We start from the raw sequence: 144,179 nt of genomic DNA on the forward strand, positions 1-144,179 counted from the left end.
ATGACATTGTCATCACAACCGGCTGCCAACACCGCCTCCTCGTATGCCCGGAGAAAGTATGTCGGATCCGCCACTCTGTCGTATCGGGGCAGCAGGTCCGGCATGAACTTGGGCGGCCACTGCACCCGCCATGGGGGTGAAGGCTCAGAGGCCCTTGGCTCCCCCGAAGGCGCGCGTCGATCCAATCGATGGAGTTGCGTCTGCCATGAGCGTTGAGTAGTGGACCGCAACAGATAGAGAGGCGAACCTTCGATGCACCCCTACCTGGCGCGCCAAATGTCAGATTTCGGGTTCCGCAGACCCTTGAGAGGTTTGAACTCTTGGGTGCGTGCGAAGAACTCAACCTCCCTAGTCTGCCTACTCGCCAAACTCACGGCCTAGCTTGATGAACTAGAAGGAATATGAGACATAGCAGTTTACCCAGGTTCGGGCCACCTTGCGGTGTAAAACCCTACTCCTGCTTTGTGGTGGATTGGCCTCGAGGGGCTGAGGACGAACTAGTACAGAGGGAGAACAACCTCAGGAGGAGGCGCGTTCTTGAGCTGGTGGGGAGAGGATGATCTCTAGGATTCGGATCCTGATCCCCCTCTATGGTGGTGGCTAGGCCCTATTTATACTGGACTTCACTACAAAACAAATACACTTCCGTGATGATACGTGTTTGTCACATTAGGTCACGTTTTCTGTCATGCATGTACATCCATGACAATTTTGTGACAGAATCAAGATAGTCATACCTGTGCTGTCGTAGAAGTGTTCCATGACATTACCAAAATTATCATCACGGAAGTGTCCACTTCCATGACGATAAATCGCGTGTCATAGAAGTGCTTTCGTCAAGGGTGACCGACACGTGGCATCCACCGTAACGGAACACCGTTAAGCTATCGGGTCCGGTTTTGGATCCGATAACCCGTTAACAGCCCCGACCAATAGGGATTTTCCATGTGTAAAATCATCATTGGCTGGAGGAAACACGTGTCGGCTCACTATTGGGACAGATGTCATCCACTCATTGGACCCAAAACGCCTATGATACGTTGACACGTGGCACGGCCCAACAGAGGCCCATTCCTGTGAAAAGGCCGGCCCATTTGACTTGGTCAAAAGGTGGCGGGCCGGCCCACGGCAAGCCTGTTAACGGCATGTTCGCATATAGCCCATTTACAGCCCGCTAACCCAGGGCCCGTTTATGGCCTATCTGAATTAGGCCCAGTAGCGTCATCTAGGCCGTCCAATATAATTCCAGCCCGTTTTAACATTTGGCCCATGTATGGCCCATGACGTATTTTGGCCCATATGAGGCCCTTAGTAACCCTCGGCCCATTAATGGCCCATGGTAAAACTGGCCCGTAATGAACAGTGCATCACTTTATACCCATTAACGACCCATTATTCCGTTGGGCTATTTCCAGCCCATGTTATCTTTCGGCCTTCTCAGGGTTTATTCTTGGGCTCATTTCCAGCATTCGGTTACTTACGGCCCGTTACTGTCATTTTCTGCTTGTGGGCCAAATTCAGCCTGTGCTTACAGTCAGCCCGTTTGTGGCCCGTTAATACGTTGGGCCGTTTTCATAGCGTCATCAAATACAACCAATTAACAATGGTCCATTATGGTCGGCCCATGAACGGACGATTCCAACTCTAGCCCATTTACGGCCATAAAGAGGTATGTTATTGGCCCATGTTTGGCCAATCGATCATACGACCCGTATAAGGCCCATTGATGATACGGCCCGTAGAAGGCCCATTGATGATATGGCCCATAGAAGGCCCATTGTTTCTACGGCTCGTAGAAGGCCCATTAATGATACGACCCGTAGAAGGCCCATTGTTTCTACGCCCCGTAGAAGGCCCAGTGGCACTACAGTAAATATGTAGCCCATGGTTATTGTGGCCTAGTTTTAAAAAATAGGTTATTGCGGCCACTAGCAAACCGCGGAAAAAGAATAACACTGACTACAAGCAAACAAATAAACAAGACAACAAGGAAATAAATAAGCAAGCAACTTACGCTAGGCCATCACGGCTATTACACATATTACATCCACTGGGCATCAAAGTTCACCACCAGTGCAAATATAGGGAACAAAGCAGCATATCATATACACTTGTTGTCAAAGTTGGCGACCAGTGCAAATAAACGCCGCAGCAAAACAAGTCTAGAACTGAAACCGCTTCAGAAGATCTCAAGAAACAATATCCTGGGTACCCATAATGCTAGCAAGATGCTTAACAAGCTTATTAACTTTCTCTTGTTTGGCGCTTAAATCCGCTAGCGCTTGCTGTTGCACCAAAAAGTATGCATCTGAATTATGCAGGGACTTCCTCAGTCCTTCAGCTTCCTATCGCAACACATCTGATCGATGTCTTTCAAGTTGAAGCTGAGACTCAAGAAGACGAACTAATTCAGGCAGCGAGTTCGAAGAGCTTGTGCCAGTAGTAGTGGCCAGTAACTCGAACACTACATCAAGACAAGACTTCTGGGTTCTCTCACTGTCGTCAAGGTAGTCTTTATCAGCTTTCTTGGAGACCAACAGGGATGTCTCACTATCTTGAACCTTATCAGCATTACATCCTTCACCATTGCATAACGGGGTATTGTTCTCCAATATTTTGTCCGCATTCTAAAAGAGAAACAAGAAGACACGTCACAGGTTTACCATGTTGTATATGAAACTCATTTTGGTAAATCAGTTCAGTAGTAAAGTGCACAGGATAACATCATGAAACAAACATATATCTATGTACCATGGTCACTTTATGGTCTATATCATTCTAGTTTTTGTTGCCAAATCAAGATAGAGACATAGTTCAAATAATATTTGTTCAAGACAAAGCAGAATAGATAGAATATAAGTGTGGGAAATTATAGAGACACTTGTAATGTGCATGACATGAGAACATAACTGTTTATTCAATTGAAACTGAAATCAATATAGAGCAAGTTACAACAGCAAACCAGTTAGAGAAACAAGTTTAAAACATACCTGTTGCGCCATTGGAGTTTCAATTCCATCCTTCAAATTTGAAAATAGTTGGTCAGAGTAAATACAGTGATGCAAGAGCAAAGGAGTATGAACCATAGCTACAGAACCTGACCTGAGAACAATTCTTCTTCTCCTTTAAGCGTTGAGTTGGGATTCGGAGTGGCGGTCCTCGTGCTTTGGGCACTGCAGTTTCCTTACTAACTGCTCGTGTTTGGGTGCTCTGTGGTGGAGACGGTGCTGTGTCAACTGGAACTAGGTTACTATCTGCTGGGGTTGGGGTTAGAAGGGGTGTAGCTGGTTCTCTGTCCAACTGGGTAGGGGTACAATCTGCGAGAGTCTGGGTTATGTGTGGTGGGGCTGGTTCTTGGGCAAGTACAACCGTGGTTCTATCTGCATCAACCGGTAGCACTATCTTTTCTGAAGACCGTGTTGTTACTCCCTTAGATACTGCCATCACCCTCTCCAATTCAAATGGCTGATAAACAAGATAAGTAATTGAATGTACAGACATTGTATGATAGACGGGTGCAAAGGATAGTGGGGAATAAAAGAGGGCATGAAATAATTCACATTTATGTTTTCTAACCAAACAGGATAGCATGACACAATTTTACATATATGATGGCTAACTAAATAGGATAGCGTGATACAATTTCATATTATGATGGCTAACTAAAAAATATGGAAAGACATAGTTCAAAATATGATGACTATGTAAACAGGATGACATGATATAACTATATAATGTGTTTATTAAATAGGTTGGCATGCCATAATTCACATACATGCCGCCTATGGAAACATGATAGCATGATATAATTCCCGGATAGAATGACATAATTCAAAATATGATGACTGTAAACACTAAACATGATGAGATGATATAACTATATGATGTCTTTATTAAATGGGTTGCCATGCCATAATTCAGATAGATGTTGTGTATGTAAACACGATGGCATGATATAATTCAAGCATATGATTTATATAGTAAGCAAGTAAGCAGATGGCAATCCATATATGATGTAAAAACTAAGCAATGCAAGACAACATGCATGACATGGGTAATATAACCCTGCCAAGTTTGGTCATACACCTCAGGGGGGAAATAAGACTGGTCATGAGTCTCTGAATCCTCCTCTGAGGAGCTCTCTGTATCCAGCAAGATGTCTGCTTTAGTAGGTAGCATCGTCTACTCTGAATACCTTGTTTTCACTCCAGATACTTCCATCACCGCTTCAAATGGCTGATGCACAGGAAGAGTAGTTGAATATACAAACGTTGTCCACGAATGGAACATGTAATACAAAAAAATGATAGCATGATATAATTCACATACATGATGATTGGCTCAACAGCATGGCATTGCATAATTCACATATATAATGCCTTTGCAACAAGATAGCATTGCATAATTCACATATATAATGTCTTGCAACAAGATGGCAATGCATAATTCCCATATATGGTAATTAGACACTAAACTGGTGGCATTCACACAAAGCATGTCTAAACTAATCAAATGAAATCGCAATGCAAGACACCATACGCACGATATGAGCAACAAAACCGTGCCAAGTTAATTAGAGCATATACCTCGGGGGGCGGGGGAATAGGACTGGTCATGTGTCTCTGAATCCTCCTCTGAGGAGCTATCCGTAACCAGTGAGATATGCGCTTCGTCAGATAGCATAGTCTGCTCTGAAGACCTTGTTTTCACTCCAGAATTTTCCATCACCGTGTCAAATGGCTGATGCACATGAAGAGTAGTTGAATGTACTAACATTGTTGACAAATGTAATACGTAACGAAAAAAAGGATGGCCTGATATAATTCACATATAAGATGACTGGCTAAGCAGGATGGCATTGCAAAATTCACATATATGATGCCTGGCTAAACAAGATGGCATTGCATAATTCACATAAATGATGAATAAACTAAACAAATGGCATTCACACAAAGCATGTCTAAACTAAGCAGTTGACATATTTGATGTATAAAGTAAGAAATGCAAGGCACCATATGCATGATATAACCAACATCAGCATGCCAAGTTAGAGCGAAGACCTCATGGGGTAAATAGAAGTGGTCTTCTGCTTCTGAATCCCCCTCAGAACAGTTATCTTCCTCTTGATTATGATCCGAAAATGGGTGGAGGGGGGTTGCCTTTGCGCCCACCATGGAGCGACATCTGCATGAAATTTTATTGCCACACAAGGCTCGTCTATTTTTCTCTACATGTTCAGTTCCATTGTGTACAATAAATGACATGCATAGGAATAAAACATAGTGAGATTATGTAAGGAGTGCATGCACAAATCTAGAGTGATGGTAGCAAACTGTGGATAGACCCAAAACCAATGATAGCAGTCAGATAATAGCTTTAGTTAAAAAATACAGATAATGGCTCCTTTAATGTTTGTTTGCACCCAACATGAAACTCATAGTACACACCCGAGATTAACCAGATAGTAGACCGGTAGTACTCATTGCTGCCCCAATATGTACCCCACAAACATTTAAAAACTCAAGTTTCAACATAAGTTTGGACCTGACTCGGAGTCTAATAGGTGAACACGACGATAAAGTAGCATGTCATCATATTAAGTGATGCATAACATAAGTAGACACGGAAGAGTGCGACCTCTCTCGCGGACCCGTGTAGTCCTCAAGGTCATCTGCTCAGTTGATGATGGTAATGCATTTGTCATGGCTGCTAGCGGTGGGGAAGAAGATCTGAGGCGGCGAAAGACAGTCTGGAGAGCGGATCCCTGCTGTGGTGAACCCTTCCGTCATTGGAGCAGCTGACCTGGGGTGGAACACAGCACCGCAGGAGCAGGACAAACCACACAAGGTTTTCTTTGACACATATCTGTAATAGAAGTAATTATGTAAGGGCTTGTTTGAATTTTAGGATTCTAACAATGCAGGGATAGGAAATAGACAGGAATAGGATAGGAATGCACGTGCAAAACAGAGAAATTAAAAACAGAGGATTTCTGCCAATCTGGGTGTTTGGTTCAAAAGAATTGGAAGATCACAGTATGCAAAGAAGCATGGTGAGATTAAGTCAAACCACAAGAAAATGTACCGTTATAATGCTATTATGCTACTATCCCTTAGTCTTGTGCTTCATGAATAGGAATTTGAAAAGGAGGACAAGTGGAAATTAAAATTCCTACGGTTTTTCTTTCAAGGAGACACTAAAGGAACAAATCCTACAGTTTTCCTTTGCTCCATTACTTTGCACCAAATTCATGAAAAGTAGTACCATACAAAACTTTCCAATTCCTATGTTTTTCATTCACTTTTCCTTTCAAGCACTGGCGATTCCAGTAGGCAGGCTTGAGCAAGGAAAAGCCTACACTAAAAAAATGTTTTTGTGCTACTTCTATTACTTTGGACCCAGGCCACTGCCCTATCAGCTCAACTCCTAGGGCCATCGACAAATGCATAGCTCAAGCGCGCAGAGATAAATAATGATGGAGTTCAAGAGAGTCCATCACAGACAGATAAGTTTCCTGGTACCTCACTGCTTGTCATATAGTAGGATAAAATGATCGTATTTCCCGTTACTCCGTGTGCTCAGTGGACAATATATATAACATGTAGAGTAAAAAAGATATGCAACAAGTGTACAACCTCTTTGGCGAAGCCATGTCGATCTCAGCGTGATTGGGTTGGCCGGTGAGGATGCTCCGGCTGACTTGGCTGTCAAAGGAGGGAAGAAGATCTTAGGCGTCTGGAGATGGACCCCGAGGTACTGCTCCGCTGTGATGGAGGGTTTCGTCGTTGGAGCAGCTCTGGTGAGTTGTACGACGCCGAGGCTGAAGCAGGACAAGAGAGACAACGTTAACCTGAGTGGAATTCTAATAGAATCTCCAATAGATGACATAAATTACATAACCACAAAGTGCTAGATGTATACATCAGCCGCTCATCTCTGAACTTAACTGTCGAAACTGGATTTAACTGTCGAAACTGAACTTAACTGTCGAAACTAAATTTTGCTGTCGAAACTGAATTTTACTGTCGAAACTGAACGCACTAGAGGTGAGGCTACACATTAGTCGACTAACTTTTTCATCTCTGGTCAGTCAATTTTGCAGCCGTTGGATACGAAATCAAGGGACTACAGTTCATCTTCAACCTCCACCCCCTGAGCCGCCAGCCACCACCGGCCAAACAGCCACCCCCGCCCCCCGTGGCTGGCGGTGCGCCGCCCCGCCCGCCCCGAAAACACTCCCCACCGCCGGTCCGCCGCCGCCCCGGCCATCCCTGTAGGCCCCCTTGTGCCGAGCTTTTTCTCCAGCGATCCCCACGCCACCGCCCCACCACCGTCGGTGACCACCGCCCCCACCCTAAACCCTAATATAGATAGTGGGTACCTCTCCGGCGAGCCCCCCTCCCCGTTGCGGCTGATTCTTCCTTAACTCCGGCGAGCCTCCCCCCTGAAAATCGACTGACCCAAAAGTTGATTCAGTCGACTGAAGTGTAGCTAAATCGGAGCAGCATCGCAAGCAAGAGAAAGAACGAGAGCAGCAGCGCGAGCAAGAGCAAGAGCAAGAGCAGACCAGGCAGGGGACCGAGAGCAAGAGCAGAGCAGCAGCACGAGCGAGAGCTAAAGAAGCAGTAGCTCCTACTGATGTGGACGCCGCCGCTGAGGGAGCAACGCCGTGGAGGAAGTGGCCGTTGATGCCCCCGTGGATGGAGCATCGCCGTGTCGGCTCGGGACCGAGTGCCGGCAGCACCGTGAGATCGAATCAAGAAGAAAATGCGGCGATTAGTGCACAACCTCTTTGGTGGCGCCGATTAGGCCGCAGCTTCATCCGAGGAAACGGTGATGATGATGCTCTTCTGGTGGTGTAGGTGAAGACGGCGGTGTGGGAATGGAGGTGGCGCAAAAGACGAGGGGAACATCGGGGCAGCTTCTTGGAGCTGGAGGACGGGGTGGCTGAACCGGCGGGACAACCAGATCGACAACGGATCCTGATCCGGTACGGTGGATGAGGGACATCGAGGTGTTGCTGTGGATGACGTCATCGGGGAAGAGGCTCCGGCTGGGTGGTGGACGGAGGAGGGTGTGGGGCTTCGCGGGTTTTCCCAGCCTCGGTGTACGAATGGGTGGGCGGATGGGACGCGCTTGTCCGAAATGTGGGGTAAGTTACGAAAGTACCCCCACCGATTTGAGGCGGTTCTTTCAGTTCAGGGGTATCACGGGCATTTCGCGTGTCGGGATATCACAGGAGGTGGGAGTTTTCACGCGCGTTGTAATTTTGGAATAGCAAGGCGCGGGTTGAGATGGAGGTAGTTGTCAGAGCACAACGAGACAAAGATATATCTTAAATATTTCGGGCTAACAAGGCACAGGTTGAATTTTTTGGACAAGCCTAATGTGTACTGTACCAAATCAATTCACACTACAAATGTCATTCAAAACTTTGAATTCATCCTATGTTCAATTAAAATATTTCGCTACGTGTATAATCCATGCAACCTAGTACTCAAATGAACGTTTTAGTGCATTCCAAACGTATATACTACCGCTTCAATATGAACTAAATTTGAATTCGTTTCTCTATTTAAATAAGATCTACAATAATGATTGTTGTGAATTCAAAGCATTTGAATTGATTTCTCTGTTTTAATAAGATCTACAATCGTCATTATTATCAAGTTAAACCATCGTTTGTGTATTATCTTCACAGCACACCACATGATTAGTCTCGAGTTACATATGAACTATGTGTACTATATGAACTCGAACTCGATTTTTTGAATCCACTTTATGTTGATTTCAAATCATAGTACATTTCAAGCTCTAGCTAGATCTTCACAAACTAAACCATGTCTCATATGTATAATGTGTTTATCACATTATGTATGGCGCCCCGCCCCCTATGCCTACAAGTATTTAGATGTGAGTTGCAAACACCACACATTACCACAAATTCAAATAAAATGTGAGAATGTTCGATATATAGTATTGTTTAGATTGTTCGATATTTAGTTGTAAGCTGCAAACGCCACACATTACCACAAATTCAAATAAAATGTGAGATTGTTCGATGTATAGTATGGTTTAGATTGTTCGACATTTAGCTGTGAGTTGCAAACGCCATGCATTATCACATTATGGTATAACATGTGCAAAACCACAACACGCATATCACCGCTATATTCATGCATGCATATGTTTAAAACACTATGATCTCTTGTTCAAATGTATTAATCCACTTTCATATCAAATTATGATCTTTGTTAGTCTCTTACAACCACACAATCAACTAACCTTTGTAGCTACCACTAACTTTCTCTCGTTCATGCACACACCCTCGTCGCCCTCCCCCTCCCTCAGCATTCTATCCATCGCGCACATTCATTTTTTTCTTTAGGTCGTTCTCCCACAGTCTCCACAACTCCTTTCCGACACACACCAATCGATAAGCCTCTCCAGCGATGTCTGCCTACAACATACACACGCACCTTCAATCTTGTGGCGACCCGACCCGAATGGATCAAGTCTACTATGCTCCGGTGTCATCCCTGGATCAGTAATGCTGACACCACACAGTACAGCGAAGGATTTATAGTAGAGTGGCAATCACACACTTATTACATCGTTGTCTCAAAGAGAACTTATTACAATAAATATGGCTTAAGGCCATCTAGTGTCGATAACAGCGGAAGACTCGGAAGATAAATGGGTCCATCAACTCCAGCGACATCACTGAGTATAGAACCACGACCTAAAAACACCTCAATCGTCGTCTGAAAAGTCTGCAACATGAAAGTTGCAGCCCGAAAACGGGTCAGCACATGGAATATGCTGGCAAAGTAACACATAGAGAGTAATGGAATGAAACAGCTATACTATATGCATATATGGCTGGTGGAAAGCTCTATGGTTATAGTTTTGCGTAAAGCCAGTTTTTCCCTACTGCAAAGGAATAAGTTTAATTAACTATCATGGTGGTTGTGAAACATTGAGAATGGTTGACAGCATTCTCAATCCCAATTAAAAATAATTAAAACCCAACAACATTAATTAGAAGTAACATGTTGAGATTCACATGATATTCAAGTACTAGATACTCAAGATGTCCATAACCGGGGACACGGCTAATCATGATTAGTTTGTACACTCTGCAGAGGTTTGCGCACTTTTCCCCACAAGACTCAATCGCCTCCGTTTGGTTTCTCGCACTACAGGGTGTTTGAGAAGACGGATGACCGAGACATAGTCTTTCAGAAGCGCTAGCACCTTACGATTGGGTAGACCGGTACACCTACATCCCCTACATCTGCTAGTCCACCACTGTAAGAGTTCGCACAACTTAGTCAACTATGCCAGAGCCCATAATGGCTTGTGGCTGCACACGGAAGTTTCTAGCATGAAAGATCTTATGATCCCTTTGAGCCTGGGTGGCGGTCCAATAAAAACAGGCAAGTCCTGGGAACTCCAGGTGCCTCAATCCACCCAGATGTGGGTTAGGTTGCCACCTTAGACAAACCATTAAAATTAACATCTCACATCTGTCATGGATATCACTCACCCAATCCACGTCTACTAGCATAGCATGGCATAAGAAGCAAACGTAGAAGTAACTCCCAAAGGTTTCATAGTAATACATGTGATAGGTACTACCTCATCTACTTCCCATCCCACAATTTAATTAGATCCTAATCATGCAATGTGAGAGGATTGATCTAATGCAATAAAACATGGGTTGTAGAAAAGGTATGATCAAAGTGTTACTTGCCTTGCTGATGATCCGCGAGACCTAGGGAATCGAAGTAACAAGCGGCGCAATCCGGGTGATCTATCGCAGACAAACAACAAGCATACAATAAGTACTCATCTAATGCACAGGTAAAACTCGAACAAAGGAACGAACCAGATAGTTCAACTTAAGAACTCCGGTTGCTAAGAAAGAACGAACCGAACAAAGAAACGGAAAAACAAACGGCGGAAGAAAACAACTCGGTTCTAGCAAGTTGAAACTAGGTCAAATTTTACCGGGGCAAAAACTTGTTTAAGTTGATTAGACAGAACGGCGGTTTCGAAACGAAACTCCAGGCACTTGAATCACCTGATTCCGATAAACGAGCGAGAAGAAAAACTAGAACGAAGATCGGATCTGAGATCGCGATCGCGGAATAAATCCGACGAGAAGAAAAAGAAGAACGGTTAAACGAATGGATGTCGTTAACCTAGAAGAATCCGGTGATCACGTTCGTTAGGACGAACGGTCCGGCGAACGGTCCAAAGGCAACTAAATCGGAAAAGAAAACGAATCCGATCTAGGGTTTCGGAGAAGAAAAACCGAAACGAAAAACCGATCAGAAAACGAATCAGAAGAGAAGAAAAGAATCGGAACGATTAGAAGAAAACGATCCGAGGAAAAGAGACGCGGGGCAACCTCCGGCGAGGGGCTCCGGCGGCGGCGCTGTGGGGTGGCGGCGGCGTGGGCAAGGTGCGGCGGCGGCGTGGGCAAGGTGCGGCGGCGGCGTGGGCAAGGTGCGGCGGCGCGGGTGTGGGGTGGCGTGGCGGCGGTGTAGGGCGCGGGGTGGGGTGCGGTGGAGGGCTTGGGGTTTGATTTGATGGGTTTAGAGGGGGGGGTGTTGGGGTATTTATATTGGGGAGGGGTGAGGAGACTTGGGGTAGGGGACAAGAAAAAGAGTAGGAAAAAGATTCCTAGAAGAAAAAAAGAAAACGGAACAAAGGAAAAGGGCTAGCCTAGCCGGACTCGGCCTGGCAAGAGGCGGCGGCGGCTGGCGCCTGCCTGCGCCTGGCGCCCGCGCAGGGGCTGGGGGCTGGGGAGGTGGCCGGCTGGCTGGGCCTTTGGCCTGGCTGGCCTGGCGGGAGTTTTTTTTCTCCTTTTTTAAACGGTTTCGCGCGCGGAAAAACACAGAAAAGAAAATCTAAACGAGCTCCAAAAATTCTAAAGTAAATTTTCCCCGACTCCTAAAAATGAGTCGAACAAAATGAACTTTTCTCCGGGCCTAAAATGCAATTTTTGAAAACGCGCATTTTTCCCTATCCAAATAAAATGCAAATAAAACACCGGCAAAACCAAAAATTGATCTATTTATTAAATCTTCATTTTTCCTAAATTTGGGAAAGTCATATTATTCCCTCTCTCATATTTTTGATATTGGAAAAATAATTGAAGATAAAATAAATAAATCAAATGATCCTCTTTTCCAAAATTTGAGAGAACTCAAATATGAAAATAACGAAATCTCCAACTCTCTCCGTGGGTCCTTGAGTTGCGTGAAATTTCTAGGATCAACCAAAATGCAAGAAAATATGCTATGCATGATGATCTAGTGTATAACATTCCAAATTGAAAATTTGGGATGTTACAAACCTACCCCCCTTAAGATGAATCTCGCCCTCGAGATTCGGGTTGGCTAGAAAATAGGTTAGGGTGGTCCTTGAGCAAATCTTCTTCTCTTTCCCAGGTGGCTTCATCCTCTGAGTGGTGGTTCCACTAGACTTTGCAAAACTTGATAACCTTGCTGCGAGTAACTCTACTGGCAAACTCGAGAATCTTGACTGGCTTCTCCTCATACGTTAAGTCGTCCTTCAACTGAATCGCTTCGAGTGGCACGGTATCTCTTAGCGGTACCTCTGCCATCTCGGCATGACATTTCTTCAGCTGAGAAACATAGAATACATCGTGAACTCCTGACAGTCCCTCTGGTAGTTCCAACTTATAAGCGACTTCTCCCATACGTTTCAAGATCTTAAACGGTCCAACGAAACGCGGTGCTAATTTTCCCTTAACTCCAAAGCGCTTAACTCCTCGAAGTGGGGATACTCGAAGATAAACTCTGTCTCCAGTTTCGTAAACTATCTCCTTGCGTTTTGAATCTGCATAGGTCTTCTGCCTGGACTGGGCTACCTTGAGCCTATCGCGAATCAACTTAACTTTCCATTCAGACTCCTTAATCAAATCTGCTCCAAAGAATTGATGGTCTCCAACTTCGTAACTGTTGTCATGGGACGAAACTGTTATCTGATACGATACTCCTCGGAACTCCATGCAAACAAATGATCCTAGTCATGTATATCTTCGCCAACTTAGCACTGGTGTAAGTGGTCTTAACTGGAATGAAATGTGCTACCTTTGTCAAACGATCAACTACTACCCATATCGAGTCATAGCCTGCTTTCGTCCTGGGTAGTCCTGTGATCAAATCCATGCCTATCTTTTCCCACTTCCATTCGGGTATCGGCAATGGTTGTAACAGTCCTGCTGGCTTCTGATGCTCTGCCTTTACTCTCTGACATACGTCACAAACTGCTACATATGCTGCAATATCCTTCTTCATTCTGGTCCACTAGAATGTTTCCTTCAAATCCAAATACATCTTGGTATTCCCTGGGTGAATCAAATACGGTGAATCATGTGCCTCCTGCAAAATCAACTTCCTGATCTCCGGGTCATTTGGCACATAAACACGGTCTTCAAACCATAGGGTGTCGTGCTCGTCCTCACGAAATCCCTTTGCTTTTCCTTCGCTCAATTTCTCCTTTATAGCAGCAATCTCCTTGTCAGATTTCTGAGCTTCCCTGATTTTATCCATCAATGTTGACTGAATCTCCAATGCGCCTACATAGCCTCTCGGAACTATTTCCAAACATAGCTCATGAAGGTTTTCTGCTAACTCCTTGGGTATTTTCCCCGTCACTAGGGTGTTGACATGGCTCTTACGGCTCAATGCGTCAGCTACTACATTAGCTTTTCCGGGATGGTAATGCAATCTCATGTCATAATCCTTGATGAGATCCAACCATCTCCTTTGTCTGAGGTTCAACTCCTTCTGCGTGAAAATGTACTTCAAACTCTTGTGATCCGTGTACACCTCACAATGATTTCCAATGAGGAAATGTCTCCACGTCTTCAATGCATGCACTACGGCTGCTAACTCCAAATCATGCGTGGCATAATTCAACTCATGAGGCTTCAGTTGCCGTGAAGCATACGAAACAACTCTTCCTTCCTTCATAAGCACTGCTCCTAGTCCTTGACGTGAAGCGTCGCAATACACCTCATAATCCTTGGTCTGATCTGGCAAAATCAATACTGGTGAGGTAACCAAGCGTTTCTTCAATTCCTGGAAACTAGCCTCACACTCCTCAGTCCATTTGAACTTAGTATCCTTCTTCAACAATTCAGTCATAGGTTTTGCAATCTTTGAAAAGTTCTCAATGAATCTCTGGTAGTATCCTGCGAGTCCAAGAAAACTCCGGATCTCTCCAACTGTTGTTGGTGCTTCCCATTCGGTTACGGTCTCGACCTTTGTGGGGTCAACTGCTATACCTTCTCCGGATATAACGTGTCCGAGGAATCCAACTTCCTTCAACCAAAACTCACATTTGCGGAATTTGGCGTATAACTGATGTTCCCTTAGTTTCTCCAAAACCAAACGCAAATGTTCCTTATGCTCTTCTTCATTCTTAGAATAAACCAGGATGTCATCAATGAACACTACGACGAACTTATCCAAAAACTCCATAAACACTTTGTTCATCAGGTTCATAAAATAGGCAGGTGCGTTAGTCAATCCAAATGACATAACGGTATACTCATACAGTCCATATCTCGTGGTGAATGCTGTCTTAGGTATGTCCTGCTCTCGAATCTTCAACTGATGGTACCCTAATTGCAAATCGATCTTGGAAAACACTTTAGCTCCTTGCAACCGATCAAACAGATCGTTGACCATTGGCAGTGGGTACTTGTTCTTGATGGTTACTTCATTCAATCCCCGATAATCTACAGCCATCCTTAATGATCCATCCTTCTTTTCCACTAGAAGTACGGGTGATCCCCAAGGCGAAGAACTTGGGCGAATGTAACCTTTATCCAATAACTCCTTAATCTGATTCTTAATTTCCACCAAATCCTTTGCTGGCATCCGGTACGGTCGCTTCGATATTGGCCCTGTACCTGGTAATAACTCAATCAAAAACTCAATGTCTCTATCCGATGGCATGCCTGGCAATTCCTGAGGAAATACATCAGGAAAATCCTTTACCACTGGTACTTCCTCCTGCACAACTCCTGTTAGGCAATTCACTTGTGTCCTTTTTGGTACATGCCGGGATACATACTTGATCCTTCTTCCTTCTGGTGTGGTAAGCAAAATTGACTTACTAGCACACTCAATATTCCCTTTATACTTTGATAACCAATCCATGCCTAATATCACATCCAATCCTTAAGATTCCAATACTATTAGGTCTGAGGGAAAAACATAGTTACCAATCCTTAATGGTAACCGATCACACCATAAACTTGCCACATACTCTGCTCCTGGCGAGGTTACTAACATGGGTGACCTAAGGGATTGGGTTGGTAGGTTATACTTATCCACAAATCCCCTTGAGATGTATGAATGCGATGCACCAGTACCAAAAAGAACGAGTGCAGTAAATGACTTAACCAAAAACTTACCTATTACTGCATCGGGCTGATCTTCAACCTCCTCCACATTAACGTGGTTCACCTGTCCTCTATTGAAAGGGTTCGGCTTCTTCCCAGAGCTTCCATTGCCATTTCCATTCTGGCCTTCAGGACATTCATTTGCATAATGCCCTGGCTTCGAACACTTATAGCAAGTGACGTGGCTCAGGTCCTTCTTGGCTGGGGTGGATGGGGTGGTCCGATTCTGGCCGTTGCTTCCTCCATTCCCATTACCATTCTTGTGGCCATTATGGTTGTGCGAGCTACCTCCTCCATGGGTGTGCTGAAACTGAAATCCCGGTTTAGGGGCAAAACGGGGCTTCTGCTGGGCTCCAGAGTTATACTTCCCCTGTCCATACTTCCTCTCGCGGTTTTCAATCTGCTGTTGCTTCCCTTCAATCATGATGGCACGATCTACCAACTCCTGGTAGTTGTTGAAACTTGCTACCATCAACTGCATGCTTAGCTCATCATTCAATCCTTCCAGAAACTTCTCCTGCTTAGCTGCATCCGTAGCAACGTCATCTGGGGCATAACGTGCTAACTTGCTGAAATCATCAACGTACTGGCCAACAGTCCTTCCTCCTTGGCGTAAGTTGCGAAACTCACGCTTCTTTATGGCCATAGCTCCTGCTGAAACATGGGCGGTGCGGAAAGCTTGCTGAAACTGATCCCATGTGACAGTGTCAACTGGGTTAGTGGCTGTGTAATTCTCCCACCATGCTGCCGCGGGTCCGTCAAGCTGGTGTGCGGCAAACTTCACTTTCTCACCATCCGTGCATCCTGCAGTGGTCAACTCCCTTCCTATCTTGCGGAGCCAATCGTCTGCTACTATTGGCTCGGTGCTACTGGAAAACACCGGCGGATTTGGCCTAAGGAAACGGGCTAAGTGGTCAACAGGTGGTGGTGGTGGTGGGTTGTTGTTGTTATTCTGCTGGTTCTGAACTAACATCTGCATCAACTGGTTCTGTTGCTGGATCAACTGGGTGAGCTCCGGTGGGAATCCATTGTCACGTCTCGGAGGCATCTGAGGGTTTAGAAAAGAAGAGAATTAAGAATAGAATGAGGTCTAAAGGGAAAACACTACCCCAATGCACATGAGCAAATGCATAAAAAATCACTTCAATCAATCAAACAAGGGCTTACAAACGATCTAACTATCGCAAAAGTGCTCGACTATAATGTTTACATGGGGGAATACTACTACTATTTGGTGGTCAACTAGAAATTTGAACCGGTGGAAGACTCCATGATATCTGCTCCAGCTTCGTCTTCAAAGTCGGGTTCACTTGGATCCGAATCGGTGTCGTCGATGATGATGTAGTTGTCCGGACATGCGACGTAGTCATCTTGCTTCCTGGATGCTAACTTCTCCTTGAGTTCTTCAATCTCCTGCTTAAGATCGTTATTGTGCCTTGCTAGAGCTACGATCTCGTCCATGTAGTCCTTGCGTGTAGACTTCAGTTCTCCTTCTAGCTCGATGATCCTTGCCTTTGCATTCTTCAACCCTATCATATCATTGCACATCTGGTTCTCGTGGCGTCGAATGTGCTGGTTTAACTCTTGGATGAAAGATGCAATGGATCTATCCTTCTTGGTGCTAACTAACTCCCATTGTTCATCTCGGCCTCCGCAGATCTGGTAGATAGTGTCCTTGAGGTCTTCTTGGTAAACTTCTCCAATACGTCCTATGGTGATATGAGCTGCCATGCTCCTTCCCAGACTCCAGGTTGGTGCATTGAAAACACTATCTATAGGCTTCGTTATTGGCGCGAATGTCCTTCCCGGAACATGAGCTTGAATCTTCCAGCGCTCCTCTTCAGGCAGAGTGGCGTTGAAGGTTCCCGTGAAGCTTGGTAATCCAATGTTCAGGTACTTGGTGACTTCCTTCAGGTGAAATCCAAATGGTGTGCCTTCATCCGGTTGAGCGTACTTAATCTTCGCGTGCGTCATCCTAAAAGAGTAGAAAAGATGAGGAGTTATAAAATGAGAAGAGAATGGTGATCTATGGCTTTAACTTAGTGGTCGTGTCCTACAGTCAGCGTGTGCTCTGATACCATCTCTGTGGCGACCCGACCCGAATGGATCAAGTCTACTGTGCTCCGGTGTCATCCCTGGATCAGTAATGCTAACACCACATAGTACAGCGAAGGATTTATAGCAGAGTGGCAATCACACACTTATTACATCGTTGTCTCAAAGAGAAGTTATTACAATAAATATGGCTTAAGGCCATCTAGTGTCGATAACAGCGGAAGACTCGGAAGATAAATGGGTCCATCAACTCCAGCGACATCACTGAGTATAGAACCACGACCTAAAAACACCTCAATCGTTGTCTGAAAAGTCTGCAACATGAAAGTTGCAGCCCGAAAACGGGTCAGCACATGGAATATGCTGGCAAAGTAACACATAGAGAGTAATGGAATGAAACAGCTATACTATATGCACATATGGCTGGTGGAAAGCTCTATGGTTATAGTTTTGCGTAAAGCCAGTTTTTCCCTACTGCAAAGGAATAAGTTTAATTAACTATCATGGTGGTTGTGAAACATTGAGAATGGTTGACAGCATTCTCAATCCCAATTAAAAATAATTAAAACCCAACAACATTAATTAGAAGTAACATGTTGAGATTCACATGATATTCAAGTACTAGATACTCAAGATGTCCATAACCGGGGACACGGCTAATCATGATTAGTTTGTACACTCTGCAGAGGTTTGCGCACTTTTCCCCACAAGACTCGATCGCCTCCGTTTGGTTTCTCGCACTACAGGGTGTTTGAGAAGACGGATGACCGAGACATAGTCTTTCAGAAGCGCTAGCACCTTACGATTGGGTAGACCGGTACACCTACATCCCCTACATCTGCTAGTCCACCACTGTAAGAGTTCGCACAACTTAGTCAACTATGCCAGAGCCCATAATGGCTTGTGGTTGCACACGGAAGTTTCTAGCATGAAAGATCTTATGATCCCTTTGAGCCTGGGTGGCGGTCCAATAAAAATAGGCAAGTCCTGGGAACTCCAGGTGCCTCAATCCACCCAGATGTGTGTTAGGTTGCCACCTTAGATAAACCATTAAAATTAACATCTCACATCTGTCATGTATATCACTCACCCAATCCACGTCTACTAGCATAGCATGGCATAAGAAGCAAACGTAGAAGTAACTCCCAAAGGTTTCATAGTAATACAGGTGATAGGTACTACCTCATCTACTTCCCATCCCACAATTTAATTAGATCCTAATCATGCAATGTGAGAGGATTGATCTAATGCAATAAAACATGGGTTGTAGAAAAGGTATGATCAAAGTGTTACTTGCCTTGCTGATGATCCGCGAGACCTAGGGAATCGAAGTAACAAGCGGCGCAATCCGGGTGATCTATCGCAGACAAAAAACAAGCATACAATAAGTACTCATCTAATGCACAGGTAAAACTCAAACAAAAGAACGAACCAGATAGTTCAACTTAAGAACTCCGGTTGCTAAGAAAGAACGAACCGAACAAAGAAACGGAAAAACAAACGGTGGAAGAAAACAACTCGGTTCTAGCAAGTTGAAACTAGGTCAAATTTTACCGAGGCAAAAACTTGTTTAAGTTGATTAGACGGAACGGCGGTTTCGAAACGAAACTCCAGGCGCTTGAATCACCTAATTCCGATAAACGAGCGAGAAGAAAAACTAGAACGAAGATCGGATCTGAGATCGCGATCGCGGAATAAATCCGACGAGAAGAAAAAGAAGAACGGTTAAACGAACGGACGTTGTTAACCTAGAAGAATCCGGTGATCACATTCGTTAGGACGAATGGTCCGGCGAACGGTCCAAAGGCAACTAAATCGGAAAAGAAAACGAATCCGATCTAGGGTTTCGGAGAAGAAAAACCGAAACGAAAAACCGATCAGAAAACGAATCAGAAGAGAAGAAAAGAATCAGAACGATTAGAAGAAAACGATCCGAGGAAAAGAGACGCGGGGCAACCTCCGGCGAGGGGCTCCGGCGGCGGCGCTGTGGGGTGGCGGCGGCGTGGGCAAGGTGTGGCGGCGCGGGTGTGGGGTGGCGTGGCGGCGGTGTAGGGCGCGGGGTGGGGTGCGGTGGAGGGCTTGGGGTTTGATTTGATGGGTTTAGAGGGGGGGGGGTGTTGGAGTATTTATATTGGGGAGGGGTGAGGAGACTTGGGGTAGGGGACAAGAAAAAGAGTAGGAAAAAGAGTCCTACAAGAAAAAAAGAAAACAGAACAAAGGAAAAGGGCTAGCCTAGCCGGACTCAGCCTGGCAAGAGGCGGCGGCGGCTGGCGCCTGCCTGCGCCTGGCGCGCGCGTGCACGGGCTGGGGGCTGGGGCGGTGGCCAGCTGGCCGGGCCTTTGGCCCGGCTGGCTTGGCGGGAGTTTTTTTCTCCTTTTTAAACGGTTTCGCGCGCGGAAAAACACAGAAAGGAAAATCTAAACGAGCTCCAAAAATTCTAAAGTAAATTTTCCCCGACTCCTAAACATGAGTCGAACAAAATGAACTTTTCTCCGGGCCTAAAATGCAATTGTTGAAAACGCGCATTTTTCCCTATCCAAATAAAATGCAAATAAAACACCGGCAAAACCAAAAATTGATCTATTTATTAAATCTTCATTTTTCCTAAATTTGGGAAAGTCATATTATTCCCTCTCTCATATTTTTGATATTGGAAAAATAATTGAAGATAAAATAAATAAATCAAATGATTCTCTTTTCCAAAATTTGAGAGAACTCAAATATGAAAATAACGAAATCTCCAACTCTCTCCGTGGGTCCTTGAGTTGCGTGAAATTTCTAGGATCAACCAAAATGCAAGAAAATATGCTATGCATGATGATCTAGTGTATAACATTCCAAATTGAAAATTTGGGATGTTACAAATCTCCTCCTTTATGTGTCCTTGCCTCGTGTCTCTCATACGGTCCCACACATGTGTAAACTCTCGCCCCTCTTTTCATCGATTTAACAACCGCACACTCCTCCCCCTATCTAGATAGTAGCTGGGCCTCTCGCACCACCTCCTAGCTCCATTCTCTCTATCTATCCGTCTCGCCGGGCCTTATTTGCCTATAACAAATGGACGTACACTAACCGATCTCCCGCTATACATATAGCTAGCCAGGTCCTTATAACTCGTTTTACCCACGCGTCAATCGACCTCATTAGTTGTGTCTCCCCCTTCCTCCGACAAACAACAATTGATCTACCGATCTAGTTAGGTTTGCTTACCAAACACATGGTTCCCCTTCATCATCCGTGGACGTGTCCCAACAGATCTATCACGCACAGGCACACACTGAAACACATCCCCACTCTTATTGATAATATTGCAGTTCCACCCTTAGTTTGTCTAGTAGGCCTCTCCCACCATCTTCGAGAAGCAACTCCATCACCCATCCAACACTCTACCCCTCTCCCTCCCTCTCTCTCTCTCCTCTCTCTCTCTGTCCCATCCTATTTCCCGTCCTTCAGTTATGTATGGACGTCGACCGATCTCCCTCAAGAAATAGCTGGGTCTCTCCTTCTCAACACATATACGAGTCGTTCTACCTCTATAGTTAGGCCTCTGCCTACCCCTCCCCCACCCCCTCGCGCGCGCACACACACACACCGATACATCGAGCGCTCTAGTCATGTCTCCCTGCCACACACAAACTTGACCTGGGCCCTCTGACGTTCTGGTAGCTAGGTCAGTCGCCCTATATCTTTGACTTGCACACACACACAATTTCGATGGCTCTCTTCATCGATCTCGCACCCACCCGCTTGATCCTCTCTTCGACTCTATCGATATCTATGACCCCTCCCTCTCTTCTCATGGATCGCCTGACCCTCTATATATGATATGGATAGGCCTCCATTTCACACACATTGCATGCAAAATTTTGTTTGAGATGTCATCGACACATACTCCCACAAATACATTCACGAACGCACAAGCCATTTGTCTAGGTTTGTATCTCTCACACACACCCACGTAGGTGGGGGGACGTGCACGAAGAGAAGAGGTGCACGCACGGCGCATGTACTACCGTTTCTTTCCCAACCACACCCGCGCGGGTACACGGTGGAGCTAATTTCTGTACGAAAAGGCAGCCCACGTGGTAACTTGACACGTGTACTGGTTGTCCACTAGATGGAGGGAGGATCGTCTACCACGGGTGAACAAACAAATTGCGACTTGACGTGTTATGTTACAAAAGAGGCAAACCATGTGGGGCCTACCTTAGAGGCAAGGCTCTATACACTAGAGTAGTTTTGATGTGTCCCGTCAACTCACAGAACGAGGAGAAGCTTGCTTAGTACGCCGTCTCCCCCGCGCACAGGCACGGTGGCTCGCAGGATGAGGTGAAGCTTGCTTACTACGCCTTACGGCCGCTCCTTCGCCCACGCGCATGGTGGCTCGCAGGACAAGGAGAAAATTTTACTACTCCCTCCGTCTAGGTGTGTAAGTCACCTTACGAAAATTTTACTACTCCCAACGTCTAGGTGTGCTCCCTCCATCATGTTTGTATGAAAATCCGGTATCTTATATGATTTCCGTCGTTGTTTATATGAAATATCGCCGTGTTTGCATGAATTTCGTCTGGTTGGTTGACTTGCTGTCATAATGTGTGCGGCTACGGTTGGATGGCGTAATTTGCGGGTCGCCGGTCGGTCTGCGGGCGGCTCGAGCGGCATGGTGGGACAAAAAGCTCGTGCGAGCTCGTCTCCAACGTGCGCGCTGGAGGATGCATGAGAACCCGAGCCATTCCTCGTTCATCGGTGGCAAAGGCACAGGTGGACAAAAGGGTCGCCAATATTTTGGCTAACCCGGGCAAGTTCCAAACAGCCCCTCCCAACAGATTCAAATCCCTCGTTCGCCGTGGATTTTTGCCATGTGTTGTTTTCATGGACTAGCAAGATGCTCGTGCATTGCACGGAACATCAAGATGCATTTTTTTACAAAACACCTATTGTGATTGACCCATGCAGGAGTAATCCCATTTTGCAAAAACTAATGATTGCTCGAGAATTTTGTCGGATAAATGGTATCTCGAGAATTTTATCAGACTCCATTTTTGTATATAAGGCCACAAACCCATATTACAGGTACCAAGGCAAAAATTAATGTCTTGTAACTCAATGTTGCAAGCCACCTTGTTTCCTTGTTTGCCGTGTAAATTAATGTGTATTCTTCTCTTTCATGCACATCATGCCAGTGCTCACACTCCCGCATGCATGCAAGGGATAATTAATGTCCTCCTTTGATAGTAGTACTACGAGGCAAACACCATTAATATTGCATTAATTAGTGTTAGTGGCCTTGTATATCTGCAAATTGTAATTTTGATAGTGGCCTTGTATATAAAAATGGAGGGAGAAAGATGAGAGATAAGGTGAGGAGGAGTGGGGCGTGGTGGTGACTGGTGGTCGGACTGGGCGGAGGCATGGGGATGGACGGCGCATTATGTCTAGGTTTGTATCTCTATAGTCCTTCTCACACACACCCACGTAGGTGGGGGCGTGCCCGAAGAGAAGAGGTGCACGCACATCGCACGTACTCCCATCTCTTTCCCAACCACACCCACGTGGGTACACGGTGGAGCTCATTTCTGTACGAAAAGGTAGCCCACGTGGTAACTTGACACGTGTACTGGTTGTCCACTAGATGGAGGGAGGATCGTCTACCACGGGAGAACAAACAAATTGCGACCTGACGTGTTATGTTACAAAAGAGGCAAACCATGTGGGGCCTACCTTAGAGGCAAGGCTCTATACACTGGAGTACTTTTGATGTGTCCCGTCAACTCGCAGAACGAGGAGAAGCTTGCTTAGTACACCTGCTCCCTCGCCCACGCGCGTGGTGGCTCGCAGGACGAGGAGAAAATTTTACTAGTACTCCCTCCGTTTACTCCTCGTCCCTACCTTTGTTAGAGAGATTATAATATTGTTTGGAATATATGTCCTTTAGTAGATTTAAATATGAACTACTAGTACATACTCCGAACACTGATGTATATAGACGTATTTTAGAGTGTAGATTCACTCATTTTGCTCCATATGTAGTCCATATTGAAACGAACGTAATAGTACGCACTCGCCCTCGCCCCTCGCCTCTCGCCACATGGTGGACGTGCAACAATTCATTCGGTCTCATATAGCCAGAACGATATATACTACAATACCATTATTGCTCGACTTCCCGAAGAGGCGAAGAGCCAATCGCAAGGTTAATAGTTTGGAGAAGCCAAGCGCAAGGTTTATAGGAGAACGAGTAGTAGTGATGAGGACATCAATACCATTGTTACACCCACAGCCCCTACTGTTACATATACTGGACCAATTACTAGAGCTCGCGCACGCCAATTAAATTACCAGGTACTTTTGTTTCTTGGTAATGATTCTAATGTTCATGAGATTATGATGCTGCCTAAATTGGATACATTTGTTTTGCTTACAAATGAAGGGCCTAGCTTGGAGAAGGATGAACATTGGAGCAAGAACACGCATGGAGTTGATGGCATGTGCAAGGGGATCAAGAACGGAGTTACAAGTGATGATTTCAGGACTTTGAAGCTGCCATAAGGAGTGCATGAAGCCTTGGACGAAATATACAAGATGCCACTTCATAATATTCGTCCATCGGCTATTCTAGGTGCTGCGTCACCTTATTAATGGGCCAGGCCCATGTAATTTCGAAATACTTAAGTATAGGCTATTTTTAGAGTCCGTATGTGTGGGGAAACAAGAGTTAGGGTTGGTTTCGGACCCCACCCTCAAGGGCCACGAAATTCCCCCCTCTTCCTCCATATATACAGCCCTTAGGGCGTCGTTTAGACTTCGGGTTTTGTTTAGATTAAAAGTTCGCCATAGCTGCAACTTCGCGTACTTCGTTTGTGTCCAACGACCAGACCAAGACGTCACAGAACCCCACCTTGATCAATAAAGCTTTCATATTATATTCGCAATATCCCGATTGCAATCTCAGTTTCTTGCTTGTTCTTCGTTTGCTCGCAGGAAACAGACCCTCGTGGTCAGGTTGATCGTGCTCCGGCATGGTCAATAACCCTCGGAAGTTGGTTTAGCGATTGCTAAGGCGCGACGTCTCGCACGTTCGTAGTCGGATCGTCAAGGTTGACTCCCACAGAAAACGATAGCCACCATCTCATCGAAACATCGGGACACCTTAGCCTCTATCAAGTGGTATCAGATTTCCAGGTTGCTCGATGAGATTTTACAGTTTTTCGTATATTAGATCGAGTCTGTTCTTCATACCTACAGTCCACGAAAAAGCCACAAAAAAAAATTAGGGTTAGTTCATCATATCCGAACCAATCTGAGCCTTTGCATAATCTTTTTAGGGTTTTTGCTTTGTTGAATTTGCGGTTGCATCGTCGTGTCAAGTTGCTGGTCTTAGAGTCTAGTCTTTTAGAGTTTCGAGTCTGGTGATAAGTTGTCACGCCGCCGCCGCACCATCATCATCGCCCATCTACCACCATTGCTTATCCGCCACCGCTCTGAATCCGTATCCATATACCACCACCAATCCATATCCATATACCACCACCAATCTATATCCATATACCACCACCGCTACCATATACCACCACCGCTGCCATATACCACAACCATATATCCACCACCAATCCGAGTTCTTCTCATATTAGGTTTGTTCTTGAGATCAATCTAAATTCCGATTCGTGTTTCCTTGCCTGCGTAGGTCTCGAAAAAAAAGAGTCTGGAGACCCCCGGGCAGTTTTTAGGCCAAAATTTTCACGGGCAATTTTTTTCCCTATCCTATTTTAGGCTTTTCTGAGTCTTTTGAGGCACGTGCCATCATAGTGATTTTTTGTCGCACTTTTTCGTCGTCGCTGCCCTGATTTCCGAAAAAAAAGTGAAAAAAAAATTTCGTGCCCATCCTATCAGTTTGACGAGGGAAGAGTTTTGAGACACTCGCCATTATAGTGATTTTTCGCAAAAAAAAAGAGGAGCGCAAAAAAAAGGAGCGCAAAAAAAAAGAGCAAAAAAAAGAGTTCCAGAGTGTGCTTTTCCCTTATTTACGTGCAGCGCCGTGATTTTGTTAGTGTTCTAGGCTCGCGTCTCTAGCACGGTCTAGCCTAGGACCAGCACAGTACCGTCGTTGAGTGTTTATTCAACTTTGCATCTCTGAATTGATTATTGCTGACCCTTTTTGCTACCATACTATAAGCCTTCCCAGCTCCACATACATCTACGTCGTGCGTTTGACTCTCCCTGGCAATCGCTCTATCCAAGCTTTTGAGAGTTTTGACTACAACGGTTGCCGATCACCGCCTGCTGCTGGGTAAGAACTGGTAAGAATTTGAGATTTGCTTGACGGATTTGTGACACCCGCCACCACCACCACTTGTTAGTAGTCTGTAGGATCATATTCTTGTGTGTTTCTATTGCTGCTAACCATTCCAGGATCACAAGTCGACAAGACTGACTGGGAGAACTTGACGAACAAGGAGCTTCATGATACGTTTCAGCAAATGATGAGTGGACAGGTGCAAGATGTGATAAACAGATTTGAAGAGGCCATGGAGAAGATAGATGGCATGGAGAAGACGTTTGAAACAAAGCTCGATAACAAGTTTGCTGAATTGCTTTCGCGTTTTCCACCACCACCACCGGCTGCTCCTGCCGCACCTCTGCAACAACAGCAACAACATCGACTACCTCCACGTCGGGAAACAGCCCTTCGCCGAGCGAGCCGTGTCCCTCTTCAGTCGAGCCAAACTGCTGGTGTTGCTGTTGATACTTCTGTGGCTCCTACTGCTGATGTGGACGATGATGATTATGTGGGAGATTATGAGGATGAGGTTGATCAAAATCAGAACTATGTGCCACCACCAGCACAGCAACCACCAGGTCGTCCACATGCAAATAATGGCAATGGTAGGGCTCACCCTCAGGTACGAGATCATGACCATCTCCCTAAACTAAAATTGAATATTCCACCATTTGATGGTAGATATGTTCCTGATATATATCTTACTTGGGAGTTAGAAACTGAACAACGATTTACATGTTTACAATATCCCGAGGAGAGACGTGTTCCTGCTGCTGTTTGTGCATTCACTAGTTTTGCATGTGTTTGGTGGTCTGAGCATTGTAGATTATATCCTATTCCGGCTACTTGGGCTGCTTTGAAAACTGCTATGCGTATTCGTTGGGTTCCACCATATTATCAACGTGAATTACTTCAAAAATTGCAGCGCTTAAGACAGGGAAAAAAATTCTGTAGAAGAATATTATCAGGAATTACAAACTGATATGATTAGATGTGGTATTGTTGAGGAGAATGAAGCTATGCTTGCACGTTTTATGGGTGGATTAAATAGAGAGATTCAGACGATTCTAGAGTATAAGGAGTATACTAATATCACTCATTTATTCCATCTTGCTTGTAAAGCTGAACGTGAAGTGCAGGATCGACAGGCATTGGCGCGGACTAACTTTTCTGCAGGTCGACCTTCATCATGGACACCACGTGCATCATCTACTTCCACACATTCTGCTACACCGGCGCCTTCGTCGGCTGCCACCTCCAACCGTGATACAATAAAGCAGGCACAATCACCACTATTTGCCAAGAGCACACCTTCTGGGCCTGCAAAGAGCTCTTCTTCATCCATGGCATCAACAGGGTAAACACATGATATTATTTGTCGATGTTGCAAGGGTGGAGGTCATTATGCGAGAGAATGCCCATCTAAGCGTGTGATGATTGTTACTGAGGATGGTGGGTATGAGTCCGCTAGTGACTATGATGAGGAGACTTTGGCTCTTATTACACGTGAAGAACACGGTGGAGACGATTCTGATCATGAGACGCAATACATGGCTCCTGAAGATGCTAACAGGTATGAATGTTTAGTTGCTCAACGTGTTTTGAGTGTGCAGGTTACACAAGCTGAGAAAAATCAGAGGCATAATTTGTTCCATACAAAGGGAGTTGTGAAGGAACGTTCTGTTCGCGTGATCATAGATGGAGGGAGCTGCAATAACTTGGCTAGCATGGAGATGGTGGAGAAGCTATCTCTCACCACAAGACCACATCCACATCCTTACTACATCCAATGGTTCAACAACAGCGGCAAGGTTAAGGTAACACGTACTGTTCGTGTGCATTTTAGTATCTCTACATATGCTGATTATGTTGATTGTGATGTGGTACCTATGCAAGCATGTTCCTTATTACTTGGTAGACCATGGCAATTTGATAAAAATTCTGTACACCATGGTAGAAACAATCAGTATACTCTTGTTCATAACGATAAAAATATTACTTTGCTTCCTATGACTCCTGATTCCATTTTGAAAGATGATATTAATAGAGCTAATAAAGCAAAACAGGAGACAAATAAGAGTGAAAATCAGATTGTGGCAAAAGAATTTGAGCACCAAATGAAGCCTAATAATAAACCATCTACTGTTGTTTCTGAAATTAAATTGAAAAGTGCATGTTTACTTGCCACCAAATCTGATATTGATGAGCTAGATTTTAGCAAATCTGTCTGCTATGCTTTTGTGTGCAAAGAGGCATTATTTTCATTCGAGGACGTGCCTTCCTCTTTGCCCCCTGCTGTCACTAACATTTTGCAGGAGTTCGCTGACGTCTTTCCACAAGACGTGCCACCGGGATTACCACCTATTCGAGGGATTGAGCATCAAATTGAATTAATTCCCGGTGCTTCGCTACCCAACCGTGCACCATACCGTACCAATCCAGAGGAGACGAAGGAGATTATGCGTCAAGTACAAGAACTGCTCGACAAAGGTTATATACGTGAATCCCTTAGTCCTTGTGCTGTTCCTATCATTTTAGTGCCGAAAAAGGATGGTACGTCGCGTATGTGCGTTGATTGTAGAGGCATTAATAATATTACTATTCGTTATCGTCATCCTATTGCTAGGCTAGATGATATGCTTGATGAATTGAGTGGCTCTACAATATTCTCCAAAGTTGATTTGCGTAGTGGATACCATCAAATTCGTATGAAATTGGGTGATGAATGGAAAACAGCATTTAAAACTAAGTTTGGATTATATGAGTGGTTAGTCATGCCTTTTGGGTTAACTAATGCACCTAGTACTTTCATGAGGTTAATGAACGAAGTTTTACGTGCTTTCATTGGACGATTTGTGGTAGTTTACTTTGATGACATATTGATTTATAGCAAATCTTTGGAGGAACATTTGGAACATTTACGTGCTGTTTTTATTGCTCTACGTGATGCACGTTTGTTTGGAAACCTTGGAAAGTGCACCTTTTGCACCGACCGAGTATCTTTTCTTGGCTATGTTGTTACTCCACAGGGAATTGAAGTTGATAAAGACAAGATTGAAGCTATTGAGAGTTGGCCGAAGCCCAAAACGGTCACACAAGTGAGGAGTTTCCTTGGCCTCGCTGGTTTCTATAGGCGTTTTGTGAGAGATTTCAGCACCATTGCTGCACCTCTCAACGAGCTTACAAAGAAGGATGTGCCTTTTGTTTGGGGTACCACACAGGAAGAAGCTTTCACGGTATTGAAAGATAAGTTGACACATGCTCCTTTACTCCAACTTCCTAATTTTAATAAGACTTTTGAGCTTGAATGTGATGCTAGTGGAATTGGATTAGGAGGTGTGTTATTACAAGATGGAAAACCTGTTGCATACTTTTCTGAAAAATTGAGTGGGCCTAGTCTGAACTATTCTACTTATGATAAAGAATTATACGCTCTTGTTCGGACCTTAGAAACATGGCAACATTATTTATGGCCCAAGGAATTTGTTATACATTCTGATCATGAATCTTTGAAACACATTAAAAGTCAAGCAAAACTGAACCGTAGACATGCTAAATGGGTTGAATTCATTGAGACTTTCCCTTATGTCATTAAACACAAGAAGGGTAAAGAAAATGTTATTGCTGATGCCTTGTCTCGTCATTATACTATGCTTTCACAACTTGACTTTAAAATATTTGGTTTGGAGACCATCAAAGATCAATATGTTCATGATGCTGAATTTAAAGATGTATTGCAGAATTGTAAGGAAGGGAGAACTTGGAACAAGTTCGTTCTTAACGATGGATTTGTGTTTCGTGCTAACAAGCTATGCATTCCAGCTAGCTCCGTTCGTCTTTTGTTGTTGCAGGAGGCTCATGGAGGAGGATTAATGGGACACTTTGGCGTCAAGAAGATGGATGATATACTTGCTACACATTTCTTTTGGCCAAAGATGAGACGGGATGTTAAGCGTTTTGTTGCTCGCTGCACTACATGTCAAAGAGCTAAGTCACGACTCAATCCTCATGATTTATATATGCCTTTGCCTGTACCTAGTGTTCCTTGGGAGGATATATCTATGGACTTTGTTTTAGGTTTACCTCGAACAAAGAAGGGGAGGGATAGCATATTTGTTGTCGTGGATAGGTTCTCGAAAATGGCACACTTTATACCATGTCATAAAAGCGATGATGCTGTTAATGTTGCTGATTTGTTCTTTCGTGAAATTATTCGCTTACATGGTGTGCCAAATACTATTGTTTCAGATCGTGATACTAAATTTCTTAGCCACTTTTGGACATGTTTATGGGCTAAGTTGGGGACTAAGCTGCTTTTTAGTACTACTTGTCACCCCCAAACTGATGGACAAACTGAAGTAGTCAATAGAACATTGTCTACTATGCTTAGGGCTGTTTTGAAGAATAACAAGAAAATGTGGGAAGAATGCTTGCCTCATATTGAATTTGCTTATAATCGTTCATTGCATTCTACTACTAAGATGTGCCCTTTTGAAATTGTGTATGGTTTTCTACCTCGTGCACCTATTGATTTGTTGCCTCTTCCATCTTCAGAGAAGGTTAATTTTGATGCTAAAGAACGTTCTGAATTGATTTTAAAAATGCATGAGTTAACTAAGGAAAACATTGAGCGTATGAATGCTAAATATAAACTTGCTGGAGATAAGGGTAGAAAACATGTTGTGTTTGCGCCTGGAGATCTTGTTTGGTTACATTTGCGTAAAGATAGATTTCCTAATCTGCGCAAATCAAAGCTAATGCCACGTGCTAATGGTCCTTTTAAGGTGTTAGAGAAAATAAATGATAATGCATATAAACTTGAGCTACCTGTAGATTTTGGGGTTAGTCCCACTTTTAACATTGCAGATTTGAAGCCTTATTTGGGTGAGGAAGATGCGCTTCCGTCGAGGACGACTTCATTTCAAGAAGGGGAGGATGATGAGGACATCAATACCATTGTTACACCCACAGCCCCTACTGTTACATATACTGGACCAATTACTAGAGCTGGCGCACGCCAATTAAATTACCAGGTACTTTCGTTTATTGGTAATGATTCTAATGTTCATGAGATTATGATGCTGCCTAAATTGGATACATTTGTTTTGCTTACAAATGAAGGGCCTAGCTTGGAGAAGGATGAACATTGGAGCAAGAACACGCATGGAGTTGATGGCATGCGCAAGGGGATCAAGAACGGAGTTACAAGTGATGATTTCAGGACTTTGAAGCCGCCATAAGGAGTGCATGAAGCCTTGGACGAAATATACAAGATGCCACTTCATAATATTCGTCCATAGGCTATTCTAGGTGCTGCGTCACCTTATTAATGGGCCAGGCCCATGTAATTTCGAAATACTTAAGTATAGGCTATTTTTAGAGTCCGTATGTGTGGGGAAACAAGAGTTAGGGTTGGTTTCGGACCCCACCCTCAAGGGCCACGAAATTCCCCCCTCTTCCTCCATATATACAGCCCTTAGGGCGTCGTTTAGACTTTGGGTTTTGTTTAGATTAAAAGTTCGCCATAGCTGCAACTTCGCGTACTTCGTTTGTGTCCAACGACCAGACCAAGACGTCACAGAACCCCACCTTGATCAATAAAGCTTTCATCTTATATTCGCAATATCCCGATTGCAATCTCAGTTTCTTGCTTGTTCTTCATTTGCTCGCAGGAAACAGACCCTCGTGGTCAGGTTGATCGTGCTCCAGCGTGGTCAATAACCCTCGGAAGTTAGTTTAGCGATTGCTAAGGCGCGACGTCTCGCACGTTCGTAGTCGGATCGTCAAGGTCGACTCCCACAGAAAACGATAGCCACCATCTCATCGAAACATCGGGACACCTTAGCCTCTATCAAGTAGGTGCCGCGTCATTTATAAATAAAGTTTTTTTCTTCAGTGGCACGTACGCAATATAAATAGGTTCATATGGAGAGAAAAGGAAACCGCTCCAGTATATATATAGGCAGGACGAGCCTACACGGTTGCTTCCTGGGGTTGCTCTCTTCAGTTTTCACACTCTCTCGCACAAAACCAATGGGCTCACATCTCTAACATCCCGGAGGATCACGTCCGCTGGGGGAAGGGGTGGATGCTTAGTGTAGATGCGGTCGCCATCGCCGACGGCGAAAACCCACTGTCGGCATGTCCCGATCAGGGGTCCCCGCCATTCTCTCTCACAAAGCCGGTGAGGTTGCCTTCGTCCATTGCTCACTGCCACAACGTGGGTAGTTGCCTCCTCCCGCCGCCCTCCTCTAGGTTGAGCTATGTCCCGACATCCCTCAGGTACAACGCCCTTTACAGCCGGCTTGCACCACTGCTCCAGCTGCCCAAATCACTCCATGTGGATATTTCTCTACTTCATTTCCCCGCACATACCTCTACTGGCTTCTACGTACTGTATTTGTGATGAGTTTATGTCTCATCAACTAGTCCCAGTAATCTTGAATTGCACATACCGCATTGTACTATCTCGCTGATAAATTACAGTACGTACTATACAAGTAGTTCCTCCATTCCTAAATATAAGTCTTTGTAGAGATTTCACCATGAACCACATACGAATGTATATAGATGCATTTTAAGTGTAGATTCATTCATTTTGTTCCGTATGTAGTCCACCTAGTGGAATCTCTACAAAGACTTATATTTAGGAACGGAGGTAGTACTATGTAAAGAGTTAGGTGCCGCACGGTGTCTAGAAAATATGGTGATATTGTGAGGTGGGCCATGTAATCACTGAGCCAGCGTGTTTTCACTGCTCTTGCACTCCTCCACCGTAAGAATGGAGAAAATTGTAATCTAGTAGTACCTCCTTTCGCCGAAAGAGTGGGACATCCAGCAGTCCTACCACCTCAGTAATAATGACGAATGAGCCGTCAAATCACATAGACCCAGCAGTAAGTTGGACGGACGAAGCAATCATCACTCTTGAATCCGCTTCTCCCTTCAACACAGGCGCCAGTGAGAGGTCGCGTCCGCTCTGCCCGGGCATGAATGCGGCACTGACCGTTTCAGGCGGGAAGCACGCGCGGGCGATGGAGGGGCTTTGGGTCGGCCAGGCTAGTCAGGAGCGGGCGTGGCAGCTGTCTGCCTGTCCCTACCGGACGCCCGGAAACGAGAGGATGCATCGACTCTGGCGGCTAAATCGTACACTACACACCATATCTCTGTAGGAGTAGGTCGATCTATCACTCTCTGTAACACACACATGCTGTTAAACACACACATGCACACACACATGCACACGCACACACAGGTTCATAGAATATGAAAATCGTGCGAGTACGAAGCCACAGGAAGTGAGATACAAATGGAGTACGTACAAGAAGAGAAGAGGTGACAAATATTCCATCAAACCTGGACTGAGGAGTAGTACTCCCTCTGTCTAGGTGTTAAGTCATCCTACGGAAATCAGATATTCCCAAAATGTTTAGGCGTCGTCCATTAACTTCGCATCTCAATCTCCTCCTAGCCTCGTTGCTAGCGAGTGTTGTTACTTAGGGAGCGTTTGGATCCTTAGCAAGAACAGCTTATAGCATAGCCGGGCAAGGTTAGGCATTTGTAACTGTTAAAATATGTTAGCTTTTGTGGGCCAGCTAGCTTGGGTGGGCTAGAAAAACCTTGCTAGCTCAGGAGAGCCAAATCGGCTCGCTTACGATGGCAAACTTCGCGTAGTAGTAACATAGACTAGTAGGCTTCCAAAAAAACATAGACTAGTAACATATGCATGTTGTACTAGTCCAAGTTACTCACCACTATGACCAGCCTAAGCAATGTAACAAAACGCTCCTTACTCTGCCTTGTTATCTCCCCCGGAAACCCAATGCATGGAGCACAACTACGCGTTGATCAGTCAAGAAATCAAAGTCGGTTTGCATGCGCGTTAATACGTGGCCCTGCATGGTAGCTAAAACGGCATCTCTTAGTTGTTTGGATTAATTGTTGCGTTTAGAGACATAAATCAGGGCTTTGATTGGAGGAATGACCGGTCAAGTTTCTCCTTCTCCTCCAATCTGCTTGCACCTCGGTCCTGCTGCACCTTCTAACGTGACTTATTACAACTAGACGGAGGGAGTCGTACGAGATACGGTGGCACACTGACTTAGGTCGAATACAAGTGCCCAAAATTGTGTGCATGTTATAATAAGGATTCACTGCTGGCGCTTTTAATTTTTCTTATTAATTTGAGCGAACAAAGGCATCAATTGGACAGTGTTCCCGAGCAGTAGTGAGATGTGTGAGGGAAGATACACTGCTAGCGCTTTTAATTTTTCTTATTAATTTGTTTGTTTCACCCTCTGACTGGTGGGAGCCAATGTACTACGTGGAGAGAGGTAACGTACTACTGGTCAAATGGATGGATACGGAGCTATACGATCTCATAGTGACCGTATAATGACCTCATCACGTATAAGCTGCAGCCTCAGTGCTTGTTTTCTAGGGTTTGCACTCTTCACACTCTCTCCAGTATATATATACACACTGGAGCCTCAGCGCTTGTAGTTGCTCTCTTCACACTCTCTCACCCTCTCCAGATCTAAACAAGACTTCGTTGGCCTCTCTCTCTCCCCCTCACTGCTGGTCTGCTTGTAGTTGCTCTCTTCACACTCTCTCACCCTCTCTAGATCTAAACAAGACTTCGTTGGCCTCTCTCTCTCCCCTCACTGTTGGTCAAAGAGCCGGTCGGATCCATCCACCGGGAAGGGAAGGAGGCTTAACGCTTTCGCCGTCGGCGAGGGAGGAGGGAATCCACTACCGATGCAGCTGTTCACTTTCACCCAGCGGCGACGCGGGAGGGCCTCCGACCCCTTCTTCTTCGCCGCCGTACATGGTGTGGGTCGGACGGCCTTCGGTCGCCCACCGAACCACACCCCAATAACCTTAAGGTATAATTTAATTATTCCACATGCATTGCTCTAGCTGCATGTGGGCTTTTTCCGCTTCTGCACTCGAATCTAGGTGTTGGATCAAACAGGAAAGTAGTGGGGAAAGTTGTATACCATGAATCTAGGACGTGGTTCAAAGAGGAAAGGGATGTTGGAAAGTAGTGGGAAAAGTTGTATAGCATGAATCTAGGACGTGGTTCAAAAAGGAAAGGGAGGGGGAAAGTAGTGGGGAAAGTTGTATCGCATGAATCTAAGATGTGGTTCAAAGAGGACAGGAATGGGGGAAAGTTGTGGGGAAAGTTGTATAGCATAAATCTTGGACATGGTTCACAGAGGAAAGGAAGTGGGGAAAGTACTAGTACAGACTGGCTATCCAGCACCTACGTTGGTCTAAAAGGGGAAACAATGACAAACGCAATACACACATCTATAACAAACTGATCTTTTGTTTTGGGGGACAAGGCTGTAGAGTTTGAGCAAGACTAGATTTGCTGTGCTCACATCGGGAAAGGTGTCTAAAGATAAAAAAAATTGGGACCAACACAAATATGCTCCTTGGTTGTTTGTTCTTTGTTGCAACAGACTATGCATCACCCCAGTACATCAGTAGATGCACATGGTGCTGGTGCATCCACTGTCCCGTGCAACTCTTTAGTTGTTGTTAATCTAAGGCCCTGTATGGTTAAAAACTCCCTAGTCCCTACCTACTTGGTTCCAGGGACTAAACATGGACTAGAGGTTATTAAATGACATGCTAAAAGACCATGTTACCCCTAGTAATGAACTAATAGAGACAAGGTGTGATGCGTGGCAGGGGCAACTATTGGAAAAAGTCCCAAAAAGACTCACCCTCGGGGTCTTCTTTCTTTAGTCCCAAATGCCCACTTTTAGTCCCTAAAAGTCCCTCCTGTTTGGTTTAGATGGGACTGACACAGAGTTTTTAGTCCCTCCACCAAAATGTCCCTGTAAACAAGCACCCTCTAGTAATGCCGCTAGAAAATTGATGCAATGCCATAGTTAAAATAAAATTACATGTTTAACGAATTTTATTGTTAATATAATCTCTCTGTTAATATTAATCAATGCCACCATTTGAGAAATGCTACTGTCTTGCTTTCTTTCCCATTTAGGTAAGATAGATGCTTCTTTTTGTTGGTTTCTGTGTCGTTCACCATTATTGACCACTAGTTGTTTCCTTTGCACCTCTATGTAAACAGGGTTATCTACTTCACCTCGTTGCCATTGTGACCTTTTGTTGCACTGCACAAAACACTATTGTTTTAAGAGTTTTTTGTGCAGTTCAACCAAAATATCACACCGACAACGTTGGTTTATTGCTTGTTCTTAGTGGAACTGCACAAGAGGAGATCTTACTTCCTATCCGTGTTGGCAAATTTGGTTCATATCTTCTTCTTGTGAGTTGTTTAAATTCCGCGTCATCAGAGGTCAGTACTAGCCTTCTTTCACATGATTCCGCAGTGTGCTTTCATATGTTGTGCTACTTGTACGGTAATGTTGCTTGATTTTAGTGAACTGCACAAATGGAGACAAGACTTCCAATCTGTATGTGCACTGCAATATCCCATTGAGGTAAGATATGGATATTTCACAACTGTTGCCCTGTATTTTGCCACTTTCATCAAAAAATTAATGTCATTGTTTAGTGCTATACTTGTGCAACATAATTGACATGCCAAATCTTACATTGAAGGCAAAGCTTGTCTGTTATTGAAGCAAGTGATGAAGGGGAAGAACAAGCGGAAGAAAAACAAAAATCAACTCCTAGTGCTGTAATGAAGCACTGGAACTGTGATGACACAAGTAATGATATAGTTTTGCATCTTAATTTATTGCTATGGCCAGAACGATCAATTGTTTTGCCACTGATTTGACGCCACTCTTAATGTAATACGTAATTATATCTACTTGTGCAAACAGGGATCTTCTTTGAAGATACCATATATCTTAGTGGAACTGCACAAGAAGATGTTGGAAACATTAATCTAATCGAGGAGTATATAGTAAGCATGGCCACCATAGTAGATAGCAACAGATGGTTCCGGGGAAGTGCTTCATCTGTATGCTCTACACAATAAGTCTCCTGACAAAGGTTGGTACTCGCCCACTGATTTCATCCATATGATTGAGCTTTGTCATCTCTATTGGTGTTGTGCTACTGTTTAGATACTGTCATCAAAAAGTGGTATTGTCCTTGAGAAGTGCTTTGTCGGTGTCAAAACCGGCGGATCTCGGGTAGTGGGTCCCGAACTATGCGTCTAGGCCGGATGGTAACAGGAGGCAGGGAACACGATGTTTTACCCAGGTTCGGGCCCTCTTGATGGAGGTAAAACCCTACGTCCTACTCGATTAATATTGATGATATGGGTAGTACAAGAGTAGATCTACCACGAGATCAAGGAGGCTAAACCCTAGAAGCTAGCCTATGGTATGATTGTTGTATATGGAGTTGATTGCCTACGGACTACAACCCTCCAGTTTATATAGACACCGGATAGGGTTAGGGTTACATAGAGTCAGTTACAATGGTAGGAGATCTTGAATATCCGCATCGCCAAGCTTGCCTTCCACGCCAAGGAAAGTCCCATCCGGACACGGGACGAAGTCTTCAATCTTGTATCTTCATAGTCCTGGAGTCTGGCTGAAGGTATAGTCCGGCTACCCAAACACCCCCTAATCCAGGACTCCCTCATGCTTCATCTGTGTTGTTTTAAATATTTCCTTTCCTTTTTTTCGAGCAAACAGGGATGCTAGCATTTAGTTATCCTCTTGTCTTTGCACAACAGGATCATCCTCCTCTGAAGAAGAATATGGAGTACATGAAGTAACTAGTTACGATTATGCCAGGATGAAGAAGCCCTGTCTATCTTCCCATCAGAAGGAGCAGTTGAAGGATGGTTACATTACCCCCCCACAAGACCAAACTAACTTCAGCTCAGAAGGACTGAAAAATCTCCATTTTCTTGCTGTGATGCGCGAGTAAAATGTTGTTCTAGGATTCTTTCCGGTGAGTTCCATTTTTCGAAAAGTGTGCTCTACATGGACCATGTTGGTGCCTGTTTAAACTGTCAATTAATAGTACATTTTGCTTTACACTAATCACTTTTTTTGTATTTGTGCAAACAGGGTGCTCAGCTTGATTTCAATGGGAACTGCACAAAATGTTCATGAATACATCGAATCATTCATTTCCACCACAAGAAAGGAGGTGCCGATAAGTTCAAGGTGTTGCAACATATAAGGGCGAAATCATACAAGCTACGCGCGAATTTGGTTGATTTTGGTGGAACTGCAAAAAAAGAACAACTGGTTTATTTAGCACGAGGTGTCATGCCAATATCCGAACTGATGGAAAACCCTGCCCATTCCACAATCGTAGGCATTTGATATTTTGTAATGGGAAAACCTTGTCAAATTTTTCTCATTGATTTTAGCAAGAAGACATGCGTTTGATATTTTCGAATGGGACGCCCTTTGCTGTCAGCAGCGTCAATCCATTTTTTCTTTATTCTTTAGTTGTGAAGTAAATATTGGCTCTGACATGTGAATTGCTGAGATGCATAATCATTGATTGTTTTGAATGTTCTCTATGAATTGCCAGGACTGTGTGTTTGATTGCAATGTATAGGAACACTAAAAAGCTGCTCAAACTCTTTGTACTCCTTCTGTTCCTTTTTACTTAGCACATTGTGAAAGTGCATACTTTTTTCTATAAGATTGGTCAAAGTAGAGATACTTTGACCGCAGACAAAACTTGTATGCAGACTAGAAAGGACCGGAGGGAGTACATGTGAAACTACTGCAAACGAGGTGATCACCCTGGGAATAATGCTAGTACGTATTGTTTTGCATGTTCATCCAATGCCAGTGATACAAGAATTCGAACTAATCGAAATAAATTCATTCATGCACGGTCGGATTTCATATAAACATGCCGAATTTCATTACATTTTATACATTCTTTAACTAAAAAGGGGTGCACTGGAGGTATAATTAATTAACCGAAGCTACCCACCTATGTCCTGCTCAGCCGAACAGAAGCTTCAGTGACTTAACTCCAGGTGCAGTTGCGTAACTAACATGTGGCCCAGATGCCTGTTGGGCCCACGTGTTAGTCAGCCAACTGCACCAGCAGTTAAGTAGAAGCAGCGTCCTTCTCCAACATAGCTCTCCGACTCCATGTCACCGCCAAGAAGCTAACCGGCCGTCAGTGGTCAACCCGCCTAGCTTGGCTTCAACCGAGGGTAGCAGCGGTGGCCTTACTTGGACCTGAGCGGCGGCGACCTACCGTGTTCTACTCTTCCTCGTTTTCTATGTGGCGCGGCCTCGCTGGCAGCGGGGCGGGGCCTAGGCGGAGCCGACGATGTCCTCTATCTCGTTGCCGGCGGGCGGCGCCTCGGCAGAGCAGGGGAAATCCTCCCCCTCATTGCCGGCAGGGTGGGGCCTCGGCGGAGCTGGCGGTGTCCTCTGCCTCGTTGTTGGCGCCGCGGGGCCTTGTCGACGCCAGCGGAGCGGGGACTCATCGGAGCCGGCATTGTCCTCTGCCTCGTCCTCGGTCTCACCAAACAGCGCCTCGCCCGCTTCATCACCCTCTTTATAGGCGACCGCAACCTCCGCCACCCGCATGCAGTACTGCCAGCGCTCGAGGCAGCCCTCATGGGCGGAGCGGTACGAGTCGAGCAGCGCCTCCCGCTCCGCCCGCTCCGCGGTGATCTGCTCCTCCGCCTGCAGGTGCTCCTGGAGGAGATGGTGGTTGTAGGCGGCGTTGGCCTGCGCCTCCTGGAACTGCTCCTCACGCTTCTGCCTCACCGTGTCCATATATTGGGCATGGGCCTCGCTGATGGTCATGGTGCAATGCACCAGCGAGGATGGCACGGTGGAGGGGGTTGGCGCCAGATCGTCGACTACCATGTTCTTCATTGGGACATCGTCGTCGTCCTCCGGCTGCCTGTCGCCAGCCAGTCGACAGCAATGGCTGCAATCTCCTTGTGGTCCGTCATCTGCCTGTCCCAAAGAGTCCCGGAGCGCGAGAAGCCATCATGGGCAGTAGTGGTGTGGACAGGAGAATAGGAACGGATGCGAATGACTGTGGCTATGGCCGGTGCATCAGTTTATATAGCAATGGTGGGCGGCGGAGGGATGGACGTGTGGCGCCGGAGTAGCCGCCTCAGCAACCGCGTATAATTAATATGGGCGGCAGAAGGACGGATGGACGGCACTTGTGTTGTTTGAAGGCAGAGCAATCACATGCACCGGGAAGCGGGGCGGGTGGTGCTGACCGTTTCGGGTGGAAAGCGCGCGCGGGTGAGAGAGGCGGTCTGGGTGGGCCAGGGCAGTCAGACTCGCTCCAGCAGCTGGACATGCTAGCTCGCCTGCTACCTCGCCGAGCTGAGCGACGACAATCAGACGATGGACATAGCTTCCGACCAGGAGCCGGCGCCACTGTCCAAGCCGGTTCATGTCGTGTTCACCATAGAGCAGGTGCGACCGCACTTCGACGCCCTAATGGCGGAAGAGCTACCAGTGCAGGAGGACCTGTGCTGCAACCTCTGTCTCCTCAACGAGCACCGGTGAATAAGCGAACGACAATGTCGTAGCGGACATGTGGCCCAATGATCCTGGCTTCACGAATGAGCAGCGGGCACTGTATCAGACCATCTGTAGGGCCCGCGAGACCCTCTTTGTCGTCCTTTGAGTTGTTGCGCTTGCCGTGGCACCGCCATCTCGCGTTGTCAACATGGTCAACGGACATGAGGATGAGGAGATGACTTTAATTGGAGAGGATGACAGTGGGGAACCACCAGGGCCATAGTCGCATGTACGCAAGTGCCTCCTTATTAGTATATAAAACAATAAATTTTTTTCTTCCTCCTGGTTTCCTGACATCAGGGTCCCACACCATTGTCAACCTATGTAGTCAATAAATGAGAGAATTGCACAATAAGCGGCCGACAACTGGGACCAAGCAGCTCGAGCAGTATTTGTGTTTTTGAGGTGTGAGCACTGCAGAGTTTTTCTTGAGCGATGTTTAGCCCAGATATTAATTTTTACATCTGAACAACAACGAAAACATCGCTGCAGCTATTAACTGGGCGGACTGTGGCCCGTCTAGCCCAGTCCAGATATCCAGCCCAGATATTAATTTTTTTCAAGCTGAAAATGGCTAGCCCAGCTATACTTTTTTTAGGAATACCTAAGCAAGGTCAAGTTGTTATTCTCCGCCCCGCTGGGCTGCAAATCTTTTCTAGGAGGGATGCATTAGGCTTAACAAGAAAATGGGCCTTAGGAAATAATAAATGGGATGTAATTATAAAAAACTGGGTAGTAACTATAAAAAATGCACCAAGCACGTAATTACTTTATAAAATATTATTTTTCGATATTGAAAAATTTAATTTCATTAATTGTTGCGAGCGCAATGTTTCGTTAGATTTTTACATAATATAAATTTATATTGAAATTGTATTTAATCTTACTAGAAATTTTGGGATAAAAATATTTCGGATCCCTTCAAAATGTGGGAAATTTTATTGAATTCTGTTTTGAACGGTTGGTTGAAATGGGCTGTACTTTTAACAAACTGTAAATGGGCTGTAGTAAATTCCATTAGAATTCAAAAATTGGTTGCACATTCTTACAAATCTCAAATGGGCTATAAGTTCTCTGCCACACACTTGTGGCCTTACTAAGTTGACGCGTCCCCTAAAAAAGAGAGTTCACGTGTATGCAAGGCTTTGTCAACTTATAGTCAACACACGCTTCTAGCAGCAGTGGCCATTAGATGTCCATCCAACGGGTGCCATGCTTCTTCTTCAATCTCGGATATTCTAGCTTCACCCTCCCAAAAAATGATTCCTCCCCCTGAAATCTGGGGTGCACCATTTCGGAAGCTGACCTGTGGGCCTACTAAGTTGACGCATACCAAGGGCTTTGTCAACTTAGTCAATATAAACGATTCTAGCTGCAGTGACCGTACGATGTCCATCCAACGGCCGTCGTGCTTCTTCAACCTCTGGTCTTCTTGCTCCAGCCACCCAAAGTAGCACCGGTCGTGCCGCCTGCTCCTGCCTCCCGTGGCCGGCTGTGCTGCCGCGCAGGCCTCACCGCCCCTACTACTCCCACCGCTGGCCAGGGCATCCCTCCACTCACCCACACCCCCTGTTATTCTGCGGCGACGACAGCCTCACATGCAGCCGAACCAGTAAACCCTCGTACTCCTCTCCGTCTGGGCATCCACTGCCGCGTCTTCCCCGGCTCCGCATCGTCCCCTTCCTAGGCCTCACCGTCGTCCACCGCCCTAGTGCTCTCGGCGCAGCATGGTCAACATGGTCAAGGAACGACTTCCATCAGAAGAGTGCTGTACGTGGAGAGGCTGATAGCTGGGTCCACGGCAGCCGCAAGGAAGTGCCTCCTTATTATGCGGATAATAATTATTCCTCGACCTGACAGTAGGGACCCACCGGATGGGCCACCGTATTTGGCAAAAAAAATGTTTCCCCCTGACTACTAGGACCCATCGGACGGGCGAACGTATTTTGCGGAAAAAACGTTCCCCCCGTTGGCAGCTCGGACCCACCGGAGGTGCCTCCTTATTACGCACAAAAAAATGAAACTCCCCCTACTAGTTGGGACCCACCTTGGTGGGAGGCTGACTTGTGGGCCTACTAAGTTGACAGGGACAGAGTGCTTTGTCAACTTAGTTAATATGAACGATTCTATCTCCAGTGACTGTATGATGTCCATCCAACGGCCGTAATGCTTCTTCAACCTCTGGTCTTCTTGCTCCAGCCGCCCAAAGCAGCACCTATCGTGCCGCACGCTCTTGCCTCCCGTGGCCGGCTGTGCTGCCGCGGAGGCCTCACCGCCCCCTACTATTCCCACCGCTGGCCAGGCCCTGCGGCGACGACAGCCGAACCAGTGAACCCTCGTACTCCTCTCCGCGCGAGCTTCCACTGCCGCGTCTTCCCCGGCTCCGCGTCGTCCCCTTCCTAGGCCTCGTCATCGTCCACCGCCCTGGTGCTCTCTGCGCGGCATGGTCAACATGGTCAAGGAACGGCTTCCATCGGACGTGGACTGTACGTGGAGAGGCTGACAGCTGGGTCCACGGCCGCAGCAAGGAAGTGCCTCCTTATTACGCGCAAAATAATTATTCCTCCACCTGACAGCAGGGACCCACCGGACGGGCCACCGTATTTCATGAAAAAACGTTTCCCCCTGACTGCTGGGACCTACCAGCTACATCTTCGCACGCAAGGAAGTGCGTCCGGAAAAAAAAACGATCCGCCCCCTGACTGCTGGGACCCACCAGCTACATCTTCGCATGCAAGGAAGTGCCAGACAGTCAGGACCCACCTGGTGGAAGCGTACGTAGTGTTGTCATTCTGATCGCGAACTTGTACGTACATACTAGTCGATGTAGAGGCGCGCACGTGTCGTAGTAGAGGCACGCACGTAGCATTTACTCGTACGTACAGCGGCCAGTGTGCAAGAAAGAAAATACGACCACGTACGTACATACAGGCAGGGTCTCAAACGCCTACTCGCGCGTACGTACGGCCAGGGCTCGTGTACATGGATGGGTCAGAATGGAGAAACAGTGTCGTCGTCGTGTTCATGGGGAGCCAACCGACTTGGTCGGAATGGAATGCGTCGTCGTGTTCATCAGGAGGGCTTGGACGGAACAGCCGATGGAAACGAGGCCTGGCGTACCATAGAACGTAGGAAACGGCCTTGTGTTCGACCGGCCACGTTGAAAAGGGATCCTGTTCATCGGGAGGGGTCTGGTGTACCGCAAAACGGAGGAAACAGACCTCCTACGGTCGAAACGGGGGTCCTGTTGATCGGGAGGGGTGCGGCGTACTGCAAAACGAAGGAAACAGACTTGTGTTGGAGCGCTACGGTCGAAACGGGGGTCTTGTTCATCTCCACCGTCGACACCCTCCAGCCTCCACGGGCTACTGTTCATCCACCGTCGACCTCCTCCAGCCTCCACCTGCGACGGTTCATCCACGGGCTCCTGTTCGTCCAGCCTCCACCGCACGCTACTCCACCGGCTACTGTTCAACCAGCCCTCTCCACGGGCTCCTGTTCAACCACCCCTCCATGGGCTACTGTTCATCCAGCCCTCCATCGTCTACTGTTCATCCTGCCCTCCACGGGGTCCTGTTCATCCAGCCCTAACCGGCTCGACCGATTGGGGTACTGTTCATCCAGAGGCAACACCACGGGGTCCTGTTCATCCACCCCCACCGGAACTGTTCCTCCACCCCCCCCCCCCCGCAACACTCACTATTCATCCAGAGGCAGCATCGATCGGCTTCAGTTAGCAGCAGTAGCGAAGGAATCGCTCGATCAGGTTCAGTTAACAGCCATCGATCGATCGCTCGGGTTCAGTAACGCGTAGCCTGCAGTGCAATCGCTCGGGTTCAGTTAGAGCCCAACGCCTCGCTCGGGTTCAGTTAGAGCCCAACGCCTCGCACCCATGCGCATGCGTGTACGAGAGAAACGCGCATCGCTCGGCCCCGACCACCCACCGTAACCAGGAACACCCCGATATTTTCCTCGCCCTCGCTTCTTCCATGATTTTTCCGTCATGGATGGCCCAAAGAATGTTATGCAGCTGCGTCTCCGGCCCGTCCAAGAGGAAAATCCCATTTTCTATCATGATTTTCTGTCATAGAAGTAGGACCCCACCACATCTATGATGATACCAGGTTTTGTCACAATTATCGTCATAGAAGTGTCATAAGTATGACAGGAAAAAAAATTCGTTCGGCCCAAAATGTCACGGATGTGTCTTTTTTTGTAGTGCTGGTCCTCTTCCCAAAACGAAGGCGGGAAGGGTTCCCACAACGAACAAATTCGAAGGGAGACAACTTGTACATGCTATCCTGACACAAGTAGTATCCGCCTGCAAAAGCCTTTGGTCGTGATGCCGCGGTGGGCTCGGCGATGACCTTCGTCCTGCTGTCATGGCGGTCTTGATCTTGTTGCACTGGAATGGAAAACTTTGGTTGATTCTCGGTTCTCCGCGTCCGCGCTTTCCTCCTTAGCACCAAAGAGGAAACTGGTACACGGCGCCCGCTGGCGCCCACCTGGCCTTGGTCGTCATGGCTCACGTCATCCGAACCTCATGAGGTGAAGCTCGCCTAAAAATCTCCGCTCCTCGAGAGCCAGCCTAAGGAGGCCGTTCCTCATGGAGGTCTTGGTGTCGTCCGCCTCGCGCGACATGGTCCCTCACGAGGGTCTTGAGTTGTTGATGCTGAAGCTAGGCCGTATCGGGCCGTCGATGAAGCCACGCTGTTGGCCGCAGGTAGGAAAGTCTGGGTACCCTCGTTCCTAGGACGCCGACACCGCCCTTTCAGTATTGCGTCTTGATCGCTCTGGCCATCTAAGGTTTAGCTCCAAGAGTCACCAGTGATATGACCCAAACTTTATACGATGGGTTATATCGCGGGGTCATATCCCCAACATTAGGCCCCAGATTGATTTGAATTCATTCATATCAACCTTCATTCCATTAGTCTGTCGAGTCGTACCTCTAGGTCTCACAATCTCGGTTTGAAAAAACTTTATGACCCGCCATATGAAATGCTGACATCACCTTCAACCTGGCGGCTTATCTTCTGGTGTGGCATCTACCTTGTTTGGGTCATCTAACGCCGTCTTATAACTTTTAACACTTATCTATTTTCCACACCTTATTGCTGACGTCATATTTGGAAACCCTAGAAATCCATGATGTTGTCATAACGAATCTTTGTGCATATCCAATTATCTGAAAAATCGAGGCATCTTCAGCTCCAAAAGTTACTGCACCTCCTCGTGTTTCGCGCCTGCCATTTACCTTCGGGTCTCTTACCTTATAAATATATACGGAGGGTCCCCCTTTTCATTTTTACCTCGTCCCCTCTGCTTCTTCTTCCTCTCGAAGCCCCCCACGACCAGAGCTCCGCCGCGCCCGTCGACCTTCATCGGCCGCCTCGCCCAGGACCATAGCGCCGCCCCGTGTTCGCTGGAGTTCAGCGATGCATCTCCGCCTTCTGCTACCACAACCAGGTACCCAGATCTCCCCTTCTCGGATTCACATTACCTCATCTGAGTTCATAGAGTTTGTCGGTGTTCATCCGTACTTCTTCATCATATCTTGAGTTAGATCTTCATACTTTCTTAGAGATGCTCATAGAAATGCTACGGTAGTAAATTCAAGATTGACCTTGCATCTAAACATACTATATCTCTTGTAGGATCAACAAACAGTTCGTCAATACTTCCGCCGCTACCATTAGGTTTAGCAATTATTTTCCTTTTTCGAACAGTCTGTAGATCCACAATCATAAGTACTTCGGTAGAAACTTGTTATTCCACACTTAGCAAAAACTTAGCAACCTTTACACTAGAAGAAATATGTCAACTTGTGACCTTCTGTCAGTGACCCTGGAAGAATTGGTCATAAATCTATGACCATTTGAGACCAATTGGTCAAAAGCTATTCGGGGGGCTCCAAACCCTAAACTATATCGACCATTTTGGTCAGAAAGGTCGTAATTTCCTTACACGAAATGGTCATAAAGCAGACAACACTGGTCCGCTGCCTTATTTCTAGCTGATCATGACCAATATAGATGGTCATAGCCTTGTAAATCGTGGTGGATTGCTATGACTAGGCGCCACCTCATTAGTTTTGCCTATGTGTCATGTCCATGTGTCAATTTTTGCCCTAGGTTGTGAAGCAACCTATATTTCTGTCATTTCCAAAATTCCCAAAAAAATCTCATAAATTCTTTGGGTCATATCTTCATCAAATATGTAAAAATACTTCATTGCCTAGTTCAAAACTAATTCAACAATATTCATTTTCCTATTCTGTTCAGAACATCACTTTGTGAAGGAAGTACTATTTATATATTCTTGATTGCCCTCAAAATTTTTGGGCACTCTTTCCTATCCAAATCATTGGCACATGACAAAATTCAGCTCCATTTTCCCAGTAAATCTTCCTCAGCAAATTTCCAAAGTTTTTGTCCACCTAGAAGCATTGTGAAGGAAGTACAAGATAGAAATATCGTAATGAGTCTAATTTTTGCCACAAATTCTATATGCCAAATTCATATCTCTACACAAAAGTTTAGCTCTATCTAACAATACATGTGAGCTCACCATTGAATATTTGTTCCTGGTAATATTTTTAGTTTGTGAAGCAACTACATTTTATATTTCTTTATAATTGCTGAAAATTTGTGAGGGCATTACCCTGACTATAGAAACCCCCTACACCAAATTTCAGCATAATCCAATCATCTATGTAAGCCCAACTTCATTTTCTATTTTCTGTCCAAATTGGCACATTGCAAAGGAAGTGCTATCTAGACACCTCCTATTGTCCTCAAACTTTTTGTGCCATCTTACATATAAAAAGAATTGCCACATTCCAATATTCAGCTCCATTTTCCTATTAAATCTTCCTCAGCAAATTTCTAAAGTTTCTACCCAGTGGGAAGCTTTGTGAAGGAAGTACAAGCTGGGATTATCCAAATGGTATAAATTTTTTTACAGTGCTTTAATATGCTCAAATTACCATACTCCACAAAATTTTAGCTCAATCCACTTATCCATTTGAGCCCAGATTCAACATCCATATTTCTGCCCGATGTGGTACTTTGCAAAGCCAGTGCCATCCAAACTCCTCCATTTGAGCTGAAAATTTGCCAAGACAGTCTCCCTAGTAGATGATCAACCTCAGCCAAAACATAGGCCCATTGGCCTTGTGAATTTCCCGTACCGCTTATCAAACACTTGGCTGCTAATTCATGTTTGAGCGTAGTTCGGTCTCCTCATGAGATTCTTCTGTTGTTATTTTCTTCCTAGCATCTAGCTGGGGAGTGCCCAACCTACTAGACATGCCTAGGCTGACCAGAACGCATGGCAATGCCACGGTCACACGGTGATCACGCAACCATTTTGTCAATTGTGCATTAAATATGGCCTAGTATTTAAGAAAATTGATTTGGTCCAATTTTGCAACAAATATATGGTAGGTCCTTCACAAAAAAACTCATTTCGGGCACTCGGAAAATGAAAAATGAATTTTTCATGCAAAGAAAATAAAAGCTCCCTTAGGCAACATTGTTTGGAATTCCAATATGCACCCTTGTGCACAATATGAGATCATTTGAACAAACTATGCCATGAATGTGGCCATAAGATTGGAATTTTTTTGATGTTTCTCTGATTAAATAGATAATTACGTACCTAGAAATGATTTTCGGAAAAAATAAAGAGCAAACTATGAGGCAGTTGCAGTTCAAATTTGACCCGGTTCCCGCTGAATCGGCGGGAATTTGTCTTTTTCACCAGAGGTGGATAAAAACTTTTGACACCCAATCATTTTGTCAATTGTGCATTAAATATGGCCTAGTATTTTAGAAAATTGATTTGGTCCAATTTTGCAACAAATATATGGTAGGTCCTTCACAAAAAAACTTATTTCGGGCACTCGGAAAATGGAAAATGAATTTTCCGTGCAAAGAAAATAAAAACTCCCTTAGGCAACATTGTTTGGAATTCCAATATGCACCCTTGTGCACAATATGAGATCATTTGAACAAACTAGGCCATGAATGTGGCCATAAGATTGATCATTTGGCTTGAAAGCCATGAATCTTCACGCACGATAACTCATTTCTAAGAAACTTTTTTTAAAATAATTGCTTTATTACAAGTTTATTATTTTTCTTGGAAACTTGGTCACATATAATGACACATTGCGAAGGTTTTCCAATTTTTGATGTTTTTTGAATTTTTTATGCCCGTTTCAAAATGTGGTCAAAACGGCGGGCTTGACCGTTCCTAGCTAATGGTTGAATCTTGGAATTTTTTTGATGTTTCTCTGATTAAATATATACTTATGTACCTATAAATGATTTTTGGAAAAAAATAAAGAGCAAACTATGAGGTAGCTAAAGTTCAAATTTGACCCGGTTCCCGCTGAATCGGCGAGAATTTGTCTTTTTCACCAGAGGTGGATAAAAACTTTTGACACCCAACCATTTTGTCAATTTTGCATTAAATATGGCCTAGTATTTTAGAAAATTGCTTTGGTCCAATTTTGCAACAAATATATGATAGGTCCTTCACAAAGAAAACTCATTTCGGGCACTCAGAAAATGGAAAATGAATTTTCCGTGCAAAGAAAATAAAAACTCCCTTAGGCAATATTGTTTGGAATTCCATTATGCACCCTTATGCACAATATGAGATCATTTGAACAAACTATTCTATGAATGTGGCCATAAGATTGATCATTTGGTTTGAAAGCCATGAATCTTCACGCATGATAGCTCACTGCTGAGAACACTTTTTAAAAATAATTGCCGTATTACTAGTTTATTATTTTTCCTGGAAACTTGGTCACATATAATGACACAATGCAGAGGTTTTCCAATTTTTTATTTTTTTTAATTCTTTATGTCCATTTCAAAATGCGGTCAAAACGGCGGGAATGACCGTTCCTAGCTAGTGGTTGAATCTTGGAATTTTTTTTGGTGTTTCTCTGATTAAATAGATACTTTTGTACCTAGAAATGATTTTTGGGAAAAATAAATAGCAGACTATGAGGCAACCGCAGTTCAAATTTGACCCGCTTCCAACTGAATCGACAGAAATTTGTCTTTTTCACCAGAGGTGGATCAAAACTTTTTACACCCAACCATTTGGTCAATTGTGCATTAAATATGGCCTAGTATTTTAGAAAAATGATTTGGTCCAATTTTGCAACAATTTTTTGGTAGGTCCTTCGCAAAAAAAATCTCATTTTGGGCATTCAGAAAATAGAAATTGAATTTTTTGTCCAAAGAAAATGAAAACTTCCTTAGGTACACGGGTGCGGCCCTCCCGCACCATTGCTCGCGAGTCACCACATGCATCCGTCGCCACCTCGCAAAGCCGCCACGTCCATTATCACCCCCGCCTATATCCTTCACGTCCTCCTTCGTGACCGCGACTCACCCCAACATGGAATTTTTGGTTCGATTTCACCCGTGCCAAGCCCCGAGATTTCTGCCCGCTCTTGCCCGCAAAGAGAGAGGCAAAGAGAAAACCGATTGAATCAAAAAGAAGAGAAAAAAAATAAAAAGAGAGGAGTGTTGGACGAGGGGAGAGTTTTGGACCGTTGGATGCGAGAGAAGTGGATGGCCAGGATTTGATCTTGGGGATGGATCCGTGCACTCGCATGCCATTGGTTGGCTGCCTTTCCATCTCCTATTACCAAAGAAAAAAAATCCATCTCTCTCACACGAAAAGAAACCCTAGCTCCATCTACCCTCACCTTGGCGTTTTTCCTTCTACACCCCCGCCTCCCTTTCTTTCTTTCCTTTGACCCGTCCTGCACGATCTCCTCTCTCCCCAATGCACCAGAGACCCGCAGCGCCGCCGCCCCTGCCTAGCGCTCGCTCGGGATGCCTCTGCTCCTCCTCCTCTCACCCCCAACGCCGTCGATCCTTCCCCGGCCACCACCCTGTACCCTACGTGCGAGCAAGTCAGCCAAGCAGGTCAGGCGGCAGCTCCGAGATCCGCCAAGGGCGTGGACCTGGAGCTCCATCTCCATGGCAGTGGCTCCTAGATCCGCCCAGGGGCTGGACCTGGAGCTCATCTCCTCCATGGTGTCGGCTTCCAGATCCGCCCATGGGTTGAACCTGGTGCTCCATCTCCATGGCGAGTTGGCTGCATCCCCACGTCTGCTTCCGCTTGGCCGACGACGCCATTGACGCATTCTTCTGCTGCTCGGATAGGTAAGGCAATTTTTCGATTTGTTGTTCTCCCCTCGGCCTCCCTTCCTCTACCTTACGTGCTGTGTCTTCCCTCCTCACGCAGGTGCACGCACCACCGGCGCTCCCGGATCGAGCAGGTGACACAGCGGCCCTCCCGAATCCACGACGAGCTACATCTGGCTCGTCCTCGCGGCTATCGGCCACGTCCTCGACAAGGGTCACATCTGGCCGTGACCAAGTGAGGCCCCAGATCTTCACTCACTAGGAGGGGCGATGGCACCGAGAGGATTCTCACGCAGCCGTCTTCCACCTTCTTCGTCCGGTTCCAGGTACTGACATTCCCCCCTCCCTGCACACATCCTCCACCTGCTCTTGCTTACTCTGATCCTCCCATTCCGCTTTTGGTTGGGGCGTTCCTGTACTGATCCATATGCATGCGTTAATTTGTAGCTGTGCACGCGACATGGAGCCTCATCTTCGAGCTGCTTGACCTCAAGGGCGAGGTGGACGATGACGCTCTTGTTCTTGTGTGATGTTGCCAACAGCAAGATGTGACAGATAACTTGGTAATCATTACTCCAATAGTGAATAGTCGATTAGTCGAGCTACTGCTAATCATCTGGTGGCCTTGGACTTGTGATTGTGGTGTTGTGCTCTGACCAGTGGCATGATTTACACACTATGGTAATGTTAGGTTTAGGGAAATATGTACTGTTGCTCCTGATCTAACCAATTGGCCACTATCTAGTTATCCTGGTATGTGTATGGATGTGTTTATGTGGATTTGGTCGAATCTGCCTCCTCGTGTTGATCTACTGGTCCATGCTCTAGTTCTGATTCCTCTGTTTGTTATTTATTAGGTTTGTACTGGTATCTTGTTAGTTTTCCCTCGTGTGCTTGAAAACATGCAAGCAGAGAGATAGAGAGGGATTCCTTGATGTAGCAGGCCAGTAGCTACTTTGTCTCAGCCTTTACATATCTTTCTCCGTATCTCAGTTAGATGCACTACTGCTAGTTCAGCTGATGCCAATAATATCTTACTCATTTTTGTAGATCATCCTCATCCGAAGAAAAATAATAGGTTGACTCAGGCAGTCTTTTTCCGCTGCAACAGCCATGCACAGATGGTTCTGCCCGGTGGATGCAGTTTCAGTTCTTCCAATTTCCACGTGCTAGCGTTCCAATGTCAAGTACTCCCTCCGTCCCAAAATAAGTGACTCAACTTTGTACTAGCTTTAGTACAAAGTTAGTACAAAGTTGAGTCACTTATTTTGGGACGGAGGGAGTATAATTCTTGAACTGCATAAGCTAAACTGTGTTAGTTCCATGATCAACTTGTATATGCAGTCCAAGCCTTCTAAAATGATTGTCTTTACTGTCCATGTCTTGATGTGATTTGTTCTTAAAATGGTTTGCTAGATAGATCCAAACTGTGGTTTTGTGTGCAGTAGTTTTGCATTGTATGAGCTAAATTCTGTTGTCCATCAGCATGTTTGACTTGTCATTTATGTGGAAGTTTGATGGTAACATTATTAGTTGTGTATGCAATGGTAACTGGAAGGCTGCACTGCTTGACCAGCTTGTTGTTAGAATTATTTCAGTCATTAATTTTTCCTTAACTCAGCTCGTTTAAGATCTGTGCTAGTATGTGACCTGTGTATAGATATGAGTTACATCCCAACCATTTTAACTATGATTAGTTGTATTACTTCATATTTGACGGTGAAAGTGCATTTGTTAAATGTATTCTAATGCTTTCATATGTAAGGAATGCATGGGTTTACTCATCCTTATTGATAGATCCTCTCTTCTAATTAATAATGTATGCATGCCTTGTATGTTCTGTGTTCTTTACTATATTGTTCTGGCCTCGGGCAATTAAACATTGTATCTGTTTTTATTGTGATATGCAACTCTTCAAAAAAAGAAACCGTATTATGGAATTACGCATCTGCATGGAATTTCTATGTATTCTAGTAGTTTATTTTTGATACTGTATTTCTATTTTCCTGATCTGCGTTGGAGCCGATGCTCGATTTGTTCCTGTTTCTGTTTCAGTACTAGTACAATGTAATGATTTCGTGCTTTCATGAAGTATTTTGCGCTGTTTTTATCTGTCGAGCAATTTAGAAGACCTATGGAGCATTTAACTAGACAGTTGAATTTGCATGTGCAACTATGCTTGCTTAGAGCACCCCTTGACTGGCTATATTATTGCGATGGCCTGTGCTTTTCTTAGTTATGCTACAGTATGTGTTTCATGTTGTTTGCACTTGTTAGCCAAATCATTACACATGCAGTGTTAATGCGATGTTGCGGGTTTGTGACCTAGGATTTCAGCTGAATTCCTGTTTGTGCAATGTATCTACTACATGTTGTTTTCATCTTGATAGCTAGCAGCCTAGCACAATGAACGTTGATTGTGAAATCTCTATATGCTGTAAAATTAATTGGGTCAGTCTCGAACTTGTTGTGAATTATAAGATGCTTTAAGTAAAAAAAATTGCCTTCTCACGTGTATGCGGTCAGGGGAGACAACAAGTAGAGGATCAGTCTGTTGGAGGAGTATGGCGAGCTCCTGATTCGGGCTAACCAGGGGCACACTGTGGCAGTATGTTTTCTGCCTGAACTCCCCTGCACTAATGTATTCTGTTTTTACAAGTAGGACTTAAGATGTGTTTATACTCTTCATGATCATCTGCCATGTAGTAATCGTTACTTTTTGTAATTTCTAAAAGCATTGTACTAGCTGAATTTGTGTTATCATTCTGAAGAACTTGTCCTTTTTATTGAATGGCCTCTTCATAATATATTGGCTCCAGTTTTCTGATTCTTCTTTGCTAATTCATGTAACAGGGCGACCATATTAGCTCAGCCCCGACTATGAGCAGGAGCAGGTGCATTTGCCTGTTTGTAATGCTATCGAAGGAGCTCCATCCTGAAGAATATAGTGCTTGTGGAGCTTGTAAATTAGTTACTCCACTTGTAGAGTTATTTGTAGAGCAGGAGCACCATTGTATTGCGTGTTATTTGTAGAGTAGGAGCTCCATACAGAATCTGGTTGTTGTTATTTGGAGTGTTATATGTGTTTTTTGTTGGTGCCAATAATATTGGTTATTTATTTACTATCAAAATGAAATGAGGAATATGGCCCTGACAAGTCAGACCCACTTACACCTGACAACTTGGACCCACTTATTAGAACATGATAACTATGATTCATCTAACTAGTGGACCCATGATACATATAAAAAACAAACTGTTGAGATAAAAAGGCCATGGCCCAAAAATAAGATAAAAAGGCCACGTCCCAAAAATGAAAGCCACGGCCCAAAAATGAAAAGTCTGTGCGGGCTTAAGTCATTTACCTGACAAAAATTAACAGAAAAAATATAGTAGAGGGCTGAATTGTTGGGCTCGGCCCATGTAAAGCGTCGAATTGGACCGGGCTGAATCTTATCAATGACCTTTTCAATTGATCTCAATTTTGCCATGTCGGATTTCCACGTCGGATCCGACGTGGCCTGGGGAGACAGCCAGTGACCAAAACAAAAGGTCATGGGTTCAATGACCTTTTGTTTTGGTCGTAAACGTCTACGACCTTCTCACAGAGAAGGTCATTAATTTCAGTTTACCAGCGCCAGCTTTTGACCTTCTGTTTTTGGTCACAAAAAGGTCGCAAATGAAAAACAATGACCTTTCAGTGACCAACAATGATGGTCGCAAGTTGACATATTTCTTGTAGTGTTAACTTAATTAACTCGCCCTTGTATCTTGGGCGGCTTACCAGCGTATTGTAACTCGCCTTGTATTTAGAAATTGTATATGTTGCTAAACTGGTTCACCATTTAGGGCGGCTTATTCATTATGTTGTCTTGTTCATATAACTGAAGTGAAGAGTCATTATTCCTTAAGTAGCTCACCATTTATATTTCCGCAGTTTTCCACTCTATTTAGGCGGCTCAATATGTCAAAAACCACCATTTGCAATTGGGTTCCTTCAAAAGTCTTCAAACTCATACTTAAGGATTATCAAGCTCAAGGTTTTCTGCCAGCTCAGGAAGAGATTGGATGGAGAGCCGGCCAAGGAGATGATGTTCCTCGACCCGGCGAAGGAGAAGTCGTGATTTTTTCAGACCATCTCCTTAAAGGCTTTTCTCCGCCCGGGTCAAAATTCTTTCTGGACGTCTTAAATTCTTTTAACCTTCATCCTCAAGATCTGGGCCCAAACTCCATATCCAACATCTGCCGTTTCAAATCTTATGTGAAGCATATATGCAAATAGAGCCTACTATTGCCCTCTTCAAGGAATTCTTTTATATGAACCATCAAACAGAGTGTGCAGATGGCCCGAGCCTAGAATTCGGCGGGATTTCTTTCCAGAGACGCAGAAATGGCTATTTTCCTGCAGCTACCTTACCAAGCCATCTTAAGGGATGGATCAAGGCTTGGTTTTATTGCAAGAACACCACCCCAGCTAATGAGAACCCCTTGCCGGGTTACATAGAGGACCGGTTTCCCATGGACTTGGATCTCCCAAGCCGGATCATTGCAGAAGAGCATGCTGAAGCCGCCCCAGTCTACCCAAAACTCAGGGTTTGCTGGCTAATGGTTTAACATGGGTTGATATAATCCAGTGCTGGGTTTCATGGAGGATTCCCCCTTTAAGCTGCCGACCCAACTTAATGTGTGAATATTCGGGCGACTCAACCGACCCTCAACGGTATAGCTCTGATGACTTAACCACTGAGGAAATCAATAAAATTGTAAAGAGTCTGCTCGGCGAGACTCATGAGAACTGTAATAAGACGGGGTTGTTACCGTTCTCCAAGCTCAACCCGGCGCCTCCAGTAAGCACACTTTTCTATCCGTCTTGTAAATCCTTACTTTACTCAGCATTTCATTTTCTGACCTTTCTCAACCATGCAGGCCGAGTCTCCCTTCTGGAATAATATGAGGAAAACTCAGGTGGACAAAACGAAGACCACACCGGCTCGGAAGAATAATAAATGAGCTGCTGTGAATTAGCCGACAACCGCGGGCGAGTCACCGGATGTTGACGGACAGTCAGAGGTAGAACTTGACTCTGTTGGTCGTCTCTTTATCGAACTAGCTGACACCTCTTACTCTCAGGGTGACGTCGCAACAAGCTGGGCCGAGGATACTAAGGCAATTTCCATCTCTTCCAGCTCAGAATCCTTGCCTCCAAAGAAGATAAGGCAGGTCGTCCGAAAAGTAAGCCTTTTCTCATCCAGATGCTCATTTAGACCCGAACTTTATTTGATGAAAACTCAGCATGAGTTGGGGCGCCAAACTCGGAGTGGCGGCTCTGGAGATCTGGTGGCCGGGTTAACTCATGAGCCCTCTACTCGCAAGCGGCGTAACGAGGTGCCACATAGTCCAACTCCTTCTTTACCCAAAGCTGGCCTTGTCTGGCAGCCAATTAATCCTTCTGACTCCAATTATCAGGAGTCACCACTGTCTTCCAGAGACTCGTCCTCTAGATAGCTGCTGGCTTTGGTTATAAATCTAGGGTAAGTAACAATACTCAACTGTTTGACGGCTTAATTTATTGTCATGTGTTTTTGAATATATCAACTTTATCACACAACCAAATCCAAGAGCAAGAAAAGGAAGATGGGCGGGTCTTCGATAACCCTCGAGATCCCTGAGTCAGAGGACCAGGTATTGGTGACCCTTGAAGCCAACATCGAGAACCCCGAAGATCATCGTGACGATCGGGGTGACCCACCCCCGCAGACTGAAGCAATGACCTCTGAAGCTATAAATATTAATGCTAACTCGACGTCCATTTTTAACCTGCCGAGTCCCATTCTTGCCTCAAACCCTATCAAGGTGACTGAAGCGACTCCCTCTCATGAGAAGAATAACAAAGACATTGACATTGTTGGGGTGAGTCATAAAACACCAGAAACCTCCAACGTGCTCACTAAGCACACACCCAAGGATGAAACACCCTTGTTTGAAAAGGGTAAGTCAAAACTTGAGCTACAAAATTACGAAGACTTCACTGCTGACGAATTGCATGCTGGCTATCTAAGCCGCCCGGCTACAAGTCGGGACATGGAGCCAACTTGGTCAACATGATCAAGAAGAAATATGAGGTACACTCAACCTTCTCCTATTATATACCTTTATGTAGCCCCCAAGTCTTGATCATAGGAAAACTTTGAGTGTGTTTAAGACTTAAATAGAATTCCTAGAGCTTGAACTATAGCCCCCAAGGCTAGGTTATCATATTAATGATAAGCGGTTCTTTGAATAGACTCATAGGAAAAGAAATACCACGTAGCCCCCAAGGGCCAGCTCATCTTCCTGAAATGAGCCGGCTCATCTTTCGGAAATGAGCCGAGTCTTTCAATATGATGAAAATTTAAAGAATGAACATGTAGCCCCCAAGGGCCGGCTCATCTTCTTGAAATGAGCCAGGTCTTGTTATATTTTTTAAGATAGAAAAATGACATGCATTAGCCCCCAAGTGCCAAGTATATTGGTTGCAATCTGCTTGGGACTTCTCCATTGATCTTGAATTGATATAGCCCCCAGGCACTGGGTTTAATATTATTGATGGCTTAGATTAGCATATGTGAACTGAACTATCTCCTCATAATGCAGGAGGCTTTAAGCATTGCTGAGTCAAACTTGACCGACTTGAGAAAGGATATTAAAGATGAACTACAGGGAAATGTTCTGTGTCCTTCTTTGCTCATGTGTCTGTCCCTACAGGGAAATGTCATGCGGTGCTCACCGGAGTCCTCCTAGCTTGCTACAGCCCGGTTTCACTCGCTGCTGACCGACACGTGCATTGCTGGGTCATGTATGCCTGTCCCGATAAGTTTGTGCCACCTTGGGTTTACGACTAGTCATGTCGGCCTGGGTTCTCTGTCATATGGATGCTAGTGACACTATCATATACGTGAGCCAAAAGATGCAAACGGTCCCAGGCCAGCTAAGGCGGCACCCGTGGGGATACCGTGCATGAGGCTGCAAAGTGATATGATGTGTTACATGCTAGATCGGTGTGACTTAGGATCGGGGTCCTAACATGGCGAGTCAGCTCGTTGAAAATATGGAGCTAAAAAATACCAGCTGGCTTACGATGCCAACAACACATGAGTTGCAGTGCCCATCCTGATATCATGTGATTTAACTCTGCACTGGTGTAAGAACCTGTTTGCCCCTGACATTGATCCATCTCCTATCCTTCATGATGAAGCCATGTTTGAAGCTTTAACGGATGTCAACTAGACTCTGAACCACTCTCAGATCCGAGAAGCAGAAGAGTCAGTGTAGGATAACCCGAAGGCATCAATTGCTGAAGGCCATCCACGGGCTACCCCGGACGAGGCCGACTTGCAAGAATATTTTCATACCTTGCAAAAACTTTGAATTACTTGGGCTCAGCCGTAGCCATGTAATAGTTATAGAAAAACACGTGGTTGCTCTTGCCGTGCCTTCGGGCTCTTTAACTTTTGTGCAAATACATATGACCCGGTGGGTTGAAAAAAATTCTTGGACTTAATGCGTGCTATATATCCCGCCTTGGGCGTTTACATATCCAATAACCATTGCTTGTATTTGTGTTTGATAAGTCGCCTGTAGCAACCTATAAATGTAGAAACTTCTAACATATGCAAAAAATTATCACTAAGTCATAATTGATGGGAAATAATCCGGCGAGTGTCGTGGAAAACCACGACCACCTATGGGATTAAGAGTCCCTTTTGGTTTGGCGGGGGGATGGGCACATTGCACAAAGAGTGGAGAAGCATAACACAGCACGACAGAGATCACACGGGCTGTTTTTACCCAGGTTCAGGCCGCCGCGAGGCGTAAAACCCTACCCCTGCTTTGGTGGATTGATGGTGGAAAATGGTGGAGAAGCGCATCACTCTTACCCGGCAAGGTTGCCTCAGGGCGAGAGGAGCTACGTGTGTATGAGTGTGAGGGGGTTCGAATCCTATCTACGGTGACCATGGGCCTCCTTTTATAGATCAAGGGGTCACCACAGTGGCAAATCAATCTTTACATACTGATTAGATAGCAAACAGTGCTATCATACCTAACTCTATAGGCTGACAGAGCGCATTAAATGCACGTTTAATGTCACATCACAGCTTGCCTGGCAGGCCCTGTCGGGCTGTTTTGCCAGCTTCGCGCCTGCTTGCTTGACACGTCTCAGGACGGGAGTCACCTGGAGGTATTTTCTATAGGAAGTGGCTGCCACATGGCAAATAGCAGCCACTTAGTCACTTTACGGCTTGACGTCACACTGATCGATGACTTGTGTTGCTCGTGAGGTGGAGCGATGGAGTGGTTTGCCTCTGTGAGCCCCGGCAGGCCTGCCGGGATGATCTGGAGACTTGTTTCCGGGGGTAACCCCATCCTTGCCAGGCTCGCCTACCTAGAAAGGGAGGTTCTTCTCATAGTTGCATCTTGTCTCTCTGGCTAGTATTGGTCTCCTGGATATGCACTTTGATCCTTCAAAGAATTGATCCTTCATACTCTTTGATCTGGTCTTGGTGCTGTAATCTTGTCCTTGCGCCTGTGGGCTTATCGTGTGTGCACGAGTCAGGGGAAAACATACACCCATGTTTGTGTACCCCGACATAATGCCCCGGGACTGAGCCATACGTGTCACGGGGCATGTTGGGTTAGGCCGCAAACAGTGCACGAACACGTGGCATGAGAAGGCTGTGCGCACGGCGATTCGTCATGATGACCAGTTAATCCAACGTCCACTTCGCGAGGCGTGGGTGCGTGGGACTATAGTAGTTAATGTAAAAATGGTAACTTTTTGAAGAGCCGCGTCCTCTCCCATGTCGTTTCCCTTAAGATGGGAAAACATGAAAAGGTACTGCTCATTCATCGTCTGCCTCGCCTCCCCATCATCTTCCTCTGCAAGCCAAGTAACCGCCCGATCCCCTCACCCACATTTGCCATCGATCCCCTTCCAATTTCCTTCCTACTCTCTCATCGTCTCTCGGGGGATACGGGGAAGAAAACTTCTGCTAGGGGGCAGCGGACGACCGCCATGAAGGAGGCGCCCGCCGAGGGGAGCAAGAGGGGGATCAAGCTAGACATGAAGCGAAAAGGAGACGTTGTCTTCTTCCCGTTGAACCTTGACAGTGGTGTGCTCCAGGCGAGGTATGGATACTTGTGGGGGAGGGAGGTTCCGAAGAGGCATGACGCTCCTAAGGTTCTGGCGGAGGGAGAGGAGGACCCACCAGATTCATACAAGTTCTTTTGCGCATATTACATCTCCGGTCTCTGCCCTCCCTTGTCGGATTTCTTTGAAGCGATGATGGTGATCTATGGATTCCATATCTTGGATTTCACGCCAAATGCAATGGCGTGCGTGGCAATCATTGCCCACCTATGCGAGAATTTTGTTGGGGTTGCCCTCAACGTTGATCTGTTTAGGCACTACTTTGTTCCGAGGGTGGAGAACAGGAACCACCGCTCCGGGAACATAAGCTGGATTCCACGGCTAGTGCCAAGGGAGAACTGGGATTACCTCCTCGGTCAACAATGCAATAGATGGGAGGAGTGGAGGGGAGATTTGTGCTGGATTCAGGATGATAAGGCTCCAGAGTTCTGCCAGGCACGGATAGGATGCCTCGAGCGCAATAACGAATGGAGAGCATTTGGCCTCACCGAGGACAGGCTCCGCCCGACAATCAACAGTATTACCCATCTAAAGACTATCGGGTTGACCGTCGAGCATGTAGGGGAAGATTTCCTCCTCCGTCACATCGCTCCTTTGTAGAAAAGGGACAGATTCGCCTGGGAGTATGGGGATGCTGGGGATAGGATAAGGTTGCTCCCTGGCCTAGTCAAAAACCTGACAGTTTATGGCCATGCTGTTGGGTTCTACGATAGGGTGTGTCAAATGCAAATTAAAATTTCCTACATGCAGAACAACCAAGAACATGCTACGGGAGATGGATGACAGTTCGTTACCACCAGACGCGCAGTGCCGTGCAGTGGAAGAAGAGTTGGGGCAGCGCGTCCGCGTGGATCGTCTCCTTCTCATATGATCACCCTCGAACAACCGGTCATTGGTTCCCACGTACAGGTTCGCCCGAGCGGCGCAAGTACACCGCCTCTAACGGTATCCGCGCATGCAGGAGGAACATCGTGCCACGGACTGCCAGGTCCAATCACACAAACGGCGGCAAGTGGAGGTGTCTATTCGCAACACATGCAAACCCTAGTGACAGCACCGAAGTGATCAATCCCATGAGAGTGCGGCACCTCCACTTTATTTAGGCGTCTGTCGTGGGCTCAACACTTGGGCCTCGCACGGACCCTAAAGCCCATAAGTCTACTCAGCCAGAATCCGAATACAGATCGGATCACATCCGACCAGTGTCCCCGGATCCGACCCCGTAGGTTCCTTACCTTAAGCGTGCGACCCCTTAGGTTCAAGCCGGCTTGGTCGCAGTTCGGATCATCTCCGAACTGCATGGTTGGTAGCGGCCCCTAGCAAGGCATGCCGAACAGCAAGCAGACTATGAAAACTGGTTAGACGAACATGTACATCATACTTCCATTCCTTTTGCCACATGATATATGTTGTCGGGATCAACGCGAGTCTGTCATCCTTGTGCTAGCCCAACCTCATTCTAGTTCCAGTGATGCTGACCATAAACCAGATTATCTCATAATCCTTGTCGCATGTCCATGCTTATCCTGTTTGAATCACACGAGGGGCCCAGAGTATATCTCTCCTGATCGGAGGGGCAAATCCCATCTTTCTCAGCCATGTCTCGCAACATGGGTGTGGACAAGCCTAAAACCTACCTTTGTAACTACCCAGTCACGGAGTAGCGTTTGGTTGGCCCAAAGCAAGCCTGTCACCATCCCGAGTACATGCGTCGGCTCAGGTATTAGGACATAGAATGTATGTTGCACTAGAGACTCACAGATGACATATCGCTGCGTCTCATAGTTGGGTCTGTCCAACTCGGACCTTATCTCAACTCGGATCCGACTACGTCGAATCCGACCAGATCCTTCCGAGTCCATATTATCCGGTTAGCATCCAATGCTCCATGGATAGTGAGACCAAGCCATCGACCATGTTATATGCTAGTCTAGTTGGCTGTGCGTCCACACAGCCCTTTCGACTAGGGACCTTTTAGGACAATCATCATACAATGCATAGTCCGACAAACAAGTCATATACTTGCTGATACAAATCATTGATAATGTCCAAGGACTATCTTTATTCATAAACACATAGGAAATATCATCATACATGATTGCCTCTACGGCATATCTCCAACACATGCCTGGTTGTGCGATCAGCTATTTGGCCGCTTCGGGCTGTTCAAGATACCGACAAACATCATTCCGCTGAACATCAACTCTGTTAGGGATCAAATTCTAAAGTGGATGCTAGATTGTAATGCCCACAAAGTTGCGGGCGACTGGCGATTGTCCACGTTCGATGAAGAGCTGGCATGGTCCTCCACCTTGGTAGAAAGGGCCACTAAAGTGGAAGCTAAAATGTAAAAATGCACCTTCGCGGTGGAGGTGGCATACATTAAGAGGTGGCTCGAGGAAGAAAGGGCGGCCCAATCTACAGCAGTGGCGAAGGCCGAGAAGGCAATAAAGGGAAGAGGGAAAGCTGGGGATGAGAGCTATTCCCACGGCAAGGGTGAGACGCAAGTCTCGGAAGAGGCTGCCGGGGAAGAGCATGTCGGGGGAGAGGCTGCCGAGGACGGGCCTTCCGGAATCGAGGCTCTATATGTTGCAGCATAGGAGGCTTTAGGGGAAGAAGAGGTGGAGGAGGTGGTCAAACCTAGAAAGGAGTGGCTCGAAGAAGGCCCTCAGACCCCCGAGCTAGTCTTGGACCAACGCCCTCTCAAAAGGGCGGCCAACCGGGGAGTGGCAGCCCCTGATCCCGCACCTACCGCGAAGAGAGCGAAGCAGACCACCTCCAAGATCAACATTCCCGAAGCTGTGCGCCGGCATTCTCCTCGGGTCTCCGGGGCTAGGGCCCTTCCCACCAAGCAGCCAGCAGCCATGGAGGGCGACTCCAGCGCTTATTCGAGTTCGAGATCTTCATAGAGCATGTCTTCATCAGAACCTCCCGTGCGCCGGCAAGTCTTGAAGCTGCTAGAGAGCTCCGCCCCTCCACCCCATAAAAGGAGCAGGGCGCCCTCACCACCCATGGACTTCGAGCTGAATTCCATGGTTATCAACGAAGAGTAAGGGATACAACTTCCCTCTTCTCTCCTTTTCTTGTATTATCTTCAATATGCTAGCTTGTATCTGTCACCCGATCTTGCTTGTTGTTGCCGATAGGGAGGAGGAGGAGATGGAGACCCTCGTCCATCGGTCCAGGAGGCTCAAACGCATAGAGCCACCGACAGTGGTGGAAGGAACATGACCGACATGGAGTAGCACGATCGCTCTGGCACCAAGCTCCCAGCTCAACCCCCAGCCCAAAGGCACAGAGGAGATTCCTCCTGCTGGGGATGATGATGGAGAGCTCCCCACTAATGGCCGCATGAAGCTACGTCGGTATTTCCCCAAAGAGGAAGGGATGATGCAACACAGCAGCGGTAGGTATTTCCCTCAGATATGAAACCATGGTTATCGGACCAGTAGGAGGACCTAGCAACACTACGTAAACATCACCTGCACACAAATAACAAATACTCGCAACCCAACGTGTAAAAGGGGTTGTCAATCCCTTTCGGGTAACGGCGCCAGAAATTGGCAAACGAACGTCAGAGAGTTGTAGATATTGATAGATCAAACGCCAAGTAAAATAAATTGCAGCAAGGTATTTTTGTATTTTTGGTTTAATAGATCTGAAAATAAAAGTAAAGGAAAAGTAGATTGCAAAGGCAAATAATATGAGAAAGAGACCCGGGGGCCGTAGGTTTCACTAGTGACTTCTCTCGAGAAAAATAGCAAATGGTGGGTAAACAAATTACTGTTGGTCAATTGATAGAACTTCAAATAATCGTGACAATATCCAGGAAATGATCATTATATAGGCATCACGTCCAAGATTAGTAGACTGACTCCTGCCTGCATCTACTACTATTACTCAACACATGTACCGCTATCCAGCATACATCTAATGTATTAAGTTCATGGAGAAATGGAGTAATGCAACAAGAACGATGACATGATGTAGACAAGATCTACCTATGTAGAGATATACCCATCATTTTATCCTTCGTAGCAATGATACATACGTGTCGGTTCCCCTTCTGTCACTCGGATCAAGCACCATAAGATCGAACCCACTATAAAGCACCTCTTCCCATTGCAAGATAAACAGATCAAGCTGGCCAAACAAAACCCAAATATCGGAGAAGAAATACGAGGCTATAAGCAATCATGCAGATAAGAGATCAAAGAAACTCAAATAACTTTTATGGATATAAAAAGATAGATCTCATCATAAACTCAAAGTTCACCCAATCCCAACAAACACACCGCAAAAAGAGTTACATCATATGGATCTCCAAGAGACCATTGTATTGAGAATCAAACGAGAGAGAGGAAGCCATCTAGCTACTAACTACGGACCCGAAGGTCTACAAAGAACTACTCACGCATCATCGGAGAGGCACCAATGGAAGCGGTGAACCCCTCCGTGATGGTGTATAGATTGGATCTGTTGGTTTTGGCTCTGCGGCCGCTGGAATTGATTTTTGTCGACTCCCCTAGGTTTCTAGAATATTGGGGTATTTATAGAGCAAAGAGGCGGTCCGGGGGCACCCGAGGTGTCCACAACCCACCAGGGTGCGCCTGGGCCTCCCGGCGCGCCTTGGTGGGCTGTGCTCCCCTCGGAGCACCCCCAGATGCTACCTTGGCCCATAGGGTGTCTTCTGGTCCATAAAAAATCTCCGTAATGTTTAGTTGCATTTGGAATCCGTTTGGTATTGATTTCCCGCGATGTAGAAAACATGCAGAAAACAACAACTGGCACTTGGCACTATGTCAATAGGTTAGTACCAAAAAATTATATAAAATGATTATAAAACATCCAAGATTGATAATATAACAGCATGGAACAATAAACAATTATAGATACGTTGGAGATGTATCAGCATCCCCAAGCTTAACTCCTACTCGTCCTCGAGTAGGTAAGTGATAAAAACAGATTTTTTTGATGTGCAATGCTGCCTAACGTGTCATATCATATTATTTTCTTTATAGCATGGACATTTGGACTTTTATATTGTTCAAAGCAATAGTCTAGTTTTGACATGATAACTTAAATACTCAAGCATATCAATAAGCAACAATGTCTTTCAAAATATCAACGCTAAAATAAGCTATCCCTAGCCCATCATGCTCAATCATTGATCCATTCATGAAACACACTCGCATATTAACTACACCCAATGCTCAAGTGCAATCATAGTGCCTCCTAGTTGGTGCTTTTATAAGAGAAGATGCAGACTCAAATTCAAAAGTAAAAATTGTATAAAGAAAAATAAAGGCCCTTCGCAGAGGGAAGTAGGGATTTGTACAGGTGCCAGAGCTCAAAGTGAAAAACTTAGAGATAAAAACATTTTGGGAGGTGTGTCCTTCCCACCAACTAAAACGACTTAGAGTTCCCAACACTTTCCATTCTAGATATATCATCGGCGGTTCCCAAACAGAAATTAAAGTTTATTCCTTTTCCACCATACTTTCACTTTCCATGGCTAACCGTATCCACGGGTGCCTTCCATACCAACACTTTCCAAGGAATTTATTATTTGACAACATAAGTAAATTCATTTTTCATTTCAGGACTGGGCATCCCTAATACCTTTGCCTTACTCTCGTGCAATGACAAGTGAATAAACACTCACTGTGAGAATAACACATCTAGCATGGAAAATATTAGCCACCCCTCACCGCTCCGTGAGCGGTACGAACACACAAAAGAGAAGATTATTTTGAAAATTAGAGATGGAACATACAAATTTGCATAGAATGGAAAAAGAATACCGTATATATGTAGATATAGTGGACTCATGTGGCAAAACAGGTTTAAAGGTTTTTGGATGCACAAGTAGTGATCATATTTAGTGCAAAATGAAGGCTAGCAAAAGATTGAGAAGCGACCAACCAAGAAATGAGTATTCTCATAAGTGAGCATTAAGCATAGTTAACACCGAATAATGCACCACAAGTAGGATATAATTTCATTGCATAATTATTGACTTCCATGCTTGCATAGGGAATCACAAACCTTAACACCAATATTCTTACTAAAGCATAATTACTCATCAAGATGACTCACATATCACATCATCATATCTCAAAACTATTACTAATAATCAAGTTTATTTTGTCCAATGATCTTCATGAAAGTTTTTATTATATCCTTCTTGGATATCTATCACTTTGGGACTAATTTTCATGTGTTGCTTTTGATAAGCTCAAACAAATTTAAGTGAAGCAAGAGAGAATTTCTTGAAAATTTTACTAACTCTCAAATAAATCTAAGTGAAGCAAGATAGCATTTCCTCAAAAATACTAAAGCACACCGTGCTCAAAAAGATATAAGTGAAGCACTAGAGCAACTCCATAGCTCATAAAAATTTAAGTGAAGCATAGAGAGCAATTCTAACAAGTCATGGCATAATTTTGGCTCTCTCAAATAGGTGTGCCCAGCAAGGAATCAAGACTTAAAACACAAAATAGAACAATCAAAGACTCATATCATACAAGACGCTCCAAGAAAAACACATAGTATGTGACGAATAAAAATATAGCTTCGAGTAAAATACCGGTGGTCATTAGAAGAAAGAGGGGGTTCCACTCGGGGGCATCCCCAAGCTTAGTTGCCTGCACTCTTTTGGATAATATCTTGGGATGCCGGGGCATCCCCAAGCTTAGGCTCTTCTTACTCCTTATTCCTTCATCCATTGTAAGATAACCAAAAACTTGAAAACTTCAATCACACAAAACTCAACAAAAGCCTTCGTGAGATCCGTTAGTATAAGAGAACAAATCACTACTATAAGTGTTGTAGTAAACCAACTCATATTTTGTTCGTGGAATATATATAATGTATTCCAACTTTCTATGGCCAAAACTCATCAAGGAAAAACCATAGAGTCATCAAAACAAGCACACAACGCAAAGAAAATAGAATCTGTCAAAAACAGAGCAGTCTGTAGCAATCTGGATATTCTGAAGACTTCTGTAACTCCAAAAACTCTAAAAAATTAGGATGACCTTGGAAATTTGTATATTAATCTACTGCGAAGGGAATTGGTATTTTATCGCTCTCTGGTTAAAATAAAAATTATTCTTGCGAGTGCAAAATTTTCTGTTTTTTCAGCAAGATCAAACAACTATCACCCAAGAAGATCCTAAAGGCTTTAGTTGGCACAAACACTAATTAAAACATAAAAAACACAATCATAACAGTAGAATAGTTGTGCAAATACTCAAAAACATAAATAAAAGAGCAAAAACAAATTTTATTCGTTGGGTTGCCTCCCAACAAGCGTTATAGTTTTACGCCCTTAGCTAGGCATAAAGCAAGGATCTAAGTTTTGTCATCCTTCTTCTTAATTCCCTTAGAGGTGTTTTCATCGTGGGGTTTTGTAAAAACAACATAAAACATATTATCCATAGAAACCTTAGCATTATTAAGTTGCCCATTATCATAACCACGTTGATTTTCGGCAACAATCCAAGAGTAATGTTGATTAACATTATTAAAAACTTGTTGAATTACATCTAGAATGGGGACTTCCTTTTTAAGATTCTCATCAAAGATTTTATTATACCCGAGCAAATGTATTAACGCAGAATCACTATTGTAAAGAATTTCATCTATCACGGGCTTTTCATGATTCATACCATAAAAATCAAAGATTTCCCTAGCTTCCCATATGATATAGTCAAACTCATTCATAAGAACGAGAGTGGCCACTTTTTAGCCTTAGGATTCTTTATAATGGGGAGCTAAAAAATCTTTGCAAAGTAGGATGAGTACAGATAAATTTACTTTCAAGTTTCAGAACTAGTGCTGAAATAGCTTCCGCATAAGATCTATTGGTTCTAAGTATAGGAGCATCATCGAGACTTAGATTTCCCACACAATTGAAAAATTCTTGGATATGTTCCTTTCCCATGACATTCCCTTGCCCCAAGATCCAGACTGCCCATACGTCCAATCTTAGGAGTTAGTCCATCATCTGTTGGTGCCATACCGAAATCACTCATGGTTGCAAGCAAAAGATAGATCCAACAGGAAAACGGCAAACGAAAAAGACGGCGAATAAAACAACAAATTTTTGTGAAGTGGGGGAGAGGAAAACGAGAGGCAAATGGAAAATAATGTAAATTGCGAGGAGATGAGATTTGTGATTAGGAACCTGGTATATGTTGAAGATCCTCCCCGGAAACGGCGCGATAAATTCCTTTTGATGGAGGCTTGAAGCTACGTCGGTATTTCCCCAAAGAGGAAGGGATGATGCAACAAAGAAGCAGTAGGTATTTCCCCCAGATATGAAACCAAGGTTATCGAACCAGTAGGAAGACCAAGCAACACTATGTAAACAACACCTGCACACAAATAACAAATACTCGCAACCCAACGTGTAAAAGGGGTTGTCAATCCCTTTCGGGTAACGGCGCCAGAAATTGGCAAACGGACGTGAGAATTGTAAATATTGATAGATAAAACGGCAAATACAATAAATTGTAGCAAGGTATTTTTGTATTTTTGGTTTAATAGATCTGAAAATAAAAGCAAAGGAAAAGTAGATCACAAAGGCAAATAATATGAGAAAGAGACCCCGGGGCCATAGGTTTCACTAGTGGCTTCTCTCGAGAAAATAGAAAATGGTGGGTAAACAAATTACTGTTGGGCAATTGATAGAACTTCAAATAATCATGACGATATCCAGGCAATGATCATTATATAGGCATCACGTCCAAGATTAGTAGACCAACTCCTGCCTGCATCTACTACTATTACCACACACATCGACCGCTATCCAGCATGCATCTAGTGTATTAAGTTCATGGAGAAATGGAGTAATGAAATAAGAATGATGACATGATGTAGACAAGATCTATCCATGTAGATATAGACCCCATCATTTTATCCTTAGTAGCAACGATACATACGTGTCGGTTCCCCTTCTGTCACTGGGATCAAGCACTGTAAGATCGAACCCACTACAAAGCACCGCTTCACATTGCAAGATAAATAGATCAAGTTGGAAAAAAAAACCCAAATATCGGAGAAGAAATACGAGGCTATACGCAATCATGCATATAAGAGATCAAAGAAGATTCAAATAACTTTCATGGACAAAAAGATAGATCTGATCATAAACTCAAAGTTCATCCAATCCCAACAAAGACACCACAAAAAGAGTTACATCATACGGATCTCCAAGAGACCATTGCATTGAGAATTAAACGAGAGATAGGAAGCCATCTAGCTACTAACTACGGACCCGAAGGTCTACATAGAACTACTCACGCATCATCAGAGAGGCACCAATGGAAGTGGTGAACCCCTCCATGATGGTGTCTAGATTGGATTTGGTGGTTCTGGACTCTACGGCGGCTGGAATTGATTTTTGTCGACTCCCCTAGGGTTTCTGGAATATTGGGGTATTTATAGAGCAAAGACGCGGTCCGGGGGCACCCGAGGTGGGCACAACCCACTAGGGCGTGCGTGGGCCTCCTTGCGTGCCCTAGTGTGTTGTGCTCCCCTCGGAGCACCCCCAAGCGCTGCCTTGCCCATTGGGTGTCTTCTGGTCCATAAAAAATCTCCGTAAAGTTTCGCTGCATTTGGACTCCATTTTGTATTGATTTCTCGCGATATAAAAAACATGCAGAAAACAGCAACTAGCACTTGGCACTGTGTCAATAGGTTAGTACCAAAAAATGATATTAAATGACTGCAAAAGGATTATAAAACATTCAAGATTGATAATATAACAGCATGGAACAATCAAAAATTATAGATACGTTGGAGATGTATCACCCTCCGTTGAGGATAAAGGAGGGGAGGGGACCACTCAAGGTGAGCCCCTTCAGGAGGGACCCACCCCGCCCACCGATAGAGTCGATGGATCACCGCCAAGGGTTCCCCCGTAAGAATCCCTCCAGGGTGGTGCCAGCTGTCGGGAAAACTGAACCTCCTTCCCGACAAGCCTCTCTGGGTAACTTAACTGCCTTTCTTCTCGTGCTTTCTCTTATCTGTTTGCTTCTTATTCCTGATTCTGTACCCCTTGTCATTGATTGCCGGTTCTGCTCGCAACCCCTTTGAGTAAAGAGCTAGATTTGTTCGATGAAGTGGCTAGCATAGGGAAGGATGCTACCGAGGAGGCCACCAAGATTACTGCAATGGCCGGAGGTGCTCTGGGATTTTTCAAGTAGCCCGAGAAAACCCTTGGTAGCACGTCAGGGATGGGGGTTGTGGTTGAAGAGAAGATACCCCTCCAAACCATGGGCCCCCTTGTTAGTGTCAAAACCAGCCGATCTCGGGTAGGGAGTCCCAAACTGTGGGTCTGAGGATCGAAGGTAACAGGAGACAAAGAGGACACGATGTTTACCCAGGTTCGGGCCCTCTCGATGGAGGTAAAACCCTACTTCCTGCTTGGTTGTCTTTGATGAGTAAAGGGGTTACAAGAGTTGATCTACCTCGAGATCATAACAACTAAACCCTAGATGTCTTGCCTATGTAAATTCTGATCATCCTTACGGACTAAACCCTCCGGGTTATATATACACCGGAGGGGTACATAGTCGGTACACAAGGGAAGGAAGCAATACATCCAGACTCCAATCTTGCCCTCCACGCATCCAGGAGTTCTATATGAACACGGAGGATAATCTTCTGCTCTATCTTCACGGCCCATCATCCCAACCCATGCTTGAATAGGCTGGACACCTATGGACCCCAGAATCCATGTCTCCCTCACACCTTCCCTCATTTGGCACCTCTACGGAGGTCCTGCCATCCTCGTCGAGCAGCCTGGTGTTGGTGCTTATGCAGCCCGGACTCGGAGCCCCCGTCTTTTCAATGGCGATGAGCACGAAACTAGACGAAGAGCTTCAGTGCATACTGACATCATTGTACCAGGGAGTTGAAGAGGTGGACGACTCCGTTGCCATCGCCATGGACCTTTCCTTCATGGAGTCCGTGGCGGCAGGTCTCAAAGAGATGCGGGAGCGGCATAGCCAAAAGTGGCAGGAGCTCAAGGAGCAACACCAGTCCGCCAACAAGGTGGACTAGAAGCTGAAGGAAAAAGGAATTGAGCTCCGTGACTAGCACGACAAGCAGTTTCAGGTCCTCTTGAGATAGCAGGAGACACTCTCGATGACGAGGGAGGATGTCATCGCTCGAGAGGCACGCCTAGCGGAGCGCAAGGCATTTCTAGATGCCAGGGAGCAGGATATCACCCTCCGGAAGGAGAAGCTCGAGGCGACTCTTCGTGCCAATGACGACGATCTGGAGACAATTGTGCAACAGTGTACCAAAGAACTGGAGGACAAGCACAAGGCTTCCCTAGACGCTCTCACTATCGACTCTGCTGCCTAGCTGAAGAAGCTCACCGATGATCTTGCTGTTGCCTCCTCCGGCAAGGTGGACCTCGACCGTCAGGTGGCCGAGCTGACGGAGAAGCTTGCCGGGAGTGCCAAGGAGGTGTCGGTCCTCAAGGAGGAGATGCAGAAAGCAGAGTCCCTTCTGAAGGACACACAATCGCAGCTCTCCTCCAAGAGCCAAAGCCTCGAGGCTGCCAATGGGACCATTGAGGATCTGAAAGCCAGGATAGACTCCTTGGAGGGCTCAATGGAATCCATCGAAGCTCGTGAGCAGTAGCTGTCGAAGGATCTGTACACTGCAAAGCGCCTTTGGAAGGATGCAGAGGACAAGCTGAAGAACCACTCTGATCAAGTGGACCTCTGGATCAAAAGCTTGGTCGACAATGCCGATCGCCTTACTACTCAGACTGCAGCGATGGGCATGGAGGGGCTGGTCTACTCGGTCAGCAAGCAGGAAGCCCCTAGTGCCAAGTTGGGGATTTTCTTCAATGAGTTGATTGCCAAGCTGAAGACTCACGAGGAGGAAGAGCGGGCCATTTAGAGGCTGAATCCCAGAGGCTTGCCTGCAATTCTCTCTTCATGGTCCTAAGCAACATCGCTTGCCGCCACCAGGACCTCGACCACGGTGATGGTTTTAGGAAGCCGCCATGGGGTACTGACGTTTCTACCGTCGAGGAGAAGGCCACCCCCTTCATTGATAGGGTTCTCATCGTACGGGCCCGACAAGCCCGCCGTTGAGTCATTCCCGCCATTGTGTTGTCCTGTAATCAAAACAATGACACATGTCCTGTGTTTAGACTTCGTTCTATTATGCTTTATATGGAGCTTGGTACTTTTGCTTAATCTGAATTGCGCGTGTATCCCTTTTGAGTTTATCCATACAGTGTTCGCATGATTAGTCTCTATGCACATTTAGGTTTCCTGCCAGTATATTATTGCCGCAACGGGCGTGAGGGTCTGGCCCTCAACAGTTATTTTGGTGTGAATGCGTCCTGACAAGTTTTTTGTTAGTAGTTTCCGACGCAGCCAGTCGTTCCGTGAGCTGGCTCTGGACGGAACGAGGGTCCAGACAAGAATCTAACATAGGTACCTTTATGTGAAATATTTCAACATACAAACACTTCGGCACTCAAGGGATAAACAAGCATACAAATCCAAAGAATCCGCAATAACACAAAGATAGCATGAACTTAGCTCTTATCCATGTCCTCATCCATTCCTTTCAGCTGCGGTCGCTTGTTGGGCTTGTAAGCTTCACGAAGGATGATGTCGCATGCGTATTGATTTCTGACCGCCGGCAGGGGTCGGTCTAAATCATATATATCTTGTGGGCGGTGAGGCGCGATGCTAGGCACGGTGGGTTTTTCTCTCACCTTCCCTTCACGCTTCCCGAACAACCCAACGGCGACTAGCACAAAAAGTGACACCAACGCGGATGGCCTTGCTGGGGCATACTTGTCGGGGCATCGATCAACGGATTCAGACCAGCGCTCCACCCAGGATTTCCATATGCAGGGTAAATACTGAACCGAGTGTCGCGTGGGCTCATCGACGCTGATGATGCTAAAACCCAAAGTAGCTCGATTGCCGAAAAGTGAAGGTAGCAGGGAGAAAGAAACCCAGTGCTTCCGCGCATCTCCCTCTTCCTTGAACGAGGCTCGAGATACATCCTCGCTGCCTGATTCGCCCGGGGTGATCTTCTCGCCCTTGATTGCCGACTTATGCCGTTGGTGCGACCGCGATAGAAGGAGGTGGTGGGGTTCGGATAGGGCCGGAGGGGGAGCAAGGTTGCTCTCCCGCTCCAGCTTTCTCCTTCTCTGATTTTCTTGAGTGTCATTAAGTAATGACGTTGTTGATGGAGCTCGTGATGATGATGACGCAGCTTACGCTCTTGGGTTCACGCAAGTGATCCCCCTAACTGGCGCGCCAAAGATGTTGTCGGAAACCACGACCGCCTATGGGACCAAGAGTCCCTTTTGGTTCGGCGAGGAGATGGGCATGTTGCACAAAGAGCGGAGAAGTGTAACATAGCACGACAGAGATCACACGGGCAGTTTTTACCCAGGTTCGGGCCGTCGCGAGGCGTAAAACCCTACTCCTGCTTTGGTGGATTGATGGTGGAAAATGGCGGAGAAGCGCATCGCTCTTGCTCGGCAAGGTTGCCTCCGGGCGAGAGGAGCTATGCGCGTATGAGTGTGAGGGGGTGGGAATCCTTCCTACGGTTGTCATGGGCCTCCTTTTATAAATCAAGGGGTCACCACAGTGCCAAATCACTCTTTACATACTAATTAGATAGCAAACAGTGCTATCATACCTAACTCTGTAGGCTGACAGAGTGCATTAAATGCGCCACTTAATGTCACGTCACAGCTCGCACGTCAGGCCCTGGCGGGCTGTTTTGCCAACTTCGCACCTGCTTGCGTGACACGTCTCAGGAGAGGTGTCGCCTGGAGATATTTTTTGTAGGAAGTGGTTTCCATGTGGCAAATAACAGCCACTTAGTTACTTTACGGCTTCACACTGCACTGATCGATGACTTGCGTTGCTCGTGAGGTGGAGCAGTGGAGTGGTTTGCCTCTGCAAGCCCCGGCAAGCCTGCCGGGACGATCTGGAGACTTGCTTCCGGGGGTAACCCCATCCTCGCCAGGCTCGCCTGCCCGGCAAGGGAGGTTCTTCTCGTAGTTGCATCTTGTTTCTCTGGCTAGTCTTGGTCTCCTTGATCTGCACTTTGACCCTTCAAAGAATTGATCCATGATGGCCCACAACTATAGGGGATCTATTGTAGTCCTTTCGATAAGTAAGAGTGTCGAACCCAACGAGGAGCAGAAGGAAATGACAAGTAGTTTTCAGTAAGGTATTCTCCGCAAGCACTGAAATTATCGATAACAAATAGTTTTGTGATAAAGAAAATCGTAACAGGTAACAAGTAAATAAAATAACTAGGGTGCAGAAAGGTGGCCCAATCCTTTTTGTAGCAAAGGACAAGCCTGGACAAACTCTTATATAAAGCAAAGCTCTCCCGAGGACACATGGGAATTGTTGTCAAGTTAGTTTTCATCGTGCTCATATGATTCACTTTCGTTACTTTGATAATTTGATATGTGGGTGGACCGGTGCTTGGGTGCTGCCCTTCCTTGGACAAGCCTCCCACTTATGATTAACCCTTCTCTCAAGCATCTGCAACTATGAAAGAAGTATTAAGGTAAACCTAACCATATCATGAAACATATGGATCCAAATCAGCCCCTTACGAAGCAATGCATAAACTAGGGTTTAAGCTTCTGTCACTCTAGCAACCCATCATCTACTTATTACTTCCCAATGCCTTCCCCTAGGCCCAAATCATGGTGAAGTTTGATGTAGTCAACATTCACATGACACCACTAGAGGAGAGACAACATACATCTCATCAAAATATCGAACGAATACCAAATTCAGATGATTACTTATAAGAATACTTCTCCCATGTCCTCAAGAACAAACGTAACTACTGACAAAACATATTTATGAGCAAGATCAGAGGAGTATTAATTATCATTAAGGATTTGAAAATATAATCTTCCACCGGATAAACCAACTAGCATCAACTACAAGGAGTAATCAGCACTACCAGCAACCCACAGGTACCAATCTGAGGTTTTGGGACCAAGATCGAATACAAGAGATGAACTAGGGTTTGAGAGGAGATGGTTCTGGTGAAGATGTTGATGGATATTGACCCCCTCTTGATGGGAGGATCAATGGTGATGACGATGGCGACGATTTCCCCCTCCCGGAGGGATGTTTCCCCGACAGAACAGCTCCGCTAGAGCCCTAGATTGGTTCTGCCCAGGTTCTGCCTCGAGACGGTGATGCTTCATCCCAAAAGCTTCCCTCTGATTGTTTTTAGGTCAAAACACACCATATAGCCAAACATGGGCACCGGAGGCCTGCCAGGGGGCCCACAAAGTCGGGGGTCGCCCAAGGGGGGTAGGGCGTGTGTAGCGACCAGACCACAAACGGTCTAATCTCTATGCTCAGGTGTCATCCCTGGATCAGTAATGCTGACACCACACGGCACTTGAAGGATTTATAACAGAGTAGCAATCACACACTTATTACATCGAGTGTCTCAAAAGAGAACTTATTACAATAAATATGGCGTAAGGCCATCTAATAACGAAAACAGCGGAAGGCTTGGAAGATAAGTGAGTCCATCAACTCCAACGGCATCACTGAGTATAGAACCACGACCTAAAAGCACCTTACTCGTCGTCTGAAAAGTCTGCAACATGAACGTTGCAGCTCGAAGAAGGGTCAGCACATGGAATATGCTGGCAATGTAACACATAGAGAGCAATAATGGAATAAGGCTATACTACATGCATATTTGGCTGGTGGAAAGCTCTATGGTTACAGTTTTGCGTAAAGCCGATTTTTCCATACTGCAAAGGAATAAATTTTATTTAACTATCATGGTAGTTGTTAAACATTGAGAGTGTAGACACGCTCTCAATCCCAATTAAGCATCATCATTAAAACCCAACAAATAATTAGAGTAAAATGATGAGATTCACATGATAATCTAGGTACTAGATACTCAAGTTGTCCATAACCGGGGACACGACTAATCATGATTAGTTTATACACTCTGCAGAGGTTTGCCCACTTTTCCCCACAAGACTCGATCTCCTCCGTTGGGATTCTCGCACTACAAGATGTTTGAGAAACGGATGACCGAGACACATTCTTTCAGAAGCGCTAGCGCCTTACGAACGGGTAGACCATACCAACCTACATCCCCTACATCTGCTAGTCTACCACTGTAAGAGTTCGCACAACTTAGTCAACTATGCTAGAGCCCATAGTAGCTTGTGGCTGCACACGGAAGTTTCTAGTATGAATAATCTCATGACCCCTTTGAGCCTGGGTGGCGGTCCAAAAGAAAAACAGGCAATCGCTGGAATACCCAGGTGCCTCGATCCACCCAGATGTGTATTTAAGTTGCCACCTTAGATAAATCATTGATTTAACAAACTCACATCTGTCATGGATTTCACTCACCCAATCCACGTCTACTAGCATAGCATGGCATAACAAGCAAACGTAGAAGTAACTCCCCAAAGGTTTGAATATAAAACAGGTAATAGGTACTATCTCATCTACTTCCCAAACCCACAATTTAATTAGATCCTAATCATGCAATGTGTGAGGATTGATCTAATGCAATAAAAACTGGGTAGTAGGAAGTATGATCAAAGTGTTACTTGCCTTGTTGATGATCCGCAAAACCTAGCGATTTGAAGTAGCAAGCGGCGCACTCCGGGTACTCTATCGCAAACAAACAAGCATACAATAAGTACTCAACTAATGCACAGGTGAGGGAGTCCTGGATTAGGGGGTCTCCGGACAGCCGGACTATATCCTTTGGCCGGACTGTTGGACTATGAAGATACAAGATTGAAGACTTCGTCTCGTGTCCGGATGGGACTCTACTTGGCGTGGAAGGCAAGGTAGGCAGTACGGATATGGATATCTCCTCCTTTGTAATCGACCTTGTGTAACCCTAACCCTCTCCGGTGTCTATATAAACCGGAGGGTTTTAGTCCGTAGGACACAACAACTACAACATACAATCATACCATAGGCTAGCTTCTAGGGTTTAGCCTCTCCAATCTCGTGGTAGATCTACTCTTGTACTACCTATATCATCAATATTAATCAAGCAGGACGTAGGGTTTTACCTCCATCAAGAGGACCCGAACCTGGGTAAAACATCATGTTCCCTGCTGTCGGTGTCAAAACCGGCGGATCTCGGGTAGTGGGTCCCGAACTGTTCGTCTAGGCCGGATGGTAACAGGAGGCAGGGAACACGATGTTTTACCCAGGTTCGGGCCCTCTTGATGGAGGTAAAACCCTACGTCCCGCTTGATTAATATTGATGATATGGGTAGTACAAGAGTAGATCTACCATGAGATCAAGGAGGCTAAACCCTAGAAGCTAGCCTATGGTATGATTGTTGTATATGGAGTTTATTGCCTACGGACTACAACCCTCCGGTTTATATAGACACCGGATAGGGTTAGGGTTACATAGAGTCGGTTACAATGGTAGGAGATCTTGAATATCTGCATCGCCAAGCTTGCCTTCCACGCCAAGGAAAGTCCCATCCAGACACGAGACGAAGTGTTCAATCTTGTATCTTCATAGTCCAGGAGTCCGGCTGAAGGTATAGTCCGGCTATCCGAACATCCCCTAATCCGGGACTCCCTCAGTAGCCCCTGAACCTGTCTTCAATGACGATGAGTCCGGCGCGCAAATTGTCTTCGGCATTGCAAGGCGGGTTCCTCCTCCAAGTCCTTGATAGAAGATTGTAAACACCAAGAGTAGTGTCCGGCTCTGCAAAATAAGCTTCCACATATTGCCATAGAGAGAATAATATTAACACAAATCAAATCTGCTGACGTATTCCGCAGTGCGTCAACACACTACAGCCAAGTCCTTTACTTGAATCAATTTCACTTTTCCACCTCAGCGTGTTTTGCGAGGCAGTTTCCTTGGCACGTCTTGTCAAAGCAGAAATCGTGTGCCCCCCTTTCACGGGATTCTCATCAATACGGACGTGGGTAACCCAATCGTGCCCGTTAGCATGTTTTCTCGATTAAAGGCGAGTCCCAAATGGTTACGGGGAGGGCTCCTGGTATTCAACCTCTTATAAAGAGACCAGGGCCTTACTCCTTTTCTCCAATCCCAAAACGAGTTCGCCCGTCGCCTCGAGTTCCAACTCCCTAGGATCCAGATTCCGGGCGCCTCAAACCTTCGACAATGTCCGGTTCCGACCTTCAAGGCCGATGGATGCCCTCCTCCGTCACGGAGGAGGACGTGCAAAAGTTGAGAGAGGCTAAGTTCTTGATCGCCGAAATTTCGCACAGGTTGCCTGCTCAAGGGCAGGCTATCCCCAGTCCCCATCCCGGTGAGAGCGTAGTGTTCATGTCTCACTTCCTTCGGGGGTTAGGCTTCCCGATGGATCCCTTTGTGAGGGGACTACTGTTTTATTACGGGCTAGAATTTCACGACTTAGCTCCGAAGTCCATCCTCCATATCTCCTCGTTTATCGTTGTATGCGAAGAGTTCCTCCGTGTTACCCCTCACTTCGGATTATGGCTCAAGACTTTCAAAGTGGAGCCGAAGATGATCAAGGGACGGCACGCAGAGTGCGGAGGCGCTGTTATAAGCAAAAATGCTGATGCTCCATGGCCTGAGGGCTCTTTTAAAGAGGAGCTAGGCTTGTGGCAACGAGAGTGGTTCTATATCACCACTCCCCGGAGCACCAAGTGGGTGGCCCTTCCTGCCTTTCGCTCGGGTCCCCCACCACGGTTAGCGTCATGGGTTAACAGAGGGTTAGATTGGGGTTTTCCCAAAGACGTGCCCTTGTTACAGGGCCGCATTAAGGATCTCTTGGAAGGAGACCTCAGCCTGGTCAAGGTGACGCAGGTCATGCTGATTCGCCGAATATTGCCCGGCAAACATCGCTCCCTTCGCCTGTGGGAGTTTAATCCAGAGGGACCGCGAGCTCTCCAGAATTTCATGGGTGCAACGCACGCGGAGATGTATAAACTGTTCTTCGGATCACGAGAGATGTGTCCGGATTTAACCGAGGACGCAGGCCTAAGCTGCAATCGCCCGGATACTCAAGTAAGCAACCTTGTGCTCGGACCTTCTATCTGTATAATTGTCATAAACTTGCCCCTAAAAGAGCCGTCCTTTTAAACATGAGTGAATAGCGAAGGCAAAGCTGATCAGGTGTCCGGCTCCCCTTCCCGAAACCAGGCCGGATCCCGTGCTGGTCAGGATGCTGGAGATAATGCCTTTGGAGGGAAGCAAGGGGGAGGACAAGGAAACTATGGACTCCTCGAAGGAGGCTGCTCCGAAGGGAGGAACCGACAATTCCTCTCCTAAGGGGAAGAAGAGAGCCGCCTCTGACGACCCAAAAACCATGGCCTCGAAGCGGGGGAAAAATCCTCGTCAGAGGGTCCGACGCCGGGGAGTTCCTTGGCCGGACTACGCCCTCAAGGGGATCATCCCTCCAGCGAGCCGTAAGTAGAGAAAGATTTTCCTTTTGAGGGATGAGGGAAATCCTTGATTTAGATCTGAGAAGATCAACCGAATTTTTACCTTGTAGCTCGGACCTCAGCCCTTCTCAGCAGAGCTCGTCTTCGGGGGATCTCCTTCCGGAGATGATGGAGAGCGGGACGCCTCCCCCTGCCGTGCAGCCTAGCGAGGTAGGCAACCCTGAGGTGTCGTCACGGAGGGTTTCTCCGAATCCGGCAGGGGCGGAAGATAGCTATGTGCCCCCCCCCGAGGTTCTCCGCGTCCGGCCTTCGAAAGAGGTCGTGGGACAAGTCCGGCACTGTCTGGTGCTCGGCCGGAGGAGCTAAAGATTCTGCTGGGGCGAGCTTCTATCTCGGAGGAGCACCGTGCATTGATGGGCACGGTGATTCAAAGGATCTCATCCGCAGAGAGAGGATTGCATGAGGCCGTCAAAAGTTTACTGACGGGTTTTGAGGTACATTAGATAATGTACACTTTTGTCAGTTGCGCATGAATAAGATGCGCCCTGTGTAGATAGTAGCCCTTGAGACTCTGCACGTCGTCAAGAAATGACGGCACGCGGAGGATCATAATCCCAGGTCTAAGATGTTGCCTTTGAATGTAGGTGGCAGGGTGTCCGGAATCGAGCCGAACTGAAGATTTTGCCAAACTAAAGCGGCAACTGGACGTGGCAGATGCCGACATCACGCTTGTTAATAAGCGGCTTGATGGGGCTCAAGGTATGTAATTCCTCGGGCGGCATCAGGTAAGAACAGTTTTATGCCTGTGTCTTACGATGTATGTGCTTTGACGCAGATGGTGTGGCCGCCGTGGAGAGTCTTAGGGAAGAACTTGCCCGAGCTAAAGAACAAGCCAGCGAAAGTGATGCGGCCACCAGGAAAGGCCTTGAAGAGCTTAGAGCCGAACAGGCTGCTCATTGCCGAAGCAAGGAAGAGATGGCCGAGATGGCCGAAAAGTTAAAAAGCGCTACAGACCATTGCAGACTTCTTGAAAAAGAAGACCAGGCGAAACAGACGGACTTAGAGAAGGCCATTGCCAATGCCAAGGACGCACGCTCTGCGATGAGAGCTGCGAAGGAGGAGCTGCGTCAGGCCGAACAGATTGCGGCTAGAAAGCCCTTTATGCTGCAAAGGAAATTTTGCGATCCGAAGTTTGCTCCATTGGACCGGATGTGGAGTGTGGAGGATACCTATCTGGATTTGGCAGCGAGTGTTTCTGATGCGACCGAACACTTTCGAGATCAGAAAGATCGCCAAGTGGAAAAGCTTTTCTGGTCGCAGTTTCACAATCCAGAGCGTCCATTGGCAGTGGACGATCGTTTGGCTCAATGGGCCGAACTGAATAGGTTGTCCGGACTTGCCATGAAGTACGTCTTGGGTCATCTGTGGCCGGGGAGATCGGAGCCGAAGAGTTATTTCAGCTTGGTGCAGCAATTCCTTGACGCGGTGCCGCATATTAATGCAATGAAGAGGTCAGCGTGCATAGAGGGTGCAAGGATGGCTCTTGCCCGTGTCAAGACATACTGGGCAGAGATGGAGACCACCGTTTTTGCGTCCCGAGATTCGGACAAAAGCCGAGTACCCTCCGAGCACTATTTTCAGGAAGTCCTTGAAGGCGCTCGTGTAATAGAGACGCAGTGCTCGAAAGATGCTATGTTATGATAGCATATGTAATTATAAAGTAATATTTTGATAAACTGTAGTTGCCTTTTTATACTTGTGCCTTCAAGTATTGGGAACACCTCCTGTGCGGCCGTTTTAAGATATATATACAAAATCTAAAAGATGGCAGTCGTTGGCTTCAGCCCCCACGCACATAGTGTGGGGGTGCTCGCAGAAGACGCATTTTCACACTTAACCCAACGTCTTGGTCCAACAAAGGAGGTGATAGCGCAGCGGGCCAGGCAACCGGACTATAATGATTTAACACTTTCACTTAGACATAGGAGCTTGACAGTGAGACTATTTAGGTAGCCCCTTGGTGGCGACTGCGCTTGCCCGAGTTCGGGGCGCGTATGTGCCTGACCGGGAAGCGGCCCTTCGTTAAAGCAGAGGAATCCGATAGATTCCGATAGGTCATCGAGTGGCTGACTAGTCTCACGCTACATCATGGCAGTCAGTTTTCGGCTTTCTCTACTAAGGTGCTCGCCCGGCCGAACCGGGGCACAATTGCAGTAGTTCTCCTGGTGCTACCTTAGCCGATAGAGCGGAACGTAAGGTAGCCGAAATCAGGAGCCGGGCAACCCAACATTTGACCAAAGACATGATTCGGAGCCGATGCATATAATGCCAAAACTCGCGACGCTGAACACTCCCTAAGGTGTTCGGTCTTTATGAGTGCGGGCGAAACAACACTCTTTATTAAAAAAGCCCCTAGTGTCCAGGTACGTGCAAAAATTCTGATGTGGCCACATGCCAAGACGCCAGCCTCCTCCTTGGTTATATCAGAAAAAACCAGGGGATGTATAGCAACAAGAGACAGTAAAAAAGGTTTACGCAGGGTCTTAATCTGAAAAGAATCCTTTAGGATGGGTCCCTACTGCACGTCTACGCCTGTGTCTCCGTTGTGCCGCATCCTGGACGGGCGCCGCACGACGTTCATCTGTAAAAGAGAGGAACTAAGTTGAAAACGGGTCGTGCCGAAAAAGTTGAAAATAAACAAAGTAAAAAGTAAAATATATAAGATTGAGCTTTATTGTCTCTTATTGTATATGCGTGGAGCCCCTAGTGCGGGGGTATGTGGCCACTAGGCCTGCATCAATGATGATTGTGCACCGAACTCGTCTATCCGCGTTCGTGGTCTTGAATGACCTATTTCGAAGTTTTTTGGCTGGTGAGGCCATTTTGCTGTAGGGCTGTCAAAGCGGCCGCACAGTCCTCCGCTTGGGGAGGTGCACTTTAGTGCTTCCCCTTCAAAGAGATGATGCCTCGTGGACCGGGCATCTTAAGCGTAAGAGATTCATAATGCAGTATTGCGTTAAAGTGAGCGAAAACTTCGCGTCCCAGTAGTGCTTGATAGCGACTTGAGAACGGGACGATATGGAAGGTCAGCTTTTCGTGGCGGAGGTTATCGGCAGAGCCGAATATGACTTCGAGCCGGAGGAAACCCATACAATGGGTGTCCGGACCAGGTATTACCCCTTGAAAGGAGGTTTTGCTGCGGCGGATTCTTGCTGGGTTTGTCCCCATGTGCTGGATTGTATCCTGATATATCAGGTTTAGTCCACTGCCGCCATCCAAAAGGACATTTGAAAACTGGAGTCCGCCAATTATTGGATCTAGTATCAAGGTAGTCCAGTCTACATTCTTGATATTTCAATAATAATCTAGCTGATCGAAGATGATCAGTTTTGACAACCAGTGGCAGGACCCTCTGGGGATGGGCCGTGTGGTGCGTACCTTTACGGGCGCCGCACGTTTTGTTATGTGAAGTGAGTTCACTATTTTTACTTCTTGTGGGAAGTTCTTTTGTTTCCTGGTGCTCTGCTTTTGGGGTTCGTCCTCGTCTTCGCTTGGTGTGTCGAGCCCCTTGTGTTCGGCATTGAGTCTGCCGGATTGTTTGAAAACCCAACAGTCTCTGTGGGTATGGTTAGCAGGCTTCCCGGGAGTACTTTGTATGTGACATATCCTATCCAGGATTTTATTTAGGTTGGATGGATCATCCCTGTTGTCCTGGGGGGCGATTTTGCCTGATTTTGTCGCGAGCCTTTGAATCCGGCATTGACTGCCGTGCTCTTTGGACTTTTGTCCTTAGTCCAGCGACGGTCCTTGTTGCGTCGCGGTTTTCCATTTCCATCCCTAGTTTCGGATGTACTTGGGTCGCTGGGGCTGCACCTTGCCAACCAGCTGTCCTCCCCTGCACAAAAGCGGGTCATGAGGCTTGTTAGTGCAGACATTGTTCTTGGCTTTTCTTGGCCGAGGTGTCTGGTGAGCCATTCGTCTCGGACGTTGTGCCTGAAAGCTGCTAAGGCTTCGGCGTCCGGACAGTCGACTATCTGATTCTTTTTAGTGAGGAATCTATTCCAGAACTGCCGAGCTGATTCTCTGGGTTGTTGAGTTCTGTGACTACGATCGTATGCATCCGGAGGGCGGACATAGGTCCCTTGAAAGTTTGCTCGGAAAGCATCCTCGAGCTCTTCCCAGCTTCCAATTGTGTTTTCGGGAAGGCTTTTAAGCCAATGCCGGGTTGGCCCTTTAAGCTTAAGGGGTAAATATTTTATGGCGAGGAGATCATCTCCTCTAGCCATGTGTATGTGGAGGATATAATCCTCGATCCAAACTCCAGGGTCTGTTGTTCCATCATATGCCTCTATGTTTACGGGTTTGAATCCCTCTGGAAATTCATAGTCCAGGACCTCATCGGTGAAACATAGGGGGTGTGCGGCGTCCCAGTATTTGGGTGTGCCGGATTCTGATGATGGCTTCATAGCGTTGCTTACGAGAGCTTGTTTTCTTGGCCCATAAATGGACCTGACTGGGCCATGATGCGAATCCTTAAGTGGGTCGCATGCCGATTTAGGTGCGGCGCCACTTGCCGCTTTATGGGGTCGTCTATCCGACCGTGTTGCTTTCTCATTTTTTGAATGCGAGGGCTCTAGGGCCTCTTCGTCGAATTCAGGCAGTAGCTTTCTTTTCGGATAGCTTTTAGTGCGGCGACTATCGCCGTATTTATCTGCTGTATTGATTACTTTGCTCCATCTAATCCGGAGTGCATCTTCCGCTGTTTTTAGCTTCCGCTTCTGCTTTTTTAGGCTGCGTGTAGTTGCAACGAGCCTCTCGTGGAGATTCTTCCGCTCCATAGGTTTATCCGGTGTGAGGTCGTCCGGAATGCCGTTTTCACCGGAGGAGGGATGTTCGGTTTCTCTGTCCGTGTTGCCCTGTTCGGACGGTTGCTCTAAGGCCTGCTCGTCGTCTACCAGCTCGTCCTGCTCTATGGCTGGGTTTTTGTCGAGGCGGGGCTTGGGTCGGTGTTTACGCTGACGTTTTGATTGCTTTTCGAGGGGTCGAGCTGCCGTCCCATCCCCTTTTTCCTCGTTGTCGCTTCCTTTAGGGGTATCCACCATGTACACATCTTGAGATGAGGTGGCTGTCCAATGCCCTATGGGCGTTGGTTCGTCGGTATCTCCTACATCGTCATCCATGCTGTCGATGTCTCCGGAGTCGAAGTTGAGCACGTCGTTTAAATTGTCGACAGTGGCTACCAAGTGGGTGGTGGGTGGGCTTTGAATTTCTTCCTCGTCCGTATCCCATCCTCGCTGACCGTAGTTCGGCCAGGGCTCTCCTGATAAAGAGAGAGACTTGAGAGAGTTCAGGATATCACCAAAAGGCGAGTGCTGAAAGATGTCTGCGGCGGTGAACTCCATTATCGGCGCCCAATCGGATTCGATCGGTAGGGGCGCGGGGGGTTCAGAGTTCGGAAAGGAGTCCGGATCCTCGGAGTCATGGATCATGCAGAGTGCGGGGCTAGCGTTCGGATCGATCGCCTTTGAGATCGAAGCCCCCGAGGTGACGTCCAACCGCTCATCCTCGATCGGCGCAATAGGCTCCGAGTTAGGGGTCGGAACCGATGCGTGTGCGGCCTCCAGGACACCGTCCGGAGGCAGAGCTAGATCATGCCCCTCGAGATAGTGCGGCGTGCTTGGCCGTGGCTCGAACCCGTTGAAGATCAAGTCTCCGCGGATGTCAGCCGTGTAGTTTAAGCTTCCAAACCTGACTTGATGGCCAGGGGCATAGCTTTCGATCTGCTCCAGGTGGCCGAGCGAATTGGCCCGCAGAGCGAAGCCGCCGAAGACGAAGATCTGTCCGGGGAGAAAAGTCTCACCCTGGACCGTATCGTTGTTGATGATCAAAGGAGCCATCGGGCCTAAAGGCGACGACACAGAGGAACTCTCAATGAAAGCACCAATGTCGGTGTCAAAACCGGCAGATCTCGGGTAGTGGGTCCCGAACTATGCGTCTAGGCCGGATGGTAATAGGAGGCGGGGAACACAATGTTTTACCCAGGTTTGGGCCCTCTTGATGGAGGTAAAACCCTACGTCCTGCTTGATTAATATTGATGATATGGGTAGTACAAGAGTAGATCTACCACGAGATCAAGGAGGCTAAACCCTAGAAGCTAGCCTATGGTATGATTGTTGTATATGGAGTTTATTGCCTACGGACTACAACCCTCCGGTTTATATAGACACCGGATAGGGTTAGGGTTACATAGAGTCGGTTACAATGGAAGGAGATCTTGAATATCCGCATCGCCAAGCTTGCCTTCCACGCCAAGGAAAGTCCCATCCGGACACGGGGCGAAGTCTTCAATCTTGTATCTTCATAGTCCAGGAGTCCGGCTGAAGGTATAGTCTGGCTATCTGAACACCCCCTAATCCGGGACTCCCTCACCTGCCTCCTGTTACCATCCGGCCTAGACGCACAGTTCGGGACCCCCTACCCGAGATCCACCGGTTTTGACACCGACAACAGGTAAAACTCAAATAAGAGAACTAACCAGAAAGTTCAACTTAAGAACTCCGGTTGGCAAAAAGAATCAAATCGAACGAAGCAACGAAAAACAAACGGCAAAAGAAACAAGCTTCGTTTTCTAATCTGGATCTAGGTTAAATTTTACAGAGGCACAAACTTGTTTGAGTTGGTTAAACAGAAAGAGGGTTTCGAGACGAAACTATAGGCGCTTGAATCGCCTGATTCCGATAAACGAGCGAAAACTTATACTAGAACGAAAATCGGATCAGGAATCGCAATCAGAAAATCGCGGATTTAATCCGAGAAAAAGAAAAACGACGAACAGGTTAACGAAGGAACGTTCGTTATCTGGAACTAAGCGATGAATGCGTTCGTTAAAACGAACGAACGAGCGAACGCTCGCTAAATAAACTAAACTGGGAAAAACCGATCTAGTAAAAAAAAAATAAAAACTAGGGTTTTCTAAAAAAACGAATCGGTTTTTCTCAGAAAACCGGGCGGCGGCGGCTACCTATGCTCGGGCTCCGGCAAGGTCCGGCGGGGTTCCGGGCGGCGTGGGGTGAGGGGCGGCGGCTCCTGGCGGCGGCGGCAGGCAGCGGCGCAAGGCGGCGGGGCGTGCAGCGGCTTGTGGTGGCGCGGGCGGCGTGGGGTGCAGCGGCGGTGGCTCGGGGCTCCAGGGGGGTCCCGGGGTGGTATTTAAGGAGGAGGGGGCTGACTTGGGGAGGGGGTCGGGGGGCGGCGAGGCGGCCCCGGCTCGGTCTCCCGCCCGAGTCCTGCGGTTGCACGGCGAGGAGGCGGCGGCTTGGGCTGGCCTGGCTCGGCTGGGCCCTTGGCCCAGTCGGGCGCGGGTTTTTTAAATAATTTCGCCGAAACTAAGAAAAATTCTAGAAAAATAAATAAAAATCTAAAATTGCCAAAACAAATTTTCACCGTCTAAATAAAATATTTAGGACAGGATGAACATTTTCTTAACCCTAAATGCAATTTTTGAAAACATGCAATTTTCCCTAAATTCAAATAAAATAGCAAATAAAACCAAAATAAACTCTTATTTGATTTTTTTATTAAATTTCAATATTTCTTTATTTTGGGAAAGTCATTTTATTCCCTCTCTCATATTTGGATGATAGAAATAATTGAAGATAAAAATAAATAAAATCAAATGATCCTATTTTCAAAATTTGAGAAAACTCAAATATGATAATAACAAAATCCCCAACTCTCTGTGAGGTCCTTGAGTTGCGTAGAATTTCTAGGATCAACCAAAATGCAAATAAATATGATATGCAATGATGATCTAGTGTATAATATTCCAAATTGAAAATTTGGGATGTTACAAACCTACCCCCCTTATGATGAATCTCGCCCTCGAGATTCGGGTTGGCTAGAAAATAGGTGAGGGTGGTCCTTCAACAGATCTTCCTCTCGTTCCCAGGTGGCTTCATCCTCCGTGTGGTGGTTCCACTGAACTTTGCAAAACATGATAACCTTGCTGCGGGTGACTCGGCTGGCATACTCAAGAATCTTAACTGGTTTATCCTCATAGGTCAAATCACTATCTAACTGAATCGCTTCCAGCGGCACTGTATCTCTCAGCGGTGTATCAGCCATCTCTGCGTGGCACTTCTTCAACTGGGAAACATGGAACACGTCGTGAACTCCTGACAATCCTTCAGGCAATTCCAACTTGTAGGCTACTTCTCCCATACGCTCCAAAACTTTGTATGGTCCTACAAAACGTGGTGCTAACTTACCCTTAACTCCAAAACGCTTAACTCCTCGAAGTGGAGATACTCGAAGATAAACTCGGTCTCCGACTTCGTAAACTGTCTCCTTGCGTTTAGAATCTACGTAGCTCTTCTTCCTAGATTGGGCTACCTTGAGCCTATCGCGAATCAATTTTACTTTCTGTTCAGACTCCTTAATCAGATCTGGTCCAAAGAACTGTCGGTCTCCAACTTCATCCCATGACAATGGTGTTCTGCACCTCCTTCTATACAAGGCTTCGAAAGGGGCCATCTTCAAACTGGATTGATAACTGTTGTTGTAAGAGAACTCTGCGTATGGCAAATTCTCGTCCCAACTAGATCCATAATCTAGCGCACAAGCTCTCATCATATCCTCCAAAATCCGATTGACTCTCTCGGTCTGTCCATCTGTCTGCGGATGGAAAGCTGTACTGAACTCTAGCCTAGTACCCAAAGTTTCGTGCAACTGATTCCAGAACTTTGAGGTAAACTGGGTTCCTCTATCTGATACAATGCTCCTTGGAACACCATGCAGACATACGATCCTGGTCACGTATATCTTTGCTAACTTAGCACTGGTATAGGTAGCCTTCACTGGGATGAAATGAGCTACCTTTGTCAAACGATCAACTACAACCCAAATCGAGTCATAGCCTGAATGAGTTCTGGGCAATCCTATAATAAAATCCATGCCTAGCTTATACCACTTCCATTCGGGTATTGGCAATGGTTGTAGCAATCTGGCTGGCTTCTGATGCTCTGCCTTCACTCTCTGACATACATCACAAACTGCTACATATTCCGCAATATCCTTCTTCATTCTGGTCCACCAAAAAATATCCAGCAAATCCAAATACATCTTAGTATTTCCTGGGTGGATCGAATATGGTGAATCATGGGCCTCCTATAGAATTAACTTCCTGATCTTCGGGTCATTAGGCACATATACACGGTCTTCAAACCATAAGGTATCGTGCTCATCCTCACGAAATCCTTTAGCTTTTCCCTTGCTCATTTTCTCCTTAATAGAAGTGATCTCCTTGTCAGTCTTTTGAGCTTCTCTGATCTTATCCATCAAAGTAGACTGAATCTCTAAGGCTACTACATAGCTAGTGCTGAAATTCAAGCCGAGTCGAGCCAGCTTGGCTTGACTCACTAAAGCTCGTTTTGTTAACGAGCTAGCTCGACTCAACTCGTTACTATAGCGAGCTCAAATTCAAGATTGGCTCGACTCATATAACTCGCGAGCTGGCTCGTTTAGCTTGTTAAGCTCATTAAAGATATGAACATAAAACCTTATGAATATGCTAAAAATGATTACTTGAGAATTTATAATGTACATATTAAACATGTATAATGTTCACAAAAAAATGTAAGCATGTACGAGCATCACTTACAATTGTCAGTGCCATCAATAGTGTAGGCGTAGCGCTGTCGGCCCGCCGCCGTCACGATTCATATGAGAATGAAATAGGGAAGATAGCAGAGAAATCGACCACCTATAATTTCGCTAGGAATATAAATGGAATGAGAGAAATTATCGTGTGTGACGTGTGAGTCTCCTGAGCGGTTGGGCCTTGTGTTGTGCGCCTAAGAGAGCGAGTGCTTGGTTGATCTTTTGCGCCGAGCCTAATGAGTTACACGAGTACTCGTGAGATCGGCTCATTTAACTTGGTCTATAAAAGATCTTAAAATAGAGCTCGGCTCAACTCATTATTCTTCAAGTTCGAGTCTATTCGAGCCTAGTCACGAGCTACTCGTTTAGCTCGCGAGCTTCGAGCTTTTTTTTCTAGCCCTATACATAGCCTCTCGGAACTATCTCCAAACATAGCTCACGAAGATTCTCGGCTAACTCCCTTGGTAAATCTTCCGTCATTAAGGTGTTGACATGGCTTTTATGGCTCAACGTGTTAGCTACTACGTTAGCCTTTCCAGGGTGATAATGCAATCTCATATCATAATCCTTGATGAGCTCCAACCATCTCCTTTGCCTGAGATTCAACTCCTTCTGCGTGAAAATATACTTCAAACTCTTGTGATCTGTGTACACCTCACAATGGTTTCCAATGAGAAAATATCTCCAAGTCTTCAACGCATGCACTACGGCTGCTAACTCCAAATCATGCGTAGCATAATTCAACTCATGAGGCTTAAGCTGTCGTGAGGCATAGGAAACAACTCTTCCTTCCTGCATAAGCACTGCTCCAAGTCCTCAACATGAAGCGTCGCAATACACCTCATAATCCTTGGTCTTATATGGCAAAATCAACACTGGTGATGTAACCAATCATTTCTTCAACTCCTGGAAACTGGCTTCACATTCCTCGGTCCATATGAACTTGGTATCCTTCTTCAATAACTCTGTCATAGGCTTTGCAATCTTCGAGAAATTTTCAATGAATCTCCGGTAGTATCCTGCGAGTCCAAGAAAAATCCAGATCTCTCCAACTGTTGTTGGTGCTTCCCAATTTGTCACAGTGTCAACCTTGGTGGGATCTACTGCTATACCTTCTCTGGATATAACGTGTCCGAGAAATCCAACTTCCTTCAACCAAAACTCACATTTGCTAAACTTGGCATATAACTGATGTTCTCTGAGCTTACCAAGTACCAAACGCAAATGCTCCTTATGCTCCTCTTCGTTCTTCGAGTAAACCAGGATATCATCAATGAACACTACGATGAACTTATCCAAAAAAACTCCATAAACACTTTGCTCATCATGTTCATAAAATAAGCAGGTGCGTTAGTCAGACAAAATGACATAACGGTATACTCGTACAACCCATACCTGGTGGTAAAAGCCGTCTTAGGTATATCATGTTCTCGAATCTTCAACTGATGGTATCCTGATCGCAAATCGATCTTGGAAAATACCTTAGCTCCTTGCAATCGATCAAACAGATCATTGATCATTGGTAGTGGGAACTTGTTCTTGATGGTTACTTCATTCAATCCTCGATAATCAACAACCATCCGTAATGATCCATCTTTCTTCTCCACTAGAAGTACTGGCGATCCCCAAGGCGAAGAACTTGGGCGAATATAACCTTTATCCAGTAACTCCTTAATCTGCTTCTTAATCTCCTCCAAATCCTTTGCGGGCATCCTGTATGGTCTTTTAGATATTGGCCATGTGCCTGGCAAAAGCTCAATCAAAAACTCAATGTCTCTATCCGGTGGCATGCCTGGTAACTTCTCTGGAAATAAATCAGGGAAATCCTTTACTATTGGTACTTCCTCCTGCACAACTCCTGTTAATGAATTTACTTGAGTCCTTTTTGGCACATGCCGGGATACATACTTGATCCTTCTCCCTTCTGGGGTGGTAAGCAAAATTGACTTACTGGCACATTCAATGTTCCCTTCATACTTCGATAAGCAATCCAGGCCTAATATTACATCCAATCCTTGAGATTCCAATACTATTAGGTCTGAGGGAAATACATAGTTACCAATCCTTAATGGTAATCGATCACACCATAGACTAGCCATATACTCTGCTCCAGGCAAGGTTACTAACATGGGTGACCTAAGGGCTTGGGTTGGCAGTTTATACTTATCCACAAATCCTCTTGATATGTATGAATGTGATGCACCAGTACCAAAAAGAACGATTGCAGTAAAATTCTTAACCAAAAACTTACCTATTACTGCATCGGGCTGGGCTTCAACCTCCTCCACATTTACGTGGTTCACCTGTCCCCTGTTGAAAGGGTTCGGCTTCTTCCCAGAGCTTCCATTGCCATTTCCATTCTGGGATTCAGGACATTCATTAGCATAATGTCCAGTCTTCTAGCACTTAAATCAAGTGAGTTGGCTCAGGTCTCTCTTGGCTGGGGTTGATGGGTTGGTACGGTTCTGGCTGTTGTAGCTCCATTCTCATTACCATTCTTGGTGCCATTATGATTGTGCGAGCTACCTCCTCCATGAGTATGCTGAAAATGTCCTCCCGGTCTAGGGGTAAAACGTGGCTTCTGCTGAGCTCCAGAGTTGTACTTCCCTTGTCCATACTTCCTCTTACGGTTCTCAATTTGTTGCTGCTTCCCTTCAATCATGAGAGCACGATCTACCAACTCCTGGTAGTTGTTGAAGGTTGCTACCATCAACTGCATGCTCAACTCATCGTTCAGTCCTTCTAAAAACTTCTCCTGCTTAGCTGCATCCGTAGCAATGTCATCTAGAGCATAACGTGCTAGCTTACTAAAGTCCTCCACATACTGGCCAACTGTCCGTCCTCCTTGGCGCAAGTTGCGAAACTCACGCTTCTTCATGGCCTTAGCTCCTGCTGAAACATGGGCAGTACGGAAAGCCTACTAAAACTGGTCCCATGTGAACGTGTCGATAGGGAAGGTGGCTGTGAAATTCTCCCACCATGATGCTGCGGGTCCGTTAAGCTGATGTGCGGCAAACTTCTCCTTTTCCGCATCTGTGCATCCTGCCGTGGTCAACTCCCTTGCTGTCTTGCGGAGCCAATCGTCTGATACTATCGGCTCGGTGCTACTGGAAAACACCAGCGGATTCAGCCTAAGAAAACGGGCTAAGTGATCAACAGGTGGTGGTGGTGGTGGGTTGTTGTTGTTGTTGTTCCCCTGATTCTGATTCTGGACTAGCAACTGCATCAATGTGTTCTGTTGCTGGATCAACTGGGTGAGCTCCGGTGGGAAGGTAAATCTGGGGTCACGTCTCGGAGGCATCTGAGGGTTTATAAAATATGAGATTTAAGAATAGAGAGGGGTCTAGAGAGAAAACACTACCCATATGCACATGAGGCACAAGCAAACAGTTCACTTCATTCAATCAAACAAGGGCATACAATCGATCTAACTATCGCAAAAGTGTTCAGACTACTGTATTTACATGGTGGACTACTACTACTGATGGGGTGGTCTACTAGAAATATTCTTTGGTTGCAGACTCCATGATATCTGCTCCAGCTTCATCAACATAGTCATCATCGCTATCATCTAGATCTGAGTCGGTGTCGTCGATGATGATGTAGTCTTCCGGGAGAATCTCCTTGGGTTCTTCGTCTTCCTTTACTGGTGTAGGGTCTCCCATAAATATTCCAATCTTCTTGATCAGATCGTCATTCTTCTCCACTAATACTTCGATTTCTTCTTCATAATCTTCACATGTAGCCTTGAGTTCTTCCTCCAGTTCCTTGACTCTTGTCCTCGCTTTCCTCAGATCTATCATGTCGGCACACATCTGGTTCTCCTAACGTCGAATGTGCTGGTTTAACTCCTAGATAAAAGCTGCAACTGATCTGTCCTTCCTGGTGCTGATCATCTCCCAGTGCTTGTCTCGGCACCCACAAATCTGGTAGATAGTATCCTTGAGATCATTGCGGTAAACTTCTCCAATGCGTCCCATGGTGATGTGAGCTGCCATGCTCTTTCCTGGAACTTGAACTTGAATCATCCAGCGCTCTTCTTCAGGTAGAGTGGCGTTGTAAGTCCCGGTGAAGCTTGGCACTCCTATGTTCAAATATCTAGTGACTTCCTTCAAGTGACGTCCAAAGTGTGTATCTTCATCCGGTTGCGTGAACTTGTTCCTTGCATCTGCCATCCTAAAAGAGTAGAAAAGATGAGGAGTCAGAATGAGAAGAGTGAGGTAGTGATCTAGGGCTTTAGCTTAGTGGTCGTGTCCTACAGTCAGCGTGTGCTCTGATACCATCTTATAGCGACCAGACCTCAAACGGTCCAACCTCTATGCTCAGGTGTCATCCCTGGATCAGTAATGCTGACACCACACGGCACTTGAAGGATTTATAACAGAGTAGCAATCACACACTTATTACATCGAGTGTCTCAAAAGAGAACTTATTACAATAAATATGGCGTAAGGCCATCTAATAACGAAAACAGCGGAAGGCTTGGAAGATAAGTGAGTCCATCAACTCCAACGGCATCACTGAGTATAGAACCACGACCTAAAAGCACCTTACTCGTCGTCTGAAAAGTCTGCAACATGAACGTTGCAGCTCGAAGAAGGGTCAGCACATGGAATATGCTGGCAATGTAACACATAGAGAGCAATAATGGAATAAGGCTATACTACATGCATATTTGGCTGGTGGAAAGCTCTATGGTTACAGTTTTGCGTAAAGCCGATTTTTCCATACTGCAAAGGAATAAATTTTATTTAACTATCATGGTAGTTGTTAAACATTGAGTGTAGACACGCTCTCAATCCCAATTAAGCATCATCATTAAAACCCAACAAATAATTAGAGTAACATGATGAGATTCACATGATAATCTAGGTACTAGATACTCAAGTTGTCCATAACCGGGGACACGGCTAATCATGATTAGTTTATACACTCTGCAGAGGTTTGCCCACTTTTCCCCACAAGACTCGATCTCCTCCGTTGGGATTCTCGCACTACAAGATGCTTGAGAAACGGATGACCGAGACACATTCTTTCAGAAGCGCTAGCGCCTTACGAACGGGTAGACCGTACCAACCTACATCCCCTACATCTGCTAGTCTACCACTGTAAGAGTTCGCACAACTTAGTCAACTATGCTAGAGCCCATAGTAGCTTGTGGCTGCACACGGAAGTTTCTAGTATGAATAATCTCATGACCCCTTTGAGCCTGGGTGGCGGTCCAAAAGAAAAACAGGCAATCGCTGGAATACCCAGGTGCCTCGATCCACCCAGATGTGTATTTAAGTTGCCACCTTAGATAAATCATTGATTTAACAAACTCACATCTGTCATGGATTTCACTCACCCAATCCACGTCTACTAGCATAGCATGGCATAACAAGCAAACATAGAAGTAACTCCCCAAAGGTTTGAATATAAAACAGGTAATAGGTACTATCTCATCTACTTCCCAAACCCACAATTTAATTAGATCATAATCATGCAATGTGTGAGGATTGATCTAATGCAATAAAAACTGGGTAGTAGGAAGTATGATCAAAGTGTTACTTGTCGTGCTGATGATCCGCAAAACCTAGCGATCCGAAGTAGAAAGCGGCGCACTCCGGGTACTCTATCGCAAACAAACAAACAAGCATACAAAAAGTACTCAACTAATGCACAGGTAAAACTCAAATAAGAGAACTAACCAGAAAGTTCAACTTAAGAACTCGGGTTGGCAAAAAGAATCAAATCGAAGGAAGCAACGAAAAACAAACGACAAAAGAAACAAGCTTCGTTTTCAAATCTGGATCTAGGTCAAATTTTACAGAGGCAAAAACTTGTTTGAGTTGGTTAAACGGAAAGAGGGTTTTGAGACGAAACTCCAGGCGCTTGAATCGCCTGATTCCGATAAACGAGCGAAAAGCTCTACAAGAACGAAAATCGAATCAGGAATCACGATCAGAAAATTGCGAATTTAATCCGAGAAAAAGAGAAACGACGAACAGGTTAATGAACGAACGTTCGTTATCTGGAACTAAGCGATGAACGCGTTCGTTAAAACGAACGAACGAGCGAACGCTCGCTAAATAAACTAAACCGAAAAAAAATCGATCTAGTAAAAAAAACGAAAACTAGGGTTCTAAAAAAAACCGAATCGGTTTTTCTCAGAAAACTGGGTGGCGGCGGCTACCTCGGCTCGGGCTCCGGCGAGGTCCGGCGGGGTTCCGGGCGGCGTGGGGTGGCGGGGCGGCGGCTCCTAGTGGCGGCGGCGGCTCCTGGTGGCGGCGGCAGCGAGCGGCGCAAGGCGGCTGGGCATGCATCGGCTTGCGGCGGCGCGAGCGGCGTGTGGTGCGGCGGCGGTGGCTCGGGGCTCCAGGGGGGTCCCGGGGGGGTATTTAAGGAGGGGGGGGGCTGACTTGGGGAGGGGGTCGGGTGGCGGCGAGGAGGCTCCGGCTCGGTCTCCCACACGAGTCCGGCGGTTGCACGGCGAGGAGGCGGCGGCTTGGGCCGGCCTGGCTCGGCTGGGCCCTTGGCCCAGTCGGGCGCGGGTTTTTTAAATAATTTCACCGAAACTAAGAAAAATTCTAGAAAAATAAATAAAAATCTAAAATTGCCAAAACAAATTTTCACTGGCTAAATAAAATATTTAGGACAGGATGAACATTTTCTTGACCCTAAATGCAATTTTTGAAAACGTGCAATTTCCCCTAAATTCAAATAAAATAGCAAATAAAACCAAAATAAACTCTTATTTAATTTTTTATTAAATCCTCAATATTTCTTTATTTTGGGAAAGTCATTTTATTCCCTCTCTCATATTTGGATGACAGAAATAATTGAAGATAAAATAAATAAAATCAAATGATCCTATTTTCAAAATTTGAGAAAACTCAAATATGAAAATAACGAAATCCCCAACTCTCTCCGAGGTCCTTGAGTTGCGTAGAATTTCTAGGATCAACTAAAATGCAAATAAATATGATATGCAATGATGATCTAGTGTGTAACATTCCAAATTGAAAATTTGGGATGTTACAGCGTGCCCTCCAACCTTGTGGCTAGCTGGTGGCCCCCTCTGGTAGTTTCTTCGCCCAATTTTTTATATATATTCCAAAAACATGCCCCATGAAGTTTCAGGACTTTTGGAGTTGCGCAGAATAAATCTCTAATATTTGCTGCTTTTCAAGTCCAGAATTCTAGCTGTCGGCATTCTCCCTCTTCATGTAAACCTTATAAAATAAGAGAGAATAGGCATAAGTATTGTGATATAATGTGTAATAACAGCCCATAATGCATTAAATATCAATATAAAAGCATGATGCAAAATGGACGTATCAATCCTTCGTGCTCTTTGATCTGGTCTTGGTGCTGTAATCTTGTCCTTCCGCTTGTGGGCTTACCGTCCGTGCATGAGTCAGGGAAAAACATACACCCCTGTTTGTGTACCCCGACAACGAGTTATATGCCAGCGAGTTATAGTCATAATAGTTGATTGCTGATAATCAACTGGGGGTTGATAACCCTGCGGCACATGGCCAAAGAAGCTCAATATTGATCAATGATACCCCGGAGTTCTTTTGACCCGGCGACTTAAAGTCTTTGCAATAATATGATTAAGAGCAAAAAATCCTGCAAACACAGAAATAAAGAGCAATGTATATATCCAAAGAATTATAAGTCGACTTTCGAGGCCCGACAAAAAAGACCGGCTTTCAAGGCTCAAGCCTTGCTTCAATGAAGTTTGGCATGATAGCCTTGGCTTATCCTCGCTTTCCGTAAGCCGACTCTCACATGACATAAGCCGTCGTTTTAACTTTGAAAGTTCACGATCATAAAGATTGACTTGTCAAGAGTACGACGGGTCACCTTTTCGGAGTAGCATCAATCATACAGGAAGGTTTAACCAATAGTGTGGCATGTTTTCCGGGTCAAGAGGATGAGATAGCTAAACTCGATGAGTTGGAAGCCCCCAAGTGACTTGTGATAAATTGATGAAAGACTCATGCACAATATGAGACGAAATGACAAAGGCTCTGAGTTTTGGGGGTGCTATCTTTATTACATTGATCATAAAGATATATACAAAATATGTATGTACAATGATTGGAGCCAGTGGCTCAAGTATAGTAAGGCCGAAGATGAGCAATGTTCCAGGGCCTGTTTGTCTCCTCCTCAGAGGTACGTGATTTCATGTGTTCACGTATGTCGATGAGATAGTATGACCCATTGTTGAGGTTCTTGCTAACCACAAAGGGTCCTTCCCAAGGAGGTGAAAGCTTATGCATGCCTGTCTGATCCTAAATCAAATGGAGCACTAAGTCGCCCTCCTGGAAAGTCCGGCTTCGAACTCTGCGGCTATGATAGCAACGCAGGTCTTGTTGGTAAATTGCCGATCGAGCCACCGTGAAATCACGTTCTTCTTCCAAGGCATCTGATACGTCTCCAACGTATCTATAATTTTTTTATTGTTCCATGCTATTATATTATCTATTTTGGATGTTTTATATGCATTAATATCCTATTTTATATTTTTTTGGGAATAACTTATTAACCTAGAGCCCGGTGCCAATTTCTATTTTTTCTTGTTTTTGAGTTTCACAGAAAAGGAATATCAAACGGAGTCCAAATGAGCTGAAAATTTAGGAAGAATTTTTATGGACCAGAAGAAGCCCACAAAGCATCGGAGTTGGACCAGAAGCTTCATGAGGAAGCGACAAGGGTGGAGCGCACGCCCACCCCCCTAGGGCGCCCCCTATCTTTTCACTGCCTCGTGGACCCCCCTGACGTGAAACCGATGCCCAAAATTCCTATAAATCCTGAAACCTCCTGAAAGAAACCTAGATCGGGAGCTCCGCCACCGCAAGCCTCTGTAGCCACAAAAAACAAATTGGGAGCCCATTCCGGCACCCTACCGGAGGGGGAAACCATCACCGGTGGCCATCTTCATCATCCCGGCTGTCTCCATGACTAGGAGGGACTAGTTTACCCTCGGGGCTGAGGGTATGTACCAATAGCTATGTGTTTGATCTCTCTCTCTCTCTCTCTTGTGTTCTTGATTTGCCACGATCTTGATGTATCGCGAGCTTTGTTACTATAGTTGGATCATATGGTGTTTCTCCCCTATATCTTCTTGTGATGAATTGAGTTTTACCTTTGAGGTTTCAATATTGTCGGATTGAATACTATTATGGATTTGAAAACACTTGATGTATGTCTTGCGTGGGATACCCGTGGTGACAATGGGGTGTGATATTGATTCACTTGATGTATGTTTTGACACTCAACTCACGGATTCCCGAGGTGACATTGGGGTAATCTATCCATAGGGGTTGATGCATGTTTTCGTCCTTGTTTCTTTGGTAGAAATCTTGGCGCACTCTTTGAGGTTCTTTGTGTTGGATTGAATATTATGAATACGAAGTTGTTTGATGCATATTGTATAATTGACCCACAGGTACTTGTGGTGACATTGGAGTATCTAGGTGACATTAGGGTCGATCGATGTGTATCATATGGTGTTATTTTACTACGAACTCTAGGGCTGTTTGTGACACTTATAGGAATAGCTCAATGGATTGACCGGAAAGAATAACTTTGAGGTGGTTTTGTACCCTACAAGTAATTTCATCTTATGTTCTCCTCGATAGGAAATTTGGAGTGACTTTTGTCGCACGTTGAGGGATTGCCATATGGTTTAATAATGTATCATTGTTGAGAGAACTTGCACTAGTGAAAGTATGAACACTAGGCCTTGTTTTCAAGCATTGCAATACCGTTTTGCTCACTTTTGTTACTAGTTACCTTGCTGTTTTTATATTTTCAGATTACAAAAACCTATATCTACCATCCATATTACAATTGCATCACCATCTCTTCGCTGATCTAGTGCATCTATACAATTTACCATTGTATTGGGTGTGTTGGGGACACAAGAGACTCTTTGTTATTTGGTTGCAGGGTTGTTTGAGAGGGACCATCTTCATCCTACACCTCCCATAGACTGATAAACCTTAGTTCATCCACTTGAGGGAAATTTGCTACTTTCCTACAAAACTCTGCGCTTGGAGGCCCAACACGAGTCTACAAGAAGAAGGTTGCATAGTAGACATCAGCATCCAGAGTGTTTTGACGCGACATCTCATTGTCTGCTTCGATGTAAGCCACCATCTGTGGGTCTTTAGAATCCCTCTTTCCCGAAACTTGCTGCACCATAAGGTTTGAGTCGCCAAGACATCTAACCCTACTCAAGTTCATCTCCTTAGCAATGTGAAGCCCATGGAGTAGCTTCGTACTCAGCTGCATTGTTAGTACAGGGAAACATGAGCCTTAAGACATAATCAAAATTTTCACCTCGCAGGGATTCTAAAATAACTCCAGCTCCTGAGCCTTCCAATTTCCTGGACCCATCAAAGTGTATCGTCCAGTATGTATTGTCTGGCTTTTCCTCTGGCGCTTGCAACTCTGTCCAGTCATTAATGAAATCCACCAATGTTTGACACTTAATGGCGATTATGGGCACATATTTCGGATGATGAGGCCCATGCTCAATTGCCCACTTAGCAACTCTACCCACGGCCTCCTTGTTTTGAATGATATCCCCTAGAGGAGCCAAATTGACCACAGTGATTGGATGCCCAAGAAAATAATGCTTCAATTTGCGGCTAGCCATGAACACCCCAAACACTAGTTTCTGCCAATGTGGGTACCTTTGTTTGGATTCTGTCAAAACTTCACTGACATAATAAACCGGACGCTCGACTGGATATTCTTTGCTGGCCTCCTTGCGCTCCACGACCACTGCCACACTCACGGCATTGTTGTTAGCTGCGACGTACAGGAGCAAAGGCTCGTTGTCAATTGGAGCAGCCAAGATGGGCGACTTAGCCAGCTGCTTCTTAAGTGCCTCAAACGGTTCATTAGCAGCATCGCTCTAGACAAAATGATCAGTCTTTTTCATCATCTGGTATAGGGGAATTGCCTTCTCACCCAAGTGACTTATAAACCGGCTTAGGGTCGCAATATGACCTGCTAGGTGCTGAACATCATTGATACATGCCGACTTAGATAGAGAAGTGATTTCCTCTATTTTCTCTGGGTTAGCTTCGATGCCCCTTTCTAAAACTAGGAAACCTAGGAATTTTCCTGATGGTACACCAAAGACACACTTGGCCGGGTTAAGCATCATCTTGTACACCCAGAGATTGTCAAAGGTTTCCTTCAAATCATCAAGCAAGGATTCCTTCTTCTTGGATTTGACCACAATGTCGTCCACATAAGCATGAACCTTGCGTCCAATATGATCATGAAAGCAATTCTGAACACAACGCTGGTAAGTCGCCTGAGCGCTCTTAAGCCCAAAAGGCATATGGACATAACAGAAAGCTCCAAAGGGGGTGATGAAGGCTGTCTTCTCCTGATCCTCAACTGCCATCTTGATCTGATGATAACCAAAATAAGCATCCAGGAAACATAAACTCTCACAACCCGCCGTGGCATCACTGATCTGGTCAATGCGGGGCAGAGCAAATGGCAGCTTGACAAGCCTTGTTAAGATCAGTGTAATTGACACACATACACCAAGTGCCATTCTTCTTAAGCACAAGCACGGGATTAGCCAACCACTAAGGGTGAAATACTTCAATTATGAACCCGTCAACTAGAAGTCGGGCCACCTCTTCTCCAATAGCCTTATGCCTCTCCTTGTTAAAATGATGGAGGAACTGTCGAACAAGTTTCATCTTAGGATCCACATTAAGGTGGTGCTCAACGAATTCTCTCGGTACACCTGGCATGTCAGAAGGTTTGCATGCAAAGATGTTCCGATTCTCATGGATGAACTTGATGAGCGCACTTTCCTATTTTGGATCCATACCCATCCCAATGGTTAACTTCTTTGAAGAATCACCGGGGACAAAGTCAACTTGCTGCGTGTCCTTTGCCGACTTAAACTTGAGCAGAGGGTCTTTCTCGGTGGTGGGCTTTTTTAGAGGGGTCATATCAACCGGGTCAACATTATCTTTATAAAACTTAAGCTCATCAGTATCAAAAGCCATTGCGGCATAAGCATCGTCACCTTCTTCACATTCCAAGGCTATCTTACGATTACCATGAACTGTAACTATCCCTCGTGGCCCTGGCATCTTAAGCTATAGATAAATATAACAGGGGTGGGCCATGAACTTGGCGTAAGCCGGCTGTTCAAACAATGCATGATATGTACTCTTGATTTTAACCACCTCGAACCATAGTGTCTCACCCCTGTAATTATACTCATCAACAAAGGCCACTGCCAGAGCAATCTTCCACACCGGGTAAGCCGACTTGCCAGGGACAACTCCGTGAAAGACGGTAGAGGACGGCTTAGATCCTTCTCTGTCAGATTCATCCGTCGAAAAGTGTCATAGTACAATATGCTGATGCTGCTTCCACCGTCCATAAGTACCTTTGTGAACTTATAGCCGCCCACTTGAGGGGCAACCACCAGGACTAGATGACCCGGATCATCAACCCGGGGCGGGTGATCCGCTCTGCTCCATGTTATCGTGTGCTCTGACCATCTAAGACACTGAGGCACTGCCGGCTCAACCATATTGGCCGCCCGCTTATGGACCTTCCGGTCACGCTTGCACGTGCTCGTGGTGAAAACATGATATTGGCCACTGTTAAACTGCTTGGGATTACTATGGTTCACCTGGTCCTCATAACCAGAGTTTGAGCCACCACCGAAGCCGGCTCCCTGGAAACCTCTAAAGCCTAACCTGCTAGGCAGCCCATTATTGTTGCCGCGATGCTGAAAAGACTGACTCCTGTACTCTCGCATCGTATAACAATCCTTACAAGCATGACTAGATGGCTTGTTAGGATAACTGTGCTTCAGACACGACCTATTAAGGGCTTCCTTGTAATTCTTGGGCTCCCCCATTTTTAGGCTGCTTGCCATTATGACACCGATTTTTGAATCCTGCATTAGTGTTAGCCACATAATCTGACCTGCCATTGGGGTGTTTGAGCTTTCCACCATTGCCATGGTTATTGTGATTACCATTTTGTGCCGAGGCATTCTGTTGCTGAACCTTGCCACCATTGTTTTTCTTGACTTTACCCGACTTATCCTCATCAGACCCGGGATCCTTCGTACCATCAGAATCAGCATATCTATTAAGTACGTCCATTAGATTGCCCATATATGTGCACTTATGCTTAAGCCGCCCTAACTTCTGCTTAAGTGGCTCAAAGCGATAGTTATTCTCTAGAATCCGGACGGCTTGAGCCGCCCCTATGTTGTTAGAAGACTAGATGATGGTGCGATCCGGCGAGCCCAATGATGGGCCGACTCATCTTCACGTTTCACACAGTGCTCCAAATCCACAATAGTCATCGACTATTTGCATGTTCCTTGAAAATTTCTGATAAAATGCTCCTTCAACTCCATCCACGTGTTGATGGAATCGGGGGCAGGTTTTTCAACCAAGTGCGAGCTGGCCCCTCCAACATCATAGTGAAATACTTGGCACATACCACATCACTTATGCCAACATATCCATGGCCAGCCCTAGCTCTCAATCCAAGCCTCTAGAGGGAGATCCGCCATGTAGTTAGGTACCTTGCGAGGACCCATAAAGTCCTTGGGCATGCATTATGTAAAGCCGGCACTAGGCACGGTACTCTGATGGTTCTGATACTGGACCCGGCCCCCATCGAGGCTGAAGGAACTACCGGGGCGACTGATAAGCCCCCTGGTTTACTGCCTCTGCTTTGTGATGGGCCCTCGCACCATCCACAATTGCCTGGGCATTAGCCCTCGGGTTAAGGGGCTGGTTGTACTGGGCGGATTACAGTGTCGTTAACTTCTTGAAACTTCTAGCGACTTAGCATGCCAGCTGTAGCTACATCTCAACAACGATGTTGAATGCACGCGATGCCAGCTATAAGAATAGTTAGCCTGCTGAGCGATCATCGTTTGCAACAACTCTATGGTGTTCCGGGTCACAACTGCGACCGGTGACTCGCCGGTGATAGGAATCGCAGTAAGCCGGGTTTCTGCTGCTACCAAGTTATCCACTAGGTTGGAAAAGTGACCTGGTGGTGTCGGAAAGTGTAGTGGTTGTGTCCGAGCAAGATGAGGGTCCGAGACTGGCTCTTCCCTTCGGGCCGGCTCTAACTGGAGTGGCTGAGCCGCCACTCTTCTCCCTGGTGCATTAGGGGTTAATTGGGGTATAACCAGTGCTCCTGGGGTACTTGGGCATGCCCCTGGCGTATTGAACAAACGTGCAACTCCTAACTCGTAGGTAGACGGCTCCAGTACCTCCGTTGATGACATGCGTTGGAAGCGTTCTGCTCAAGGTTTAGACGCCAAGCCTGTGTCTTCAGACACTCCGCCTCTGCATTGACGTGAGCTTGCAACTCGGCTATCTGTGTGTTTTTAGTGTCCATATCCTTCCAGGCATTGGCCATCTGCTCGTGAATCTTTGCAATCTCGACATTATGCTCCACCTGATTTTTTTGCAATGACCTCGGTTGCTAGTAAGGTTGTTAGGGTGTTCATCAGCTCAGATAAAACTCGAGTCGGGGGCCTGGCCAAGCCGGATGCTGATGGATCTGCTATCGCTGTTGCCCCGGCCGTCACAGTGTTGAGAGTCAATGTCGTCCCTACCATGAAGATGGGGGCTTGGCTCGGCGGCTTGTGGGGGTCCAGAATAATGTCGCCATTAGAGCGACCCCCAAGGCCGCCGTCTTGAAGTTGGTAGATCGACTCCATCTCACTGGGCGAGGATTCATCACCTGAGTAGACAAGAGTCTCTCCTCTAGACACGGAATTCTTTGCGAGCTCTATGCTCTGTGTGAACCCAACTAATACGTGCTTTCGGCCGGCTTGGATCCGGGCGGGTTGCGCGCGCCGAGCCGGCTCAACGAGGTCAGTGCAGATGTCCAGCTCAGGCTCAGATCTGCCGATCTTTGTGATGAAGACATGGATTCCACCGAAGGGCCGTACTCGATTGAGTCGGCCTCAGGGCCCCAGCCGGCATCATCGCTGTAGAGCTTGCCATGGTGACTCTTGGTTATCCTGCCAATGGCGTATCCCTCGATCCCTGGGAAATAACCCTTCAAGAACTCGAAACCATTGTGCGCTCACCGCATGGGGGCACCAATTGTCGTGGTTTTGTCGATTCGCTTGACAAGCTATCGATTGATTGTAACCTGTCCTATCTGTACCGAGGACTCGCCTTTATATACAGGTTGAGGCCCCTGGGTTTACAAGAGTCCGTGTCGTTTTATGAGCCGTGACTGAGTCCAACTCTAAGTCGCCTTGCTCCTCTAGCAAGTCATCATGCGGCAGCTTATGCTTCTGGGCCTTCACCACCGCCTTATGGTTCTGGGCCCTATGCCAGCCCATCTTGTGAGCCACCCTTTTAGTCTTGCGTCTTGATCACTCTGGCCATCTAAGGTTTACCTCCAATAGTCGCCAGTGATATGACCCAGCCTTTATCCGGCGGGTTATATCGCGAGGTCATATCCCCAACACATTAGTAAAAGGATATTAAATCTTGGGCAATAAAATGATGATTTGAGGGAGGAAAATTTCATCCTCAAATGAAAGCTGGAGAAGCTTACTGCCACATCATCAACTTCATCATCACCACCTCCAAATAAGGAGACTTGAGTACATGGGTATGGGTGAGGGAGTCCTGGACTAGGGGGTCCTCGGGCTACCGGCCTATCTCTCATGGTCCGGACAGGTGGGCCGCACTGCAACTGCTAGAAGGCCGAACTACGAGGAGACTCCGTATCCGGACAGGAAGTCTTTGATGCCTTCGTGTGCTCCAAGTCAAGATAAGAAGAATCGGCATGTTTATCCTTTCCTTGTAACCGACCATGTGTAACCCTAGTTCCCATGGTGTCTATATAAACCAGAGGGTTTAGTCCATAGAGGCTAGAACAACAACCATCATCCTACTCACCTAGGGTTTAGTACATCTAATATTGTGGTAGATCGACTCTGTAATGATCCTATACACTTCAATATAATTAAGCAGGACGTGGGGTTTTATGTCTTCGAGAGGGCGCAAACCTTGGTAAACATCGTGTCCCTCGTCCCTTGTTCCCCATTGATCCAAGATCCACACCTCGGGACCCCCTACCTGATATCCATCAGTTTTGACACCGACATTGGTGCTTTCATTGAGAGTTCCACTATTGGATCGCCAAAGGATCAATGGCTTGCCTAATCATCAGAGATGGCATCAATACCGGGGACATCTTCATCCCTGGCCAACTTTTCACGTTCGGTAGCGTCGTTCTGCACGCTAACTTGGCTGGTTATCTAGGCCAGGTCGACAGCTTTGCCCCTCAACATCAGATCGGGTTCGGCAATCTAGAATATGTCACCGATGCTCGGGGTGATCTGGTGTTCATCGGGTTCTCAGCTTTAACTGAGGCGCCCGAAAACCCTGAAACTTTGACTTTGGGCTCTCTTTCCGACCCAATCCCTGGGCCGACCCTTACCTCGGATCTGGCCTCAATCCTGGAGGCGACTTCGATGTCCAAAAATTAGGAGTCAACCCTGGCTGGACTCGCCTCTCTTATGTCGGATCTTGCTTGAAGCCTCTATGCGACTGCGACGTCCGATGACTAGGAGCCAACCCTGGCAAGACTCGCCTCCCTCACTCCTCTTACCTTGGATCCGGCTTCGAGCCTGGATACAAATTCGGCGTCCAAAGACCAGGGTTCAACCCTAGCCGGACTCACCCTTAACCCTACTGTCGGTGTCAAAACCGGCGGATCTCGGGTAGGGGGTCCCGAACTATGCGTCTAAGGCGGATGGTAACAGGAGGCAGGGGACATGATGTTTTACCCAGGTTCGGGCCCTCTTAATGGAGGTAAAACCCTATGTCCTTCTTGATTATTCTTGATAATATGAGTAGTACAAGAGTTGATCTACCACGAGATCGGAGAGGCTAAACCCTAGAAGCTAGCCTATGGTATGATTGTTTGTTGTCCTACGGACTAAACCCCTCCGGTTTATATAGACACCAGAGCGGGCTAGGGTTACACAAGGTCGGTTACAAGGGAGGAGATATGCATATCCGTATTGCCTAGCTTGCCTTCCACGCCAAGTAGAGTCCCCTCCGGACACGGGGCGAAGTCTTCAATTTGTATCTTCATACTACAATAGTCCGGCCAAAGGATATAGTCCGGCTGTCCAGCGCGCCCCTGATCCAGGACTCCCTCAGGTGCCCCTGAACCAGGCTTCAATGACGATGAGTCCGGCGCGCAGTGTTGTCTTCGGCATTGCAAGGCGGGTTCCTCCTCCGAATACACCACAAAAGAATTTGAATACAAGGATAGTGTCCGATCCTGCAAAATAAGTTCCACATACCACCGTAGAGAGAATAATATTACCACAAATCTAATCTGCTGACATGTTTTGGCAGCTTGACATCACGCCACGGCCCAGTAATTATTTGAACTGTTTTACTTTAACCAGCCCCGCACATAATGCGAGGCGGTTTCTTGACACGTCTTATCAAAGCAGAGATCGTGTTCCCCTTATTACGGGATTCTCATCCATACAGACGTGGGTAACCCAATCGCACCATCAATTACGGTGCTTGGGGGATAAGCGAGTTTTACCAGGCTAGTGGGGCGCATAGTTTAGTCCGCCCTTATAAAGGTATAAGATCTCACTTTTTCTACCCACGCCTTCTTCCTCCTTGCTCATCCATTCTCGCGCACTCGAGCTCCAGCGCCCAAGTCCGCATCCTTCTCCTCGACTCTCTCCAAACATGTCCGGAGCGGGAGGCAAGTGGATGGCCTCCTCCGTCATGGAGGGACACATCAAAAATCTACGTGGAGCCGGATACTTAGCCGCGGATATCGCGCACCGGCTGCCAGCCGCGAGGCAGATCGTCCCTACCCCGGAACCTCATGAAAGGGTGGTTTTCCTCCCCCATTTCATCTGCGGATTGGGGTTTCCCCTCAATCCATTCGTCCGCGGCCTCCTGTTCTATTACGGGCTGGACTTTCATGATCTGGCCCCGAATTTCATCCTCAACATCTCGGCGTTCATCGTCGTGTGCGAGCCTTTCCTCCGCATCCAGCCCCACTTCGGCTTATGGCTGAAGACCTTCAATATCAAGCTGAAGGTAGTAGGTGGCCTACAAGCGGAATGCTGCGGAGCCATGGTGGGAAAAATGCCCAACGTTACATGGCTCGAGGGCTCCTTCGTGGAGACCATAAAGGGGTGGCAATCGGGGTGGTTCTACATCACCGAGCCGCGCGACACCAACTGGGTGGCGGCCCCCGAGTTTCGATCTGGAATCCCCACGCGACTCACTTCCTGGAAGGAGAAGGGCCTGTCCTGGGGTTCATCGGTGGAGCTGGACGGACTCCAGAAGTGTATCCGGAACATGATAAGCAAAAAACTTAAGCTTGTCAACATAGTCCAGGTTATGCTCTTCTGCCGGATCCTCCCGTGTCAACAACGGGCTTTCAACTTATGGGAGTTCAACCCGTCCCAGCACCAGACTCTAAGCGAGCTCTTTGACACGACACATAAGGACATCTGGAAGGTGTTGTTCAAGGGCGCCGAGGTCCCTCCTTCTCTTACAGAGGACCGCGGGCTAAGCGCGAAGCGCCCTGCGAATCCGGTAAGTTCTGTACATCTGGTAGGGTATTTATTTCCCATAGCTTAACCATATGTGGGGTCTAAACTCCCATGCCTTTGACAGGACTGGGTGGAGGCCTCGAAGAAGATTAACTGTCCGGCCCCACTGCCTGAAGACCCTGCGGACGCTCTCCTGACGGAGATGCGAACTCTGGCTCCTTATGAGGTGCCGGAGAAGACCAAGAAGAAGGCCAAGGGAACCCAAAAGAGTTCCCGACGCCAGGTGGTATCGGACTCATCGTCCGATAACACCGAGACGCACTCCTCCCATGAAAACGAGGAGAAGGAAGATGAAGATTCTCCCCCTCCAGCCAGGGGAGACAATAAAAGGAAGGCCGCCCCAACCGGGGAGGCCGAAGGGTCCAATAAGGGAAGGACTCTCCTTCCGGACTGCTCCACCACCGCCGCCGACGGCGAAGACGAGTGGCTGCTCAGGGCCAAGCCCCTGGCGAAGTCGTAAGTATTCGGATACCAGAGTAACTCATACTATACCTTTGTTGCACTGCTTCTCCTAATGTCGAATATGATTATTGCAGTCCGCCCCAAGCCCGTATCGACGTATCCTCGTCGGGCGGTTCCTTGGACTCGTCGGACATGGATAGTGATACACTTCCAACCGCCTCCTCTCCTTGCCCTACGGACAACGCCGAGGTATTGTCTCAAGGGGCCCCAAGCCGGGGGGAGACAATCGCGGAGGCGCCTCAAGGCGACCTTCCGGACTCCAGGAGCAAAGGGAGCAAGGCTCCTAGGGGCTCCAAGTTCGGTCCTCAGCCGAACACCATGCCGGAACCTCCAGTGGTTCTGGACTCGGGTGGGCGGCCCCCTTCCAAAAGGGGCAAGACGCCCGTGCCGGTGACCTCTGTCCATCCAGAGGCACTGGACAACCTGCTGGGAGCACTTCGCGGCGCTTCCATCGACGAAGAGCACCGCACTATTATGAGTGCGGTGATCAAGAAGGTTTAGTCCGCCAAGAGCGGACTGACTGAAGCCTGTGCCAGCCTTCTAACATGCTTTGAGGTAAGTATTTAAAATATAGGAAAAATATTACCACATAGAAAGTAGCCATGATGCCCAGTTTGGTGTTCACAAAGAAAAGCCGAATAGAGGATCAAATAATATCTGCAGGAGTCTAATATAAGTATGTCTGTATGCATATGCAGGCTTCGCTGCTGACCTCTGCCGCACTGACTGTGGAGGTCACCGCATTAAAGCAGGACCTTGAGGGGTCCGAGAAAGAGCTCGGCCTTGCCAAGAGGCAGCTTGAGGAGAACAAAGGTAAGTAATTCCTTGTCTATATATAAAAGAAATTGTGGTTGCGAAATGACAGGATCATCATGAATGTGCCAGGGGCCACGACCGAAGTGGTGACCCTGAAGCAAGCGCTGTCCGAGGCCGAAAACAAAGCGGCCAAGGAGCGCACCGAGCGGGAAAAGTAAGAGGCACGGGTGGGCGAGGTGCAGCAAGAGCTCCAGGCTCTCGTGAAGAAGCACGAGGCTTTGGAGCTTGACTCGAAGACGCGAGAGTCCGAGCTTGCCGCGGCCCTCGAGAGCACAAAGAAAGCCAAGACTGAAGCCCAAAAGGCCCTCTAGGAGATTGAGGCGATGAGGAAGATAGCGGCGGGTAAGGCATTCAATATGCAAAGCAAGCATGTGAAAGTAAATTACTTGTTACTTACCCGAGTGCGGAGCTCTCTAGGAGCATTCGCAGATTTTCCCTGCAGTGTGTCGGATGCCGCGAAATATTACCAGGCCGAGGAGGGAAGCTCGACGGAGAAGTTGTTCTGGTCTCAGTATACTGGGAACGAACACCCGATGCCTATGAGCGACCAGCTGAAGCAACTGGTCGAGCTGCCCAAGGCGGCCAAACAGGCCATGAAGGGCTTTATAGTCTGGATGTGGCCTGGCGACTCCCTTCCCAACAACTACTTCGGCCTGGTGAGGCGGCTTGTGGATGCCTACCCACAGCTGGAAGTCATCAAGCGGTCCGTCTGTATCGAAGGTGCCCGCCGGGCTTTTGCCCGTGCAAAGGTGCACTGGGCCAAGATGGACGCTGAGAAGCTGGTGAAGGAGGGGCCACCGCAGGGCAAGGAGCATCGCCACCCCGAAATGTATTATGAGGGTGTCCTGAAGGGTGCCCGTCTTGTGGCAGACGAGTGTGCGAAGGATGTAATTTTTGAATGAACTTTCTCGTGTGATCCTGTATTATGAAAACTTGTTCATATGCGCTATGCAACACTTGTTTGAATTTAAAATAGTACCTTCTGTGCGGCTGTTTATCAAATCTGAGAGATGGCCAGTTGTCGGCTTCTGCCCCCATGCCACGAGTGCTGGGGTGTTTGGGATAAACCTGAGTACTGTTTTTCCCATTGTTGGGTCCTTCGAGGGAGGTGCTCAGCACAACGAACAAGGCAACCGGACTATAATGCTTTATCACTCTCACTTAGCCATAGAAGTCTACAATTTTAAATTTTGGTGAAGCCCCTAGTATTCGGAAGGCCGAATTCGGGGCGCTATACACGCCTTAAGCCGGACAAAGCCGATTCCTCGCTCTAAGCGGCATAAGTCTTTAGGGACTCGAGACCTCTCGAACAGCGACTGCTACGTCTTGAGCTTGCGTTGGTTTTTCCCGAAGAGGAAGGGATGATGCAGCAGAGTAGCGTAAGTATTTCCCTCAGTTTTTGAGAACCAAGGATCAATCCAGTAGGAGGCCACGCTCAAGTCCCTCGTACCTGCACAAAACGATAGCTACTCGCAACCAACACGATTAGGGGTTGTCAATCCCTTCACGGTCACTTACGAGAGTGAGATCTGATAGATATAATATTTTTGGTATTTTTGGTATAAAGATGCAAAGTAAAAAGTAAAAGCAAAGTAAAAAGCAAAGCAAGATTAAAGTGATGGAGATTGATATGATGAGAATAGACTCGGGGGCCATAGGTTTCACTAGTGGCTTCTCTCAAGAGCATAAGTATTCTGTGGTGGGTGAACAAATTACTGTTGAGAAATTGACAGAATTGAGCATAGTTATGAGAATATCTAGGCATGATCATTTATATAGGCATCACGTCCGTGACAAGTAGACCGAAACGATTCTGCATCTACTACTATTACTCCACTCATCGACCGCTATCCAGCATGCATCTAGAGTATTAAGTTAAAAATAGAGTAATGCCTTAAGCAAGATGACATGATGTAGAGAGATAAATTCATGCAATATGAAATAAACCCCATCTTGTTATCCTCGATGGCAACGATACAATACGTGCCTTGCAGCCCCTTCTGTCACTGGCTAAGGACACCGCAAGATTGAACCCAAAGCTAAGCACTTCTCCCATGGCAAGAACTACCAATCTAGTTGGCCAAACCAAACAAATAATTTGAAGAGACTTGCAAAGATAACCAATCATACATAAAAGAATTCAGAGAAGATTCAAATATTATTCATAGATAGACTTGATCATGAACCCACAATTCATCGGTCTCAACAAACACACCGCAAAAAGAAGATTACATCGAATAGATCTCCACAAGAGAGGGGGAGAACTTTGTATTGAGATTCAAATAGAGAGAAGAAGCCATCTAGCTACTAACTATGGACCCGAAGGTCTGAGGTAAACTACTCACACTTCGTCGGAGGGGCTCGGATGATGTAGAAGCCCTCCGCTATGACGGCCCTCTTCCGGCGGAGCTCCGGAACAGGCCCCAAGATGGGATCTCGTGGATACAGAAAGTTGCGACGGTGGAATTAGGTTTTTGGCTCCTATTCTGATCGTTTGGGGGTACGTGTGTATATATAGAAGGAAGAAGTACGTCGGTGGAGCACCGAGGGGCCCACGAGGCAGGGGGGGCGCGCCCCCCACCCTCGTGTCCTCCTCTTTGACTCCCTGGAGTAGGGTCCAAGTCTCTTGGATCATGTTCGGTGAGAAAATCACGTTCCCAAAGATTTTATTCCGTTTGGACTCCGTTTGATATTCTGTTTATCCGAAACACTAAAATAGGCAAAAAACAACAATTCTGGGCTGGGCCTCCGGTTAATAGGTTAGTCCCAAAAATAATATAAAAGTGGAAAATAAAGCCCATTATAGTCCAAAACAGTAGATAATATAGCATGGAGCAATCAAAAATTATAGGTACGTTGGAGACGTATCAGGCATCCCAAGCTTAATTCCTGCTCGTCCTCGAGTAGGTAAATGATAAAAAGAGAACTTTTGATGCGGAGTGCTACTTGGCATAATTCAATGCAAATCTTCTTAATTGTGGTATGAATATTCAGATTAGAAAGATTCAAGACAAAAGTTTATATTGACATGAAAATAATAATACTTCAAGCATACTAACAAAGCAATTATGTCTTCTCAAAATAACATGGCCAAAGAAAGTTATCCCTACAAAATCATATAGTCTGGCTATGCTCCATCTTCACCACACAAAGTATTTAAATCATGCACAACCCCGATGACAAGCCAAGCAATTGTTTCATACTCTAACTTTTTCATAACTTTTTCAATCTTCACGCAATACATGAGCATGAGCCATGGATACAGCACTATAGGTGGAATAGAATGGTGGTTGTGGAGAAGACAAAAAGGAGGGGAAGATAGTCTCACATCAACTAGGCGTATCAACGGGCTATGGAGATGCCCATCAATAGATATCAATGTGAGTGAGTAGGGATTGCCATGCAACGGATGCACTAGAGCTATAAATGTATGAAAGCTCAACAAAAGAAACTAGTGGGTGTGCATCCAACTTGCTTGCTCACGAAGACCTAGGGCACTTGAGGAGGCCCATCATTGGAATATACAAGCCAAGTTCTATAATGTAAAATTCCCACTAGTATATGAAAGTGACAACATATGAGACTCTCTATATGAAGAACATGGTGCTACTTTGAAGCACAATATATGAGACTCGCTATATCATGGTGCTACTTTGAAGCACAAGTGTAGCGACCCGACCCGAATGGATCAAGTCTCTGTGCTTATGTGTCATCCCTGGATCGGTATGCTGACACACACAGTACTCGAAGGATTTATAACAGAGGTAAATCACATGTATATAGTAACGTAAATACTATTACCTCAGTCCATATAGCGGAAACAACAAGGTTGTGGATTCCCATCAACACCAACGGCAAAGTTGAGTGTAGAAATCGTAACCCTAACGTATCACTTACTCGTCGTAAGAAACCTGCAACATAAGACGTTGCAGCCCGAAACGGGTCAGTACATTGAATGTACTGGCAAATTCACACCATAGAGAATAATGAATAATTACTATTACTACATGCATATTTGGCTCGTGGAAAAGCTCTATGGTTATAAGGTTTTTGCGTAAAGCCAATTTTTCCCTACTGCAAAGGAATACATTTTTATTAACTATCATGGTGGTTGTTGAACATTGAGAATGGTTGACAGCATTCTCAATCCCAATTAAAAGTAATCATTAACACCCAACAAAATTAATTAAAGTAACATGATGAGATCAACAGGATAATCCAAGAACTAGATACTCAAGATGTCCATAACCGGGGACACGGCTAATCATGATTAGTTTGTACACTCTGCAGAGGTTTGCGCACTTTTCCCCACATGACTCGATCGCCTCCGTTTGTTTTCTCGCACTACATGGTGTTTGAGAAGACGGATGATCAAGACATAGTCTTTCAGAAGCACTAGCACCTTACATGTGGGGTAGACCGTACCACCTACAACCCCTACATCTGCTAGTCCACCCCGTAAGAGTTCGCACAACTTAGTCAACTATGCCAGAGCCCATAGTAGCATGTGGCTGCACACGAAAGTTTCTAGCATGAAAGATCTTATGATCCCTTTGAGCCTGGGTGGCGGTCCAAAAAAAAACAGGCAAGTCCTGATAGACATCAGGTGCCTCAATCCACCCAGATGTGTGTTTAAGTTGCCACCTTAGATAAACCATTAAAATTATCAACTCACATCTGTCATGGATATCACTCACCCAATCCACGTCTACTAGCATAGCATGGCATAATAAGCAAACGTAGAAGTAACTCCCAAGGTTTGATAATAAACAGGTAATAGGTACTACCTCATCTACTTCCCATCCCACAATTTAATTAGATCCTAATCATGCAATGTGAGAGGATTGATCTAATGCAATAAAACTGGGTTGTAGAAAAAGTATGATCAAAGTGTGAACTTGCCTGCAATGTAGATGAAGATGATTCGCACTTAAAACTCTTGATAGATCTACTCGTCACACTCCGGTCAATCTATCGTAAGCAAACAATAGTAACCACACAATAAGTACTCATCTAATGCACAGGTAAAACTCGAACAAGAGATCGAACCAGGTAGTTCAACTTAAGAACTCCGGTTGCAAAGAAAGAACGAACCGAACAAAGAAACGGAAAAACAAACGGCGGAAGAAAACGACTCGGTTCTAGCAAGTTGAAACTAGGTCAAATTTTATTGGGGCAAAAACTTGTTTAGGTTGATTAGATGGAACGGCGGTTTCGAAACAAAACTCCAGGCACTTGAACCACCTGATTCCGATAAACGAGCAAGAAGATAAACTAGAACAAAGATCGGATCTGAGATCACGATCGCGGAATAAATCCGACGAGAAGAAAAAGAAGAACGGTTAAACGAACGGGCGTTGTTAACCGGGAATAATCGGTGATCACGTTCGTTGAGACGAACGGTCCGAAAGAAGAACAAAAACCGATCTAGGGTTTCGGAAAAGAAACCGAAACGAAGAATCAGAGAGAAAAACCGGAAAAGAAAACCGGAACGGTTCTTTTAAAAGAACCGAACCGCGGGGAAGAAAAAGAGAGGCGCGGGGCTACCTCCGGCGAGGCGGGGCGAACGGTGGCGACGGCGGCGTGCTAGGGCAGCGGCGGCGGGGGGTGAGGGGCGCGGGGTGGGGCGCGGCTTGGGGAGGAGAGGGGGTTTGGGTTTTTGGTGTGAGGAGAGGGGGGGGTCTATGGGGGTATTTATATTGGGGAGGGGTGAGGAGACTTGGGGTAGGGGACAAGAAATAGACTAGGAATAGGAAAAAGAAAACGAAACAAAGGAAAGGGCTAGCCTAGAGTCCTTTTAGGACTCGGCTAAGACGAGGCGAGGCGGCGGCCTGCCTCTGGTGCCAGGCGCGCGCACGGGAGGCTGGGGCTGGGGCGCGGCGGTGGCTGGCCTGGGCCTTGGCCCGGCTGGCCTGCGGTAAGCTTTTTTTTTAAATAGTTTCCGCGCGCAGAAAAACAAGAAAAGGAAAATCTAAACGAGCTCCAAAATCTAAAGTAAATTTTCTCCGACTCCTAAAAATGAGCCGAACAAAATGAACTTTACTCCGGACCTAAAATGCAATTTTCGAAAACGCGCATTTTTCCCTATCCAAAGAAAAACAAACAAACACCAGAAAACGAAATTTGATCTATTTATTAAATCTTCATTTTTCCTATATTTTGGGAAAGTCATATTATTCCCTCTCTCATATTTTTTTTGATATCGGAAAAATAATTGAAGATGAAATAAATAAATCAAATGATCCTCTTTTCAAATTCGAGAAAACTCTCAAATATGAAAATAACGAAATCTCCAACTCTCTCCGAAGGTCCTTGAGTTGCGTGAAATTTCTAGGATCGAGCAAAATGCAAGAAAATAAGGTATGCATGATGATCTAATGTATAACATTCCAAATTGAAAATTTGGGATGTTACAACAAGTGTGGAAGAAAGGATAGTAGCATTTCCCCTTTTTTTGGGCCTTCTTTTTTTTTCTTTGGCCTTTCTCCTTTTTTTGGGACAATGGTCTATTGAAGGATGATCATCACACTTTTATTTATTTATTTACAACTCGATTCTAAAACAAAGTATGACTCTATATGGATGCCTCCGGCGGTGTACCGGGATATGCAATGAATCAAGAGTGAAAAGTATGAAAAAATTATGAATGGTGGCTTTGCCACAAATACTATGTCAACTACATGATCATGCTAAGCAATATGACAATGATGAATGTGTCATGATGAACTAGATGGTGGAAAGTTGCATGGCAATATATCTCAGAATGGCTATGGAAATGCCATAATAGGTAGGTATGGTGGCTGTTTTGAGGAAGGTATATGGTAGGTGTATAATACCGGCAAAAGGTGCGCGGTATTAGAGAGGCTAGAAAAGTTGGAAGGGTGAGAGTGCGTATAATCAATGGACTCAACATTAGTCATAAAGAACTCATATACTTACTGCAAAAATCTAGAAGTTATCAAAGCAAAGTATTACGCGCATGGTCCTAGGGGGATAGATTGGTAGGAAAAGACCATCGCTCATCCCTGACCGCCACTCAGAAGGATGACAATCAATAAATAAATCATGCTCCGACTTTATCACATAACGGTTCACCATACGTGCATGCTACGGGAATCACAAACTTTAACACAAGTATTCTTTAAATTCACAGCTACTCAACTAGCACGACTTTAATATTATCACCTCCATATCTCAAAACAATTATCATGTTTCAATCTTTTCTTAGTATTCAACACACTCAAAAGAAAGTTTCACAAATCTTGAATACCAAGCATATTATTATTAAGCAAATTACCATGCTATTAAGAGACTCTCAAAATAATTTAAGTGAAGCATGAGAGATCAATAGTTTCTTTAAAACAAATCCACCAACGTGCTCTAAAAGATCTAAGTGAAGCACATAGAGCAAAATTATAACGCTCAAAAGATATAAGTGAAGCACATAGAGAAAAATTAACTAGCTCAAAAGATATAAGTGAAGCACATAGAGCAAAACTACTTAGCTCAAAAGATATAAGTGAAGCACATAGAGCAAAACTACTTAGCTCAAAAGATATAAGTGAAGCACATAGAGCAAAACTACATAGCTCAAAAGATATAAGTGAAGCACATAGAGTATTTGTCGGCGTTCTGGGAACGGGGATCCCTAGACTTGCCTGCTTGCGGCCTGCGGCGTGGCTCAAAAGGGGGGCCCAGCGCGGCCCATCTTCACCAACACAAACCCAAGACCCTCGCGAGGGGCCAAGCCTCGCGGGGCGGATGATGCGGAGCTTCCTCAGGCACGGCCTCGTCAGGCTGGCTCACGAGGAGGCAGAGAGACCAAGGCGGGGTACCTCACGAGGTGCCCGTGACGCAAGCCATGACGACCAAGGGCGCCAGGCGGGTGTCAGCCCGCGCAGTGTCCTCCTTTCCTCTTTGGTGCAAAGGGGGCAAACGCAGCCGCGGAGTACCGAGGCATCAGGCAAAGGTTGCCATTTCGGTGTAACGAGACCAAGACCAGGAGGACCACGAGACGGAGGTCATCGTGGAGCCCAAGACGGCGTCACCACCAGAGTTTTGCGCAGGCGAAGACTACTTTTGTCAGGATAGCTGGTACTAGCTGCCCCCCTTCGAATTAGCCCGCCATTGTTGGCTCCCTTCCCGCTCGATATTTGGGAATAGGACCAGGGCCTCTATAAATAGGACCGGCCACCCGCAGGGTGAAAGGGGAGGAAAAAAAGGGATCAGAGAGAGAGGGAGAGAAGGGTGACTGAACTCCTCCCAGCAGTTCATCTCCCCCAGCCAAGAACAGACCCTCGCGAGGCTGTCCTTCCTTGTATTGTTCATCATCATCAGCCCAAGAGGCAATCCACCACACCACACACTAGAGTAGGGTATTACACCACAACGGTGGCCCAAACCAGTATAAACCCTGTGTCTCTTGTGTTGTTATTTCCAGAGTTTAGATCTTAGCAGGAGGAGGGGTGCGGGTAGGTAGAAGGCGAAATCTCCACGCGCACCCCAGTGTTCGAACCTCAAGGGTCTGCCCGAACCCGAAATCCAACATTTGGCGCGCCAGGTAGGGGGTGCACCGGAGTTTTCTCTCCCGCCACCGCCACGGCCTGCCTCGCGATGGGTAGCGCGTCGCCCGCTCCGGCCGCCGGCGCCAGCACGGGGGCCAGGGGGCTCCGAGCCCTGGCCCCAGCCCTGCAACGGGCACGGTGGCTGAACAAGCTCAAACCAACGACGCCGCCGTGCTACGGCGGCGCGACAGATCCGCTTGCCTTCTTGCTGGCGAGCGAGGAGGCCCTCCTCGAAACCGGAGGTGATGATAGGGTCGTGGCCAACTGGCTCCCCATGGCCCTCACCGGCGCCCCGCGCACATGGCTGCTCCACCGCCGGCAGCCTCCGTGGCCCCTCGGGAAGAGCCCCGCAACCTCTTCCCCGCCCATCGTGCTACACCAACACCCCCGGTCGTCGCGGCCCTCCTGGGCGGCTCGCAGGCGCCGCCCACAAGTTACCACGTCAAGCCGTTCATCCGCCGGGTCAGCGCCGCTTCCACGCGGCAGGGGGCTCCCCTGGATCGGGCGGCGCCCGAGACCGGCCTGACCTTCAGCTCGGAGGACCACCCCTCCAACTCGGCCTGCTCGGGTGCACTCCCCTTGCTGTGCACCCCCACCATCTGCCAGGTGGCCGTCACCAGAACCCTCATTGATGGCGGCGCGGGCCTCAGCATGCTCTCAATCAAGGCCTTCAATCTCCTCTGCATACCCCAGGAATGGCTGCGACCCAGCCGGCCCTTCTCAGGCGTTGGGGGCGGATCGTCCAGCTCCTTGGGACAGATCCAGCTCCCAGTAACCTTTAGCACCTACGACAACTTCCGCACGGAGCTGGTCGACTTCGACATCGCCCCCATCGGCCTCCCCTACAACGCCATCCTCGGCTACCCAGCGCTGGCCCAGTTCATGGCCGCGACGCACCGGGCGTACAACCTCATGAAGATGCCTGGGAGCAGCGGTGTCCTCACCGTGCACGGGGACACTGGGGACGCTCTGCGGGTGCTCAAGCTCGTCTTCAAGACAGAGGCGTCGGCACAGCCCGCCGACTTGGAGACCCCCGAGCCCAAGGAAGCTGCACCCGCCAAGAAGAAACAGTTGTTCACCCAAGACAAGGCAGAAACCAAGCAGATACCCGTCGATGAGGACGGGTCCACCAACGCCACTTTCACCATAGGCGCCCACCTCAAACCCGAGCAGGAGGAGACCCTGGTCGGGTTCTTGCACGCAAACAAGAAGGTATTCGCTTGGGAGCCTGACTAGTTGGCAGGGATCCCCAGGAGTGTAATCGAGCATCACCTCAACGTGTGCCCCAACGTGCACCCTGTGAAGTAGAAGGCCAGGCGGCAGTCCACAGAAAAGTAGGCCTTCATCGTCCAAGAGACCCACAAATTAGAGGCCGCTGGGGTCATTCGCGAGGTCCGATACCCAGATTGGTTGGCCAACCCTGTCGTTGTGCCAAAGAAGGGAGGGAAGGAACGCATGTGTGTCGATTTCACCAACCTCAACAAAGCATGCCCGCAAGATCCGTTCCCGCTCCCCCGCATCGACCAGATCGTCGATCCCACTACGGAATGCGACCTGTTATGCTTCTTGGATGCCTTCTTTGGGTATCACCAGATCAAGATGGCGGTAGAAGACGTCGAGAAGACAGCCTTCCTAACCCCATGTGGGGTGTACTGCTACACATGCATGCCATTCGGTCTGCGTAATGCAGGGGCGACCTTGGGCCCGCAGCTCAGGAAAATTTTTGAAGCTTACGTCGATGAAATTGTGGTAAAGTCTCGGGAGGACAGGACCTTGATACATGACCTGGAGGAAACCTTCGCGAGCCTCAACGTAGTGAACCTACGGCTCAACCCAGAGAAGTGTGTGTTCGGAGTCCCCTCGGGCAAGCTCTTGGGTTTCCTTGTGTCCCACCAAGGCATCGAGGCTAACCCGGAGAAGATCAAGGCGGTGGAAGACATGAGCCCGCCAAAGACCCTCAGAGAAATGCAGAAGCTCACGGGGCGCGTGACCGCGCTAGGGCGCTTCATCTCCAAGTTGGGGGAGCGAGCACTGCCCTTCTTACAGCTAATGAAGAAAAAGGGGCCCTTCGAGTGGACTGAAGAGGCCGACAAGGCGTTCCAGGATCTCAAGAGATACCTGACCAGTCCACCGGTCATGGTGGCTCCGCGCCCTCAAGAGCCCCTGGTGCTTTACCTCGCCGCCACTCCCTACTCCGCCAGCGCAGCCTTGGTGGCAGTCAGAGAGGAGCGTCGAATCAAAATCGCGGCAGCGGCCCGGGACAAGGCAGAACATGAACGAGGAAGGCCCACAGAAACCGCCACCGCGGCTGAGGAGGATCAGCCGCCGCAGAGGGGCGCACTGGAGGCGGAAGAGGCCCCTCTCCCAGATGGCCAGTCTCAGGAGGCCTCATTGCCTCAAGAGGCGCCATGGTCTCCGAAGGGAGCCACCAGCACTGACGCACTCCACCTCGTGGAGCACCTAGTGTACTTTGTCAGCACGGTGTTTCGGGATGCAAGGGCACGGTACCCCATGCCTCAGAAACTCCTCCTCGCGCTACTGGTGGCCTCGCGCAAGCTGCGGCACTATTTTCAGGGTCACCCCATCAAGGTCGTCTCGTCATACCCCCTGGAGAGAGTGCTCAGGAGCCCCAATTCAGCTGGAAGGGTCGCTGATTGGAACATAGAACTGCAAGTGTTTCAGCTCGAATTCAGCACGACCAGAGTCATCAAGGGAGCAGCATTGGCGGATTTTGTGGCAGAATGGGCGGAGGCGCCAGGCCTCAAGGCCGACGAGGATCGGTCCCTATCCCCGGGAAGCGAGGCGCTAGAAGGCTGGGTCATGTACTTCGATGGGGCGTTCTCCAGGCATGGCGCTGGAGCTGGGGCGGTGCTTATATCGCCCGCTCAGGACAAGCTCTATTACGCTGTGCAGCTCTGTTTCCAGCATGGTGAAAAGGTCTCTAACAACATAGCGGAGTATGAAGGTTTAATAGCGGGCTTGAAGGCCGCAGCTTCCCTGGGGGTGAAACGCCTCACCATCAAGGGCGATTCGCAGCTCCTTGTCAATTTCTCCAACAAGGTGTACGAGCCGAAGGACGAGCACATGGAAGCCTACCTTGCGGAGGTCCGCAGGATGGAGAAGCAGTTCTGGGGGTTGGAGTTGCAGCATGTGCCCCGTGGCACCAATCAGGAGGCCGACGACATCGCCAAACGTGCGTCCAGGCAGTTACCTCAGGAGCCTGGCATTTTCGAGGAGCGGCTCTTCAAGCCCTCAGCCCTGCCGTCATTATCAAACACGGCTCAGCCCCGGGAGGAGCTCCCCTAGCCACCTGCCTCAGGGGCCCCGGCCTGTGGCCCGGCCTCAGGAGCACGCCTGCTCCTGACGATAGAACCTCGGGAGGGATGTTGGATCACGGAGCTCTGGAGTTACCTAACGCAAGGGACCCTGCCGGAGAAGGAGGAGGAAGTGGAGCGAGTGGCATGCCAGGCCACGGCATACTGCATCAAGGATGAAGAGCTCTACCGGAAGCGACCAAACGATGTGTCCCTGCGCTGCATCTCCAGGGAGCAAGGGAAGGAACTGCTGGAAGATATACACGGCGGAGACTGTGGACATCATTCATCATCACGGACCCTCATCGGCAAGGCGTTCCGCAGTGGGTTTTATTGGCCCACCGCGCTCAATGACGCTGTCGAACTAGTGAAAGCTTGTGAGGCCTGCCAGTTCCACGCCAAGCAGATCCATCAGCCAGCAGGAGGCTTGCAGACTATACCCCTTTCGTGGCCATTCGCAGTCTGGGGGCTGGACATCTTGGGCCCGTTTCCTCGGGCGCCAGGGGGCTACCGCTACCTTTACGTTGCCGTGGACAAGTTCACCAAGTGGGCTGAAGTAGAGGCTGTCCGCGCCATTCCCGTGGGTTCCACGGTCAAGTTCATCAAGGGCATCGTGAGCCGGTTCGGGGTGCCGAATCGCATCATCACGGACAACGGTTCACAGTTCACCAGTAACCTCTTCAAAACATACTGTGCTAACCTTGGAACGCAGATATGCTATGCTTCAGTGGCGCATGCCCGAAGCGGGCCAACGCGGGGGTCCTGAGGGGCCTCAAGACCAGGACATTCAAGAAGAAGCTGGAGGCCTGCGGCAGAGGTTGGTACGACGAGCTTCAGGCCGTGTTGTGGTCCATCCGAACAACCGCGACCAAGCCGACTGGGGAGACCCCGTTCTTCCTGGTCTACGGAGCCAAAGCGGTCCTCCCTCACGAGGTCAGACGTTGCTCCGCGCGGGTCCTGGCATTCGACGAGGCGCAACAGGACGCCATGCGGGGGATGGACCTCGTGCTGGGGGAGGAACGTCGCCGAGAAGCCGCGCTACGAGCGGCGAGGTACCAACAAGCACTGTGGTGATATCACTGCCGCAACATCTGCCCCAGAACTCTCTAGGTAGGAGACCTCGTGCTCAGGCGGGTCCTCTCCAGGGAGGGGCTGCACAAGCTCTCTCCCATGTGGGAGGGCCCGTTCAAAGTTGTTCATGTTTCCAGGCCCGGCTCCGCGCGCTTGGAGACTTAGGAGGGGGTGCCAGTCCAGAACACATGGAACATCCAGCACCTCCGGAGGTTCTACCCCTAAAAAGGCCCGGAGCCTGTGAAGAAGGCAAATGCCTGTGAAGCTATCGCGTTTTGGAAAAGGCCCAGAGCCTGTGAAGAAGGCAAATGCCTGTGAAGCTATCGCGTTTTGGAAAAGACCCAGAGCCTGTGAAGAAGGCGAATGCTTGTGAAGCTATCGCGTTTTGGAAAAGGCCCAGAGCCTGTGAAGAAGGTGAATGCCTGTGAAGCTATCGCGTTTTGGAAAAGGCCCAGAGCCTGTGAAGAAGGGGAATGCCTGTGAAGCTATCGGATTTTGGAAAAGGCCCAGAGCCTGTGAAGAAGGCGAATGCTTGTGAATCTATCGCATTTTGGAAAAGGCTCGGAGCCTATGAAGAAGGCCAACGCCTGTGAAGCTCGCCGCCCGTGACACTCTCACGTAATAATGAGTTGGGGCTGTACGCGCCCCGGAGTCTCAGGAGCGCCGGCCTCAGGCCGTGCGGCTCCCTCCCACGCCCAGTGGCAGCACTTACCTCCGCGCTGGTGAGAAGACGTCGAAGACTAGATTAGGTGCCGGATGCGGCTTTTCATTTGCTTTCCGCAGTTGGCTTGTTCCTTGTCATTCGAAGTTTTATTGAAGTTGTTGCCGTCTTTGGCTTGTGGTTCTTCAACTTTTCACTCTCCTGCCTCGATTTCTCTTGTGCAAGGCCTCGCGAGGGGGGCAGCCGAGCGCCCTCGCGAGTGTTCCTATCCTAGTTATTCAAAGGGTTCGCGACCTGGGCCCATTACAGGAGCACCCCTCCAGTCCGTGCCCCACGGGCACCGCGACACAAACACAGGGCCTGGGTCGGTCGCCCCCACGGCCGGGGCCGGGAACTATCCACGCGCGGGCACGTAGCTGGAAGGTACGATAAAGAAAGCAAAACAATGATTAACAGCAATAACCCAAACACGCCCCCGCGGGGCTCCACACTACTATCTTTTTTACGCAGGAAAAAGGAAAAGAAAGAACAAATCTGGTGCAGCTCACCTCACACCGGCCCGCAGGGAAGGCCCAAGCTGCCTCCGGAGCTTAGGCGGACTCCCTCTCGCACTTCACCAGGGCGCGACAGCGGGCGGACACGTCACCACCTCCCAAGCAGATACGATGGCGTGGAGGCTGACCACGGCCAACACTAGAAGAGTCGCCGCCTGAAGAAGAACCGGAGAAGCTTGAGGAACCCTGAGCGCCGCCAGCCACGCGAGCGCTGCCCTCTCCATCATCGCCGGAGCTGGGTTCCCAGCCGCGGTCGTCACCCTCGGGGAAACAACCTGCGCGGCGACCATCTTCCCCAAACACCCTCACGTAGAGGGTGGCATCGCCGTCGAACTTCAAGTGTATGATGCACCGACGGCTCAGGCCACGCGCGCGGCAAACGTCTGCGAACCGTGGGCCAGGGACAGGCTCCCGGCTGCGGAGACCTCCAATGAGACCCATGAGGCCCAGCTGCAGCAGCCGTCGGCCTGAAGCCAGAGGCCGCCCGGGGCGCTGGCCGGGAGCTCGCTAAGGAGGAAGCGAGGTAGTGGAAGCTCGGTGCTAGTCGGCTCCGCCGACCACACGACGAACTCCGGCAGCACTTCAGCAGCGCGAAAGCGCGGCCTAGGGGGACGCGCAGCCGGAGCGCGCCCCCCGGCCACAGCAATCTGCCCATCGCTGTGCTGAAAATCGCCCCCACGGCCGCGGGGAGCTACCGTGGTGGCCACAGGATGTTTGCGAGGGCGCCCTCGGCCGCACCTGGGCGTGGGAGAGGCGGGCTCAACCTGGCGAGCCTTCCCCTTCTCTGCGGCCGAGAACCTCCTCGACGGGGCCATGAAGAAGAAGGAGAAGCAAGGGGGGATGAACTGGAAGGGCGCGCGTCGATCCGTACTTATAGCTGGCGAGGGCCAACAAACGGCCCCCATGATCGCAGGTAATTATGACCCGCTTTGCATGCAGGGACTTGTCCAATCCATGCAGTTGCTGAAGCGCCATGGGAAAGTGGAGACGCCCACGTCCAATCAACCGCCACGCGGCGCCCAAGGCCGCAGGCTGTTGGGGCCCGCGGCGCTTCGCTCTTGCCCTTCCGCCTCCCTACATGGCCAAGCCCGGGCGCGCCTTGGGCCCGGGGGCTACTGTCGGTGTTCTGGGAACGGGGGTCCCCAGACTTGCCTGCCTGCGGCCTGCGGCGTGGCTCAAAAGGGGGGCCCAGCGCAGCCCATCTTCACCAACACAAACCCAAGACCCTCGCGAGGGGCCAAGCCTCGCGGGGTGGATGACGTGGAGCTTCCTCAGGCACGGCCTCGTCAGGCTGGCTCACGAGGAGGTGGAGAGACCAAGGCGGGGTACCTCACGAGGTGCCCGTGACGCAAGCCATGACGACCAAGGGCGCCAGGCGGGTGTCAGCCCGCGCAGTGTCCTCCTTTCCTCTTTGGTGCAAAGGGGGCAAACGCAGCCGCGGAGTACCGAGGCATCAGGCAAAGGTTGCCATTTTGGTGCAACGAGACCAAGACCAGGAGGGCCACGAGACGGAGGTCATCGTGGAGCCCAAGACGGCGTCACCACCAGAGTTTTGCGCAGGAGAAGATTACTTTTGTTAGGATAGCTGGTACTAGTTGTCCCCCTTCGAATTAGCCCACCATTGTTGGCTCCCTTCCCGCTCAATATTTGGGAAGAGGACCAGGGCCTCTATAAATAGGACCGGCCACCCACAGGGTGAAAGGGGAGGAAAAAAAGGGATCTGAGAGAGAGAGGGAGAGAAGGGTGACTGAACTCCTCCCAGCAGTTCATCCCCCCCAGCCAAGAACAGACCCTCGCGAGGCCGTCCTTCCTTGTATTGTTCATCATCATCAGCCCAAGAGGTAATCCACCACACCACACACTGGAGTAGGGTATTACACCACAACGGTGGCCCGAACCAGTATAAACCATGTGTCTCTTGTGTTGTTCTTTCCAGAGTTTAGATCTTAGCGAGGCGGAGGGGTGTAGGTAGGTAGAAGGCGAAATCTCCGCGCGCACCCCAGTGTTCGAACCTCAAGTGTCTGCCGGAACCCGAAATCCGACAGCATTCTATCAAATTTTATTTCATGTATGGCTCTCTCAAAAGGTGTGTACAGCAAGGATGATTGTGGCATACTAAGACACAAAGACACAAATAATACAAGACGCTCCAAGCAAAACACATGTCATGTTGGTGAATAAAAATATAGCTCCAAGTAAATTACCTATGGAAGTGGACGAAAGAGGGGATGCCTTCCGGGGCATCCCCAAGCTTTGACTTTTCGGTGTCCTTGTATTATCTTGGGGGTGCCATGGGCATCCCCAAGCTTAGGCTCTTGCCACTCCTTGTTCCATGATCCATCAAAGGAATTCACCCAAAACTTGAAAACTTCACAACACAAAACTCAAAATAGAAAACTCGTGAGCTCCGTTAGCGAAAGAAAACAAAAGACCACTTCAAGGTACTGTAATGAACTCATTATTTATTTATATTGGTGTTAAACCTACTGTATTCCAACTTCTCTATGGATTATAAAGTATTTTACTAGCCATAGATTCATCAAAATAAGCAAACAACACACGAAAAACAGAATCTGTCAAAAACAGAAAAGTCTGTAGTAATCTGTAGCTAGCGCCAGATATAGAACCCCAAAAATTCTAAAATAGATTGCTGGACGTGAGGAATTTATCTATTAATCATCTGAAAAAAGAATTAACTAAATAGCACTCTTCAAATAAAAATGACAGCAGTTCTCGTGAGCGCTAAAGTTTGTTTTTTTTTACAGCAAGTTCAACAAGACTTTCCCCAAGTCTTCCCAACGGTTCTACTTGGCACAAACACTAATTAAACACAAAAAAAACACAAGCACAACAGAGGCTAGATAATTTATTTATTACTAAACAGGAGCAAAAAGCAAGGAATAAAAATAAAATTGGGTTGCCTCCCAACAAGCGCTATCGTTTAATGCCCCTAGCTAGGCATAAAAGCGAGGATAGATCTAGGTATTGCCATCTTTTGTAGGCAATTCTTTGATGAGGCATCTATTTCCCTTAGGAATTTCTTTATTTCTAGTGATTATCAAACTTTTAGGCACAAGATCGAAAAATTCATTTGTAGCAATCGGTTCCTTAATGATAGCAAAAAGATTAGGATGAATACTTATAGATTTAAGATCCGTAGTTTCCTTACTAGATGATTCACCCTTATTTTTAGGAACATACATAAGCTTGGCCATTTTAGTAGGAGGACTTGGAGTATTCTTTATGGAAGAAAAAGCGGTTCCCAAGTTTGTAATGATACCCTCAAGTTTATAAATTCTAGTAGAATCTATGTTTATCTTCTCATTAACTATGGGTCCCTTTTCCTTAATATTTTTCAGAGTCATTCCTACCTTAGATCCATATTGAGTAATTTGATTGTGGATCTTTTTATCTAGATTTTCAATTAATTCAATAGTAGCAACTTTATTTTCAATAATTTCAAGTCTTTGCATAACATGCTCCAAAGTTAACATGGTTCCATTAACCAAAAGAGGTGGTGAGCCAAATAAATTTAGCATAGCATTATAAGAATCAAAGGTATGGCTACCCAAAAAGTACCCTCCGGTAATGGTATCGAGGATATATCTATACCAAGGATTAACACCTACATAAAAATTGCGGAGAAGAACTAAGGTAGATTGCTTCCTGGTAGATCTATTTTGAGCATTGCAAATTCTATACCAAGCATCTTTTAGATTTTCTCCCTCCCTTTGTTTAAAATTTAGAACTTCACTCTCGGGAGACAACGGAGAAGATATGAGACTAGCCATGACGATAAGAAAACAAACTAGCACACGGGCAAACAAGAGGCAAGCGGAAAAGAGAGGGAGGATAGAGAGAGAGAGGGCGAATAAAACGGCAAGGGTGAAGTGGGGGGAGAGGAAAACGAGAGGCAAATGGTAAATAATGTAATGCGAGAGATAGGGATTGCGATGGGTACTCGGTATGTTGACTTTTTGCGTAGACTCCCCGGCAACGGCGCCAGAAATCCTTCTTGCTACGTCTTGAGCTTGCGTTGGTTTTCCCCGAAGAGGAAGGGATGATGCAGTAGAGTAGCATAAGTATTTCCCTCAGTTTTTGAGAACCAAGGTATCAATCCAGTAGGAGGCCACGCTCAAGTCCCTCGTACCTGCACAAAACGATAGCTACTCGCAACCAACGCGATTAGGGGTTGTCAATCCCTTCACGGTCACTTACAAGAGTGAGATATGATAGATATAAATTTTTTGGTATTTTTGGTATAAAGATGCAAAGTAAAAAGTAAAAGCAAAGTAAAAAAGCAAAGCAAGATTAAAGTGATGGAGATTGATATGATGAGAATAGACCCGGGGGCCATAGGTTTCACTAGTGGCTTCTCTCAAGAGCATAAGTATTCTACGGTGGGTGAACAAATTACTGTTGAGCAATTGATAGAATTGAGCATAGTTATGAGAATATCTAGGCATGATCATGTATATAGGCATCACATCCGTGACAAGTAGACCGAAACGATTATGCATCTACTACTATTACTCCACTCATCGACCGCTATCCAGCATGCATCTAGAGTATTAAGTTAAAAACAGAGTAACACCGTAAGCAAGATGACATGATGTAGACAGATAAATTCATGCAATATGAAATAAACCCCATCTTGTTATCCTCGACGGCAACGATACAATACGTGCCTTGCTGCCCCTTCTGTCACTGGGTAAGGACACCGCAAGATCGAACCCAAATCTAAGCACTTCTCCCATGGCAAGAACTACCAATCTAGTTGGACAAACCAAACGGATAATTCTAAGAGACTTGCAAAGATAACCAATCATACATAAAAGAATTCAGAGAAGATTCAAATATTATTCATAGATAAACTTGATCATAAACCCACAATTCATCGGTGTCAACAAACACACCGCAAAAATAAGATTACATCGAATAGATCTCCACAAGAGAGGGGGAGAACTTTGTATTGAGATTCAAAGAAAGAGAAGAAGCCATCTAGCTACTAACTATGGACCCGAAGGTCTGAGGTAAACTACTCACACTTCATCGGAGGGGCTAGGATGATGTAGAAGCCCTCCGTGATGACGGCCCTCTTCCGGCGGAGCTCCGGAACAGGCCCCAAGATGGGATCTCGTGGATACAGAAAGTTGCGGCGATGGAATTAGGTTTTTGGCTCCTGTTCTGATCATTTGGGGGTACGTGTGTATATATAGGAGGAAGAAGTATGTCGGTGGAGCACTGAGGGGCCCACGAGGCAGGGGGCGCGCCCTGGGGGGCACCCCACCCTCGTGACCTCCTCTTTGACTCCCTGGAGTAGGGTCCAAGTCTCCTGGATCACGTTCCCGAAGATTTTATTCTGTTTGGACTCCGTTTGATATTATGTTTCTCCGAAACACTGAAATAGGCAAAAAACATCAATTCTGGGTTGGGCCTCCGGTTAATAGGTTAGTCCCAAAAATAATATAAAAGTGGAAAATAAAGCCCAATATAGTCCGAAACAGTAGATAATATAGCATGGAGCAATCAAAAATTATAGATACGTTGGAGACGTATCAGCGACCAGCTCTTGCCTTATCATGACAGCCAGTTTTAGCTTTCTCTACTGAGGTGCTTAGCCTAGATGAACTGGGGCACAATCGCAGTAGTTCTCCCAGTGCTACCTTAGCCGATATAGCGGAACATAAGGTACCAAAACATGGGAGCCGGGCAAAACCTACTATTGACCCAAGACATGATTCGGAGCCGATGCATATAATGCTATAAGTTTGGGGTGCCGCACTGTCGAAAGTGTTCGGACTTCTCACGCCGTATTGTGGTGTATTCTTAAGCCCCTGGCGTATTGGCCGTACCAGAGTGTACAGGTGCTGAATGTCATGAATGAACATATGTATATATATATAAAGAGAGAGAGAGAGAGAATAGAGAATGTGGTAATAGTCTAGTGCTATGCATTGTTTATTCAAAAAGGTGCGTCGAAGCAGAATGATACAAGTAGTGCGATAAGAAAAAAGTTGGACTATTTGACATGTCCCCTCCAAGGGCAAGCCGAGGAATGGTATTTAAAGCAGGTATTTCACTCGTTATCAGAGACCACCTGGGAATTCCTTGATGCGACGTAGCTTTCTGCCTCCTTGGTTGTTGTATCGTATGTCCGGCAATCGTACTACCGGACAGGGCTTCCAGAGATTAAAGTCCTGAAAGAAAGAAGAATAACAAAGCGGGGAGCCCCTAGTGCGGTTGAGCCGCGTCTTGGGGCATGCCGTAGTCGTGCCCCCCTCCCCACCTGTGCCCATGGTATTTTCAATGCGTAATTATGTACGCGTGGCACGGATGTCTTCGTTTGGCTGGGACTGGGTGGGAGCCGCATTGCTATGCGAGCTCGGAACGTGCCATGCAGTCTTGTTGCCGATTACTCCGGGCGCGCTTGAAGGTGTCCTGGTCTTTAATCGCCGAACTGGTGGATTGCCTTAAGAGGCTGCTTTGCGCTTCTGCTGCGAGGGCCGCAGTGTGCTCCTCTGTGCGGAGAGAGCGCTTTGTGTTTCCATTGACTGTGATGACCCCCCAAGGTCCTTGCATCTTGAGCTTAGGATATGCGTAGTGTGATACTGCATTGAATCTCGCGAATGCGGTTCGCCCGAGCAGTGCATGATAGCCACTGCAGAACGGGACGATATCGAAGATTAACTCCTCGCTTCGGAAGTTATCCGGGGATCCAAAGACCACCGCCAGTGTGACTGAGCCTGTGCAATGGGCCTCTACACCTGGTATGACGCCTTTGAAGGTCGTTTTTGTGGGTTTGATCCTTGAGGGGTCTATACCCATTTTGTGCACAGCGTCCTGATAAAGCAGGTTCAGGCTGCTGCCACCGTCCATAAGGACTCGAGTGAGGTGAAATCCGTTGATGATTGGGTCTAGGACCAGTGCGGCGAATCCTCCATGAAGGATACTAGTGGGGTGGTCCCTGCGATCGAAGGTGATTGGACAGGAGGACCATGGGTTGAACTTTGGGGCGACTGGCTCCAACGCATATACGTCCCTTAACGCACGCTTCCGCTCCCTCTTGGGGATGTGGGTTGCGTATATCATGTTCACCGTCTGCACTTGTGGGGAGAACCTCTTCTGTCCTCCGGTGTTCGGCTGCTGGGGCTCCTCCTCGTCATCGCTATGTGACCCCTTATCTTTGTTTTCGGCATTTAACTTGCCGGCCTGCTTGAACACCCAACATTCCCTATTGGTATGGTTGGCTGGCTTGTCGGGGGTGCCATGTATTTGGCACGAGCGATCGAGTATTCGGTCCAAACTGGATGGTCCTAGAGTGCTTCTTTTGAATGGCTTTTTCCGCTGACCGGGTTTAGAGCCTTTGAATCCGGCATTGACTGTTGTATCCTCGGTATTGTCGTTGTTGATGCGGCGCTTGTGTTTGTTGTGATGTGACCTGCCATTGCCATCCTTGGTATCTGAAGTACCATGGTTCTTTGATATATTATTGCTGCAAGCCAGCCAGCTGTCTTCTCCCGCACAAAAGCGGGTCATGAGTGTCGTGAGGGCTGCCATAGATTTTGGCTTTTCCTGGCCAAGGTGCCGGGCGAGCCACTCGTGCAGATGTTGCGCTTAAAAGCTGCTAGGGCCTTCCCATCCGGACAGTCAATGATTTGATTTTTCTTTGTCAAGAACCGTGTCCAGAATTGCCTGGCCGATTCCTCTGGCTACTGAATTATGTGGCTCAAGTCATCGACATCTGGTGGTCGCACATAAGTTCCCTGGAAGTTGTCGAGGAATGCTGCTTCCGGATCTTCCCAACAGCCAATGGATTCTGCTGGCAGGCTGTTGAGCCAATGCCGAGCTGGTCCTTTGAGTTTAAGTGGGCGGTATTTGATGGCATGTAGATCATCACTGTGGGCCATGTGGATGTGCAGGAGGAAGTCCTCGATCCATACCGCAGGATCTGTTGTGCCGTCGTATGATTCTATATTTACGGGTTTGAAACCCTCTGGGATTTGCTGATCCATTACTTCGTTTGTGAAGCATAGGGGGTGTGCGGCACCTCTGTACTGGGCTATGTCGCGACACAGCTCAAATGAGTCTTGTCCGCTTTGTTCGGCCTGGCCGGATTTACTTTTACTGTATCCGGCGTGATGGTTATCGTCCCGCATGGTGGCGCGCCCTTGTGATCCGTAGATCGATCTTGCGTGTTTTTCTTTGTCCTCCAATACGTCTCGCAGGTCTAGCGTGTTTCCCCGTGCCTTGACATTTTTATTTGAGTGACGTCGGGGTGCGGGCTGAGCTTTTGGCTGAAATGCCTCTCTGTCGCGGCCACGAGGTGGCCGATCAGCCGTGTCATACACTAGAGATGTAGGTTTTAATGCTTCCTCCTCCAGTCGGGGTAGCAACCTGCGCTTTGGGTAACTCTTGGAGGGGCGTTCGAGTTCTTATTCCTCGGCCGCAAGGAAATCAGTCCATCTGTCAGCTAGCAAATCTTGATCAGCTTGAAGCTGTTGCTGCTTTTTCTTAAGGCTATTTGCCGTGGCTATAAGCCGGCGCTTGAAGCGCTCTTGCTCGATGGGATCCTCAGGCACGACAAATTCGTCATCGTCGAGGCTTGCCTCGTCTTCGGAGGGAGGCATGTAATTATCATCCTCCGCTTCTCCATCTTCCGCTCTCTCGGGAGGGCTGGCTTCTCCATCCTCCTGTTCTAAATCTTGCTGGAGGGGATTGTTGTCATCTTCGGCACTGTCCGGAGTGCTATTATCTCCTATGCCGGTATCACCTCTTTTGCCTTGGCGAGACTTAGAGCGGCGCCGCTGACGTCGGCGCTTGGGTTGCTGCTTGGAGGGGTCATCCTCCGCTGTCGCGTCGCCATTGCCTTCTTTGGGTATGTCCACCATATATATGTCATATGATGAGGTGGCTGTCCAGTGCCCTGTGGGAAGTGGTTCTTGTTCGCCTCCTGCATCGTCGTCCATGCCGTCGATGTCTTTGGAGTCGAAGTCGAGCATGTTGGTCAAATCATCGACAGTGGCTACTAAGTGGGTGGTGGGTGGGTGGTGAATTTCTTCGTCATCCGCATCCCAATCCTGCCAGACATAGTTCGGCCAGGACTCTCCTGACAAGGAGAGAGACCTTAATGAGTTCAGTATGTCGCCAAAGGGCGAGTGTTGAAAAATATCCGTGGAGGTAAACTCCATGATCGGCGCCCAGTCGGATTCAATAGGCACGGGCGCAGGCGGTTCGGAGTCCGTGGCCGGGGAAGGATCCGGTAGCTTGGCATCACGGCTCTCGTGAACGGTAAGGTCGATACTCAGCTCGATCGCTGCTGAGGATATGGCCTCCGTGGCGGGGTCTATCCACCCGTCCATGGATGGCGCAACTGGCTCCGAATTGAGGGTCGGAGCGGTTGCCGGTGCGGTTTCCTGAACACTGTCCGATGGTAGAGCTAAATCATGTTCATCGTGACCGTGTGGCGCACTCGGCAGGGGCTCGAATCCGTCGATGATCAAGTCTCCGCGGATATCGGCCATGTAATTTAAGCTTCCAAACCTGACCTGGTGGCTAGGGGCATAGCTCTCGATCTGCTCTAGATGGCCAAGCGAGTTGGCCCGCAGTGCGAAGCCGCCGAATACAAAGATCTGTCCGGGGAGAAAAGTCTCACCCTGGACTGCATCGCTATCGATGATCGAAGGAGCCATCAAGCCTATCGGTGACGACACAGAGGAAATCTCAATGAAAGCACCAATGTCGGTGTCAAAACCAGCGGATCTCGGGTAGGGGGTCCCGAACTGTGCGTCTAAGGCGGATGGTAACAGGAGGCAGGGGACATGATGTTTTACCCAGGTTCGGGCCCTCTTAATGGAGGTAAAACCCTACGTCCTGCTAGATTATTCTTGATAATATGAGTAGTACAAGAGTTGATCTACCACGAGATCGGAGAGGCTAAACCCTAGAAGCTAGCCTATGGTATGATTGTCTGTTGTCCTATGGACTAAAACCCTCCAGTTTATATAGACACCGGAGGGGGCTAGGGTTTCACAAGGTCGGTTACAAAGGAGGAGATATGCATATCCGTATTTCCTAGCTTGCCTTCCACGCCAAGTACAGTCCCATCCGGACACGAGACGAAGTATTCAATCTTGTATCTTCATAGTCCAACAGTCGGGCCAAAGGATATAGTCCGGTTGTCCGGAGACCCCCTAATCCAGGACTCCCTCACCTACCATACCAGAGGTTGATGTCGTGGGAGTAAGTCTGACAGAAAGGATAGGGTTTAGGAAGGAGGAGGCAAGGCCCTAGCTACAGCGAGGTTGTACACATGAGTTTTATGTGTTCAGGCCCCTCTCGGAGGAGGTAACATCCCTACGTCTCGGTGCCCCGAGGCTTGTCGACTGGAATGTGCGTGTGAGTTACAGGGGGTTCGAACCCTTGTGCCAGAGGAGGGGTGGCTTATATAGAGTGCGCCAGACCCCTCCAGCCCTCCATTACACGGGGTTGAATGTAAGTTAAGTCGGGGGCGTTACTGGTAACGCCTGCTATAAATGACTATTAATGACCATTAAGACTACAGAGTGAACGCCTGACCGTTGCCATCTTGGGGTGGATTAGATCTTCTGTACTCCAAGTGATTCTTTGTATGGTCGAGTGACTCTATCTTGGTCGACTGGAATTGGGGTATCCGAGTGGAATAGTTGGTCGAGTGGATTGCACTCCAAGGTGATTTCAGTCGGTATCTTCTGTTGTACTTTGAATGCCTTTGACTCTAGGGCAGTGTCCTTGGGTAGGGTGTATAGGTCAGGCTTATGACCCTACCCTAGGTACATGTCATCGTCATCATCCCCCGAATGGATTGAGGTCCGAGTGAAGAAGGGTTGAAGTTGGTTTCAATTCGATTCTATGCTTCGGAGGCATTTCATCAGAGTCTGGAAATCATACTGGAACTTTAACCTTGCATACATCACCTTGATCGATTCCGAGGTCGTCGAGTGAATTATGCTGGTAATCTTCGAGTGAATCGGAGTGTGAATTCTCTGGCGTGATTGATTGTTGTGCAGTTCTTAGATCTCGCGGGATTTGAAATCTTGGAGAAGCGTGCGAGACGGAGCATAGCACAGTAAACGGAACAGATAGACAGGGGCGCCTCGATCTCTGTGCTGCCTTTTTTGCCACGTATGAGGCAAGCGCCTACTGCCAGATGTGATAGGATTGCCAGGTCGCACGGGTCAGCCACTCGGCAGTAGGCCCATAAAAGGCGTCGATGCCGATGCAATGTACAATGCGCCTCATTCGATCCCTTTCCTCTCCGCCTTTCCACCTCGTTCCCCTCTGCTCTCGACGCTTCCACCCACCCTGCTCGCACTCTGCCGCCATGGGGAAGGAGAAGACCGCGGCCATGGAGCGTGCTAAGAAGGAGGCAACGAAGGGCAAGAAGATGGCTCGGGGGTCGTCGTCGTGGTCCGGTCTGCCGCCAGCCGGTTAGATCCAGGGGGACTGGATCCGCTCCATCGTCGAGCAGGAGGATTTGGAGGGGCTCACCACGGACGGCATGATTGTTGCCGGATCTTGGAGGCTGCCGGAGGGGGAATCCGAGCCCCAACCGCGCGAGGGTGAGCGTGTCCTCCTCACCACCCACGCCGACCAAGGTTTTTCCCTTCCCCCGCATCCATTCTTTCGGGGTTTCTTGAACATTTTCGGTGCTCAGATTCACCATTTCCCCCCAAACATAATCACGTATCTTTCTGTGTACACCTCATTGTGTGAAAACTTCCTGGGTTGCCAACCACACTGGGGTATTTTCAAACACATCTTCACTTGCCATTCTCAAATGGTGAAGAAAGCAAATCCGACTGAAGAGAAGACGCATGTGATCCAGATGTGCGGGGGTTTAGGGATTCAAACTAGGGGTAGAAGAACTTTTCCTTCCATGACCCTTCCTGAGTCGGTCAGAGGGTGGCAGTCGACCTGGTTCTACTTCAAAGACGTCCCGGCTCCTGGTCAGTCGACCGCCCTCCCTCCTTTCACCATGGAGAGACTCCGCCAACCTTCTTCACTGATTGTGACTCCAAAGGAGAAGGGTGAGGTGTCCCTTTTAGTCGACGCAGTAGTTAACCTAGTCCGTTAGGGTGTGACTGACATGGATCTGCTGGAAGTGTTCCTCAGTCAACGTATCCAACCTCTCCAAGCCCGTGATCATCCAATGTGGATGTACTCGGGCCCTAAAGACAATGCTCGAGTCCACCCAGAGGAGGTTGACGAGGAGACGATGGCTCAGTGGCTGCGGAGCATTACTAGGAACAAGGATATCCCTAGGGGGTCCAGGAGGGTTCTGCCATTCGACGTCGACCATGAGTCGGAAGAGGTTAGGCTCTAGTTTCCGAGTGTTTTCTCCTTCTAGTATGCAATTGTTCTTGAATCCGACTGATACTTGTAGCTTATGTCTTGCAGATTTATACCAAGATGTATTCGATGCCAAACGGGGAGCAGCTCCAAGGGGGAGCGGAGAGTGATGCTGACAGTGCCTATTGGCAGAATGCAGATGACAGTGAAGAGGACGATGAGGACTCGAGCAGCGGTGAGGAGGTTGACTCTCCACCCCGCTTAGAGCGTCGATCCAAACAGTCTCAAGATCCCGCAGGGGAATGTGGCAAGGTGGCTGCGTCGAGTGCGAAAATCCAAAAATGCCCTCGGACGTCAACTCCTGAGCCATCAGAAAAGGCCGCGAAGTAGCCCAAAGTTGCCCCGCCCATGCCTCGGAAGGCGCTGCGTAGGATCAAGGTGGCTATGCCTGTGGCTTCAACGTAAGTGTTTCCTTTCTTTCCTTTTCGTCTCTATTGCAAATCTCTTTTCTTGTTTGACCAAATGAAATTCGGGGCTTTCAGTGCTGCTACTTTCTGCAACCTCCATGGAAGTTGACGAGGAGCAGGGTGACGCGAAAACCGCGGATGCGGCCACTTCTCGTGTAGGTATGACTCCACAGCCATGCTCTTACTTCGCCAACTATTTTTGATGGTCGACTGAACTCTTATGGTCGAATGTTTTGCAGCACCAACAAATGTCATCCAACTTCCAGACGATGATGATTATGATGAAGTGCCTCAGAAGAACACATGGAGAAGGGGTAGGACTTTGAGCAGGAGGGTGCCAGCCATCAAAATGTCTCATTTGGCGTCTAAACCGGTCATTCAGCAACTTGAAGAACTAGCCCGGGCTTCCGTTTCCTTTGTTGTTCCTTTGTCGACTGACCGGCCTTCGGCATCAACTGTTTAGGACCCTGCTCCGATTACTCAACCTCAAGCTTCGGCTCCACTGGCCATGCTATCTGTTCCAGCCTCTCCTCTTTTTGTTACTCACCACATCCCGGAGGACCAAGTAGGAGCTGCCAAGGAAGCCATGATCCAGGCAGGCCTGATGTTGGACCGGCTGAAGGTGGTGTACGACACTAGCAAGGCTGCTTATGATGCCAGCTCTGCCCTCCAAACCAATGTCTGAGTAAGTGGGATTGTAAGTTGATTTTCGATTGACTCTCAGCTTGACTTTTGCTCTGTTAGGATATTCTACCTGAAAACTGCTGCTTTATTATTCGTAAGATGTCAGTCTGTTTTTGCATCTGTACACCCAGTGGGTGTGTGTCATGTGGCTGTTTGTAACTATTTTCACTTGAATTAGACAGGTCGTGTCGAGTGAATTCTTGGTCCAGTGGGGGCACGCTAAGTGCACCCACTGGGTGTAGTCCCTAAGACCGCTATTGACTGCTGGCAGTCGACGGTGGTCATAAAAAATTCTTCTCTTTTACTCCTTCCACTCGTGCTGGGAAGATTATATAGAGTGGGAAATCGAACTAGTGGGGGCACGCCAAGTGCGCCCACTGGGTGTAGTCCCCAAGACTGCTGTTGAATGTTTGATTCGGCGGTAGTTAGAACTACCTTTTTACTCCTTGCATTTTATCACTCGAAAGTGACTGATCTTTGTTTTTGTCGATTGATGTGTCTTGTTGTTGATTGCAGAAACCTTGTGAGCTTGGAACCAAATTTACTGATTTGGAGAAGAAGAAGATCGAACTCAACCTCGATCTGGAATTGGCCAAGAAGAATTTGAAGAAAGCCCAGGATGAAGCTGCTGCCATGGGAGGTAACAATTTGTCGACTGCTCACCTTTTGATCTTTTTCCTTACATCCTTCGAACCGAGTGATTCAACTCGAACAGATGTCCATAGTGAAAACCATCAATTCCAAGCTCGTCTGAAGAATGTTATTTCTCTAGATAAAATGAAGCAGGTTCTAGAGCAGAAGGACCTCGACCTCGCAGCATCGCAGAAGACGGCGCGTGAAAAGACTGAACTTGCTGACAAGAAGTTGGCTCCAGTCGGTAAGTTAGATTAAGAGAATGTGATGACCCACAAGTATAGGGGATCTATTGTAGTCCTTTCGATAAGTAAGAGTGTCGAACCCAACGAGGAGCAAAAGGAAATGATAAGCGGTTTCCAGCAAGGTATTCTCTTCAAGTAATGAAATAAGTGGTAATAGATAGTTTTGTCATAGGATAATTTGTAACGAGCAACAAGTAACAAAAGTAAATAAAGTGCAGCAAGGTGGCCCAATCCTTTTTGTAGCAAAGGACAAGCCTAGGCAAACTCTTATATAGAGAAAAGCGCTCCTGAGGACACATGTGAATATCGTCAAGCTAGTTTTCATCACGTTCATATGATTCGCGTTCGGTAATTTGATAATTTGGTATGTGGGTGGACCGGTGCTTGGGTACTGTCCTTACTTGGACAAGCATCCCACTTATGATTAACCTCTATTGCAAGCATCCGCAACTACAACAAAAGTATTAAGGTAAACCTAACCATAGCATGAAAATATGGATCCAAATCAGCCCCTTATGAAGCAACGCATAAACTAGGGTTTAAGCTTCTGTCACTCTAGCAACCCATCATCTACTTATTACTTCCCAATGCCTTCCTCTAGGCCCAAATAATGGTGAAGTGTCATGTAGTCGACATTCACATACCACCACTAGAGGAGAGACAACATACATCTCATCAAAATATCAAACGGATACCAAATTCACATGACTACTAATAGCAAGACTTCTCCCATGTCCTCAGGAACAAACGTAACTACTCACAAAGCATAAACATGTTCATAATCAGAGGGGTATTAATATGCATATAGGATCTTAACATATGATCTTCCACCAAATAAACCAACTAGCATCAACTACAAGGAGTAATTAACACTACTAGCAACCTACTAGCAACAATCCCGGACTTCGAGACAAGAATTGGATACAAGAGATGAACTAGGGTTTTGAGAGGAGATGGTGCGGATGAATATATTGATGGAGATTGCCCTCTCCCGATGAGAGGAGCGTTGGTAATGACGATGGCGATGATTTCCCCCTCCCGGAGGGAAGTTTCCCCGGCAGAACAACTCCGCCAGAGCCCTAGATTGGTTCCGCCAAGGTTCCGCCTCGTGGCGGCGGAGTCTTGTCCGAGAAGATGGCTTATGATTTTTTTTCTCATCGAAAGACCTCATATAGCATTAGATGGACATCGGAGGGCCACCAGGGGGCCCACGAGGTAGGGGGCATGCCTAGGGGGATAGGGCGCGCCCCCCACCCTCGTGGGCAGGGTGTGGCTCCCCTGGTGAACTTCTTCCGCTGAGTATTTTTGATATATTCTGAAAACATCTTCTGTGAAGTTTCAGGACTTTTGGAGCTGTGAAGAATAGGTCTCTAATATTTGCTCCTTTTCCAGCCCAGAATCCCAGCTGCCGGCATTCTCCCTCTTTATGTAAACCTTGTAAAATAAGAGAGAATAGGCATAAGTATTGTGACATAATGTGTAATAACAACCTATAATGCAATAAATATTGATATAAAAGCATGATGCAAAATGGACGTATCAACTCCCCCAATCTTAGACCTCGCTTGTCCTCAAGCGAAAGCCGAAATCGAAAAATATGTCCACCTGTTTAGAGATAGAGGTGTCGATAAAAATAAAATACGGACATGGGGGCATCATGATCATTCTTAGAACAACAACTTATATAATTCTTGTCATATAATTTCTTATGCTAGAGTAACAATTCAATCACAATTTCAAGTATGAATCGTAAACTTCATTGAAAACTAACAAACTATAATGTTAGTCATTGGAGCAATTGCAATTTATCTTAACATAGGAAAGAGTCAATATATAAGAGCTTTTCAGCTAGTCTACATACTCAACTATCATATAGTCTTTCACAATTGCTAACACTCACGCAATACTTATGGGTATGGAGTTTTAATCGGACACAGAGAAAGATAGGGGCTTATAGTTTTGCCTCCCAACGTTTTACCTCAAGGGTAATGTCAATAATAATAGTTCATGAAAACTCACATCCAATTAGTCATATATACCAGGATCTTTCCAACATACTGTGCTTGCCAAAGGATAAAATGTAAAAAGGAAGGGTGAAGATCACCATGACTCTTATGCAAGGTAGGAGATAAAAGTAAAAGATAGGCCCTTCGCAGAGGGAAGCAGAGGCTGTCATGCACTTTTATGGTTGGATGCACAAAATCTTAATGCGAAAGAACGTCACTTTATATTGCCACTTATGATATGGACCTTTATTATGCAGTCTGTTGCTTTTATTTCTTCCATATCACACGATCGTATAAAGCTTATTTCTCCCACACTAATAATTCATCCATATTTAGAGAGCAATTTTTATTGCTTGCATCGATGACAAATTACTTGGAGGATCTTGCTCAATCCATAGGTTGGTATGGTGGACTCTCATGGCAAAACTGGTTTAAGGGTATTTGGAAGCACAAGTAGTATCTCTACTTGGTGAGATGAATTTGGCTAGCATGAGGGGAAAAGTCAAGCTCAACCATGTTGGATGATCAATGACAATATAATTTATCTCAGATGTAAGAAAACATAACCCATTACATTGTCTTCCTTGTCCAACGTCAACTCTTTAACATGTCATATTTTAATGAGTGCTCACAATCATAGAAGATGTCCAAGATAGTATATTTATATGTGAAGACCTCTCTTTCTTTATTACTTCCTATTAATTGCAATGATGACCAAAACTATGCTTGTCAACCAACAACTTTTATTCATCATACTGTTTCTATGTGAGCTCATTACTCTCCATAAGTTCCATATGATCTCTTTGTTTCCCCTTTTTTTATTCTTTTTATTTTCTTTTATTCACTTAGGATCATGGAAAAATAATCAAGCCCTTGACTCAACACTAATCTTTATTATATAGCTCACGGACTCGATTACATAGAGGAACCATAAAGCAAAACTCAAAACTAGATCATGGCACAAACTTTTATTCTACTAGATCAAGATATTACCAAAAGGATCGAACTAAGAAAAACGGTAAAGATAAAAGTGATGGTGATACGATACCGGGGCACTCCCCCAAGCTTGGCAGTTGCCAAGGGGAGTGCCCATACCCGATGCTCAGTTCTTCTTTGTTGGTGGAGAAGGTGATGGTTTTGTTGATGGCGTAGGCTTCTTCCTTAATTTGCACTTGAGGACAAAATTTTGGTCCCTTAGGTCTTCGATCTCCTGTTCCAGGCTCAGTATCTTTTTGCATAGTTCCTGCTTGTTTTCCTGCAAGAGGCGAAAAGTGATAAACTCGATCTTAGGTTTCTTTACTCTATAAGGGAGGCTTGACTTTTTGAACTCCACATGCATGTCCCCAGGTTGAGGTAGTGGGACTTCATCTTCATCTGAGCTCGTCTCCTCCTTTCCCTTAGCTTCATAGTCCTCTTCTTCTTCCCTAGTCCAACCACAATGCTCCACATCCCCATAGACTTTAGGATCCGCAAGGTAGTCAGCCACATAGCTCTCTCCTTTTGAATCCTGGGACGACATGTTGCTCAAATCTGCAGCAGGACAACTCGAAACAAAGACAGGAGATATTTGAGTGATACGGGAGTCAAAACCCCTGGGAGATTATATAATGAGTTTTTACCGACCAAAATACGTATTGTGTACAAAAACGGAGTCCGGAAAGCGCACGAGGTGCCCACGAGGTAGGGGGCGCCCCAGGGGGTAGGGCACGCCCTCCACCCTCGTGGAGCCCTCGTGTCCTTCCCGTACTGCTTCTTATTTTTCTATTTTTCTAAATATTCCAAAACGGAGAAATATTGCCTTAAAAACTGTTTTGGAGTCGGTTTACTTACCGTACCACATACCAATTCCTTTTCGGGGTCTGAAACGTTCCGGAAAGTGTCCCTTATGTATTCCTCCGGGGTTACGGTTTCAATAACATTGGTTTCAACATTTATGGGATTACCTGAGATATAATGTTTGATTCTTTGACCGTTCACCACCTTCGGATTTGTGCCTTCGAAGTTGTTGATTTTTATGGCACCGGAACGATAGACCTCCTCGATAACGTAAGGACCTTCCCATCTAGAGAGAAGTTTTCCTGCAAAAAATCTTAAACGAGAGTTGTATAGCAATACATAATCACCTACATTAAACTCACGCTTTTGTATCCTCTTATCATGCCATCTTTTAACTTTTTCTTTAAACAACCTGGCATTTTCGTAGGCTTGGGTTCTCCATTCATCGGGTGAGCTAATATCAAATAACCTCTTCTCACCGGCGAGTTTAAAATCATAATTGAGCTCTTTAATAGCCCAATATGCCTTGTGTCCTAGTTCGAGAGGTAAGTGACATGCTTTTCCATAAACCATTTTAGACGGAGACATACCCATAGGATTTTTATATGCAGTTCTATAGGCCCATAATGCATCATCAAGTTTCTTGGACCAATTCTTTGACATTCATCACAAGATAAGACAAACTTACGGGCATCCTTGAAGAGAGGAGGCCAATAAAAACCAGATTGCAATACCTTATGCGCAGTTCTATCTCCAGCATGGTGTCCTCCAATAGCTTCGGAGTGACACTTGCATAGGATCTGTTCCTGTTCATGCTCAGGTACACAACGTCTAATAACACCATCTACTCCTTCTTTATCAAGATGTGGGTCATCCCAAAAGTAATGCCTCAAATCGTAGAAGAACTTTTTCTTTTGCCGGTATGTGAAACTAGGTGGTATAAACTTAGCAACAATGTAATTAGCATAATCAGCATACCATGGAGCAGTATGAGAAGCATTTATGACATTTAATTGCTCATCACGAAAGCTATCATCAATAGGAAGTGGGTCATCAAGCACATTTTCTAACCTAGACAAGTTGTCTGCAACGGGATTCCCAGCTCCCTTTCTATCAACAATATGTAAGTCAAATTCTTGTAGCAAGAGAACCCATCTAATAAGTCTAGGTTTAGCATCTTTGTTTTCCATAAGATATTTAATAGCAGCATGATCAGTGTGAAGAGTTACTTTAGAATCAGCAATATAAGGTCTGAACTTATCACAAGCAAATACAACTGCTAAGAATTCTTTTTCAGTAGTAGCATAATTTCATTGAGCATTGTCTAGGGTTTTACTAGCATATTGACTAACATTTACTTTCTTATCAACTCTTTGCCATAGAATAGCACCTACAACATAATCACTAGCATCACACATAATTTCAAAGGGTAAATTCCAATCAGGTGGTTGAACAATAGGTGCAGAGGTTAATGCTTTCTTAAGTATTTCAAATGCTTCTACACAATCATCATCAAAGACAAATGGTATATCTTTTTGTAATAAATTAGTCAGAGGCCGAGAAATTTTTGAGAAGTCCTTAATGAACCTCCTATAAAATCCGGCGTGACCAAGGAAACTTCTTATACCTTTGATGTCCTTGGGGCATGGCATCTTCTCAATAGCATCAACCTTGGCTTTATCAACCTCAATACGTCTTTCGGAAACTTTATGCCCCAAGACAATACCTTCATTAACCATAAAGTGGCACTTTTCCCAATTCAAGACAAGATTAGTTTCTTCACATCTCTGCAAAAATCGATCAAGGTTGCTCAAGCAATCATAAAAAGAAGATCCATACACGGAGAAATCATCCATGAAAACCTCATGAATCTTTTCACAAAAGTCAGAGAATATAGCCATCATGCATCTTTGAAAGGTAGCAGGTGCATTACATAAACCAAAAGGCATACGTCTATAAGCAAAAGTACCAAAAGGGCAAGTAAAAGTAGTCTTTGATTGATCTTTGGCTGACACAGGCATTTGAGAGAAACCGGAATAACCATCTAGAAAGCAAAAATGTGTATGTTTGGATAATCTTTCTAGCATTTGATCGATAAAAGGTAAGGGGTAATGATCCTTTTTAGTAGCCTTATTTAATTTGCGGAAATCAATTACCATCCTATAACCTGTAATAATTCTTTGAGGAATCAATTCATCTTTATCATTAGGAACGACAGTAATACCTCCCTTCTTAGGGACATAATGGACAGGACTTGCCCACTGACTATCAACAACATGATAGATTATACCTGCCTCAAGGAGCTTTAGTATTTCCTTTCTTACCACTTCTTTCATTTTAGGATTCAGCCGTCATTGATGATCACGAACTGGTTTAGCATCTTCTTCCAAATTTATTTTATGTTGACATAGAGTGGGACTAATGCCCTTAAGATCATCAGAGTATACCCAATAGCAGCACAGTGCTTCTTCAAAGTTTTCAATAATCTCTCTTCCTCATGCTCTGAAAGGTTAGTACTAATAATAACAAGATATATCTTTTTCTCATCAAGATAAGCATATTTAAGAGTATCAGACAATGGTTTAAGCTCAAACACGGGATCACCCTTGGGTGAAGGAGGATCCCCTAGGATTTCAACAGGCAAATTATGTTTCAGAATAGGTTCCTGTTTAAAGAATACTTCATCTATTTCCCTTCTTTCATTCATAAACATATCATTTTCATGGTCTAGCAAATATTGTTCTAAAGGATCACTAGGAGGTATGGCAATAGAAGCAAGACCAATAATTTCATCCTTACTAGGTAATTCTTCTTCACGGTGTTGTCTAGTAAATTTAGAGAAATTAAATTCATGAGACATATCATCTAAACCGATAGTAACAACATCCTTTTTGCAATCTATCTTAGCATTAACAGTGTTCAGGAAGGGTCTACCAAATATAATGGGACAAAAGCTATCTTGTGGGGAACCAAGAACAAGAAAATCAGCAGGATATTTAGTTTTCCCACACAAGACTTCAACATCTCTAACAATTCCCATTGGTGAAATAGTATCTCTATTGGCAAGTTTAATTGTGACATCAATATCTTCTAACTCAACAGGTGCAATATCATGCATAATTTCTCTATATAGGCTAATAGGTATTGCACTAGCACTGGAACCCATATCACATAAATCATGATAACAATGATCTCCTATTTTAACAGAA

The sequence above is a fragment of the Triticum urartu genome, chromosome 2A (assembly GCF_056163025.1).
Source record: "Triticum urartu cultivar PI428250 chromosome 2A, HENAU_Tu73, whole genome shotgun sequence".
NCBI classification, from domain to species: domain Eukaryota; kingdom Viridiplantae; phylum Streptophyta; class Magnoliopsida; order Poales; family Poaceae; genus Triticum; species Triticum urartu.